The sequence below is a fragment of the Phyllobates terribilis genome, unplaced genomic scaffold (assembly GCF_046119375.1).
Source record: "Phyllobates terribilis strain yellow unplaced genomic scaffold, ASM4611937v1 Scaffold_2__4_contigs__length_985480577, whole genome shotgun sequence".
Classification (NCBI taxonomy): Eukaryota; Metazoa; Chordata; class Amphibia; order Anura; family Dendrobatidae; genus Phyllobates; species Phyllobates terribilis.
In genome coordinates, this window is record NW_027362762.1 from 513,262,766 (window position 1) to 513,406,944 (window position 144,179).

The window sequence follows — 144,179 nt, forward strand, 5'->3', positions numbered from 1 at the left end:
CAAGACGGTTTTAATGGTCCTTGGAAGAGCTGTGGAGTTTAGAGTGGTTTAACAAGACGGTTTTAATGCCCCTTGGAAAAGTGGTGGAGGTCGCAGTAGCTTAACAAGACGGTTTTAATGCCCCTTGGAAAAGTGGTGGAGGTCACAGTGGAATAAAAAGACAATATCAATGCCCCTTGGAAGAGTGGTGGAGGTCGCAGTAGCTTGTCAAGACGGTTTTAATGGTCCTTGGAAGAGCTGTGGAGTTCAGAGTGGTTTAACAAGACCGTTTTAATGCCCCTTGGAAAAGTGGTGGAGGTCGCAGTAGCTTAACAAGATGGTTTTAATGACCCTTGGAAGAGCGGTGGAGGTCGCAGTAGCTTAACAAGATTGTTTTAATGCCCCTTGGAAGAGACGTTGAGGTCACAGTTGCTTAACAAGACAGTTTTCATGCCCCTTACAAGAGCCATGCAGTATAGCATATTCAAAACATTATTCCCATTATTGGGGAGTGGGTCTCCCATAGTCTTTTCCTATGCCTTACAAGAAAAAGCTGCCAAAAATTAGGACGGAGGAACTTGCAATGCTGGCAACACGGACAACAGTCACCCTGGTGGTATAGTGGTGGTGGAGGCTGAGGATAAGGGGAAGAGCAAAAAACAGCCGAAATGAGGAAGCATATACCCATGTGTGGGTGTGAAACGGTACATGGGAATACACCTCCCGAAATAACACAGTGGATTTAACTTTATGTTACTCTGCTGTCATTTGGTGGTGATGAGGAGTCTGGTCCAATACAGGCCTTGTCAATTTTGATAAGGGTCAGCTTGTCAGCATTGTCAGTTGACAGGCAAGTTCGCTTATCAGTTATAATTCCCCCAGCGGCACTAAAAGCACGCTCCGATAACACACTAGTGGCAGGGCAGGCCAGGACCTCCAAGGCGTACAGAGAGAGTTCATTCCAAGTGTCCAGCTTGGATACCCAATAATTAAAAGACACTGAGGAATCACGGAGAACGCTGGTACGGTCGGCAAGGTACTACCTCACCATCTTTTGAAACTTTCCACTCCTTGTGAGAGTACCCCGCGCCTTAGGGCCTGTAAGCTGGGCGGGTCTCAGAAAACTGTCCCAGAATGTTGACAGTGTTCCCCTGCCTCTGCTGGATTGGAGTTGCGTCTCTCTCGCATGTACGCCTTGGTTGGTCAACGAACTGTGACCTCTGCCGCTAGCGTGTTCAGATGGGAAATTTTTTAACAGTTCTGCAGCAAGGGGCTTCTGGTACTGCCACATTTTTGTAGACCTCTCCACCTCAGGAATAAGAGAGTGAAAGTGCTCCTTGTAGTGGGGGTCTAAAAGTGTCACCAACCAGTAATGACTGTCACCCAACATTTTGACAACGCGAGGGTCACGGTTAAGGCAGCGTAACATAAAGTCAGCCATGCGTGCCAGACTGGGAACGGGCAAGACTTCCGTGTCCTTACCTAGATGACGACTGACCATGCTCTCCTCCTCCTCCTCCCCCCTGTCCTCAGGTCACCATGCTGAACCAACGGTATGACAGTTGTGCAAGTACTACCATCTACAGCGCATGATAACAGCTCCTGTTCCTCCTCCTCCTCCTCCTCTCCCTCATTGTCCCCCAATGCACGTTGGGATGAGATGAGGCTGGGCTGTGTGTAATCGCCCATTACGGCTTCTTGATCCATCTCATCATACTCTGGCTGCAATGCTTCCTCTTTAATTCTCTGCAGAGAGCGTTGCAAAAGACAGACAAGTGGGATGCTGACGCTAATGATGGCATCATCGCCACTCACCGTCTTGGTGGACTCCTCAAAGTTTGTCAGGATGGTACATATATCAGACATCCAGGTCCACTCCTGAGGTCTTATGTGTGGAGTCTGACCTGAATATCGACGGCCTTGTTGCAACTGGTACTCCACAACTGCTCTCTTCTGCTCACAAATCCTTTGCAACATGTGGAGGGTAAAGTTCCAACGTGTGGGGACATCACACACCAGTCGGTGTGACAAAAGCTGCAAACGCTGCTGCAACACAGCAAGGGCGGTGGAAGCTGTAGCCGACTTCCGAAAATGAGCTGACAGGAGGCGTACTTTGACGAGCAGATCTGGCAACTCGGGGTACGATTTTAGAAACCGCTGAACCACGAGGTTAAGCACATGAGCCAGGCATGGTACGTGTGTGATCTCGCCTCTCCTCAGAGCCGCCACCAGGTTACAGCCATTGTCACACATGACCATGCCTGGATGTAGGTTCAGTGGTCTCAGCCACAGATCTGACTGCTCTTTCACAGCTGTCCACAACTCACAAGCAGTGTGAGGTTTATCACATAAGCTTATGAGTTTCAGCACAGCCTGTTGCCGCTTGGCAGAGGCAGTACTGCAGTGCTTCCAGCTTGTAACTGATGTGGTGATATCTGAGATGGAGGCTGAACATGAGGAGGAGGAGGAGGAGGATGATGCGCAGGAGCTGTACACTGTGTGGGCAACTCTGACTGACATAGGGCCCGCAATCCTCGGTGTGGGGAGGATGTGTTCCGTCCCAAGGTCCGACTGGGTCCCGGCTTCCACTATGTTTACCCATTGTGCCGTCAGGGAGATGTACCATTCCTGGCCACAAGCACTTGTCCACGTGTCCGTTGTCAGGTGGACTCTCCCAGTAGCTGCGTTGTTGAGGGCACGGCAGATGTTTTCGGACACGTGCTTGTGTAGTGCGGGGATGGCCCACCGGGCAAAATAGTGTCAGCTGGGGACCGAGTACCGAGGGACGGCCTCCGCCATAAGGTTGCGGAAGGATTCCATCTCCACCAGCCTAAAAGGCAGCATTTCCAACGCAAGCAGTCGTAAAATGTGCGAATTTAGGACTGTGGCCTGTGGGGCGTTAGCTGCGAAATTGCGCTTTCATTCAAAGCTCTGGGATATGGACAATTGAACACTGCGGTGGGACGTGGACGTGGACGTTGATGCTGTTTCTTGAGAAACTGCCATAACAAGTGAAGACTGAGAGGAGGGGGCATCTTTGCATGCAGTATGGACAGAGGATTGCCTTGCACGCACAACAGGGGTTCTCTTACACGCACAACAGCGGAAGAAGCAGTGGTGACACCCGCTGACACTGGTCGTGGACCCTGGGGTTTGCCCCACAAAGTCGGGTGCTTTGCTGACATGTGCCTAATCATGCTGGTGGTGGTCAGGCTGGTATTTTTGTCACCCCTGCTGATGCTGGAATGGCAGGTGGTACAAATGGCCTTTTTGGGGTTATCAGCAGAGTCTTTAAAAAAATTCCAGACTCTGGAAGACCTACCGTTTGTACTGGCAACTTCCCTCGTGTTGGTGTTACGGGGAACTGTTGCCCGCCTTCTGTGTGCGGCCACCACACTGCTTCTTCCTGCCTGTTGGGGTACTCTGTCTCCCTCCCCCTGCGTGCTGCTGGCCTCGTTCTGCGTGTCCTCCTGCCACGTTGGGTCAGTTACTAGATCATCCACCACCTCCTCCTCTTCCACTTGCGCACCACGATCCTCCTCATTTCCTGGCAGTTGTGTCTCGTCATCGTCCACCTCTTGTGGCAAATTGCCGGCGTCGACTTCCTCTGGCCGTGGCTGTTCAAATATTTGGGCATCGCTACATGGGATCTCCTCTTCCACCACTTCAAGCGGAGCAGGCGAGGGGCACAAATATGGAAATGGACCAGTGAACAGCTCTTCAGAGTGTCCAAGTGTGGGATCAGTTGCTGTCTGACGACACTCGGCATGGTGGGAGGAAGGAGCATCAGGGTGAGGAGGAGTATGCAGTCGAGACTCACGGCTACTAAAACTTGACCGTGTGGAAGACAGACCAGAGGTGGTGGTGCCCAGGTAACTGGAAGTATTATCTGCTATCCAATTAATAACCTGTTCACACTGATCAGTTCGCAATACTGGTGTTGTAGTGTGCTTCCCTAGTAATTCGGTCAAGAAGTGGGAGCAAGAAGATGTGGCTCTTGGTTGTGGCACATTTTCACCTTGGCCACGGCCCCCTCCTCTGCATGCACCATCACCATAACGTCCAGTTCCACGTCCCTTGCCCATTGTAAATGAAGTAAGATAGCTTACACTCGCACTATCAATGGAAAAAGGGTAATAAAAAGGAGATTAGAACCGTGGAAGAGGAAAACCAAACTTCTAGTTATCTGGCCTACACCAGAATATTTTAAACAGATATATTTGTGTCTGAACAGTCAGGGAGACACTATTACTGTTTTTTTTATGTAAAAAAGGCCAAAAGCTGCATAATACTGAGATTTGAACCGTGGAACGGCAAAACCAAACTTCTAGTTATCTGGCCTACACCAGAATATTTTAAACAGATATATTTGTGTCTGAACAGTCAGGGAGACACTATTACTATTTTTTTTATGTAAAAAAGGCCAAAAGCTGCATAATACTGAGATTTGAACCGTGGAACTGCAAAACCAAACTTGTAGTTATCTGGCCTACACCAGAATATTTTAAACAGATATATTTGTGTCTGAACAGTCAGGGAGACACTATTACTGTTTTTTTATGTAAAAAAGGCCAAAAGCTGCATAATACAGAGATTTGAACCGTGGAACTACGAAACCAAACTTCTAGTTATCTGGCCTACACCAGAATATTTTAAACAGATATATTTGTGTCTGAACAGTCAGGGAGACACTATTACTGTGTTTTGTTATGTAAAAAAGGCCAAAAGCTGCATAATATAGAGATTTGAGCTGTGGAACTGCAAAACCAAACTTCTAGTTATTTGTTCTACACCAGAATATTTTAAACAGATATATTTTTGTCTGAACAGTCAGGGAGACACTATTACTGTTTTTTTATGTAAAAAGGCCAAAAGCTGCATAATATAGAGATTTGAACCATGGAACTGAAAAACCAAACTTGTAGTTATCTGGCCTACACCAGAATATTTTAAACAGATATATTTGTGTCTGAATAGTCAGGGAGACACTATTACTGTTTTTTTATGTAAAAAAGGCCAAAAGCTGCATAATACTGAGATTTGAACCGTGGAACTGCAAAACCAAACTTCTAGCTATCTGGCCTACACCAGAATATTTTAAACAGATATATGTGTGTCTGAACAGTCAGGGAGACACTATTACTGTTTTTTTTATGTAAAAAAGGCCAAAAGCTGCATAATACTGAGATTTGAACCATGGAACTGCAAAACCAAACTTCTAGTTATCTGGCCTACACCAGAATATTTTAAACAGATATATTTGTGTCTGAACAGTCAGGGAGACACTCAATTTTTTTTTGGGGGGGGAGGATACCAAAAGGTTAATAAGATGCGTATTTGTACAGTCTGACTGAGGGAAAAAAAAATACAGGATTTAGATGAAAAAAAAAGGATTTTTCCTGGCCCCTGAGACCTGGGGATAAGTCTAGCAATTTGACCAGCAGAAGCACACAGGACTGTAATGCACTGTTTGTTGGTATAACCACTGCGTATCCTATACAGCCTGCCTGCCTGCCTGATATCTGGGATGGATATTAGTCCTGAGAAGGACTGTTTGTTTGATTTGGCAGGCTTTAGAGACCCTACACTAACTATTTAGCAGCATAAATCTCTCTCTAGCTCTGCAGCACTGACCCTACATTGTCTGATCCGGAGCGACTGTGTCCAAGATGGCGGCGCCCGGTTTTAAATACTTGAGGTGATGCTATGCAGCCAGCCAATCACTGTAATGCCCACAAAAAACATGGCTGCGGCATTACAGTGATTGGCTGGCAATCCCTGCATGTTCATTGGCTCTGTAAAGAGCGCCAAACGTGCGGGGCGGAGACCCTAGCTTCCGCCCGAGTAACCCGAGAAATGCTCGGTGCTCGCCGAACATCCCAAGTAGCGAGATGCTTGGGTGAGTAGTGAGCAGTGTCAAGCATGCTCGCTCAACACTAGTTGAGACGCATTTCTGCATTAATAAATTATGTATTTATATATCTTATATTGTCACTCTTACTCATATATTTTTTATTTCACTGATAATATTATATACTCACCATGCTGTAGTTTCCCAATCATTGTACTTCAGCACAGTTGCATCACTTGCATGCGCTATTCTGCCCTGGTGGTGACGAGGTGTAATGGACTGGGTGATGGAACCACTGTGCCTTTATCCAAGGAGAGCCTAGAGGGACGTGACTAGGTGCCTCATCAAGTTCAACCTCGGATGCACGTTAGCTGACGATACCGCAATATAGCTCCAGGTCTCGGGGGCCAGGAAAAATCCTTTTTTTTTCATCTAAATCCTCTTTTTTTTTCTCCTTCACACTGTACAAATACCCGTCTTATTAATCCCCCCCCTAAAAAAAAAAAAAGTGTGTCTGTGACAGTTTCGACACAAATAAATCTGTTGAAAATAGTCTGGTGTAGGCCAGAGAAACAGAAGTGTGGTTTAGCAGTTCCACGGTTCAAACCTCTGTATTATCCACTTTCGGGCCATTTGTATATAGAAAAAAACTGTCTGAGTGTGTCGCTCACTGTTCACCCGCAAATATATATATTTAAAAAAGTCTGGTATACACCAGTAAATTATAACTGTGGTTTTGCTGTTCCACGGTAAAAAATCTCTATTATCCTGCTTTTGGCATTTTTTCCCGTAAAAAAAAACTGTACTAGTGTCTCCCTGATTGTTCAGACACAAATATATCTGTTGAAAATAGTCTGGTGTAGGCCAGAGAAACAGAAGTGTGGTTTTGCAGTTCCACGGTTCAAACCTCTGTATTATCCACTTTTGGGCCATTTGTATCTAGAAAAAAACTGTTTGAGTGTGTCGCTCACTGTTCACCCGCAAATATATATATTTAAAAAAGTCTGGCATACACCAGTAAATTATAACTGTGGTTTTGCTGTTCCACGGTAAAAAATCTCTATTATCCTGCTTTTGTCATTTTTTGCCGTAAAAAAAAAACTGTAATAGTGTCTCCCTGATTGTTCAGACACAAATATATCTGTTGAAAATAGTCTGGTGCAGGCCAGAGAAACAGAAGTGTGGTTTTGCAGTTCCACGGTTCAAACCTCTGTATTATCCACTTTTGGGCCATTTGCATCTAGAAAAAAACAGTTTGAGTGTGTCGCTCACTGTCCACCCGCAAATATATATATTTAAAAAAGTCTGGTATACACCAGTAAATTATAACTGTGGTTTTGCTGTTCCACGGTAAAAAATCTCTATTATCCTGCTTTTGGCATTTTTTGCCGTAAAAAAAAACTGCAATAGTGTCTCCCTGATTGTTCAGATTGTTTAAAAGAGTCGGGTGTAGGCCAGAGAAATATAACGGTTTTCCTCTTCCACGGTTCTAATCTACTTTTTATTACCCTTTTCCATTGATAGTTTGAGTGTAAGCTATTTTATTTCCTTTACAATGGGCAAGACACGTGACAAGGGACGTGGAACTGGAGGTTCTGGTGATGGTGCGTGCAGAGGACGGGGCCGTGGCCAAGGTGAAAATGTGCCACAACCAACAGCCACAACTTCTCGCTCCCACTTCTTGACCGAATTACTAGGGAAGCACAGAACAACACCAGTATTGCGAACTGATCAGTGTGAACAGGTTATTAATTGGATAGCAGATAATACTTCCAGTTACCTGGGCACCACCACCTCCGGTCCGTCTTCCACACGGTCAAATCTTAGTAGCCGTGAGTCTCGACCGCATACTCCTCCTCACCCTGATGCTCCTTCCTCCCACCATGCCGAGTGTCGTCAGACAGCAACTGATCCCACACTTGGACACTCTGAAGAGCTGTTCACTGGTCCATTTCCATATTTGTGCCCCTCGCCTGCTCCGCTTGAAGTGGTGGAAGAGGAGATCCCATGTAGCGATGCCCAAATATTTGAACAGCCATGGCCAGAGGAAGTCGACACTGGCAATTTGTCACAAGAGGTGCAACTATTTATACTGTAGGCATTCCTATTTATTCACTAAACCTAACAGGGGCCTGGCCTTTGGTGCTACGGGTTGATCTGCGTAGTACGGGAGTGTGAATGGCATCTGTGTTTGTTACCCTGTCAGATCTATGTGTGGGTAGGTTGTAATACTGCCTTAACCTCTCCATGGGACTGGCAAGTGTACCATTGGCTGGGCCTTCTTGATCTGCTCCAACTGGGGATGCTTCTTCCGGGGATTCTTGTGGAGCAGGCTCTTCGGGAGCACTTATAGGTTCTTCTTGCTGTGGAGGGTCTTCTTGCTGTTGGACGAAGGGGATCACAGGTATTATCTCTGCTCCTCCTATTTGGGGCCAATCTGCCGGGAAATCTCCTAATTCAGTATGTATTACTGCTTCTTTAGGTTCCTCCGGTACGGTGAGAGGCTCTTCTTCTTGGAGCTTTATCAGGTGTGGACACAACTTCAGGTGGTCCCTTGATACCATGGCAGTCATTTTTCCTCCGTCCTTGGTAATTAGACAGGTCTTCCTGCTATCAAATCTTGACTTTAACACAGTGTAGGGTTCTCTCTCCCACTGGTCATCAAGTTTGTGGTTTCTCCTTTTCCTCTTTAACACCACTTCTCCTGGTATGAAGGGTTCTGCTGGTGCACTTTTATTGTAGTGGGCTTCCTGCTTGTCTCTTACCCTATTCAGACTGTCTTCGACACAGGCTTGTACCCTCCTGTACTGTTCCTGTCTGGTTGTGTCCCAGTCCTCAGTGGACTTATCCGCTTCTGGTTTTACTACACCAAGCTCCAGGTCCATGGGCAACTTCCCGGGTCTTGCTCGCATGAGATATGCTGGAGTACAATTGGTGGAACTCACAGGTATGTGGTTGTACAGATCTACCAGGTCAGGTAGTAGATCTGGCCACTGATTTCTCTCCTCTAGTAGTAAGGTCTTCAGCAGGTCGATGACGATGTTATTCATCTTTTCACCGAGACCGTTGGTTTGGGGGTGGTACGTTGTAGTCCGGATCTTTTTACACCCGTACAGATGACAGAACTCCTTGAACAATTCAGCTTCAAAGACTGAGCCTTGATCTGTCAGCACCTGCTCCGGGTATCCATGGGGCCTGCAGAAGTACGCCTGAAACATCTTCGCCGCAGTTTCTGCCGTCAGATCCTTGACGAGGGCGACCACCAGGAACCAGGAGTAGTGATCCACCATGGACAGGGCATAGGAGTATCCTGACCTGCTGGGTGACAGCTTGACATGATACAGGGCCACGATCTCCAAGGACCGAGTTGTCTTGATGGGTTGCAGGGGTGCCTTCTGGCTGCTGTAGTCTTTCCTTCTGAGGCTACAGGGTCCACAGTCTCGGCACCATCTCTCTATGGAGTTCCGCATTCCAACCCAGTAAAGCCGACCTTTTAGCAGGGTTTCTAGCTTCTTCCAGCCAAAGTGCCCCGCTTGATCGTGGTAGGCCTCCAACACCATCTGGATGTCCGTCCTGGGCACTACAATCTGCCACACCATCTCCTGGGTCCTCGGGTTGACGTACCTTCGGCACAGCTTCTCCCTATATATGAACAGTCGGCTTCTCTCATTCCACAATTGCTTGGCTTGTAGAGGCGCTTCCTTCTCCAGGGAGGAACCTTCCTGGGTTATTAATTCTTTAATACGGCTGACAACCGGGTCACTGTCCTGGGTCTCTTTCCAGCTGTGGTGAGGCAAAGGGTTTAGCGTCTTACCGCAATGCCTCCTGGAGGCTCGTTGCTCGTGGACCATTCCATTACAGTGGAAGGCAGGTAGCTCAATCTTTTCCAGGTCATCCACTTCTTCTTCAGTGTCCGACTGGTGAGGCATCCAGGACAGGGCATCGGTATTGGCATTCTTGCGGCCTGCCCGGTACTTAATGGTGAACTGGTAGTTTGACTGCCGAGCCATCTATCGTTGTTCCATGGCTCCTAACTTGGCTGTTTCCAGATGAGTCAAGGAGTTATTGTCTGTGTAGGCAATGAACTTACTGGAGGCTAGGTAGTGCTTGAACCGCTCAGTGATGGCCCAGACCAGGGCCAGGAACTCCAACTTGAAGCTGCTATAGTTCTCTGGATTCCTCTTGGTCGGGCAGAGCTTCCTGCTTGCATAGGCGATCACCTTCTCTTGGCCATTCTGCTTCTGACTTAACACAGCTCCTAACCCCTCGTTGCTGGCATCTGTGTACAGCAGGAACGGTTGGCTGTAGTCAGGGTAGGCTAGGATCTCTTCGCCGGTCAGGATCTCCTTCATCACCTTAAAGGATTCAGCTTGCTCCGTACCCCACTGGAACGGGGGGTTTCTGCCTCTCCCGGACTGTTCTACCAGGAGAGCTTGCAAAGGCGCCGCTTTGTTGGTATGGTCCTTCACAAACCTCCGGTAATACCCGACTAGTCCCAGGAACTGACATACCTCCTTGAGGCTCTTCGGCTCCGGCCATTTCTGGATGGCAGTGACCTTCTCCGGGTCTGGTGCTACTCTCTCTATACTAACAATGTGCCCCAGGTACTGTACCTTTTGCTTGAGCAGGTGGCACTTTGAGGGCTTCAGCTTCATCCCATACCGGGATAGCGACTCAAATACCTCTGCCAAGTGCTTCAAGTGGTCCTCATATGTTCTGGAGTACACTATCACGTCATCCAGGCATAGTAGTACAGTCTCTAAGTTGCGGTGTCCCAGGTAGCACTCCATCAACCTTTGGCACGTTCCGGGGGCGTTGCAGAGTCCGAACAGCATACTGTTGAACTCGCAGAGTCCCAATGTGGCACCCCAGGGGTCTGGTTTCCACAGTAATAGCAATATTACGTCTGAGAGCAGGTGGGAGGTCTCCTGGTCAGGAATCCTAAGCATGCCACACCTCCTGCCCAGTCCTGGGAGGGGAAGAACTTCCCCTATATAAACTGGGGCTGAGGCAGGGTTAGAGAGGAGAGAAAGAGAAGAAGAGGAGTCCCAGACAGAGACACAGTCTGGTCTGGAGTGAGGCAGCTATAGGGAAAGAGAGATCAGGAGCTCTGTGGGAGCCGTGCTAAAAGAGGTCAGGGGCTGGAAGCTGTAGAGCTCTCCCTGATTGAAGAGTTCTCACCGGACCCGGAGTCCGAGGCTGTGGGGACTAATCCTTACCCAGCAGCAGAAACTGACCGGCAGGGGATTTCAGGTCCTCTGGCCAAGAAACCCGAAGGCACGGTCACACGCAAGGGACCAGCACCGCCGTCGTGAAGCGGAAGCTACCAGAAGGCCCCGAGTCACCGGCCATACGGGTGAGCACCACACGGTACACTCAGGGACGTGGGCTACTTTTACCCGCCTCTAGCAAGGTAGCCAGAAGAGTACAATTAGTTGGGGAGGCCTACAACTCCGCCTGGCCAGGGGAGATCCCATCTGCTCACGGACTGACCAGGCCCCGATCGCTAGCCAGTACTCCGGGAGGGTCTATCTTTGCCACCAGTAAAGACCCTGAATTACACCGCACCGTCTCTGAGTGTTTCATCATCCACGTCCGCTGCCCTGAGGCCATACCCCTCCCGTTGGGGGTTATACCATCCACGCTGCACGACCGTACCACCGGCCTCAGCGGTCTGCCCTGCAGCGGCGGTCTCATGACCGCATTCAACGTGTGGCGTAGTCGAACAATATAACATCTTATGCCAAGCACCGCCACTTAGTTTGACTCCCTGGGCACGGACCGGGTCACCGCTACGAGACTACTACCCCTATCGGATCCGGCTCCGGGTATCCCCCGCGCGCGCGCGCGCCGCACTACAGCACTGGCCCAGGGGGCGAGTCAACTTTGCCGTAGTCGGCAGGATACCGTGCCCGCAACCACCGGGTACTGCGTGCCTGAAAAAGACTGTAAAACTTACCTGTGGTGAAGATTCCCGCCATCCGACGCCATCTTCTGCCTTCTTCCCGCCATCCGTGGAGTTTTCCCGCCATCCGACGCCATCTTCTGCCTTCTTCCCGCCATCCGTGGAGTTTTCCCGCCGTTGGACGCCATCTTGAAGACGCCGCGCGGGAAGAAGAGGGGCGTGGACTGAAAGCGCGCGAGAACTGAAGCTCCGCCTCACGTCCGGACGTTGCGTAAGGTCCTGGAAGGAGCCCAGCAGACGCCGACGTCACAGGAGCGCGACGGAAGGTCCTCAACCCTGACGATCCACTGCGGAGCCGCGGCCTACGGAAGAGGATCATCGCAAGGTAGGCCACGGTCCACTAGGGGGGAGGAGGATGTCGGATACGGAGGAGAGCTTCACCGCCACAGCCACCGCCAGCGCCACCGCTGCAGCGGTCATGCCTTTCACCATGCCCTATATCCCGGGGGCAGCCTGGCTACCCCAGTACTCAGGGGAGTCACACACCCTAAATGACTTCAGAGAAAAGCTGGATAGCCTCTTCCAGGTGTACCCCCTCACAGAGGAGCAAAAAGTGAGCATCCTGGTGGCTCAATTAACAGGGGCAGCCCAAAGGGAGGTAAAGTCCTGGCCACTTGGGAGGAGGAGGACTGTCGCAGAGATACTAGCCCGGCTGAAGGACACCTTTGATACCCGTACCTCAGCCGAGATCAAGCTTAGATTCTACGGGTGCAAGCAGCGAGCACATGAGAATATAAGGGACTATGCACTAAACCTACAAGAAGCCCTGAGAGCCATTAAGCAGGCTGACCCTGACGGCGTGGGAAACGAAGACAAGTTGTTGACTGAACAATTTATAGAGGGTCTACATTGCAATGCCCACCGAACCCAGTTGCGGGCAATGGCCTTACAGGACCCTCATCTGGACTTTGCACAGTTCAAGGACAGAGCCATCCGGGTGCTCCGAGAACCGGCACCAGGTGGCGCTGTGACCCACAGACGCCCTACTACCACTTACCACCAGGAGACGGCGCCCTTATTGGCAGGGCCTGTGGGAGCTGATGCGCAGGCTTTAAACAATGACCCAGATACAGACCTGCACCATCAGGTCCAAGAGCTAACTAAAAGCGTTGCTGCGCTAACCCGAACTGTGCAGTCTTTACAGGTTTCTACTCCAGGGAAGATCCAGCTGGCATCCGGACCGGAGGATATCCCGTGGCGACGACCAAGGAGGACCCCACCGGCCAGAGGAAGACACAGCGACCGATACAACGAGGACGGACAACCCATCTGCCGCCGCTGCAATCAACCCGGACATATGGCAAGGTACTGTCCTTTAAACTGGCACAACCTGGGGTAGAGGGCCAACCCCTAGGAATAAGATCACCAGGCCCATCGAACTGGCGTGACAAATATGTGGGAGGACGTCCAGTCTTGCCTGTGGTACTGGATGGCATTCCTATGAGTGCCTTACTGGACACCGGGTCACAGGTCACCACCATCCCGTACGTGCTCTTCAAGCAGTACTGGAATGACTCGGATATAACCCGCTACCCTGACGACGACTTGAGTATCATCGCCAGCAATGGTCAGCCCGTGCCACAGATCGGATTTAAAGAGGTGACCATTAAAATCGGTAAAGTTGAACTGGCAGCACAGGGACTGATCATTGTGGACATTGACAAGCGCGAGAGTCACCCAAAGATAACTCTAGGAACTAATGTGATTGAAAATTGTCTTGCAGAGGTGATCCTCATTTTACAGCAGGTTGCCAAGAACGCCAGCTCCGGCCAGCAGCGAGTGCTCCAAAAAGAGATCCGGGCACTGATGCGACGGCAACAGGTGGAACTCTCCGGTGGTGAGATTGGTAGCGTGAGAATGTGTGACCCTTTCCCTATTGCCATGCCCCCGAAAAGTGAAATGATGATTTGGTGCCGGGCAGCTATTGGTCTGAGAGGTAGAGATTACCAGGCAATGGTAGAACCAGTCTACTCAGACAGTAGGCCCACCATTTTGACGGCACGGGGGGTGGTTGATGTACGCCATGGGAGGGTGCCCGTTCGCATAATAAATATCGGGAAGAGGGAAGTGTACCTGCCCCGGTATGCTACGCTAGCCAAATTGTATACCATCAACCAAAATTCTGTACAGACCGTGGAACCCTTGCCTCCATCTCATCCAGAGGAAGGTAACGGCTCTAAGAAACCAATGGAGGACTGGTGTCGGCAACTACATTTGGGTACTGACTCCACTCCCTCACACCAGAAACAGGGAGTCTATCGGGTGGTTCAAGAGTACGAGAGAGTGTTTAGTAAAAACCCGTTAGACTTCGGGCGAGTAAAGGGGGTAGAACACCACATCCCCACGGGAGACCATCCTCCCATAAAGGAGAGATACCGACCCGTACCCCCTGCACACTACCAACACGCCAAGGGGATGCTTAGAGACATGAAGGAGGCTGGAGTAATCAGGGATAGCTGTAGCCCCTGGGCATCTCCACTAGTCTTGGTTAAAAAGAAGGACAACACCATGAGAATGTGTGTAGATTACCGGAAAATCAACCGTATCACCCACAAAGATGCGTACCCCTTACCAAGGATAGAGGAGTCTTTGGCTGCTTTAAAATCTGCTAACTTCTTCTCTACTTTGGATCTCACTAGCGGGTACTGGCAGGTTCCTGTAGCAGAGGCGGACCGGGAGAAGACCGCATTCACCACCCCGATGGGACTTAGCGAGTTTACCTGCATGCCGTTCGGACTCTGCAACGCACCAGGAACCTTCCAACGATTGATGGAATGCTGTCTGGGACACCGGAACTTTGAGACGGTCCTGCTGTACCTGGATGATGTTATAGTTTATTCCAAAACCTACGAGGACCACCTGAAACACCTGGCGGAAGTGTTTGAAGCCCTGGCAAACTACGGTCTGAAGGTGAAACCGTCGAAGTGTCACCTGCTAAAACCAAAAGTGCAGTACCTGGGACACGTGGTGAGTGCTGACGGAGTGGCTCCCGACCCTGATAAGATCACCGCGATTAAGGAATGGCCAAGACCCTCCAGCGTAAAGGAAGTGCGGCAGTTCCTCGGGTTGGTAGGCTACTACCGAAGATTCATCCCCGGTTTCACCAAAAAGGCAGCTCCTATGCAGGACCTCCTGATAGGCCAGTCCAGGAAGGCCAAGAACCAGAAGCCACCCTTCAGATGGGAGAAGCTGGAAGAAGAGTCCTTCCGCCAGCTGAAGATGGCCCTCACGGGGGATGAAATCCTGGCGTACCCTGATTACAGCCAGCCCTTTATCCTCTACACCGACGCAAGTAACATCGGGCTAGGAGCCGTACTGTCCCAAATCCAGCAGGGGAAAGAACGGGTAATTGCTTACGCCAGCCGAAAACTACGACCCACCGAAAGAAACCCTGAGAATTACAGCTCATTCAAGCTAGAGTTCCTGGCAGTGGTGTGGGCAGTCACCGAACGCTTTAGGCACTACCTCGCCTCTTCCCGGTTCACCGTGTACACGGATAACAACCCGTTGACACATCTGGACACTGCAAGACTCGGTGCCCTGGAGCAGAGATGGATGGCCCGTCTGTCCAACTATGAATTTACGATCAAATACCGGGCAGGACGCTCCAATACCAACGCGGATGCCTTGTCCAGAATGCCAAACCTACCGGACGTAGGGGAAGATCCAGAGGAACTGGAAGAAGTTGAACTCCCCGCGTTCCATCGTCATGGGACTATCCAGTATTCCCACCGTGTAAGGGGTAAGCAATCCGCTACGTTTAACCCCTTACCTCATTACAACTGGGCGGAAGCGCAGGACAGTGACCCCGCTGTCCGACTGGTGAAGGAGATGCTGACTCAGCCAGATGCCCGCCTTGACCCAGACGCTCCGGAGGAGACCAAGCAACTGTGGGTTGAGAAGAGTCGACTGTTCCTTTACAGGGGGAAGTTGTGCCGCAGAATGGTTAACTCCCGGACGCATGAACTGATCTGGCAAGTGGTGGTGCCGAGAAGAGACGCGGCTATGGTACTGGAGGCATACCATGACGGAGCTGGGCACTTCGGATGGAAGAAGCTGGAGTTCCTGCTGCGCGGGCGGTTCCACTGGGTAGGCATGAGAGGAACCATCGAGAGGTGGTGCAGAGACTGTGGCCCATGCAACCTAAGAAGGAAGGACCGTGCCAGCCAGAAGACTCCCCTGCAGTCCATCGTCACCAGGCAGCCGTTGGAACTGGTAGCCTTGGATCATGTAAAACTGACCCCCAGCAGAAGTGGCTACGTCTATGCGTTAACCATCGTGGATCACTACTCCCGGTTCTTGGTTGTAGTCCCCGTCAAGGACTTAACGGCTCAAACAGCAGCTAGAGCCTTCCAGCAGCACTTCTGCCGTCCACACGGATACCCAGAGCAGGTGCTGACGGACCAAGGACCTGCCTTTGAAGCGGAAGTCTTCCAGGAGTTCTGCACTCTGTATGGCTGCCGGAAGATAAGAACAACACCCTATCATCCGCAAACCAATGGACTCTGCGAGAAGATGAACCAGGTGGTGATAGACCTTCTGAAAACGTTGCCCCTGGAAGAACGCAGTCTGTGGCCTGAGAAACTGGCTGATCTGGTGGACCTATACAACCACATCCCTGTAGGTTCTACCAACTGTACCCCAGCTTACCTAATGAGAGCAAGACCTGGTAAGCTGCCTGTTGATCTGGATATGGGAGTCCTGACACCCGAGGACACTTCACCAGAAGCGGACTGGGACACAGAGAGGCAGCAGCAGTACCGGAAAGTACAGGAGAGCGTTGAGCGAAGTCTCTGTCAAGCAAGAGAAAGACAGGAGAAGACTTACAACCAGTATGCTCCTGCTGTTCCCCTGGTACCTGGAGAGCAGGTCTTGAAGAGGAAGAGACGGCTCCACAAGTTGGACGACCAGTGGGAGAAGGACCCGTATACCGTACTGCCCTCAAGCCATGAGAACCCAAAAGTCTGCACAATCAGTAAGGACGGAGGAGAAACCACAGCCATTGTTTCCCGAGATCACCTGAAGAAGTGTCCCGAGCAGCTACGAAACCCTGAAGAAGATCAAGAAAACCCTCGACCCGCAGAGGAAAGGGAAGAGATGGTCAGTACTGTACTCGGAGACTTCCCTCGGTCTTGGACACAAGTGAATGGCGCTGTTGTGGTACCCGTCCTCACCTTCCTCCAGCCAGCATCCCAAGTGCCTACGGAAAAACAGGTAGAGCTGGAAGAGCAGCCGGTCCAGGAGGCAGAAGACCCCACACAAGCAGACCAGGAGAATCGACCCTCTGCTTATGGTGAGCCTGCCGTGCCCCTAGTGAGCCAAAGAGCCCGTAGACAGTTGCCCAGCTCACCTTTGACAGCTCCTACACCCTGTAGCTCAGGACCAGTCAGTCAGCTCCGTAGGTCTACTAGGGCCACTAGAGGCCAGTTGCCCGTACGTTGGAGGATCTAAAGTGTTTAGACTGTTTTATTTGTATGTACCTGTTTATAGTTGCTTGTAAATAATTATGTATTTCTAGTTATTTTATAGGTGTCTTTTATGGATTATCCGGAATCCTTTGTATATATGTTTGGAGCGTAACCCAGGAAAGGACTAAGACTGTTAAAGACTCGGGGTAGGACAGACCTCTACCTGGTTACGGCTCCCTGTTCTTTGGTGAAATGGACACCCTTGTTTTCTTCAAAAACTGCACCCGGTTGCGGACACGCCGTGACCATCCTAATGTGTTTTTCTTTATTGTACTGTTTCTGTTTATAACTTGTTATATTTAAAAAAAAAATAAATAAATATGTTTAGTCCCGGAGTACTAAATTTTACTAGGGGGGAATGTGGCACCCCAGGGGTCTGGTTTCCACAGTAATAGCAATATTACGTCTGAGAGCAGGTGGGAGGTCTCCTGGTCAGGAATCCTAAGCATGCCACACCTCCTGCCCAGTCCTGGGAGGGGAAGAACTTCCCCTATATAAACTGGGGCTGAGGCAGGGTTAGAGAGGAGAGAAAGAGAAGAAGAGGAGTCCCAGACAGAGACACAGTCTGGTCTGGAGTGAGGCAGCTATAGGGAAAGAGAGATCAGGAGCTCTGTGGGAGCCGTGCTAAAAGAGGTCAGGGGCTGGAAGCTGTAGAGCTCGCCCTGATTGAAGAGTTCTCACCGGACCCGGAGTCCGAGGCTGTGGGGACTAATCCTTACCCAGCAGCAGAAACCGACCGGCAGGGGATTTCAGGTCCTCTGGCCAAGAAACCCGAAGGCACGGTCACACGCAAGGGACCAGCACCGCCGTCGTGAAGCGGAAGCTACCAGAAGGCCCCGAGTCACCGGCCATACGGGTGAGCACCACACGGTACACTCAGGGACGTGGGATACTTTTACCCGCCTCTAGCAAGGTAGCCAGAAGAGTACAATTAGTTGGGGAGGCCTACAACTCCGCCTGGCCAGGGGAGATCCCATCTGCTCACGGACTGACCAGGCCCCGATCGCTAGCCAGTACTCCGGGAGGGTCTATCTTTGCCACCAGTAAAGACCCTGAATTACACCGCACCGTCTCTGAGTGTTTCATCATCCACGTCCGCTGCCCTGAGGCCATACCCCTCCCGTTGGGGGTTATACCATCCACGCTGCACGACCGTACCACCGGCCTCAGCGGTCTGCCCTGCAGCGGCGGTCTCATGACCGCATTCAACGGGTGGCGTAGTCGAACAATATAACATCTTATGCCAAGCACCGCCACTTAGTTTGACTCCCTGGGCACGGACCGGGTCACCGCCACGAGACTACTACCCCTATCGGATCCGGCTCCGGGTATCCTCCGCGCGCGCGCGCGCACCGCACTACAGCACTGGCCCAGGGGGCGAGTCACCATCAGGGTGGTGAAGGCCGTCTTCTCCCTATCCTCCTCAGCAACAGCTACTTGCCAGTACCCACTAGTGAGGTCAAGGGTGGAGAAGTAATTTGCAGACTTTAAGGCAGCCAGGGATTCCTCTATGCGTGGTAAAGGGTATGCATCTTTATGTGTAATGCGATTTACTTGTCTGTAATCTACACACATTCTCATGCTTCCGTCCTTTTTCCTGACTAGAACTAGGGGAGCTGCCTAGGGACTACAACTATCCCTTACTACCCCTGCCTTCTTCATATCGTGCAACATTTCCTTCACCTTCTGGTAGTGTGCTGGTGGTATAGGCCTGTAACGTTCTTTGATGGGTGGATGGTCACCTGTGGGGATATGGTGTTGTACCCCTTTAATCCTTCCAAAGTCAAGTAGGTGTTTACTGAATACCTGCTCGTATTCCTGAACCACCTGGTGTACACCCTGTTTCTGATGGACAGGAGTGGTGTCTGTCCCAACATGGAGCTGTTGACACCAATCCTCCACCTGGGTTCCCGGGTCATTATCCTCCACTTCATCTGGTGAGGTTAAGGACTCCGCCGTGTGTATGGAGTTGTTATCTACTGTGTACAGTTTTGCAACAGTGGCGTAGCGTGGTAAACTTATCTCGTCCTCCCCGTAGTTTAGGAGGCGTACGGGCACCCTCCCATTGCGTACATCCACTACCCCTCTGGCAGTCAAGAGGGTAGGTCTATGCTCCGAGCTAAGGGGCTCTACTACCGCCTGGTAGCTCCGTCCTTTGAGACCTATTGCTGCTCTACACCAAATCAGCATTTCACTCATTGGGGGAATCACAATGGGTATCGGGTCTGTCACCCGTACATTACCAATTTCACCACCTGATAGCTTTACCTGTTGCTGGTAGATAAAGGCTTGGATCTCTTTCTGGAGCACCCTCCTCTGCCCTGGTCTGGCGGTGTCAGCCATCTGTTGGAGCAAGAACAACACTTCTCCCAAACAGTTACTAACAATATTTGTGCCAAGTACCATATACAAGTCTGTATCATCAGGATTAGTCTCTACTACAATTAGTCCCTGGTCCTTCAGTTCCACTCTTCCCACCTTTACTGCCACATCCTTAACCCCAACTAGGTTAAGGGTAAGGCCATTGGAGGCATACACTGAAAGGTTTGGAGCTGGCGGGCTCAGTTCATCTATGGACCAGAACCTTTTGTAGAGGACATCAGGCATAATGGTTACCTGAGATCCTGTGTCCAGCAGGGCAGGGGTCGCGATGCCGTCCAGCACAATGGACAGGAAAGGTCTTCCTCCCACGAACCGGCGGTACCAGTTTGTTGGGCCTGGTTCGTCTATTCCTGGGTGTCGACCCTCGACCCCAGGGTTTCCTCGTTTAAAGGACACCTCCGCGTGGTGTGGCCTGCTTTATGGCAGCGGTAGCAGATGAAGTCTTCTGGAGGGCGCCGTTGGTCATTGGTCCTTCCACGGGGTGGCGTTGCCCCCCTCCGGGGTGGTGTTGTCCTCCTACGGGGTGGCGTCGTCCTTCTTCTTCTCATCCAGGGGACATCCTCAGGGCTGTCGGCTAGCAAGATCCTTCCTTCCGGCTCAGGCTCCGTCCGCAGCTGCAGGGTGCTCATGACAGTGGCCAGGGTTTTGCTTAACTGGCGCACTTCAGAGCGTAGGCAGTCCAGCTCGCTATGGGGCACTGTTTGCATCCTTGTTTCGGCGGTTAGTGAAGGAGCGGTGGGTGCTGCATGCACTGGGGTGGCCCCACCCTGGTAACGCTGGATAGCAGTTTCTGCGGCTTCCAGGGGCTGCAGGCCCTTTATAGCCATGTCCTTGAGGGTGTCAAAGGTGGCATCTGGATGGTCTAAGGCCCACCACTGTACAGTTCTGCTCTCTTCTTGGGACTTTAACCCCCGGATGAACTGTTACGTCAGCATTTTATTTTCATCATGGATGCTGGCTGGACTAACCTGTTTCAGGGACCGCAGGGCCTCCTGTAAGCGCCAGGCATAGTCCCGGATACTGTCCTCAGGTTTTTGGACACAATGGTAGAACCTCATCCGGAGATCTGTTTCAGTGCAGTTTTCATACGCGGTTTGCAGTTTTTTAAAGATGGTGGACACTGATTCTTGGTCTGCGGCTGGCCAGGTTTCAATTTCTCGCTTAGCGGCACCAGTCAATTGTCCTAACACTACAGTGGCTGTCTGCTTGCCAGTCATAGAATACATGTCCAGTATGCCGCATATCTTCCTCTTGAATCCGGACAGTGTGTCCGGTTTGCCGTTATACTGGGGGAACCACTTCTCTCCCGGGATATACGGCAGGGCCATAGGTATGACAGGGGTTACAGGCCCTGCTGGTGGAGCGGTCGCTTCAGCCTGCTCAGCGCCGAGCGCAAGTGGGACATCGGGGCCGTTAACCGGTATTCCGGCACTCTGCTGGGCTTCGGACATCGTTGCGCTCCCCTAGTGAACCGGAGTCTACCTTCTGAACTTTTCTTTTAGGTAGGCCGCAGCTCCGCGGGCGATGGCCTTCTTTCAGGACCTTGCGTCGCTCGCTTCTGACGTCAGAGCGTCCTTCCGACTCCTTCCAGGACCTGACGCTTCCTGGTTCCACGTCAGGGGCGGGGCATGTCCTCGACTTTGCGCGCTTCCAGCGGTTACGCCCCTCTTCTTCCCGCGCGGCGACCCGAAAATGGCGGATAATGGCAGGAAACAGCGGCAATTGGCGGGAAAAACTTCACCACAGTAAGATTTAAAGTCTTTTAAGGTGCACAGTACCCGGTGGCAACAGGCACGCAATCCTGTTAGTGACTCCAGTTGGGATGTCGCGCCCCCGGGGGCCTTACTGTTTGTGGACAGTATATATATATATCACGGTGGCTGGCCCAGGGCAGTGCACAAAAGGGGTAGCGATTACTAATAAAGTTCAGAGAAATTCGTGACGCCACCTGTGGTGTCTGGTGAAGGTCACCAGCGCTGCAGCAGTCCTCGGAGGCAGGTGACTAGGCAGCTAAAGATGGTACAGCTCCCCACAGGTGGAGCGGGCCTCAGGGCAGTGTAGATAGATAGATGATGGGTGCGCTGGGCGTTGTTGTGCAGGTAGAGAACGCAGCAGGAGTAACGGACAGAGACAGGGGGTTTTGATTCGTTACCTTTACTAGTACAGCTGGTAGATACAGTCCAGGGTACTCTAGGTGAAGGGCGCACTTTTGGACTTCTCCCCAGGGAGCGGGTATAAGGCCTCCTGATCCGTGTCTGCCTCTGTGTAAGCTCCTGGCCAGCCTGCAACTGTGCCTAGCTTATGTGTCTTGCTTTTTCTACTCCACCTGTTGCTCTGAAGTAGGACCTCTGGTTGGTAACCACTTTCCCTGGGCGTCGGGGCCTTCGTGGGTCCTGGTCCTTTATGTGTCTAGCTTTAGGTTTGCCAGGGACTTGTAGTCCTCCTGGGATTCCGGTTAACCCTACTGGGTGTAAAGGGTCCCTGTAGGCTCGGACCCGGTGTCCGGTGTTTATACTGGGGTGAGCCTGGTATGCTCCTCTGCCCCCTTTATCACTACTTCCTTCCTCTCGCCTTCGGCCACGCTCGGGGCCCACACTAGGATTCAGGGCTGCTGGAGGCCTAGCTTGCCTCACACAGCAGCCTTTGTGCTCCTCTCTGAACACTAACTCACTGAAAACTATTCTGAGCTGCCTGGCTCCACCTTCCCTTTATATATCCCTATCAGGGCTCCCTCTGCTGTTATGAGGTGGAAGGTGGAGGTGTTTGCATGTAGTGAGGGCCTCTTGTGGAGAAATCCATCCGTGCACCCTTCTGGGTTCTGTGGCACCATGCGCAGCAGGGCGCCACACAAGTCGGCTACAGCTTCCGCTGCCCTTGCTGTGTTGCAGCAGCGTTTTCAGCTTCCGTCACACCGACTGGTGTGTGATGTCCCCACACGTGGAACTCTACCCTCCACATGTTGCAAAGGATATGTGAGCAGAAGAGAGCAGTTGTGGAGGACCAGCTGCAACAAGGCCGTCGATATTGAGGTCAGACTCCACACATAAGACCTCAGGAGTGGACCTGGATGTCTGACATATGTACCATTGACAAACTTTGAGGAGTCCACCAAGATGGTGAGTGGCGATGACGCCATCATTAGTGTCAGCATTCCACTTGTCTGTCTTTTGCAATGCTCTCTGCAGAGAATTAAAGAGGAGGCATTGCAGCCAGAGTATGATGAGAAGGATCAAGAAGCCGTAGCGGTCGATTACACACAGCCCAGCCTCTTCTCATCCCAATGTGCATTGGGGGACAATGAGGGAGAGGAGGAGGAGGAAGAACAGGAGCTGGTATCATGCGCTATAGATGGTAGTACCTGTACAACTGTCATACCGTTGGCTCAGCGTGGGTGGCCTGAGGACAGGGGGGAGGAGGAGGAGGAGGAGGAGGAGAGCATGGTCAGTCATCATCTTGGTGAGGACACGGAAGTCTTGCACGTTACCAGTCTGGCACGCATGGCTGATTTTATGTTACGCTGCCTTAACCGTGACCCTCGCGTTGTCAAAATGTTGAGAGACAGTCATTACTGGTTGGTGACACTTTTAGACCCCCGCTACAAGGAAAACTTTCACTCTCTTATTCCTGAGGTGGAGAGGTCTACAAAAATGGGGCAGTACTAGAAGGCCCTTGCTGCAGAACTGTTAAAAAAATTCCCATCTGAACACGCTAGCGGCAGAGGTCACAGTTCGTTGTTGCCCAACCAAGGCGTACATGTGAGAGAGACGCAACTCCAATCCAGGAGAGGCAGGGGAACACTGTCAACGTTCTTGGACAGTTTTTTCAGACCCCCCCTTCGGACAGACCCTGAGGCGCGGGGTACTCTCACAAGGAGTGGAAAGTTTCAAAAGATGGTGAGGGAGTACCTTGCCGACCGTACCAGCGTCCTCCATGTTTCCTCTGTGCCTTTTGATTATTGGGTATCCAAGCTGGACACTTGGAATGAACTCGCTCTGTACGCCTTGGAGGTCCTGGCTTGCCCTGCCGCTAGCGTTTTATCGGAGCGTGTTTTTAGTGCCGCTGGGGGAATTAGAACTGATAAGCGAACTCGCCTGTCAACTGACAATGCTGACAAGCTGACCCTTATCAAAATGAACAAGGGCTGGATTGGGCCAGACTCCTCATCACCACCAAAAGACAGCAGAGTAACATAAAGTCAAATCCACTGTGTTATTTCGGGAGGAGTATTCACATGCACCGCTTCACAATCACACATGGGTATACGCTTCCTCATTTCGGCTGTTTTATGTTCTTCTCCTTATCCTCAGCCTCCACCACCACTATACCACCAGGGTGACTGTGGTCCGTGTTGCCGTTATTGAAAGTTCCTCCGTCCTAATTTTAGGCAGCTTTTGCTTGGAAGGCATAAGCAAAGACTATGGGAGACCCACTCCCCAATAATGGGAATAATGTTTTTAATATGCTGTACTGCATGGCTCTTGTAAGGGGCATTGCAAGCTCCTCCATCCTAATTTTTGGCAGCTTTTGCTTGGAAGGCATAAACAAAGACTATGGGAGACCCACTCCCCAATAATGGGAATAATGTTTGTAATATGCTGTACTGCATGGCTCTTGTAAGGGGCATTGCAAGTTCCTCCGTCCTAATTTTTGGCAGCTTTTGCTTGGAAGGCATAAGCAAAGACTATGGGAGACCCACTCCCCAATAATGGGAATAATGTTTGTAATATGCTGTACTGCATGGCTCTTGTAAGGGGCATTGCATGTTCCTCCATCCTAATTTTTGTCAGCTTTTGCTTGGAAAGCATAAACAAAGACTATGGGAGACCCACTCCCCAATAATGGGAATAATGTTTTTAAGATGCTGTACTGTATGGCTCTTGTAAGGGGCATTAAAACCATCTTGTTAAGCTACTGTGACCTCCACGTCTCTTTCAAGGGGCATTGATATTGTCCTTTTATTCCACTGCGACCACCACCACTCTTCCAAGGGGCATTGATATTGTCTTTTTATTCCACAGCGACCTCCACTACTCTTCCAAGGGGCATTAAAACCGTCTTGTTAAACCACTCTGAACTCCACAGCTCTTCCAAGGGGCATTAAAACCGTCTTGTTAAGCTACTGTGACCTCCACGTCTCTTCCAAGGGGCATTAAAACCATCTTGTTAAGCTACTGTGACCTCCACGTCTCTTTCAAGGGGCATTGATATTGTCTTTTTATTCCACTGCGACCTCCACCACTCTTCCAAGGGTCATTGATATTGTCTTTTTATTCCACTGGGACCTCCACCTCTCTTCCAAGGGGCATTTATATTGTCTTTTTATTCCACTGCGACCTCCACCACTCTTCCAAGGGGCATTAAAACCCTCTTGTTAAGCTACTGCGACCTCCACGTCTCTTCCAAGGGGCATTAAAACTATCTTGTTAAGGTACTGTGACCTCCACGTCTCTTCCAAGGGGCATTAAAACCGTCTTGCTAAACCATTCTGAACTCCACAGCTCTTCCAAGGGGCATTGAAATGTTGTTTTTAATTAACTCTAACCTCCATGACTCTTCCAACGGGCATTGCATTTCCTCCTAATTTTAGTCAGCTTTTGCTTTTCAATGCATAGGCGAACACTAAGGGAGACACACTTCCCAATAATGGGTAGAAGGTTTTTAGTATGCTGTAATCCACGTCTGTTTCAAGGGGCATTGCAGTTCCTCATAATTTTTGGAAAGCCTTCCATTCACTGCTTAGGCCAACAGTGCACAGGAGACCCAGTTGCTATAAATGGAAAAAATGGTTTAATTAAGGCCCTCTGACCTCCATGTCACTTTCAAGGGGCATTGGAGTGCCTCGAAATTTTTGGTAGGCATTGCACTCACTGTATGCCCTATAACTGTGTAGCCGAACCGCTCCTTTTGGTACAGAAACATATCCTACAAGATATGTGTGGTTGACTGGCCTGTATTGATGTGAATGGTCCCTGTTCCTCCTGCTCTTTCTCCTTTGCCACCACCTCATCCATCATTCATCACCTGAAGGTTTGTTTTAACAGGAGTCATAGAACTGGGATAGTAGCAGGAAAACATCCAGCAATCCTCGGAGGAGGTAGGATATGTGCCAAAACGCTGACCACCTCAGGCCTAGCCGCTACTACATATATGCGCTTGCATTCCAAGGAACAGAAAGCTAAGGAGATGGATGGCCTCGTGATCATGAATAATTTACTCGTTGTGTAGGAGGCTGACCACTGCTGCTGTCTACCTTTTGAACTTTGTGTTGAAGCCTGATTGACCCAGGACCCGCAATCCTCTATGTCTGGAGGACGTGTTGCATCCCAGTGTCCAACTGTGTCCTGGCTTCCACAATATTAACCCAGTGTGAAGGCGTGAGATGGATCATCCCTGGCCACATTCACTTGTCCACGTGTTTGTGGTTAGGCTGTCCTTCAAATAGGGGTGGCCGTTTATGGACCGTTTATGGACACCCGGCCGCCCCCGGGCAGCTGGGGACCGTGTGTGGACACCCGGCCGCGGGGCGGCTGGGGACCAAGTATGGACACCCGGCCACCCCCTGGCAGCTGGGGACCGAGCGTGGACACCCGGCCGCCGGGCGGCTGGGGACTGAGTATGGATACCAGGCCGTCGACGTAGCCATGATGTGGTGGCCAGATTCCACCTCCACATGCCTAAAAGGCCCAATTTCAAGTGCAAGCAGGTTAGCAGTATGGTATTGCAGCCTTGGGGTGGGTGGGTGGCAGGTTGCACACTTACGCTTGCATTCCAAGAAAACAAAGCAGATGCTAACTTCTATCATCATCATGCTCCTCACCTTGGCACTCTCAACTCCCCTAATGGAGAAGCCAGGGCCCACCGGAGGAGTCTGGTTCTCTGGTGGGCTCGTCCAATGCTGCCCTAAAGCAGGCCAGGCTAAGAAAAGTGTGGGGGAAGTTCAGCGGAGAAATAGGGGCGGCTGGGGACCGTTTATGGACACCCAGCCACCCTCAGGAGTATGGATACCAGGCCGCCGACTCATCCATAACATGGTGGCCGGCGTCTGCCCCCACATGCCTAAGCAAGCTAGCAGTATGCTATTGCAGCCTGGGGGTGGGTAGGTGGGTGGCAGGTTGCATACTTGCACTTGCATTGCAAGGAATGGGGGAGGTACAATTGAACACTGCTCTGGGAGAAGGACTTGCACGGGGATTGTTGCAAGTCTGCATCTTCTGATGCGGCAAGGATCACTTCTGAGGGGCACACTTTTAGGCAGTGACCTGGGTGTCAGAGATGCTTCCAGGGGTCTTCCCCATGCTGTTCCCATGTCTTTTCAGCACTGTATGCATGGGTCACACAGCACATGGCCAGATAAGGTTGTAAAATGTTAAAATGACATTTCCCGGTGAATGCATTTGTCACGGTTGAAAGCATAGGCGGATTATAATGAGGTCAATCAGGGCTACCGCCCGGGGCTGCCATGGGGCCCGGGCCTCCCAGGGGCCTGTGGCCGGATTGACCTCATTATAATGTGTGACAGGAGGGCCCGGGAGTCGGAAGATGGAATCTGCTCTGCTGTGTCCTGCGGCGCTGCGAGGATGACTCACCAGCAACTGACAGTGTAAGTGCAGGAGAGGAGGCTCCGCCCACCTGCTCCGGCCTCCAGCAGAGCACAGAGCCAGCTTACAGCATGGCCACTGCTCTCCCTGCCCCCTACCCGGGTCTGAATGTTACCTCTCCGCTCTCCCCCTCCTGCCCTGCAATTACACCAGAGCTCTGCAGTTGGGCCTCAAGAGGAGGGGAGGCTGCCCCACAGAGAAGATTGAAGAACCTGCATCATGTACAGAAAGAGTAAGTCCATGTGCAGTGTGTGTGTGTTTTATATACGTATATATATATATATATATATGTATATATATATGTATATGTGTGTGTGTATGTATCTATATCTATGTATTTGTGGACCATCAGAGGGGCTCACTCGCTGTCGTGGCCCGGGTTGCTTCCCCTGTGCAGGACCGCTGGCACTTCACCTGACATGGCCGTGAGCTGTGCGGCTGTGTCTGGTATTAATGACAGATACAACCGCACAGCGCACGGCCATGTCAGGTGAAGTGCTGGCAATCAAGCAGCGCCAGAGGTCCTACACAGATGCTGTAGAAGCTGTCCAGGCCCCAACGGCGAGTGGGCCCCTCTGATGGTCCAGGGCCATGTCTGTGACATGCCGGCGGCCCTGCACTGAGACATGCCTGAGGAGCTGCTGGACAGGAAAGTTTTATGTGTTTATAAGATATGTACGTATGCATGTGTCTGTGCGCATATCTGCGTACCGTGTGCATGTGTGCGCATATCTGCATATCGTGCGTGCGCACGTGTGCTGGCCCGGCCGCATCACAGCTAGAAGACACGACCCTGTGCGCGGCAGTGTCTGCTAGCGTGACGTCATGCAGTATGCCCTGCACTGCTTCTTACCACCATAGAGGAGCTGGACGACTGGAGCCGAGCAGGGGGACGGTGAGTGATGTGTCAATGTGTGCAGATATCATTGTGTGATATGTCTGTTTATATGTATTTTTGTGTTTCAAATGTGTTTATGGCTATGTGCCCACGATGCAGAAATGCTGCATATTTTTTCCGCTTCTCCCTGGCAGGAAAAACGCATGCAGATTTTACATGCGTTTTTCCCGCCAGGTAGAAGCGTTTGTCAAGCGTTTTTGCATGCATTTCCGCATGCGGGTTATCAAGCACTTTTCCAAGCGATTTTAGCATCACTTGGAAAAGTGCTTGACAACTTGGTCACACTATATAAATCCATGCAACCGGCATATATAGTGTGACTAAGTAATAGTTAAAAAAAAGAATAAGAAAGGTAAAAAATAAAGATTAGACTTACCTTCCGATGGCCCCCGGTCTCCTCAGCGATGCGTCCGGTGTGTTGGGTGGCTCACGGTGGTGTGAAAGGACCTTTCATGACGTCATTTAGTCATGTGACAGGTCACGCGACAGCCGATGTCAGCTGTCGTGTGACCTGTCACATGACTAAATGACGTCATGGCAGGTATTTTCACACCACCGCGACACATACAACAGACCGGACGTATCGCTGAGGAGACCGGAGGCCACCGGAAGGTGAGTATAATCTTTATTTTTTTTATTTTAAATTCTTTTTTTTACAGGTACTATGGTACCGGGGTCTGGATGAGAGTCTCCTCTTCTCAAAACCCGGGTACCATTCGCACATTGAATCGCTTAATATCCTCATGTGCACATGTAGTAATGCGGATATTAAGCAATTCAATGCAAGCCAATGGCGGCAATTGCGCTGCGTGTCCGCAAAATTAATGGACATGCTGCGTTATTTTCCGCAATGATAATCCGCATTGGAAATTTCACCAGCATGTGCACAGCACATGCGGATTATCATTTGAGATCATGGGGCACGTATTACCAAGCGTTTTTTCAGCGTTTTCGCTGCGGAAATTCCGTGGCAAAAACGCTTGAAAAACGCACAGTGGGCACGCAGCCTATGCGTGTATGTATTTGTCTTTGTATATGTCTGTATATGTTTGTGTGTGTGCGGCCTCCTGCCGTATCTGGGGGGGCGCCGTGCGGCCCCCCGCTGTATCTGGGGGGGGCGCCATGCGGCCTCCGGCTGTATCTGGGGGGGGCGCCATGCGGCCTCCGGCTGTATCTGGGGTGGGCGCCGTGCGGCCTCCGGCTGTATCTGGGGGGGGGCGCCGTGCGGCCTCTGCTGTATCTGGGGGGGTGCCGTGCGGCCTCTGGCTGTATCTGGGGGAGGCGCCGTGCGGCCTCCGGCTGTATGTGGGGGGGCACCGTGCGGCCTCCGGCTGTATCTGGGGAGGCGCCGTGCGGCCTCCAGCTGTATCTGGGGGGGTGCCGTGCGGCCCCCGGCTGTATCTGGGGGGGGCGCCGTGCGGCCTCCGGCTGTATCTGGGGAGGGCGCTGTGCGGCCTCTGGCTGTATCTGGGGGGGGCGCCGTGCGGCCTCTGGCTGTATCGGGGGGGGACGCCATGCGGCCTCTGGCTGTATCTGGGGGGGCACCGTGCGGCCTCCGGTTGTGTCTGGGGGGGCGCCGTGCGGCCTCCGGCTGTATCTGGGGGGCGCCGTGAGGCCTCTGGCTGTATCTGAGGGGGGGCGCCGTGTGGCTGTATCTGGGGGGGGTGCCATGCGGCCTCTGGCTGTATCTGGGGGGGCACCGTGCGGCCTCCGGTTGTGTCTGGGGGGGGCGCCGTGCGGCCTCCCGCTGTATCTGGGGGGGCGCCGTGAGGCCTCTGGCTGTATCTGAGGGGGGGCGCCGTGTGGCTGTATCTCTGGGGGCGCCGTGCGGCCTCCCGCTGTATCTGGGGGGCGCCGTGCGGCCCCGGGCTGTATCTGGGGGGACGCCGTGCTGCCTCTGGCTGTATCTTGGGGGGGGCGCCGTGCGGCCTCTGGCTGTATTTGGGGGGGCGCCGTGCGGCCTCTGGCTGTATCTGGGGGGGCGCCGTGCAGCCTCCGGCTGTATCTGTGGGGGGCGCCGTGCGGCCTCCTGCTGTACCTGGGCTGGGCGCCGTGCGGCCTCCTGCTGTATCTGGGGGGGGCGCCGTGCGGCCTCCTGCTGTATCTGGGGGGGGCGCCGTGCGGCCTCCTGCTGTATCTTGGGGGGCGCCGTAGGAGGATTATGTGAAAGCTCATATTATACAGTATGAGACCCTACATACATAGGGGGATGTCAGCATACTTAATTGTGCTCAATATTAAGTCATACAGTTAATATAAATAAATAATTATAATTGATATATTAATATTGTGCAGAATTAATTTCACATGAACTATCACATGATCTATCAAAGGGGGATCATGTGACAAGTCATGTGATACATCAGGTGTGTGTGTGTGTGGGGGGGGGGGGGGCTCATGCCGTCTAAACTGCCCGGGGCCCTTGCTACTCTTAATCCACCCCTGTTGATGATGATGACCTATCCATAGGAGAGGTTATCAATCTAAAATCAGCAGGGGCGGGCAGATAACCACAGCTCCGTACATTGTTTAGCGGCCACCGTTAAAGTGCTTCATTTTCTTCTTCATTTATTATGACTGCAGACACATCTCGCTGCGGTAATCACTTCATTTCTTCTTAGGTCCTAAATGACATAAGGAGTACAGTAGCCTGGGAAAAGAATGGGTCAAATTGTGCAAGGACCTTAATGGTTGTGACATTTGTAGCCACACAGCTTTTCAGATATACAATAGGCAGAATAAAATTCACGACAACAGAAGATGGCAAATGCCTTCAGATTTCCTCAGTTACGAACAAACCTGTATCTTGTAATGGATCTGGCTTGTAAAAGTTAGCGGCCCATTGAAAGCAGCATTTTCACATTGCAGAGTGTAATACCCTTCATTTATCTTACAGTCTTTACTGTCAATTTCATGGACAGTTCATGAATTGATCTCTGGGATAACAATATTGTAAATCCTTCTACTTTATAGAAGAAACTAAATTGAATATTAGCATTTTTTTTCTGTAGTTTCATAGTAGAGAAAACATTACACACTTGTGTCCTTAATTTCTGAGCAAACACTGCTTTCATTTTGGCTGTTCCTATGACGAATCTGAACCACAAAATGACGTCAGTCCAGGATTTGCTTCACCAATGGCACCAGAATTACCATAATATAGGATTAACTTTAAAATAGGTATTAATCAGTCCCTAAATTAGTCCTTATTTGCCCTAAATGGTTAATCCAAGCTATTCTAAATATTGTATTTAGTATTTACCTCGGCTGGAAATGCCTTCTTCATGAGGAAATGCACATCCTTACCAAAAAGTTCTAGTAAGTGGGTATAGTTTAGTTAATAAATAGACTACAGTTCAGGAATGCTGCAGAGAAGTTCAGTCATTAGATGTAGATGCTGTTACAAGAAGCCTGAATCCATGGGACCTAATTTCCAGCACATATCCAAGGAAGGAGGTGCAGTATTGGTTGCCATTATGCTAGTGGATGAAACAGAGATGCAGATCTCTGTGATGCTACTCCTATGTTAAATGGATGAGGACCTTGTATAATGCTGGATTATACAACTCACCAGGGAGTGAAAGCCCTATGGAGTAAAGGAATGGGGGTGTCTAGCCCTGAATACCAAGATAGTGTCCTTCTTTGGAAGAGAATCACGCCACCATTCAGTGCATCGGCTGCGGTTTGCAACGTTTGCGCCTGCATGTTACACTCCTGTCCCGGGTATCCTGGGCTTCACTTCCTTCTTCTGCCCTCTGTTGTGTGCCACGTCGAGGTTTGCAGGTTGCTTGGTGTGGATCAATGACAACATCTCCTTAAACCTATTTAAGGCTGATTGAGACACACCTGTGTCTTGGGATTCTCTAGACCTATATGTTTCGTGTGCTCCACCTTCTGTCCATGCTGTGTTTATGACGCGCCCCCTGGGCCGTGGGGTACTCGGTAGCCGGGCCGGTCGATGCTGGGGGATGTCACCGTGGCAGTGACCCGGTCCGTGATCCAGGGCAGTCAATAAAAGGGGAAAATTAAAAGGGGATTAAAGTTTTTATAGATAATGTTCGTGACGCCACCTCTGGTATGCGGCTATATGGGGGCCGCCGCTGCAGTGTAGATCCTCTGGAGCTGATGGTGACGCAGCAGAGTTGGTTCAGCTCTCCACAGGCAGAGCTTAGCTCCACGGCAGGATATGGTGATATGGTGATGTTATGAGGTGGATGTTGTTGGTGCGGTGTAGTGCAGGGCTGGTGATGGTGCAGCAATAATTCTAGGACACAGTGGGGTGCTGTCTTCAAGGTTTACTCATAGTTGTTCAGACTCCAGGTTGCCAGCACCAGTGTAACCTCCCACGCCGTCCTGTGTTTACAAAGGAAGGGGTTCAGCAATCTCTCAGGTATTTCAGGAGCACTTAATGGGACCCCGTTCTATGTGCCTTCCTCGGTCGTGTTCCTGCGCTGGCTCTCACCCACCTGCCCTGCGCCTCACAATCAGTGTCCCAAGCTGGTAACCTCGGATCATGGCGGGCAACGTGCAGTCCCCTGGACCCTATGCGGTCACCTTTTCGGCGATATAATTGCAGTAGTGAGCAGTAGTGTTGAGCCACCCCCATAGTGTTCGGGTTCGGTTCGGTTCGTCGAACACCGGGATGTTCGAGGAACTGTTCGTCGAACACCTTAGAACACCGTCGAACACCGTTAAAACCAATGGCTGGCAAACAAAAAAACATAGAAACACATAGAAAACACCTTCAAAGGTGTCCAAAAGCTGACAAACTGCTCACAAGACACTCTCTTTAAAAAAGCCGGCCGGCAATTCAGCAGTGGCATACACCGGTACCCGACAATTTAGACAAGAAGGAATAGAGCATCACACATAGATTACATAGATAGAAACATGTCAGTCACATATATAAGAAGTACAGTTACAGTGTTGGTTACTGTACTTGTCATTTAGTGTTAAATGATTTATTTTAAAAAATCTTAGTGTTTTCATGCACCGTCTCTTTAAAAAAAAACAGCCGGCAATTCAGCAGCGGTACCCGACAATTTATAACAGAAAGAATAGAGCATCACACATAGATTACATAGATAGAAACATGTCAGTCACATTTATAAGAAGTACAATGATAGTGTTGATTACTGTACTTTTCATTTAGTGTTAAAATAAAGGATTTATTAAAAAAAAAATTGGCGTGGGGTTCCCCGTAATTTTAGTCTCTAGCGGAGGTTAAGCAGATGGCTGGGGCAGATGTTTGAAGCCTGGGAAGGGGGTAATACCCACGGAGCTTCCCAGGCTACTAATTTCAGCCCCCAGCTGAATACCTAGCCTTTACTAGCTATTAAAATGGGGGACCCCCAAAAAAATGACGTGGGGTCCCCCCTATTTTAATAGCTAGCAAAGGCTAGGCAGATAGCTGGGGGCTGATATTAATAGCCCAGGAAGGGTGCCATGAATATTGGCCCCCTCCCAGGCTACAAACACCAGCCGTCAGCCGCCCCAGAAATGGCGCATCCATAGGATGCGCCAATTCTGGCACTTAGCCTCGCTCTTCCCACTGCCCTGTAGCGGTGGCAGTGGGGTAATAGGGTTGGGGTTGATGTCAGCTTATAATGCCAGCTGACATCAAGCCCAGGTTAGTAATGGAGAGGCGTCTATAAGACACCGACATTACTAACCCCATAGTCAAAGTTACAAAAAAACACAAGCACCCAGAATAAAGTCCTTTAATTGAAATAAAGACACAATTCTTTATTGTTCTAAATTAAACCATACTTACCATCACGCCCATTCCAGCTGAAGCCAACGATCTCCTGCAATAAAAGTAAAATAATAAAGCAACATCATCCTTACCTTTCCATGGTTCCCAGGATGGCTTCAGCTCTGCTACATTCACATGACAGGCTGGACCGCAGCAGAACCCTTCCATCCCGCTTGCCATGCGGCAGACACTGAGAAGCGCAGGCATGCTTGCGCTCCTCAGTGTCTGGCTGTGACGGCATCCAGATGAGCCGAGTTCATGTCCAATGAACTCAGCTCACCTCATGCACGTCACTGACAGCGTGGGAAAATTCTCCTGCGCATGCGGTGAGTGCAGGAGAATTTTCCCACGCGGTCAGTGACGTGCATGAGGTGAGCTCATGTCCAATGAACTCGGCTCACCTCATGCACGTCACTGACAGCGTGGGAAAATTCTCCTGCGCATGCGGTGAGTGCAGGAGAATTTTCCCAAGCTGTCAGTGACGTGCATGAGGTGAGCTCATGTCCAATGAACTCAGCTCACCTCATGCACGTCACTGACAGCGTGGGAAAATTCTCAGTGCTCAGCGCTTGAGCAGGAGAATTCTCCCATGCTGGGATGGCATTGAGATGACAGGCTGGATCCAGCTGAGCGCTGCCATCCAGCTTGTCATCCTTCAGAGACACTGCAGAGCGCAAGCATGCCTGCGCTCTGCAGTGTCTATGAATGATGGCATGCTGGATGGCAGCGCTCAGCTGTGATCCAGCCTGTCATCTCAATGCCATCCCAGCGTGGGAGAATTCTCCTGCTCAAGCGCTGAGCGCTGAGAATTTTCCCACGCTGTCAGTGACGTGCATGAGGTGAGCTGAGTTCATTGGACATGAACTCGGTTCATCTGGATGCCATCACAGCCAGACACTGAGGAGCGCAAGCATGCCTGCGCTTCTCAGTGTCTGCCACATGGCAAGCTCGATGGCAGCGTTCTGCTGCGGTCCAGCCTGTCATGTGAATGTAGCAGAGCTGAAGCCATCCTGGGAACCATGGAAAGGTAAGGATGATGTTGCTTTATTATTTTACTTTTATTGCAGGAGATCGTTGGCTTCAGCTGGAATGGGCGTGATGGTAAGTATGGTTTAATTTAGAACAATAAAGAATTGTGTCTTTATTTCAATTAAAGGACTTTATTCTGGGTGTTTGTGTTTTTTTGTAACTTTGACTATGGGGTTAGTAATGGGGGTGTCTTATAGACGCCTCTCCATTACTAACCTGGGTTTGATGTCAGCTGGCATTATAAGCTGACATCAACCCCAACACTATTACCTCACTGCCACCGCTACAGGGCAGTGGGAAGAGCGAGGCTAAGTGCCAGAATTGGCGCATCCTATGGATGCGCCATTTCTGGGGCGGCTGACGGCTGGTGTTTCTAGCCTGGGAGGGGGCTAATATTCATGGCACCCTTCCTGGGCTATTAATATCAGCCCCCAGCTGTCTGCCTAGCCTTTGCTAGCTATTAAAATAGGGGGGACCCCACGTTATTTTTTTGGGGGTCCCCCATTTTAATAGCTAGTAAAGGCTAGGTATTCAGCTGGGGGCTGATATTAGCAGCCTGGAAAGCTCCGTGGGTATTACCCCCTTCCCAGGCTTCAAACATCTGCCCCAGCCGTCTGCTTAACCTCCGCTAGAGACTAAAATTACAGGGAACCCCAAGCCAATTTTTTTTTAAATAAATCCTTTATTTTAACACTAAATGACAAGTACAGTAATCAACACTATCACTGTACTTCTTATATATGTGAATGACATGTTTCTATCTAATCTATGTGTGATGCTCTATTCTTTCTGTTATAAATTGTCGGGTACCGCTGCTGAATTGGCGGCCGTCTTTTTTAAAGAGACTGTGCATGAAAACACTAATATTTTTTTTAATAAATCCTTTACACTAAATGACAAGTACAGTAGCCAACACTGTCACTGTACTTCTTATATATGTGACTGACATGTTTCTATCTATCTAATCTATGTGTGATACTCTATTCTTTCGGTTCTAAATTGTTGGGTACCGGTGTGTGCCGCTGCTGAATTGCCGGCTTTTCATGTTTCACTGTGAGCACTGTTCCCATCGATTTGGGCAACCACTGTAATGCCACAACCACCATGGCTGTGGCATTACAGTGAGTGGCAGACAATCCTTGCATGATTGGTGCTCTAAATAGCCCCAGACATGCAGGACACGCTTTTGGTGCACGAACAGTTATCGAACATAACCTCGAACAGCCGAATTTTTTGCAAATCGTTCGCGTTCGTCGAACGACTCGAACACCACCCAAAACAGCTCGAATTTGAGATTGGCGAACAGTTCTAGTCGAACACCGCTCATCTCTAGTGAGCAGCTGCACCCTGAAAGTACAGTAGCCTCCGGTTTCTAGCTGAGCCTGGTTGTTCTCCACTAGTTAGGGGCCGGTCCCCTCTGCGGCCTGATCCCTCCACGTCCGTGTAGATTCGGGCGCACGTGTGGCATCCTGCACTTCCCGTGCCCCTGAGATCCCCTCTGTCTCTCTGGAGCCTTCCCTCTGCTCCCGTCCTCTCCTCTCAGTCTGTCCTGGGCCTCTCAGTCTAGGCCCGCTCCTTCCTCCTCTCCTCCTGAGCAGACATGCTCCCAAAACTCTCTCACTCTTCTGCCTCTCTCCTCAGACTGAACTGTCTCCTACAAGATGGTTCCCCTCTTATACCTCTACTGACGGTGCTCCCCTTAACTGCTTCCTCCACCCACACCCACTACATGGTTCCCCCTCTCTAGGTTCCCCCCCAACCAGGGACAGGGCTCAGCACTGTGCACGTGCATCTTGCCCTGCCTGCTGGTCTGGAATGGTGCAATGTTGGATGCAGGTGGGTGGGTCCCGGGCAGTACTCTATCCTTATCTGAGAGTGGGGTACCACACCTCTGGGTGAGATGCAGTACCTCTGTGGCGACTGAACCCGCAGTGGCACCACACCAGCATGGAGATTCAGAAGTAAATGTGATGATGTCATCAGGGCCACATGACCTTTGTGCACATGCCCTGCCAGCCAGAATGTGCAGCCTAAATAAGCACTAAAGATATATTACACAGCATTGAAGTCCTGGAAATATTAACTGGAGTTAATGATTATTTAAGCTGCACAATCTGATTGGCCGGGCATGTGGACAGGGCCGGCGTCAGCACCCTGCGCACCCGGGCAAGTGCCGGAGCCCTGAGCAGGAGGAGAGGCCCACTCACTGTCGGGAACCCCTGCGCTATGGGACCCGTGAGCGGTGCTGTGCCAGCGCCCGCTCCCCCCTCTTGCTCAGGGCCCCAGCAGCCGGCACAATATTTACCTCTCCTCGTGCCTCCGCAGCAGCTCCGGTCTCTTCCGCGGTAGCTGCACTGTGACGTCTCAGGTCTGAGGGTGCGGTGACGTCTTTACACCGCGCCCTCTCCTGAGCCGTCACAGCGCAGTGTGGTAAGACGACTGCGACGCTGAGGAGTCCGGAGCAGCGGCAGCAGGTGAGAAGTGAGGTGAGTATTTGATTTTTTGTTTTTTAATATATGGAGGCGTGGGGCATTATAAGGGGGGAGAGATGACATCCTGCATGGGGCATTAAAAGGGGGGTGACACCCTGCATGGGGCATTATATGGGGGGGAGAGGTGACATCCTGCATGGAGCATTATATGGGGGGGGAGAGAGGTGACATTCTGCATGGGACATTATAAGAGGGGGTGACATCCTGCATGGGGCATTATATGGGGGGGAGGTGACATCCTGCATGGGGCATTATATGAGGGGGGAGAGGTGACATCCAACATGGGGCATTATATGGGGGGAGGTGACATCCTGCATGGGGCATTAAAAGAGGGGGTGACATCCTGCATGGAGCATTATATGAGGGGTGACGTCCTGCATGGGGCATTATATGAGGGGCAACATCCTGCATGAGGCATTATAAGGGGGATGACATCCTGCATGGGGAATTATAAGGGGGGTGACATCCTGCTGGGGCATTATGTGGGGGGAACAGCCCGCATGGGGAATTATAAGGGGGTGACATCCTGCATGGGGCATTACGTGGGGGTGACATCCTTCATGGGGCATTATGTGGGGGGTGACATCCTGCATGGGGCATTATATGGGGTGACATCCTGCATGGTGCATTATAAGGGGGGTGACTTCCTGCATGGGGCATTATAAGGGGGTGACATCCTGCATGGGGCATTATAAGGGGGTGACATCCTGCATGGGGCATTATAAGGGAAGGGAGAGGTGACATCCTGCATGAGGCATTATGTGGGGGGAACTGCCTACATGGGGCATTATGTGGGGGGAACAGCCTGCATGGGGCATTATGTGGGGGAACAGACTGCATGGGGCATTATGTGGGGGGAACAGCCTGCATGGGGCATTATTTTGGGGCCAGCATTCTGTATGGGGTATTATAAGGGGGCCAGTATCCTGTGCAGAGCGTAATATGGGGGCCAGTATCCTGCATGGAGAATTATTTGGGGGCCAGTATTCTGTATGGAACATTAAAAGGGGGCCAGTATCCTGTACAGAGGATAATATGGGGGCCAGTATCCTACATGGGGCATTATTTTGGGGCCAGTATTCTGTATGGAGCATTATAAGGGAGCCAGTATCCTGTACAGAGCATAACATGGGGGCCAGTATTCTGCATGGAGAATTATTTGGGGGTCAGTATTCTATATGGAGCATTATAAGGGGGCCAGTGTTCTGTACAGAGCGTAATAGGGAGGTCAGTATCCTGCATGGAGCATTATTTGGGGGCCAGTATTCTGTATGGAGCATTATAAGGGGGCCAGTATCCTGTACAGAGTGTAATATGGGGGCCAGTATCCTGTATGGAGCATTTTATGGGGGCTATTATTCTGTATGGAGCGATTCACCGGTTTCTGAGCTGTTGTGGAATTTACAATAGATATCGGTCATGTAATGTAAGAAGTGAAATCTTTGGCCTTGTACTATATATATATTTCTCTGCTGTATCTGTGCATCATGAAGCGTGGTATGTGTTAAAGGGGCCCACAAAAACCTGGAGCTGGCCCTGCATGTGGACAAAGGTCATGTGAATCTGATGATATCATCACAGGTTCTTGTGCATTTCTATGTTGCTGCCTTCTTATGATTGGTCAGTATCATAAAGAAGGCAGAAATACATGCCCCAGTGAAGACTATCTAATAACACCCACTTGGACTTAACTAAAGTGAACTCATTAGGTGCCAAATAATTGATTGGTAAATTTCTGCGACAATGATGAGATATTAAAAAAAAACAAAAAAAATTTTATTATTCCGTGTCCAGCTTAACATGAAAAATTTGTTGAAAGGTTCTCTTTAAATTCAACTTTCCTTTGAAATTTCTGGAAATTGTCTTTAGTCTCATTCTCATTCCAATTTGTCGTCTTAAAGAATTATATTGTTGGTCAAACAGACACCACAATACATTTTTCAGTTTTTGGCAACCCTGGCTGAAGTCCTAGATGTGCAGCTCAAGCATTAAAGCTAGATTATACCAACTATCACATGTGACTTAAACCTGAGTTTGAAGGACCTAGGTAATAAAGCTGGTATTGAATATTGCACCTTGACTGTAATCCCTTGATCTCCCTTCCTATACACTTACCTATCCCGCCTCCATCGCTGTATAAGAGGTTGCTTTGTATCAGCCATCAACTTGGAGGGGATTCTCAGGTCAGGACAACCATCTCTTTGCTGAAGTATAAAAACTGTAGACAAAACAAAAATTCTACAATAAATTAGCAGAAAGTAAAGGAACATAGGTGTGACCTATTGAGAACGAATAATCAGAGGAAAGGAGCAAAACTAAGGGTCTCATTGAGACGATGAGGTTGCCTAGTTTGGGAGCCAGAACCATTTGCTCGCTCACTATGTGCGGAGGCTATTAATGTTGCCCCCTCTAATACCTGGACGAATCTAGTGAATGTCTCTCACAAGTAGAATAGATGGATTACACTGATGGTACTGTTTAACCCCTTTCTGACATTTGTGGTAATACTCGTCATGGTGCCCTGGGCCTATTGGGCCGATGACGTACTATTGCTTCAAATGGTGATCGCGCCCGCACATAAGCGGTGCTGTGCGATCGCCACAGGGTGTCAGCTGATTGTTACAGCTGACACCCGGTATCATGTGCAGGGAGCAGTCCCTCTGCTGCAGTGACAGCCTGTATAGCACAGGGATGCTCCTGCGTTCCTGTGCTATACAGGCGATCAGAATGTAAAAAATGAAAGTCCCATAGTGGGAGAATGTGTAAAAGTTAGAAAAGTGTGAAAAAGTGAAAAAAAATAAAAATAAATAAAAAAAAAGAGAAAAATAATCCAAAAAGATAAAAATGTTAGAACTCTCCTGTTAGGTTTTTTATATCTTGCTGGTCACATGACCTTGTTTGCCTATTTAATCCTGCTCCACCCTCCTGGCCTTGCTGGACTTCATTGTAATTTCTACTCTTAAGTTAGCCTGGTGCTTAGTTACCTTTCTCAGTCTGTTTAGCTTGGTCTTCGGACCTTTATGTTCTATGTTGTGTGTTTGTCTTTTACTGCTACAATTTCTGCTAGGAGGTGCCCAACTTTATCCCAGTCCCTAGTTCTTGTAGGGATCCCTCCCTTGCATTTATAGGTCTTCGTACAGACTAGCCGAGGACTTTAGCGGGTTCCCCGTTACATCGTAGGGATCTAGCTTAGTTCTATTGTAGGGACAGATCTCCTTTCTTTCCTTAGTGCTTGTAGCAGATCATAACAAAAATATACTGCACCCAAAAATAAATATTATTGTGAAAAAAAAACAAAACAATAAAAGTACACATATGTGGTATCGCTGCATCTGGAACAACCTAACCTATAAAAATATCCCACTGGTTAACCACTTTAAAAAACACGTTAAAAAAAAAAAAAACGAAGCAAAAAACGATGCTTTATCATCATACCGCCAAACAAAAAATGCAATAAAACGCGATGAAAAAGACGAATGCAAATAAAATTGGTACCACTGAAAACGTCATCTTGTCCTGCAAAAAACAAGCCGTCATACAGCTCCATCAGCCGAAAAATAAAAAAGCTATAGCTCTCAGAATAAAGCGATAAAAAAAGGATATAAATGGGGTACCGCTGTAAACGTACTGACCGAAAGAATAACATTGCCTTATCAATTTTACCACACGCGGAACAGCATTAAAATAAAAAATTCCAGAATTGTTGGTTTTTGTTTATTCTGCCACCCAAAAATCGGAATAGAAAGCGATCAAAAAATGTCACATGCCTGAAAATGGAACCAATAGAAACGTCAACTTGTCCCGCAAAAAACAAGCCATTGCATGACTCTGTCGGCCACAATATAGAAAAATTATAGCTCTCAAAATATGGCAATGCAAAAACTAGTCTTTACCAAAAAAAAAGCGTCTTTTAGTGTGTGACAGCTGTCAATCATAAAAAACCGATATGAATCTGGTATCGCTGTAATCACACCGACCCAAAGAATAAAGTCGTCTAATCAATTATACTGTACGAGGAACGGCGTAAAAAATAAACTCTAGGTTTGTGCTAGGGTTAGGGTTGGGCTAGGGTTAGGGTTAAGGTTGGGCTAGGGTTAGGGTTGGGCTAGGGTTAGGGATGGGCTATGGTTAGGGTTGGGCTAGGGTTAGGGTTAAGCTAGGGTTAGGGTTGGGCTAGGGTTGGGTTAGGGTTAGGGTTAGGGTTCGGCTAGGGTTAGGGTTGGGTTAGTGTTGGGCTAGGGTTAGTGTTGGGCTAGGGTTAGGGTTGGGTTAGGGTAGGGTTAGGGTTAGGGTTGGGCTAGGGTTAGGGTTGGATTAGGGTTGAGCTAGGGTTAGGGTTGGGCTAAGGTTAGAGTTGGGTTTGTGCTAGGGTTAGGATTGGAGTTGTATTAAGGTTGGGGTTGCATTGGGGTTGTGATTTTTTCAAAAGTAAAGAAAAAAAATGACAACGATATGGCGACTAGTGTTGAGCGCAAGTGCTCACTACTTGAGTTTGCATCGGGTGCTCGGGTATGCACCAAGTATCGTGGGTGCTCGAGTGACATGCTCGAGTCTCCACCCCATATGTTTTGCAGCTGTTATACAGCCAAAAAAAACTTGCGGGGATTGCCTGCCATGCATGAGCAATCCCCACATGTTTTTTTTGGGTGTCTAATAACCATGAAACATGCCGGGCGGGGACTCGAGCATGTCAATCGAGCACCCGTGATACATGGTGCATACCTGAGTACCCGATGCAAACTCAAATAGCGAGCACTTGCGCTCAAGACTAATGACAACTTATTCATTATGATGACCTAATGATATCAAATTCTGTGTCGTACCTCTGGGTTCAAAATGTTCACTATACCCCTTGATAAAATCCTTGAGGGGTCTAGTTTCCAAAATGGTGTCACTTGTGGGGGATTTCCACTGTTTAGACACATCAGGGGCTCTCCAAAAGCAACATGGCGTCTGCTAATTATTCAAGCAAATTTTACATTCAAAAAGTCAAATGGCGCTCCTTCTCTTCTGAACCCTGCCGTGCACCCAAACAGTGGTTTTCCCCCACATATGGGGTATTGGCGTGCTCAGAAGAAATTGTACAACAAATTGCATGGGGCAATTTCTCCTGTTACCCTTATGAAAATGCTAAATTGAAGGCTGAAAAACATTTTTGTTGTTTTTTTTACGGCTCAATGTTCTAAACTTCTGTGAAGCACCCGGGGGTTCAAAGTGCTCACCACACACCTAGATAAGTTCCCTGCTGGGTCTAGTTTCCAAAATTGTGTCACTTGTGGGGGCTCCCCAAACGCAACATGGTGTCCGCTAATTATTCAAGCAAATTTTACATTCAAAAAGTCAAATGGCACTCCTTCTCTTCAAAGCCCTGCCGTGCACCCAAACAGTGTTTTTCCCTCACATATGGAGTATCAGCGTGTTCAGGAGGAATTGCACAACAAATTTTGTGGTCCATTTTTTCCTGATACCCTGGCACAAATAAAAAAAATTGGGGTCTAAAGTAACATTTTTGTGAAAAAAGTTAAATGTTCATTTTTTTCTTCCACATTCCAAAAATTCCTGTGAAGCACCTGAAGGGTTAATAAACTTCTTGAATGTAGTTTTGAGCACATTGAGGGGTGCAGTTTTTAGAATGGTGTCATTTTTGGGTATTTTCTGTTATAAAGGCCCCTCAAAGTCACTTCAAATGTGATGTGGTCCCTAAATTTTAATTAGAAGATAATAAATTCAAGGTGATCTAATTGAAAAAAAAAATCTCTCTCTCTCTCTCTATATATATATATATATATATATATATATATATATATATATATATATATATATATATATATATATATATATATATATATCTGGTATTAGAAAATACAATAAAAAATAATAATAAAATTAGCGCTGATCTAATTGAAGAGCATAGACAGTGGAGGAGTAAAATAATAAAGTTTTATTTTTAGATAAAAGATACAATTAAAAATATCTACATGCGTATAGTAAATATTGGTTGTTTAAAATGCTAAAAATAAGGCACAAAGGGTCCTGGGGTATTGTTCAGACCTGGATGTAGATTAAGGTGGATCCTATTAAGAGAAGAGAGGAAGAATGAAGTTAATATGAATTACATGCTAGGGTAAGTTTAAGGCTGCGTGCCCACGATGCGTTTTTCATGCTTGGTAATCCGCACCCCATGGTCCCCAATGGCATTCCGCAATGTCAATGCAGCGTTTCTGCAGCGCTCATAAATCCGCAGCATGTTCATTAATTTTGCGGAAGCGCAGCGGAAGCGCCGCCATTGACTTGCATTGAGACGCATATAATCCGTGTCTGTACATTTGTACACGCGGATTATATGCTTTTCAATGTGCGGATGGTACCCAGTTCTGGAGGAGAGAAGACTCTCATCCAGACCTGGGTACCATTGTACCTGTGAAAAAAAGAATAAAATAATAAATAAAGTTTATATTCACCTGTCCGGCGGCTTCTCTCTGCTTGCCGGCAGCGCTTATCTTCCAGGACCTGAGATGACGTCGCGGTCATGTGACCGCAGGCTGTCTCGCGATGTGCCGGCAACCCGGAAGAAGCCAGGACGAGTGCGACAGCACACGCGGCGGGGCATCGGAGGTAAGTATAGCTTTATTTTTTTATTTTTACGGTCACACTATATAAATCCATGCCGTTTGCATGGATTTATATAGTGTGACCTAGTTGTCAAGCACTTTCCAAGTGATGCTATCGCCTGGAAAGTGCTTGTCAGTCCACATGCGTTAACGCATGTGAATCCGCATGTGAATCCGCATGTATTCTGCAGGAAAAACGCATGCACAATGTACATGCGTTTTTTCTGGCAAGGGAGATGCAGAAACGCTGCAGAAATTTTCTGCTTCATTTCTGCATCGTGGGCACATAGCCTCAAAGCAGTTAGAAGGACAGGGACATACCTGTGGAAGGGTACGGGTATTGTTTATCTTCTATTAACCCTAGGTGGGGTTTGTGTGGATCCTGGTTGGGGACTTACTTGGGGTCTCTGGAAGTTAGTTCGTTGGCACAATAGTATTATCCTAGAACGATTTAAGGTATACTTGGTTTATGGTGGGTGTAACCGATGACATCCGGTATAAAGGTATGGTATAAGAGGGGTAGTTACCTGGTACAAGCAGCCATTACCTGGAGTATCAGGTGGACTGCCAGGTGGATGTATTCACTCCTGGTGTATCGGTCTGGGATTTTTTTTGAAGATTGGCCCAGTGGGTGGCTAGGGGAATGAAGTGTAAGGGACAAGGAAAAAATTACACAGTGGGTGTGAGAATCTGCCAGAGCTTGCTGGGGGTATCTTTAGGTGCAATAAAATGCAGGAGATATATAGTAAATAGTACCTTATATATAATGGATATAGGAGTCCTTGAAGGTACAGTGCTACTGAAGGCGATCCTTCAGGGGCAGGTAGAGGTTGTCAGATCTATTAGACTGACCTGTAGTTCAACCGATTTTTTGTGGGAAAAATTAGAAATCGATGCTCAACTTTTAACCCTTATAAATTCCTTACAAAAAAAAATTGGTTCCAAAACTGTGCTGATGTAAAGTAGACATGTGAGAAATGTTATTTATTAACTATTTTGTGTGACATATCTCTCTGATTTAAGGGCATAAAAATAAAAATTTTGAAAATTGCAAAATATTAAAAATTTTCTTTTTTTTTCACAAATAAACGCAAGTCATATTGAAGAAATTTTACCACTATCATGAAGTACAATATGTCATGAAAAAACATTCTCAGAATCAGGGGGATCCATTGAAGCGTTCTAGAGGTATTACCTCATAAAGTGACAGTGGTCAGAATTGTAAAAATTGGCCTGGTCATTAACGTGTAAACCACCCTCGGGGGTAAAGGGGTTAACATGTCTGAGAATGGTTCATAAATAGAGAACAGAAACTGGAAAGTTCGGGTTTTGTACCGGACACTATGAACACGGTCTTGTCCAAGAGAGAGAATTTTCCAGCTACAAAGTTCAAGTCCACATTGATTTCAATGAGGTTCTAGTTTGGATAAAGTTCTGGTACTCGAATCAAACTTTGGACTAAAGTTTGGTCGGGTACCAGAATCAGAACTTCAACTAGTCCGCTTATCCTTATTCATAAATGATCCAGATCCTTTTCAAACTTTGCTGCTAGGATATCCCTGATGTGTTCCCTCACTCTCACTTTTATTTCCTGGGTAGTGAGTCCCACAAATATTTTGGGGCATGTGTAGGTAGAACAGTAAATCACTGCTTGGGTGGTGCAGGTAATAGTCTGAGTAACATGATAGCTTTTATTGCCAGTGGAATCAGCCAAATCAGTGGCCTCCTCGATATTCAAGCAGGCCACAACTCTTCCACAGGGAATGCAGACCTATTGAGGACCAGAGGGTTGTTTTTTGTCTTATAATGACTTCTAACAAATAGATCTCTTAAATTCCGTGTTCATCATGCTGTGAAAGTCGGTTAAGAAGATAAAAACTTCTGTAGAAAAGAATCTGGAGGACAATTGGCCAAAATATTCTTAATACAATTTTTCATCAAGCTCCAATGTGAATGGTACTGAGTCGTAAATCTTACCTTTGACTCTAATGGTCACTTCTTGGCGGAGTGTACTAGTTCATATTGACTAGTATTTCTGGCTCTAATTATGCCTATTTAATAGATCATGGTATCCACTTAATCATATGCAGCATGATCTATACTACTGGATGACAGAGACTCTAGATCAGTGAAATCAATTTTATTTGATAAATGCAAATTTAAAAAAAACAGTAAAGAAAGAACAGAGTGGGGACAAGAAAACGCCAATGTTGAGAGGTGCAATGTAAAGCTGCATCAATATAAAATTACTACATAAATAAAGATCCTAACAGGTATGACTAGGAGCTAGAACAGAGCCGAACAATGTGCAATTCAAAAAATTGGTACTATATAGATGGGGAATATCCATGAACTGCCAACAGTGCATGGTGGGGTACCTATTTCCAGAATGATAAATATCCAAATGCTAATTACTACCAGCCAAAGATAAAGATAATAAAAAGTAAAGTGCCTGTATACTTTGGTGGTCATTAAGCTCCTATCTACCAATACATCCTAACAGAGTACCTAAATGAGTACAGCTCTGCTTACATATACTTCCATCACAATAACATACAAACAAGGGATCACTTAGGTGTAGTAGTAAATTAATTGTAGTTGTGTGGTATGTCAGGGACAAGACACAAGTGTATAGCTTCACCTCTCAGAACCCGTACGCCATTTCGCATCACGCTTCTTCCGGGGGTGTGTCAGTACTCTAAGTGTATATATAGTGTGATCTATCCAATCCGGTTGCTTAATGCATAGGAGCAGAAAGGAACAGTGCCAAGGATAGGCGTAATCCTATAAGGGACGGTCAGCATTCAAATGAACTGACGTGATATTGTACCAGGGCAAATTTCGAACAGCTGCGGGATTGACTGTAGCGGGGCATCGCGTGCATGTTCAGTCCCTATAAGTGTCGAGTAATGCCCATGGGTAGAGTATTTTCCCGGCGGCTGTCTTTGGCTATCAGGGGACTATCCATGTCCAAGCACCGTATTATGGTTACCAGTTCAATGAAAAAGGATTTGAATGTTTGGAAACACTTTCTCCTCAATTTTAATGGTCGCACTTGCTGTCAGTCAGCCGAAGTCTCCAACTCTGAATTGCAGACGTTCACCGACTCTGTGGGGTCCACCGGTGTTGGTGCTATTTTTGGCAGTGAATGGTGTGCAACACAGAGATTACTAAATAAGTGCCTGTCAGTTACAATGCTGCAAGCCCCCAAACCATTGGGAGAGAAACACCTCTATAGTATAGCCAGCAACAACAATCCAAATCCTAATAAATGGGTGCCTATTGGTTGCAAACCTATAATTGTCCCAAGCCTTTACTACACATTGCAAAAAAGGGGGAGACATCTATAAGATATAAAGAAAACCAATATATAGATCTTAAACAAGTTACCGCCAAGTCTCATCACAATCCTGTCTATTATTGGAGGTCACCCAAAATCTTCACATATCTTAGAAAAGAGTATTTTTCTTTTATCTTATTTGCAGGAGAAATTGCTATTCGTGCCTTAACAACCTGTCCAGAGGGGAACCCAGGATACAGGTAAGTGGAGGACAGGATGTGGGGTGAAAATAGACCATTTCAAGTGGTTTCAGGAATCTCATCTTCTTTTCCTTTTTTGAAAACAGTGTTGCCAAAGATGCCCTACAAATACTCTCGTAGGAGCTAAACCTCAGGTAATTCTGAAAATGCAGTCTTCATTTTTTCTTGTTTTCAGCCAATATTGCCATCCATGTTACAGCGAACTCTCCCATGAGAATCCAAAATAAGGGTAAGTAAATGGCAGAGTTGAGGATAAAGGTGCTCCGCTCTGAAGTCAAAAGATACAATGATATTAATGAAAATACAAGTACTAGGATTACTTGGTGCCAAAAAACAGAAAACTAAATTAAAAAGATGTGGGAAGTAGTGATGAGCGAGTATGCTCTGTTAACCCTTTCAGCGCACTTGCTCAGGCGAACACCGAGCATCTTCAGAGTGCTTGGGTGTTATGTTTCATTCTCTCTGTGTCCATGATTTGCGACTGTTTGACAGATTTAATACATGTGAGGAATGCTTAAGAAACAGACATTCCTCACATGTATTAAAGCTGTTTCAGAGAGACTGAAGCATAACACCTGAGAACAATGAAGATACTCATCGTTCACCTGAGCAAGTGCGCCGAAAGGGTTAACAGAACATACTCGCTCATCACTAGTGGGAAGGTTAAAATATGGCATTAATCACCAGGAGATAAAAGCAAACACCAATAAAAATAGTCACCTAAGAACACATGAAACCTAACTAGCATTAAATAAACATTACAAGATTGATCCAAAGCCGGGGTCTCGTTAAGGCCCTATGGGCTTAAAGTGCAGTCGAAAGATCCATCGGCTTTCGAACTGGGCTAATACTTTTCCAAAATCCCCTTCCCTTTGATCCAAATCAATCTGATCGATAGCTCTAACTTTAAGACCTTTAGGGCTACAATTATGGTATAACTTAAAATGATGCGGAATAGTCTTAAGTACAGTGGGGTCATCAATACTACTTGCTTTTTTGATATCCCGCACATGCTCCCTTACCTGTATTTTCAGTTCTCTGGTGGTAAGGCCAAAGTAGAGCTTCTGCCAAGGACATTCGGCATAGTAAATAACTCCTTTAGAGCTGCAGTTTAGATGTTTACGTATCGCAAACGTTTTTGTACCATTGAAGTTCTGTAAATCTTTGGCCTTAATTAGATTCCAACAGGCCTTACAGAGGCCACAAGGGAAGAAACCATTAAGGATGGTATTACTGGAAGGTTTTTTGTTATTGCGAGCTGGATCGTAAAAACTGTGGACAAATATGTCCCTAAGGTTCCTACATCTCTTTGCCACCATTGATGGGGCTATCGGGAGAGTTTTAGACAATATGGGATCTGTAAATAAAACCTTCCAATGCTTTTTCATAATTGATGTAAGTTCATCCCATTGGTTGCGGGGTGTGGATATGAAGCGTACTGCATTATCATTCTTTACAGGAATCTTTTTTTGGCATATTATAGACTAATTGTTCTCTTGGTGTCCCCTTGGCTTTCATATATCCTCGTCTAATTTGTCTCCGACTATAGCCCCTATCAAGGAAACGTTGTACTAGAGTAGCGGCCTGATTTTCAAAATCGTGTTCCTCTGTGCAGATCCTCTTAGCCTTAAGGAACTGGCCGATGGGAATCCCCCTTATAGTGGAAGACAAATGGGAGGATTCCGCATTGAGCAGTGAATTGGTAGCCGTAGATTTTCTGTAAATATCGGCAATAATGCGTAGCAACAGGCTTTGTTGCATCAAAGTCATGACCTATGTCAAAGATATTGCTCGGGGGGCATATTAATCTTCTACCCAATGATCATGGGATCATTGGGCAGTATGTTTTTCATCTGGCCCTCTGTTAAGGAGATAAAAAGCTAGCAAGGGTTGAAAGGGGTGTCTGTACCTGGACAACTTCTTCATTGGTTTGATCCCTGCTCCTCCTTGTCTGTGCCACCTTTTCTGCCTTTCTTCCTTCAGAAGTGGTTTTCAACCTGACAGCCAAACTTCTGAAGAATTGCTGTCATGGCCTCAACAACCTGTCTGCTTCTTCTGCAGAGCTTCCATGGGTTGGTTCAGTCAATAGTGCACCAGACTCCCCTGAAGGGACAAGTATTGGAGGAAGCAGCTGGCAGTCCCAGCTCAACTGTGACACATTCTTAATGTGGGTCAAAAATGCTCCGTCCCTGCGACTCCACTTCTCCTGAACAAAGGCGGCCTTCTGGTGGTCGGGATGTACATAAGGGGGTCACTTGCCGTTCTTGAGTCATGAACTGTGTAACGTCAGAACATGCGACTGGAGTCTCAATCCACGTGAAGTGATACACGGAAGGGAGTCTGATCACACGACCACAACAGCAGCTGCTCTAGATACAGCCGGGGATGCAGCCTGTCCTCCTGCCCCACACATGTGCACCACCGGTAGTGTGCCAGTGTATCGGCCAGAAAGGAAAACTTACAGCAGCTGGCAGGACTGATAGCAATGAAGTCTGGTCATACCACATACTGAATATCACAACTTGACTGCGTCATCATCCTCCTACCTCCCCTCTTATACTCCAACCTACCCGCCTTCATCAGTGTATGATTGCGCGTTTTTTCATAAGAAAAAACCTCATTTGTCACCACCCGACTGTTTATATAATAATTATTGAAAACTTAAGATCATACTGAATAGATTTTTTGTAAATCTTAAAATCATTCAATAAAAAATTATTTAAAAAAAAACTTACCTTTTTTTTTTACTCTGCCGCTGTACTGCTGAAGCAGCATAAGAAAGCTCTGAGGAGCCTAAGAGGAAGCCAAAAAATTGTTCAATAGTGTTTAGAATGGAGAAGAAAGGACGGGAGGGTCGGTGAGTTTAGAAGTCGGGAACTGAATAGGGAAATGCTTTTCTCCCACTATGGGCAACGGCCCACCAGTAACTGTGATTCTTTAGGCCCACTATTCAGCTACATGCAAAAATAACCTGAGCCTAGTAAACAAATTTACTTTTGCTTCTATGTAATATTAATTTGGTCGCTTGTTCAATGAATGATAAGATGATACTTTTTTCTGCACTACTCATTAGCACTTCTTCACAGGGGCGGCCTACCGGAGGATTCTCCTGTTCTCCTGTGGGTCAGTCCAAGCCTGGACGTATATAGATAGACATTTAAATATTGGTTTCTTCCATTAAAATATACAATATAGTATAAAGATATAAAGGGAAAACACAATATTATGAGCCTCAGTGTAACAGCACTTCACATACTATAATGGGGGAAGCTTTCACTTACTTTGGTGGACGTTGCACATTTTCATTATCTCTTCTGCTGCTGAAGAAATAGAAGAAATGATCACAAATAAATACCTTGTAAAATAATTATCGGGAACAAATCCTAGTCCCAATAGGACACAGACAATAAACATAAAGTCTCTCCTATACATTTCTACATGATGTAGATATATGGATAGATGTCATTACGAATTATCAGCTCCTAGTATAAATATTACTTTCACATTCATGGTGACTGATCTTCTGCCAGGATGAATCATTGAATATTTTTGCATCTAGAAGACAGCAATTAGGACATAAGGGGGCGTCCATTTGTGGGAAGAGGGTAAAGTACCTACATGTATTTGACATGGCTCCTGCTCGATCTTTTGAAGTATTTTGGTATCCACCATTTACGTTTGCATCTTAAAAAATCCAAACAAACAAATTGAGATACAGACAGTTCACATTATCATCCTGATCAGTCTATGAGGATATATACAGTGATATTGTCCAGTGTAATGTGCGGTGCTTATGTCACAATATGATGTCATCGTTCAAAAGTCCAAGGTCTCATTGGAGTAAATGCCGCCATGATTGATCTTATTACTTACAGCATTGGCTCTGTGTCGGCCCACGCTGTCTTTACTTTTAGCCTGTAACAAAAATGAAGTTTTTATTAGAAACAGAGAAACTTAGAAAATATCAGAAAATATCATATAGTTTGTGTCCTAAATACTGTAAATCCAATGACTAAAAGAGAATCTGTCAGTAGGATCGTCCCTCCTAAGCTGTCTATATGGGCATGTAGGTCACTGGAAGTTGAATAAAATGACACCTTGATATCTGCGATCCGATGTCTTATTCCAAAGAAATCCACGTTTTATGCCTTTCCAAAGTGGACATGGGCCACTGGAAATGGTTTTGCTGATGGCCACTGTGACTACCACGGTTGAAGGTAGAGGAGATGATGGCCACATTGAAGCGGCATCGCTAATCAGACAAGACCAGGAGCTCAGAAAATTTTTCTTACTATAACCCTTGTGAAGGGGACCCCCAAGTCAATAACCCCCCAATATGTACAAACATGTTTTATATCCTCCTCAGTCTAAGTGATAACAAGTCATCCATCAGCTACTAAACCATATGCAGCCTATAATATCCGTATATGTCACTGTCTCTCTACTTACAGGCTGGTGGTCTCTGCGCTGTGGTCTTCTTCTCTACTCTCCAACTCTATTCCATCCATTTCTTGCTCTCCCTCCTCTTCCTCACTGCTGGACACATAACATAGACTATATGTAGTAACGCTCTCATAAATGACCACTGTTGTAATCGCTCTTTTATGGGGAGTGTTGGAGTGGGTTCATGCCCCTATTTCTCCCCAAATAACATTCATTGAGCCCTTTACAGAGGTAGAACTACAGATGATTATATGAGCAGCCATGTTTTATATGTTCCTCCATCTCTACCCAGATATAATCAGTCATTCATCAGTTACTAATAAGCATCTACGATCGTATGCATCCCATAATATCTGTATATGTCACTATCTCTCTACTTACAGTGTGGTGGTCTCTGCACTGTGGTCTTCTACTTCTCTTATCTCAAACATTATGTACTCGCCTTCCTCCTCTTCCTCACTACTGGACACATAACATAGACTATATGCAGTAATGCTCTCATAAATGACCACTGTTGTAATCGCTCTTTTATGGGGAGTGTTGTAGTGGGTTCATGCCCCTATTTCTCCCCAAATAACAATCATTGATCCCTTTACAGAGGTAGAACTACAGACGAGTGTATGGGCAGCCATGTTTTATATGTTCCTCCATCTCTACCCCGATATAATCAGTCATTCATCAGTTACTAATAAGCATCTACGATCGTATACATCCCATAATATCTGTATATGTCACTATCTCTCTACTTACAGTCCGAAGCTATCTCCGCTTCCATCCTCCTCTCCTCTCACTGTTATTATGTGAGCCATGTATATTTTTCCTTCCTCTTCCTCACTACTGGACACATAACAAAGACTATATGTAGTAACGCTCTCATAAATGACCACTGTTGTAATCGTTATAACAAGTCATTCCTAATTTACTATCAAATATCTACAATCGTCTACAATCTATAATATCAGTATATGTCACTGTCTCTCTACTTACAGTCCGATGTTCTCTTTTCCGCCATTTTCCTCTCCTCTCTCTGATGTTACACGCTCTATAATCTCTTCTCCCTCCTCTATCTCACTATTGGACACATAATATAGAACAAATGCAGGAGGTTTTGTTATTTACAGTATTTTTATAATTGAATTCATAAAACAAAGTAAAAAAAGCAGCATGCAGAGTTCTGCACATTTATAGTAGATGTCCCATCCCCAGAAAACTGCATCTTGTATAGTAAATAGTTTATTGCTCCTTCCGTGACCTTCGTTCATTATCCCCATTCTCACCAATTGACATTAATTATCCTTTATACAGAACTACAGCCATATCAGCCATAGGGACTGCAATAAAGAAAGCAAGTTGGACAGAGAGGTGGAGCCGGGAGAGAGAGACAAGTGCAGGAAGAGAGCTGCACAAGTCTCCCTCTCCTGCCTGACAATGATCGGTGCAGGAGAGGAGGCTGGAGGTTACCTGGAAAGGTCCTAATTAGCTCTAGGCCCCTCCCTGATGTCACTTACTGCAAGGAATTTTATAGCATGGAGGAACAGAAATGGAGAACAACTTTATAGACGGGAGGGAAATGCTCATGAATAAAGGATCTCAATGGTCTTTTGTTTTTGGCTCCTCCATCAGTTATTATTATGTATATGCAGTCATGTTTTATACTAAGTGACTGAAAGTGCCATAACTATAAGTATACAACGTTCTATATTGTATGTATATATTACTTATTATATATTTAGTCTCACACGCTCCACTTACCTAATCACACTACTATTCTCACTCTTCCCAGTTGTTTCCTCTTCTTCCTCGCTGTCATCTTCCTCACTATCAGACACATAAAATAAGTCATATAAATAATATATAATCTACTTTGACATCCAGAGGACAGAGGGTTATATGAAGACTGGGGTAGTATAGTTAACCCCTTATTGAGGGCGCACTATCTCTGTATGACGCAGGCTCAAGAGTTGAGTCTGCTCCCTGCATCACTGGTGATGACTGTTACATAGCTGGCACCCAACAGTAACTGATGCAATAGGAGCTAGTCAAGATTACATTAGTTGAACCCTTTAAATGCTGTCACTTTGTATGCCGTCAGCTCCCCACATAAGGCGATTGTAGGGTGCCTATTGGCTGCCATTGCAGCTAGGGGTCTGCTGGAGGCCTCCACTTCTGCCATATGTTATCTCCTACGACGCCCAGCCTGAATCTTCTGTACCCATAACAAGTCATTCATCAGTTACTATTAATCATCTACAATCATATCCAGCCAATAATATCTATATATCTCACTATCTCTCTACTTATATTCCGATGTTATCCTCTCTGCTGTTCTCCGCTGCTATCTCTACCACTTTATTAATGATATCTTTTCTTTCCCCTTCCTCTCTACTGAACACATAACATAACCCTTTATCAATGAGGGTCAATGAGGGTCCACGCATTACAATCATGGTGCATTTTTTGCAATGATTTCCCAAGATCATTGCAAAACTGCATTGTTTTTACTGTGATTTTGGAAACAGATCGAAGTGACGATAACTACACCATTCATGAATAGGGGAGATTTTACTGTTGAATTTAGAATTTTACAGGAGAGAGTTCTGCACAGCCCCAGTAGGTGGCGCTACTAAGCCTAAGAGCACTGCGGATTGTACAGTAAATAGTAGTACAGATCAGCGCAAATATGACATCACCCTGGTCAGTATCCGCAGTCAGGAGTTAGGATGTAAAATGGAAAACTACAGCAGCCTTCTCCTTCTATGGCAGTGGGGCAAAGGGGCTGCACAAATACAAAACCTAAGTCTGATGCTGAGTCACTTCTTACTGACAAGCCGGGAGTCTGGGTAGCCAAGGGGTCCAATGTCAGGAGGGTACGTCATAAACAGAGGGAAGAGATGAAGGCATAGTCAGGTGATGGTCCGAGGTCAGAATACCAGGAAGATAGCGGATCAAAGCAAAAGGGGTAATACAAATATGTAGTCAATAGGTCCAGGGTCCGTCAACAAAGTATCAGAGAGTCAGAATGCTAAGAACAAAGCACAGAGGAACAAGTCTCACAGAGCTTGAAGCTACGACTGGCAGATATCTGGGACAACAACTCAGTTAAGTAGCTAAGTAATCACTGGAACAGGGAACACCTGGAGGGAGCTCAGCACCACCCAGACTCAGATTCGATGGCCAAGCTGTCAACAAAACCCAGACAATTCAACACGACACTGCACCAGATGGGACGACTGAGCTGTCAATCACTGAGTCCAAAATATACTGAACGGTGACAGTGTGACACTAAGTCTGTCATTGCGAGCCTTAGGTGATTCAATGGCTGCACCTGGGCAGAGAATAGAAATAAATGGCCTCCTTAGTGTCCACTTGTCACTTGTTCATTTCTTAGCGCTCTTCTGTGCCATTTGGGTGCTATAGAAGCTATAAATTGGAAATGGGCATCCAGTAGACACTGAACAGAATGATACTAAAGGGGCAAACGGGCACTTAAGAGACATTGAATTCAATGGCCATTTTTCATTTCTTGTCCCTTTTATGCCATTATCTTCGTGATCTACTTTCTGACATATATTTACCCCTTTAGACAGACAAGTGCAGGGCGTGTGGGGAGTAATTGTGTAATGGGAACCAATGTGTTATGGGGATTAAATGAACAATTGATTAACCCTTAAAACATGATAATTCTCTGCCTCTGTTCTGAACAGAAAAAGTGTTAGAAATTCTTTTAAAGTAGCTTCTCACACAGATCTAAAAATATATACTATTATTTCCAGTATTTCCCCAGTCCTGGTCTATGGGTTCAATTAATGCAAATGCAGCAATGAAAGTTCTAATAACTTACTTGATGGATTCCGTGCTCGCCCAGGCTGTTTTTATTTTTTTTGGCCTATAAAAATGTAGCTTTTGTTAGAAACAGTGTGTACTTAAGAAACCTACAGAAAATAACACCTATATAGTGTATCTATAATGCCATAACAAATGATAGCATTCAGGGCAATAACTATATGGAGTAATTAGGAAAAAAATTGTTTTATGGCATCCGAGATGAATATTTACATATGCAGTCGCATTGGGACCCCCTCATCTGCCACATATATATTCATCACTGTTACATATGGTTTATGGTAGTTGAGGGGCCCTGTTACATATTTTGTATTGGGGCCCAAGAGGTTGAAGTTACATCTCCGATTGCATCTATGTCTCATAGTTTAAAGAAACTGAGGACTACAAACAATTAAAGTCGTGGACCATGATTGCACCAGTTACTTACGGCAATGACTCTTCATTAGGCCCTCCGATGTTTCTATCGGACTCAACGTGCCTAAAATGAAAAAAATTCAGCTCTGGTTAGAAGAATTGATGCTTAGGAAGCCAATGGATAAAGTTATCTGCCGTGATGTGCACTGTCAGTGCACATTGGAAGACGAATTCCCAGCTTGCAGAGACCAGCACCGCCTCTGTAATTAACGTAACTTGTGGGGGCCGGTGCTTGTTTCTGCAAGCTGGGTATTCATCTTACAAGGTGAACTGACAGTGCGCTCTGCTTTGTTGCCGGCTCATTACTACTGATCTGAGCTGGCGTGAAAGTGCACTGTCTTTGTGCACAGCGCACAGTGCACAGTGCACATCGTGCAGGGGCTAGTCCAGCCCCTGAAATGAAGGTCACTGTTGATGCTTCATTTCAGGGAGAGGGCAGAGGAAGTGACCTCAGCTTCTGCCCCCCCCCCCCCCCATTCTGCCCCCTGATGGTGTTTTGTTTCAGTGTCCCAGCATGCACTGGGATTTGCAAATGAAGCGTCATCAAAAAGGAAGTAAAAAAAAAAAAAATCTCACATGCCTGCAAGGAATTTTATAGAATGGAGGTACAGAAAGGGAAAATAACTTTATAGACGGTTTATAGAAGGTTCGGAAGTGCTCATGAATTCAGAATTTGATGTTTTATACCATGTGGCTGAAAATGCCATAACTATAAGTGTATAATGTTCTATGTTGTATGTATTTATCACCCATTATATATTTAGTCTCAGACCCTCCACTTACCTACTCATAGTCCAATTTTCACTCTCCCAAGTTGGTTCCTCCTGTTCTTCCTCACTCTCATCTTCCTCACTATTGGACATATAAAATAAGTCATATAAATTATATATAATCTACATTGACATCCAGATAAGACTGAGTTATATGAAGACTGGGGTAGTATATCCTGAATGAAGAGTCCCGGTTAGCCACTTTTTGGGGGCGCACAGTCTCTGTATGGTGCGGGCTCAAGAGTTGAGTCTGTTCCCTGCAGCAACGTTGATGGCTCAATTACATAGCTGACACCCAACAGTAACTTATGTAATTGGAGCTAGCCGTGATCGCATTAGTTTAACCCTTTAAATGCTGCTGTGAAGTATGACAGCAGTATTAGAAAGGGGATTTAACTTGTCGGCTGTCACTTTGTATGCCGGTCAGCTCCCCACGCAGTCGATTGTAGGGTGCCGATTGGTTAACATTGCAGCTAGGGGGTCTACTGGAGGTCTCCACTTCTGCCTACAAAGCCCAGCCTGAACCTTCTGTACCCATAACAAGTCATTCATCAGTTACTATTAATCATCTACAATCATATCCAGCCAATAATATCTATATATCTCTCTACTTACATTCCGATGTTATACTCTCTGCTGTTCTCCGCTTTAATCTCTACTACTTTATTAATGATGTTATCTTCCTCTTCCTCTCTACTGAATGCATAACATAACTCTTTATAAGTGAGGGTCAATGGGGGTCGACACATTACAATCATGGTGCATTTTTTTTAAATGGTTTCCCAAAATCATTGCAAAACTATGATTTTGGGAAAACCTGAGACAGCAATAAAAGTTCTGATAACTTACCTGATGGATTCCACGCTCGCCCAGGCTTTTATTGGTGTAATTGGCCTATAAAAATGTAGCTTTTGTTAGAAACAGTGATACTTAACAAACCTACAGAAAATATCATCTATATAGTTTATCTATAAAAATGATAGCATTCAGGGTAAAACTATATGGAGTATTAGGAAAAAATCTAGTTTTATGCTAAGATGAACATTTACATATAGCTATAGAGTGTAGAGCGAGCAGTCGCATTGTGACCCCCTCATCTGCCACATATATATTCATCACTGTTACAAATGGTTTATGGTAGTTGAGGGGCCCTGTTACATATTTTGTATTGGGGTCCAAGAAGTTCAAGTTACATCTACGATTGCATCTACGTCTCATAGTGAAAAGAAGCTGAGGACTACAAACAGTGAAAGTCGTGCACCAGTTACTTACGGCAGTGACTCTTCATTAGGCCCTCCGATGTTTCTATGGGACTCCATGTGCCTGAAATGAAAAAAGTACAGCTCTGGTTAGAAGAAGTGATGCTTAGGAAGCCTATGGATAAAGTTATCTGCCATGATAAGGCAGTGCACTCTCTTTCCGGCAACAAAGCAGAGCGCACTGTCAGTAGTGCGCATTGTAAGATGAATTCCCAACATGCAAAGACCAGCGTCGCCTCTGCAATTGACGTAACTTGTGGGAGCCAGTGGGAGCCTCTGAAAGCCTGGTATTGGTCTTACAAGGTGAACTGACAGTCGCTCTGCTCTGTTTCCAGGCTCATTACTGCTGATCTGAGCCAGCAGTAAAGCACACTGTCTTTATGCACAGTGCACATCGTGCAGGGACTAGCCCAACCCCTGAAATGAAGGTCAATGCTGTTGCTTTGTTTCAGGGAGAGGACAGAGGCAGTGACCGCAGCTTCTATCCCCTAATGACGCTTTGTTTGAGAATACCAGCATGCACTGGGATTTTCAAATGAAGCGTCGTCAAAAAGGAAGTAGGAAAAAGAAAGAAAAGCAGTTAAATAGTGTTGTTAGGGAAGGATAGGGAATTTTTAATTAAAGTATATTAGAAAATAGCTTAGATTATGGCATTAAATAGATAGGGATTTAGAATGAAAATCACTTTGTATTTCGGACCACCCCTTTAACACCTTGGCTAATACAAACAATAAAGAAATATCTATATAACCTGCCTCTCAGATAACAGAATGGACATCACCTCCAGAATCTATATAGCTCTACGTTCACATAGGTTGTACTGCACAGTATGATTATCCTTTAATCTAAGGGCTCCAAGACAATATTTGGTCGCTCAGGAGTCCGGGTAAATTTTTGGTGTTACTGTAATTTGTTCATGACCTTATTGTTATCCTACAGGGGAAAGGGATGAGCAACAGTATGAAGAATTAAATGGGGTCTAAATTCTTTATTATTGAAAGCAATTGTATCCTTCATATGGAAACATTGTTAATGCCCATGAGTGAGAGCGGTAATGCCATGATACCATCACTATGGAGTCCTCCCCTTATTGGGATACATACTACTCCTATAGGAATGTGGTAGGAAGATAAATACCTGAATGTTCTCTTGTTGTTCTCTATTTTCTCAATCAATCTGTTATAGAAAAAGCCACGAAAAAGACAATGAATAATATTACACACATCCATTTACCAAAATGGTAGGAAGATAAATGACACTATTAAGCCTTAATATAACCAGTGTATTATTACAGGGAGAATATGGGAGAATCAATAATCCCAGTAATATCAGATACATACATCCCATCCGGATATTCTTCCTCCTCCACTGCTGGCTTCATCCTATTAAAGCGTCAGGGTTAGTGTTGAGTGATACCTTCCGATATCAGGAAATATCGTATCGGATTGGATCGGACCGATACTCAAAAAGTATCGGATATCGCCGATTCCGATACCGGAAACCAATGCAAGTCAATGGGACACTAATATCGGAATGAAAATAAACCCTTTCTTTCCTTGTAGGTTAATTCTACATGAAGTAAAACAACTAAGAATAATGTAGAATGTATGCGAAAAGCCGGCAATTCATCAGCGGCATACACCGGTACCCGACAATTTAGAACAGAAAGAATAGAGCATCACACATAGATTAGATACATAGAAACATGTCAGTCACATATATATGAAGTACAGGGACAGTGTTGCTTACTGTACTTGTCATTTAGTGTAAAGGATTTATTTAAAAAAATAATAGTGTTTTCATGCACCGTCTCTTTAAAAAAGCCGGCCGGCAATTCAGCAGCGGTACCCGACAATTTATAACAGACAGAATAGAGCTTCACACATAGATTAGATAGATAGAAACATGTCAGTCACATATATATGAAGTACAGTGATAGTGTTGATTACTGTACTTGTCATTTAGTGTTAAAATAAAGGATTTATTTTAAAAAAAATTGGCGTGGGGTTCCCCTTAATTTTAGTCTCTAGCGGAGGTTAAGCAGACAGCTGGGACAGATGTTTGAAGCCTGGGAAGGGGGTAATACCCACGGAGCTTCCCAGGCTACTAATATCAGCCCCCAGCTGAATACATAGCCTTTACTAGCTATTAAAATGGGGGACCCCCCCCAAAAAATGACGTGGGGTCCCCCCTATTTTAATAGCTAGCAAAGGCTAGGCAGACAGCTGGGGGCTGATATTAATAGCCCAGGAAGGGTGCCATGAATATTGGCCCCCTCCCAGGCTAGAAACACCAGCCGTCAGCCACCCCAGAAATGGCGCATCCATTGGATGCGCCAATTCTGGCACTTAGCCTCGCTCTTCCCACTGCCCTGTAGCGGTGGCAGTGGGGTAATAGGGCTGGGGTTGATGTCAGCTTATAATGCCAGCTGACATCAAGCCCAGGTTAGTAATGGAGAGGCGTCTATAAGACACCCCCATTACTAACCCCATAGTGAAAGTTAAAAAAAACCACAAACACCCAGAATAAAGTCCTTTAATTGAAATAAACACACAATTCTTTATTGTTCTAAATTAAACCATACTTACCGTCACGCCCATTCCAGCTGAAGCCTGCAATAAAAGAAAAATAATAAAGCAACCTCATCCTTACCTTTCCATGGTTCCCACGACGGCTCCAGCTCTGCTACATCGAGATGACAGGCTGGACCGCAGCAGAACGCTGCCATCCAGCCTGTCATCCCGCAGACACTGAGAAGCGCAGGCATGCTTGCGCTCCTTAGTGTCTCTCTGTGACGGCATCCAGATGAGCCGACAATGAACTCGGCTCACCTCATGCACGTCACTGACAGCGTGGGAGAATTCTCACGCTGAAGCGCTGAGTGCAGGAGAATTTTCCCACGCTGTCAGTGACGTGCATGAGGTGAGCTGAGTTCATTGGACATGAACTCGGCTCATCTTTATGCCGTCACAGAGAGACACTGAGGAGCGCAAGCATGCCTGCGCTTCTCAGTGTCTGCGGGATGACAGGCTGGATGGCAGCGTTCTGCTGCGGTCCAGCCTGTCATCTCGATGTAGCAGAGCTGAAGCTGTCGTGGGATCCATGGGAAGGTAAGGATGATGTTGGTTTATTATTTTTCTTTTATTGCAGGAGATCGTTGGCTTCAGCTGGAATGGGCGTGATGGTAAGTATGGTTTAATTTAGAACAATAAAGAATTGTGTCTTTATTTCAATTAAAGGACTTTATTCTGGGTGTTGTGTTTTTTTTAAATACTTTACTAGAAATTCATGGTGGTCCTGTCTAATATTGGCGTGACCCCATGAATTTCGGGCTTAGGGCCAGCTGATAATGCCAAGCTGGCCTTAACCCCTTTATTACCCAGTGAGCCACCGCACCAGGGCCCTGGATGAGTTGGGTACAGCGCCAGAAGATGGCGCTTCTATGAACGCGCCATTTTCCGGGGCGGCTGCGGACTGCAATTTGCAGTGGGTGGGGCCCAGAAAGCTTGGGCCTCCCTGCGCTGCAGATTCCAGCCCCCAGCTGCCTAGTTGTACCGGGCTGGACACAAAAATAGGGCGAAGCCCCAAGTATTTTTTTTTTTAATTATTTCATGAAATTCATGAAATAATTAAGAAAAAAAGGGCTTCCCTATATTGTTGTGTCCGGCCAGGTACAAATAGGCAGCTGGTGGTTGGGGGCAGCCCGTTCCTGCCTGCTGTACCTGGCTGGACACAAATATAGGATGCAGCCCCACATCAATTTTTTTTTAATTATTTCATGAATTTCCTGAAATAATTAAAAAAAAATTGACATGGGGCTTTGCACTATATTTGTGTCCAGCCAGGTACAGCAGGCAGGAACGGGCTGCCCCCAACCACCAGCTGCCTATTTGTACCTGGTTGGACACAACAATATAGGGAAGCCCTTTTTTTCTTTATTATTTCATGAATTTCATGAAATAATTAAAAAAAAAAAATACGTGGAGCTTCGCCCTATTTGTGTGTCCAGCCAGGTACAACTAGGCAGACCCAAGCTTTCTGCCCCCCCCGCTGCAAATTGCAGTCCGCAGCCACCCCGGAAAATGGCGCGTTCATAGAAGCTGGATGCTGTACCTGGCTGGCATACAAAAATATAGCAAAGCCCATGTCAAAATTTTTGGGAAAACTTAATTAAAAAATAAATAATAATTTAGGGACTGCATCTTTATTAACTCCTCAAATGTCATTTAGTGTTAAAATAAAGGATTTATTTAAAAAAAAAATTGGCGTGGGATCCCCCATAATTTTAGTCTCTAGCGGAGGTTAAGCTGACGGCTGGGGAAGATGTTTGAAGCCTGGGAAGGGGGTAATACCCACGGAGCTTCCCAGACTACTAATATCAGCCCCCAGCTGAATACCTAGCCTTTACTAGCTATTAAAATTGGGAACCCCCCCAAAAAAATGAAGTGGGGTCCCCCCTATTTTAATAGCTAGCAAAGGCTAGGCAGACAGCTGGGGGCTGATATTAATAGCCCAGGAAGGGTGCCATGAATATTGGCCCCCTCCCAGGCTAGAAACACCAGCCGTCAGCCGCCCCAGAAATGGCGCATCCATAGGATGCGCCAATTCTGGCACTTAGCCTCGCTCTTCCACGCTGCCCTGGTGCGGTGGCAGGGGGTAATAGGGCTGGGGTTCATGTCAGCGCCAGCTGCCATGAAGCCCAGGTTAGTAATGTTGGGCGTCTATAAGACACCCCCATTACTAACCTACAAAGTGTTAAAAAGAAAAAACACACTACACCCAGAAAAAAATAATTTATTTGAAATAAAACACACAATTTTATTAAATTCTTAGTTTACTAAAAAAAAATAGTTACCTGTCCACGTTCCTGCGCTGATCTCCCATGCACAGCTGTCACATCTGGAGATGGTGACAGCTGTGCATGGCTGCTGTAAGCTCACGCTGCCGGGAACACGTCCGCTCCCGGCAGCGGGAGCCACTGACTGAGGTCACCGGAGTGCATTCAGGCAGCGCAGCTCCGGAGACCTCCTTTACGGCACTGCTGTACCGTGGGAATTTCTCACGATACAGCAGGGCCGTAAAGCAGCTAACCGGAGCAGCGCTGCCTGAACTCCGGCGAACCCGCTTATGCAATGACGGGGCTGCTTTACGGCCCCATCATTCTAGCGGCGGCAGCGGTTCAGAGCGGTCACATTCTATGTGGCTGCTCTAAACTGGAGATCTTCGTGGGACACTCGTGGACTACTACGGAGGGGTAAGGATAAGGTTGTGGTTTATTATTTTATATTTTATTACAGGAGATCGATGGCTTCGGGGAATTAGGTGTCTAGGTGAGTATAGGTGTAGTTTTTTATTTTTTACTTTATTTTAGGTGGCGATCGGCGGGGACAGGTAATGTATAAACTAATTTATTGTAGGCAACCACTGGTCACCAATGACATGTATTTAAAATTTATTGGGGACACAGTAGGGCAATTTAAATAGCAGGATCAGGCTGATGGGAACTACTGCTCCCATCGAGCTGATCCTGCTGGCAGGAGTGGACGGGGGACAGACATAGGCAGATGGGAGTAGTAGTGTCACATCGGCCTATGTCTGCCTGCACGCACACACCCGCACACATCACATTAGACACCGTGCACATCGCACAGACACCGCGCACACACCGCACACACCTGCAGACATCGCACAGACACCGCACACATCACACAGACACCGTGCACATCGCACAGACACCGCACACACCCGCACACACTCGCAGACATCGCACAGACACCGCACACACCCGCACACACTCGCAGACATCGCACAGACACCGCACACACCCGCACACATCACACAGACACCGTGCACATCGCACAGACACCGCGCACACCCGCAGACATCGCACAGACACCGCGTACACCCGCAGACACCGCACACACCCGCACACACTCGCAGACATCGCACAGACACCGCGCACACCCGCACATATCGCACAGACACCGCGCACACACCAATCATGACGGGTCTGGGAGGTGAGGCTGACCTGTGAGACCGTGGGAAAGTTCATGTGAGTTCATGCAATGCAGTCAAGCATGAACTCACATGAACCCTCTGAGGGCACCGCGGCGACTTCAAATGAACAGCTGATCAGCATCACCTGATACCGCAGCTGTTCATTTGAAATAACCGGCGGGAAAGCGCAACACAGAACGGGAAAGCCGGCGGTGAAGTCTTTTCACTGCCGGCTTCCCCGCCCGGGTCCTTCGCTCCCCGCTCCTTGGTGCTGCGCTCCCCGCCCGGTCCTAACTTACGATCGGGATGGGAGGTGGCGAGGGGAGCGGAGGATCGGGGTGGGAGGCTGCGGGGAAGCAGTATGGGGTTGTGTGATTGTTTAAAAGCCTCCGGCTTTTTACCGCGCGCCGGCTTTTAAACAATCAGGAGAATTCTCCCACGCTGGAATGGCATTCTGATGACAGGCTGGATCGCAGCTGAGCGCTGCCATCCAGCTTGTCATCCTTCAGAGAAACGGCAGAGCGCAGGCATTATGGGAACTTCCGATTCCGGTATTCGATATTGTAAAAGTATCAGAATTAAGTATCGGAATTCCGATACCGCGAATATCGGCCGATACCCGATATTTCAGTATCGGAATGCTCAACACTAGTCAGGGTATGTGCCCACGATGCAGATTTGAAGCAGAAATTTCCTGAGTATTTCTGCATCTCCTTGGCAGAAAAAACGCATGCAGATTTTACATGCGTTTTTCCAGCGTTTTTACATGCGTTTAAGCATGTGTTTTTTTTAAGCGGTTTTCCAAGCTATTTTGAGCATCACTTTTAAAAGGGCTTGACAAGTTGGTCACACAATATAAATCCATGCAACTGGAAAAAAAAAACCTTATACCCACCTCTCTGGCGGCCCTCAGTTTCCTTTGCCGGCGATCCTCTCTCCTCGGCGGCCAGCGGTGTAATGGCAGGACCTGCGGTGACATCATTTAGTCAGCTGATGGTCATGCAACCACTGACGTCAGCGGTCAGCTGATGGTCGCGTGACCATCAGCTGACTAAACTGCAGGTCCTGCCAGTACACCGTGGGCCGCCGAGGAGAGAGGATCTCCGGCGAAGGAGACCGAGGGCCGCCGAAGAGGTGAGTATGAATATTTTTTTTTATTTTTTACTTTATAATTCTTTTTTTACTTGCAGGTACGATGGTACCCGGGTCGGATGAGAGTCTCCTCTTCTCCCAACCCGGGTATCATCCGCGCATTGATCTGCATAATATCTGCATGTATACATGCGGATGTTATGCGGTTCAATGCAAGTCAATGGGCGCGGTTTCGCCAGAAAATCGCGCCCAAATTGGTTGTGATACGGATTTTTCCGCAATGATAATCCGCAGCGGATATTTCCGCAGCATGTGCATAGCACATGCAGATTAGCATTGGGAAACATGGCAGACGTCTTAACAAGTGATTTTAATGCGTTTCCACAGCAGAATTGCCACCGCGGAAACTCATTAAATCTGCATCGTGGGCACACAGCCTCAGGAAGACAATGAGAATTGTTGGTATCTGCTCCAGAGCTCATAACAGGAAATCATCAATGGTCACTAGAGGGTTTGTATAATCAGATATAGACAGTAGTTATAGAATAGAGACCCCAATTTATTACATAATTATCAATATTACAGTAGCCAAAACTGGGACACTTAGGCCAGTAGTGTCTCCGCAAACCAACATGGCAAGCCCTCCAAACATAACCCCAAACACCGGACTTTTGGTGGAGTTTGCCCTTTTTACACTTTCTTTTGCATATGATAACTATTCTGTTGGGCCTCGCCTTTCCCTGCCTTTCGACTAGGCCATACCCATGTTTCTGAAAAGTGTCAGGGCTGGTGTAAATAAGCTAAAATGTGCTAAGTTGTATTTGGAAGCTCGTGCTACATAAAAATGTACAACTTTTGTGGCAGAGTGTTCGATGAATTCCCCCTATGAATGAACTTCCAAATAGAGATGAGCGTTGTTCTACTCGAACTGTTCGCCAATCTCAAATTCGAGCTGTTTTGGGCGGTGTTCGAGCCGTTCGGCGAACATGAACGATTTGAGAAAAATTCGGCTGTTCGAGGTTATGTTCGATAACTGTTCGTGCACCAAAGTCATAACTGGATTTTTTCTCAGTAATGATGAAAATTAATGTTAATGCGCAGTTTGAGTGTACAGCGGGGTGGGGGGAGGAGCAGGGGATGGATCTCTGCAGGAATAATGAAGATCTCCATTTTTTTTTCTCTTTCCCGCATTTGCAGTGGGGAGGTGCAGTCTGTCAGCCTATCAGCAGCGCACACACGGAGCGAACTGCTGTTTTTCACACAAGCAAGGGCATGTGTGATTGGCAGTGTATGTCACATGTCCTTGCCCTATAAGACCAAGCCATTTTCCCCGTCGCCACCATTTTCTCACTGCTGCAGCTGCGTGTTAGACGGCACCGCTGTTGCTGTGTGCGCTGTACCTTGTTAATTTCAAGCCAATTTTCGCACAAATCTACAGATAGCTTGGGAGTAGGGAATAGTTGTGATTGCAGTCCTTTTAAGGACTAGGTTACAGCATTTCCTATGACTTTTATCAGGCAGGTCTGTGCTCTTAAATGGATAGATTGTGGGAGTAAAGACTAATTGTAATTGCAGTCCTTTTCAGGACTAGGTTACATCAGTTCCTATCAGTTTTTGCCAGGCAGGTCTGTGCCAGTGCTGTGCAAGTTTTTTTCACAGCATTTGGCTGAATCTAGCAAAGCTAATCCTTTTTGGCCTATTGCAGAGTGTGTTAGTCAGTGGAGTAGCCTATCTGTGTTGCAAGATATACCACCTGTGTATAGAATACCAATTTTTTTACTGCACCTAGTGAAGTAAAATCTTTTGGGCATAGCATCATTCTATTAGTCCATCTATACTGACCTCCATCAGGTTGCAAATTGAATATAATTTTTTTCTGCATCTAGCTCTGAAAAAATATTTGGGCTTCTAGCAGTGTGTGGGACTTGTTCTATTAGTCCATCTATACTGACCTCCATCAGATTGCAAACCGAATATAATTTTTTTCTGCATCTAGCTCTGAAAACATATTTGGCCTTCTAGCAGTGTGTGGGACTTTCTCTATTAGTCCATCTATACTGACCTCCATCAGGTTGCAAATTAAAAATAATTTTTATCTGCATCTAGCTCTGAAAAAATATTTGGCCTTCTAGCAGTGTGTGGGACTTTCTCTATTAGTCCATCTATACTGACCTCCATCAGGTTGCAAATTAAAAATAATTTTTATCTGCATCTACCTCTGAAAAAATATTTGGGCTTCTAGCTGTGTGTGGGACTTGTTCTATTAGTCCGTCTACACTGACCTCCATCAGGTTGCAAACTGAATAAAAAATTTTTCTGCATCTAGCTCTGAAAAAATATTTGGCCTTCTAGCAGTGTGTGGGACTTTCTCTATTAGTCCATCTATACTGACCTCCATCAGGTTGCAAACTGAATATATTTTTTTTCTGCATCTACCTCTGAAAAAATATTGGGCTTCTAGCTGTGTGTGGGACTTGTTCTATTAATCCATCTATACAGACCTCCATCAGGTTGCAAACTGAATATAATTTTTTTCTGCATCTAGCTCTGAAAAAATATTTGGCCTTCTAGCAGTGTGTGGGACTTTCTCTATTAGTCCATCTATACTGACTTCCATCAGGTTGCAAATTAAAAATAATTTTTATCTGCATCTAGCTCTGAAAAAATATTTGGCCTTCTAGCAGTGTGTGGGACTTTCTCTATTAGTCCATCTATACTGACCTCCATCAGGTTGCAAATTAAAAATAATTTTTATCTGCATCTACCTCTGAAAAAATATTTGGGCTTCTAGCTGTGTGTGGGACTTGTTCTATTAGTCCATCTATACTGACCTCCATCAGGTTGCAAACTGAATATAATTTTTTTCTGCATCTAGCTCTGAAAAAATATTTGGCCTTCTAGTAGTGTGTGCGACTTTCTCTATTAGCCAATCTATACTGACCTCCATCAGGTTGCAAATTAAAAATAATTTTTATCTGCATCTAGCTCAGAAAAAATATTTGGCCTTCTAGCAGTGTGTGGGACTTTCTCTATTAGTCCATCTATACTGACCTCCATCAGGTTGCAAATTAAAAATAATTTTTATCTGCATCTACCTCTGAAAAAATATTTGTGCTTCTAGCTGTGTGTGGGACTTGTTCTATTAGTCCATCTATACTGACCTCCATCAGGTTGCAAACTGAATATAATTTTTTTCTGCATCTAGCTCTGAAAAAATATTTGGCCTTCTAGCAGTGTGTGGGACTTTCTCTATTAGTCCATCTATACTGACCTCCATCAGGTTGCAAATTAAAAATAATTTTTATCTGCATCTAGCTCTGAAAAAATATTTGGCCTTCTAGCAGTGTGTGGGACTTTCTCTATTAGTCCATCTATACTGACCTCCATCAGGTTGCAAATTAAAAATAATTTTTATCTGCATCTAGCTCTGAAAATATATTTGGCCTTCTAGCAGTGTGTGGGACTTTCTCTATTAGTCCATATATACTGACCTCCATCAGGTTGCAAATTAAAAATAATTTTTATCTACATCTACCTCTGAAAAAATATTTGGGCTTCTAGCTGTGTGTGGGACTTGTTCTATTAGTCCATCTATACTGACCTCCATCAGGTTGCAAACTGAATATAATTTTTATCTGCATCTAGCTCTGAAAAAATATTTGGCCTTCTAGCAGTGTGTGGGACTTTCTCTATTAGTCCATCTATACTGACCTCCATCAGGTTGCAAATTAAAAATAATTTTTATCTGCATCTACCTCTGAAAAAATATTTGGGCTTCTAACTGTGTGTGGGACTTGTTCTATTAGTCCATCTATACTGACCTCCATCAGGTTGCAAACTGAATATAATTTTTTTCTGCATCTAGCTCTGAAAAAATATTTGGCCTTCTAGCAGTGTGTGGGACTTTCTCTATTAGTCCATCTATACTGACCTCCATCAGGTTGCAAATTAAAAATAATTTTTATCTGCATCTAGCTCTGAAAAAATATTTGGCCTTCTAGCAGTGTGTGGGACTTTCTCTATTAGTCCATCTATACTGACCTCCATCAGGTTGCAAATTAAAAATAATTTTTATCTGCATCTAGCTCTGAAAAAATATTTGGCCTTCTAGCAGTGTGTGGGACTTTCTCTATTAGTCCATCTATACTGACCTCCATCAGGTTGCAAATTAAAAATAATTTTTATCTGCATCTACCTCTGAAAAAATATTTGGGCTTCTAGCTGTGTGTGGGACTTGTTCTATTAGTCCATCTATACTGACCTCCATCAGGTTGCAAACTGAATATAATTTTTTTCTGCATCTAGCTCTGAAAAAATATTTGGCCTTCTAGCAGTGTGTGGGACTTTCTCTATTAGTCCATCTATACTAACCTCCATCAGGTTGCAAATTAAAAATATTTTTTTTTCTGCATCTAGCTCTGAAAAAATATTTGGCCTTCTAGCAGTGTGTGGGACTTTCTCTATTAGTCCATCTATACTGACCTCCATCAGGTTGCAAACTGAATATAATTTTTTTCTGCATCAACCTCTGAAAAAATATTTGGGCTTCTAGCTGTGTGTGGGACTTGTTCTATTAGTCCATCTATACTGACCTCCATCAGGTTGCAAACTGAATATAATTTTTTTCTGCATCTAGCTCTGAAAAAATATTTGGCCTTCTAGTAGTGTGTGGGACTTTCTCTATTAGTCCATCTATACTGACCTCCATCAGGTTGCAAATTAAAAATAATTTTTATCTGCATCTAGCTCTGAAAAAATATTTGGCCTTCTAGCAGTGTGTGGGACTTTCTCTATTAGTCCATCTATACTGACCTCCATCAGGTTGCAAATTAAAAATAATTTTTATCTGCATCTAGCTCTGAAAAAATATTTGGCCTTCTAGTAGTGTGTGGGACTTTCTCTATTAGTCCATCTATACTGACCTCCATCAGGTTGCAAACTGAATATAAGTTTTTTCTGCATCTAGCTCTGAAAAAATATTTGGCCTTCTAGCAGTGTGTGGGACTTTCTCTATTAGTCCATCTATACTGACCTCCATCAGGTTGCAAATTAAAAATAATTTTTATCTGCATCTAGCTCTGAAAAAATATTTGGCCTTCTAGCAGTGTGTGGGACTTTCTCTATTAGTCCATCTATACTGACCTCCATCAGGTTGCAAATTAAAAATAATTTTTATCTGCATCTAGCTCTGAAAAAATATTTGGCCTTCTAGCAGTGTGTGGGACTTTCTCTATTAGTCCATCTATACTGACCTCCATCAGGTTGCAAATTAAAAATAATTTTTATCTGCATCTACCTCTGAAAAAATATTTGGGCTTCTAGCTATGTGTGGGACTTGTTCTATTAGTCCATCTATACTGACCTCCATCACGTTGCAAACTGAATATAATTTTTTTCTGCATCTAGCTCTGAAAAAATATTTGGCCTTCTAGCAGTGTGTGGGACTTTCTCTATTAGTCCATCTATACTAACCTCCATCAGGTTGCAAATTAAAAATATTTTTTTTTCTGCATCTAGCTCTGAAAAAATATTTGGCCTTCTAGCAGTGTGTGGGACTTTCTCTATTAGTCCATCTATACTGACCTCCATCAGGTTGCAAACTGAATATCATTTTTTTCTGCATCTAGCTCTGAAAAAATATTTGGCCTTCTAGCAGTGTGTGGGACTTGTTCTATTAGTCAACCTATACTGACCTCCATCAGGTTGCAAATTCAAAATAATTTTTTGTCTGCATCTAGCTCTGAAAAAATATTTGGCCTTCTAGCAGTGTGTGGGACTTTCTCTATTAGTCCATCTATACTGACCTCCATCAGGTTGCAAACTGAATATATTTTTTTTCTGCATCTACCTCTGAAAAAATATTTGGGCTTCTAGCTGTGTGTGGGACTTGTTCTATTAGTCCATCTATACTGACCTCCATCAGGTTGCAAATCGAATATAATTTTTTTCTGCATCTAACCCAGCCAATAGTTTTGGCCTAATACCACAGTTTGGCCACTCAGCTCTGCTCGGTTCCCATCCATTGTTTTTTTGTGCAAACAACTCCAGAGTTGTGAATTAGTTAACCACCAATATGAGTGGAAAAAGGCCTGCTCCTGGTGGAAAGGGGAATAGGCGTGTTGTGAAGGGGAAAAAAGGTTGTGTCCGTGGGGTAGGTGTTAAAGCAACAGTAACATCTGCAGAAGAAAGACCATCTTCCAGCCAAACTAAAATGTCTACTTCTTTTAGCGGACAATGTGATAAGATCCCTTTCTTACGGCCACGCCAATCGCTACAAATTCCAGATGAGGCACAAAAACAGCAGGTGCTTCAACGGATATCAAGTGCTCCTTTAAGTGGGCTCTCCTCCACATCAACTTCAACATCACAAATACTCCAGTCCTCAAAGGTGTCACCCCAATCGCACTTGCTTCCTCACAGCTCCCAAATCTCCAGCTGCCCGTCTGAGTATGAGGTAGAACAGATGGTTGAGTCTGCAGAGCTGTTTACTCATACTATAGCCTGGGAATCAGAGGTCGACTCCAGCGCTTCTGTGAATCCAGACGAGGAAATGATCTGCACTGATGCCCAGAATCTTTATGAGTCGGATCCAGGACCAGACGCAGAAGGTTCTGACCATAATGTAGACCCTCATTCCCAAACTGTAACTCCTGTTGGTGGAGACAATGAGGAAGACGATGATGAGACTCAACTACCTGATTGGAGCGACAACTTTAGTTTTTTGTCAGGGCAGGAACAGGTTGGCTCTGAGGACGACGGGTGTGATAACGCACAGGGTGATGATGATGAGGTTGGAGATCCCACTTACTGTCAACCCAAAGTCAGCCAAGAGATGAGGTCAGCAGAGGAGGTGGAGGAAGATGCTAGTGACGACGAGGTCAGGTTGCGCCTTCCTGGACAGAGACGTAGTACTGGAAGCACATCAACAACTGCATCCTCAAACACAACTCTGCCTCTCACCACAAGTCGTGGTGGCTCTTCAGGTCGCATGGGTGCTAAGCCTTGCATAGCCTGGGCATTTTTTCAGATCGATAAAGATGACTCAACTCGTGTTATCTGTAACATTTGTCAGCAAAAGCTAAGTAGAGGCCAAAAAATACATAGTTTGAGTACTTCATGCATGAACCGGCACATGGACATGAAGCATAAGTTGCAGTGGGAAGCTCAGTGTGCTACAATGCGGCCTAGCCGGCCGGGCCAACCACCGTCTGCCATATCTTGTGCATCCGCGGCCTCTTCATCCTCTGTGACTGGGGGGACAGCAGTCACACCTGTTTTGGGGCGCAGACCTGCCACCTCTTTACCCGCAACAGCCAGCGTGATTGGCAGGTCATCATTTTCTTTGGAGGTGGTAACACCAGCTGGTGTTGAGCGCTGTCCGACATCGATAGCACGACCTTTGGATCAAGGCAACCTAACATGTCCGCCTGCATCTTCCTCACAGACCGCCAGTTTGCCGGGGACACCCTTATCAACCCCGTCTAAGCACAATAGCCAGCCCTCGGTCCCTCAGATGTGGACAAGTAAAAGACCATTTCCTCCTAGCCATGAGAAAGCTAAGAGGTTGAATTTCACCATCTGCAAGCTCTTGGCTACAGAAATGCTGCCTTTCTGCCTGGTGGACACAGAGGATTTTCGAGACCTTATGTCCGTCGCAGTGCCCCAGTACCAGATGCCCAGTCGGCACTACTTCTCAAAGAAAGGTGTGCCTGCGCTCCACCAGCATGTCGCACACAACATCACCGCTTCTTTGAGAAACTCTGTGTGTGACAGGGTGCATTTTACCACAGACACTTGGACGAGTAGGCATGGACAGGGGCGTTACATGTCGCTGACTGGGCACTGGGTAACTATTGTGACAGCAGGACAAGGGGCTGCTGTCCAAGTCTTGCCGTCCCCACGAGTTGTGCGTCAATCCTCTTTATGTCAAAGTTCCTCCACTGCTTTTGCCTCCTCAACCTCCTCTCGGTCTTCCACCTGCACCCAAAGCCTGTCTGGTCATGCCACAAGCTTTCTAACTGCGCAGAAGGGATCCTGCACACCTCCTTACTATGCTGGCAGTAGGGCTCAACGTCATCAGGCGGTTTTTACTTTGAAATGTCTGGGAAATGTGGGTCACACAGCTGAGGAGTTGTGGTCAGCTCTGGAGAACCAATTTCATGAATGGTTGTCTCCACTGGACCTGAAACCAGGGAAGGCCGTGTGCGACAATGCTGCAAACCTGGGTGCGTCCCTTCGCCGGGGCAATGTCACACACGTGCCTTGTATGGCTCACGTGTTGAACCTGGTTGTCCAGCAATTTTTAGCCCACTATCCCAGACTAGATGGCCTTCTGCAGAAGGCACGGTCGCTGTGTGCTCACTTCCGCCGTTCGCATCCCGCAACTCAGTGACTTACATCTCTACAGAAGTCGTTGGGCCTGCCACTTCACCGGCTAAAATGCGATGTGCCTACCCGGTGGAATTCAACTCTGCACATGTTGCAGCGACTGTGGCAGCACCGACAAGCCCTGGTGCAATACGTTCTGATGTATAGCCTGGGCCAACGAGATCCAGAGGTGGGGCAAATCACGCTGGAGGAGTGGTCTCAGATCAGGGACCTATGCACCCTTCTGCACAGTTTTGAAATGGCGACGAAGATGTTTAGTGCTAACGATGCCATTATCAGCATGACTATTCCGGTGACTTACATGCTGTGCTGGAGCACATGTTAAACAGAATTCGGAGTCAGGTGGTGGCACAAGAGGAGGTGGGGGAAGTAGAGGAGGAGGAGTTGTATGCGGAAGGGCTAACATCTGCAAGGTCCAGACGGTCGGCAGCACCAAGGCGGCAGGCATGTGAGGGTGGGGGAGATGATTTTACCAGGGCGCATGGTAGCAGCCAAACTAGTGAGGAAGGTGCAGGAGCCCAGGAAGAAGTGGAGGACGAACTGATGGATGACTCATCAGATGAGGGAGACCTTGATCACATTTCTGTTGTGCGAGGTTGGGGGTAGAGGACAGAGGAAGGAAGCATGATTGTTACCTCGCCACCAACACAACAGGGACTTGGTGCTCCTGGATGCGCAACACACATGAGTGCCTTCTTGCTGCACTACCTGCAACATGACCCTCGAATTGTGAGAATTAGAAATAATCCTGACTACTGGGTTGCCACACTGTTAGATCCCTGGTACAAAAGTAAATTTGCCGAAATTATTCCTGCCATAGAAAGGGATGCACGCATGCAGGAGTATCAGCAGAGACTGTTGCAGAATCTTACATGTGCTTTTCCACAAAACACCAGTGGTGCACGTAGTGAATCTCACAGTTCCAACTTGCCAACCGTGGGACCATCAAGTGTTCAGCACTCAAACCGTAACAGAACCACAGTATCTGCTGGTAACATCAATTTTGCGGAATCATTTCACCACTATTTTAGCCCATCCTTTGCAAGGCCACAGGAGACAAGAAGTCTGACACATAGTCAACGCCTAGAGACGATGGTACAGGAGTATCTCCAAGTAAACATTGAAGCCATGACTGTGTCACTGGACCCTTGCTCTTTTTGGGCTTCCAATCTGGATAAATGGCCGGAGCTAGCCACTTACGCCTTGGAGATCTTGTCATGCCCCGCAGCCAGCGTTCTGTCTGAACGTGTGTTCAGCGCTGCTGGTGGTGTGCTGACAGATAAGCGCACGCGGCTCTCCTCTGATAATGTAGACAGACTCACGTTCATAAAGATGAACAAATCATGGATCCGAAACGACTTTTCTACCCCTGTGTCATCCTGGGGAGAGTAAAAGCTTGAGGATTGGTTAAAATCACCCTACCAACCGTTTTAAGCTTTCAAATTACTAATCATGTTTATCTGTATCTTGGCTGGAAAATAATTTGGGCTTTGTAGCAGTGTGCAGCACTGATTCTATTAGGCCATCTATAATAAGCTCCACCAGATTTAAAATTACTAATCATGTTTATCTGTATCTTGGCTGGAAAATAATTTGGACTTTGTAGCAGTGTGCAGCACTGATCCTATTAGGCCATCTATACTAAGCTCCACCAGATTTAAAATTAATAATAATTTTTAGCTGCATCTAGCCCGGAAAATAATTTTGGGGCTCCGAGATGCGCAAGACACATAAGTGCCTTCTTGCTGCACTACCTGCAACATGACCCTCATATTGTCAGAATTCGAAGTAATCATGACTACTGGGTTGCCACACTCTTAGATCCCCCAAACTTTTCGATCAACCTTTTCATTTTAATAAAGACCAAAAAAATTGTCATTTTTGAAATTATAAGCATTAGCAGGTTGTTAGAAACTGAAATCAAACAGTTTTCAACTCAAAACTTTATTCTAGGTGATGTTACATTTTCACATAGGACCCCTTGTTCGAAAGGAGCTTCTGAACTCTCTTGTCCATTGAATTTGTCAGGTTTTGGATGGTTTCTGCTTCAATTGTTTTGCATGAGGACAGAATACCCTCCCAGAGCTGTTGCTTAGATGTGAACTGCCTCCCGCCATCATAGACACTCCTTTTGATGATGCTCCAGAGGTTCTGAATGGGGTAGAGGTCAGGGGAGCATGGGGGTCACACCATAAGTTTGTCCCCTTTTATGCCCATATCAGCCAGAGATGCAGATGTTTTATGTGCAGCATGAGATGGTGCATTATCATGCAAAAAAATGATCTTGCTGTGAAATACACGGTTCTTCTTCTTGAACCATGGCAGGAAGTGCTGTTTGAGAAAATCCACATACATTATGGAGTTCATCTTTAGCGCCTTCAGGGATCCTAAAGGGACCGACAATCTCTCTCCCCATGATTCCAGCCCAAAACATTACTCCACCTCCTCCTTGTTGGCGCTGTAGCCGTGTTTGCGTGGGGTGTCCATCAACCAGCCATCCTCCACTCCATCCATCTGGACCATCGAGCGCTGCACGGCACTTATCCGTGAACAAAACAGTTTTGAAATCAGTCTTCATGTAATGTTTAGCCCACTGGAGCCGTTTCTGCTTGTGTGAAGTGGATAGAGGAGGTCGACAGGATGGCGTATGCACAGCTGCAAACCTCTGAAGGACCCTGCATCTTGTTGTTCGGGGGACGTTGGAGGCACCAGCAGCTTCAAAAACTTGTCTGCTGCTATGACAAGGCTTTTTTGCCGCTGCTCTTTTAACCTGACGTAATTGCCTGTAGGAAAGAGTCCTCAATTTGCCCTTATCAGCACGCACACGTGTGTACTGTGAATCAGCTACATACTTCTTGATTGCCAAGACACTTCAAACTGATCATCGCACAATGTTGATTGTAGTCATGCCTTGACCTAAACACTCCACAATTTGTTGCTTCTCAGCAGCTGACACATCCTTTTTCTTTCCCATTTTGGCAGAAAATGTAGGCTGCTTAATAATGTGAGACAGCCTTCTTAAGTAGTCTTGCCTTTCATTGGACACACCTGCCAAACTAATTAGCACAGGTGTCTGCAATTGCTTACAGTGATATAAAGAGCCCTGACACACATCACCATGAATGAGTTTAACTGACAAACAAACAAATTCTTCCCTTATCACTCCTAAACACTTTTTGCATAATAATTTGGAACACAGTGTACATGTGCTTTTCCACAAAACACCAGTGGTTCACGTAGTGAATCTTACAGTTCTAACTTGCCAACCGTGGTCTGTATGGAGTTGTTCAATAAAGGGCCCAAAATTAAGATAACATAGATGGGAGAGGTCTCTATAAATAGGAATTCCTAAGTATTTGATACCCTGTGAGGGCCAGGCAAAGGGAATGTTGGACTGGATGGAATCCTATATGGATTTGGGGAGGGAGACATCGAGGGCCTCAGACTTCGCTGCATTGATTTTAAAATTTGACCATGTAACAAAGTGATCTATTTCAGCCATAACAGCATGGATGGATATATGTGATTGAGTGATATATACTAGGACATCATCAGCAAATAGAGAGCACTTGTACTCGGTGCCTCCCACCTCAATCCACCTAATATTGGGGTTATGGCGAATTGATGAGAGCAGGTGCTCCGTCACTAGGATGTATAAGAGAGGGGACAGAGGACATCCCTGCCTTGTCCCATTGGTGATTGTGAAAGGTGATGAAAATGTTCTGATGCACCCCCTGGGCCTTGGGACACCCGGAGCCGGACCCTTTTTGGTGGATGCTGGTGGTTGTAGTCTTCGTGGCGGCGACCCGGTTCCGTGGCTCAGGGCGGTCAAACCAGTGGCGGAACTATTTATGTGGTTTTGATGTTTAAATGTCCGACTACGCCACCCGTGGATTGCGGTCAGAGTGAACCGCCGCTGCAGGGCAGACCGCTGAGGCTGGTGTTGTGGGTGCAGCAGAGCGTAGCATAACTCCCCACGGGAGGAGTATAGCCTCAGGGCAGTGTATGCGGAGGATGGGGGTGATGGTGCAGGGCAGCAGCAGTAACGACACGGAGTCAGTGATGCAGTCCAGGGCCTTTACTCACAGTTCTTATTATCCAGACCACGTCTGCAGGTAACGGCTGCCCACGTCGTACTGTGCTCACCAGGTGAGGGGCTCAGACAACTCCCAGATAACTTTGGAGCGCTTCACAGGACCCCCTTTGTGTGTCCTTTGTCTGGCCTTTCTTACCAACCCTTCTGTCCGCCTGCCTCGGGCCTCCTCTTGGTAAACTTCGCGCCAGTTTCCCTGACCCTATGTGGTGCCTTCCTAGCGGATGTAGCGAGGGGCTGCGCCACATAAAATGTCACAGCCTCCGGTTTCTAGCTGAGGGTCGTTTCCTGCCTCCACTAGTTTCGGGGACCGGTCTCCCCCTTTGGCCTGACCCCTCCACGCAGGTGGATTCGGGTGTGCGGTGGCGACTCGCCCGTCCGCACCCCTGGGATCCCTTCATTCCTCGTTCCTGGAGCCTTCTCCGCTCCTCTTCCTTCCTTCTCCCTCTTCCAGGCCTGGGCCTCTGTTACTAGGCCCGCCTCCGGAGCAGAGCTCATGCAGAGCCCCTGCTCCCTGCCACTTCTGCTCAGACTTCTCTGCACTGAACTAAGATGGTGCCCACCTTTTATACTCCCTTCTCAATGCACCCAGGAACTGCTTCCTCCCTGCTCCTGCACTACAGGGTTCCCCTTCCTCAGTGTTCCCTCCCCCCACTCCAGCCAGGGACAGGGACTGTCGTGCCCATCTCAGAGGCATATTGGTCGCCTTGCCCCACGGCAATGTGGTGTAATGCATGCAGGTGTCGGGTCCTGATCCACACTCCATCCTTACCTGAGAGTGAGATATCACACCTCTGGGTGAGGTGCAATACCTCTGTAGCAACCGAGCCCTCAGGGTGCTACAGTTCCATTTATCTTCAGCCTAGGTGACGTATTGTGATACAGGGCCGTGATTTTGGCTATAAAAGGGTCCCCTAGACCCCTACCCCAAGCTTTTTAAGAGAATCATATATGGCGTGCCAGGAGACTCTATGGAATGCTTTCTCAGCATCCAACGAGAGTATCTAATTACAAATTTTTAACTGCATCTAGCCCAGGAAATACTTTGTGCCTAGTAGCAGTGTCTGCTAGTCAGCGGATTATCCCGGCTGTTAAGCAAGCTACACCACCTGTAGTTTGGACACTTAATTTTTTCAAAGGAAATGCTTCGGGACCACGGGATACTCAGTGAAGAGCATCAGGAGGCACCCCAAGGCATAGGGGCTGGGACTGGCAGTAGGATGCCTTGCGGTGGACAGCCGAGCTCGATCCTTATAAAAGCTTTTTAACTGCAGCAGCTTTAGTGGACGCTACTGGAGCTGGAATTACGCGGCTGCTGGCATGAGACTTGCCCTCCAATAGATCCTTGTAAATGGATTTAAAGTGTATTCATTCAAATTAGAGAGACAATTTAAATTAAAAAGCTTAGAGCTGCCTCCACCACAGGGGGGCTCGCTCGACCCACCAGCGGACAGGCACCAGTATTGGGAGAGGGGGGCTGGCCGTCAGGGTTCACCGCGGCTCTGGCACAAACCCGGCGACACGGAGGTGGCACGGGCAGGAGCGGACTGAACGTGTCGGCTTCTCACTTTTTGGATTTTAGAAGGGCATGACATGCCTATATCTGTGTCTCCCCCTCCTTTTACTCCTCCACCTCTTTTCTTTTCGCATGACTATATGTACTTGTCACTTTTCCATGTGTTAGTTGTGTCTTCTGAGCAGTTTGTCAGCTTTTGGACACCTTTGAAGGTGTTTTCTATGTGTTTCTATGTGTTTTTGTTTGCCTGCCATTGGTTTTAACGGTGTTCGAAGGTGTTCGACGAACAGTTCGACAAACAGTTCGGCGAACACACGGGTGTTCGACGAACCGAACCGAACTCGAACACTACGGGGGTGGCTCAACACTACTTCCAAACCTTTGGATTCTATAAATCTGCCATACCCGAACTTGGCCTTCGGGAAGAGTCAGATGGTTGTATAACTTGGACGAGGATCGCATCGCAATGCTTGGACTGGCTGACGGCCTTACCACCCAAGAGTGACTGCTTGTATTTCTATGCAGCTGTCACGCTCGGGTCTGGAGAGCTGACAGCCAGCCAGAGCATTGCGATGAGATCTTTGACTCTTCCCTAGGGCTAATGCTCGATGGTAACTCGGAGTCACCTGCTATTCTCCTTACTCACAAGGAGCTTCAATGTTTCTCTATGGGAGGAGAACTTGCAGGAGATTATGGGTGACATGGACGGTGACTTTCCACCATCAAGTGACCCCGGTCTATCAGAGAAATTGTAGATTTAGGATAATTAAGCATTTACCTTATTTTTATCACAATTCTCTCGCTCACAAATAATAAAACCCTAAAACAATAGAAAAAAAAAGAATTATAGTAGACATCAAATTTCACTCCTGTTTTGATATTTGTGAAGAAGTGAAGGGGGGAAGGGTCGGTTACTGACACCTCAGCTCTTTAACTAAATAAAGATTCAGTTTTAAATAAGGGGAAAAAAATCTATAAGGGGGAAGAGACATCCTGATATTACAGGGTTAATATCTACAGATAAAGAGAAAGTAACAGAACATAATAAAAGACGTAAAAAGAGTATAATATAAGGTTTACTTACACTTCACTGCCATCTGCACCCCTCTAGTGAGTGGCCCCTCGACAGTTATCATGATGTCACTGTGTGATGTCATCATCCCATTCCATGGATCACTAATCACCAGTAACAACAGTAACTGTCCGAAGTGGCAAAAACCTGCAACCAATCCAGTTTACATGAAATGGTCCTTTAAGGGATTGTGAGAGGATTAGAAAAACATAACCACTTTCTTCCAAAAACAGCGCCACACCTGTCCACAGGTTGTTTGTGGTATTGTAACTCAGCTCCATAGAAGTGAATAGAGCTGAGCTGTAACACCGAAACAACCGACAGTTTGTGTTTTTGGAAGAAACAAGACAGAATTTTTCAAATCTTGTACAAGTCCCGTTGGTTCCTTCCCTTATACCAAAACCTTACATAAGAGATATCAATGTAATTATTGAAATATCAAGAAAATAGCTTCTTCATAGAGGAACTCTAGTCCCATTGGAGGTAGAATTCCTAAAAGTAAAGATCGACCCTTTAAAGGGCCTCGTTAAATGACTTAGGATAGAAAACTAAAACAGAAACTTTATTTGCAGACAAGTGTTTTTGGGCTTTTTGCTTCTCATCAGTGCAAAGTTATGTCCTATAGGTGGCACTAGAGCTACTGTCCTATTCCTCTGAACAAACTACTTGCATATTTAAATTCCTAGGGAAACATTTTATGGCTTATAAGTCTCCCTACACCAACTTGACACTCTCTTCAAGGAGACACTTTACCCCTTCAACCATTTACATATTATGTAATTGTGATTAAACTGTAATAGATAAAGATTTGTGACAGTTATTTCTATATTCCTAATTACACTTCATCTATACATAATGATGTATTGTACCCGTGTATGGATGGTGTATACAAAGACAAAAGGCCGGGTGGGTACATGACAGTTATTACAGAATGAAGGAAATGAGGAGCGAGAGGGAAAGACACAAGGAATATGATAGGAGATAAATCAGCAGATAATAGAAGGCGACTTACACTCCACTAACTGTAAACCCTCAGAGGAGTTCCGTCCGGCAGTTGCTTATATATCAGCGTCACAACATTCCGTGACCTCATAACCGACAATCACCTACAACCAAGGCACTGTACATGAATGGTCTTCTAACCCCTTATGGACACAACTGGTTTTAGCCTTAAAGAGACAGACCATTTTACTTTATTTATGTTTTTATCATTGCATTGCATTATTTTTTCTATAATTTAGTCTTATTTTGCCATGTTCTTTGGTGACATTTTTTTTCTTATTTGGCATTTAGTAAGGAGTGAAATTATCCTCCAAAACATATTTAGTGAATACTATATCCAACCAAATTTATCCAGCCATTGAACTACAAGTTACAGCATCTTTAAGTGTACTATTATCCAATTCTAATGCATTAATAAGCATTCTGTATAAACTGTAATACCACGAACTGCAGCATTTTCTTCAAATAGTAGTTTTTTTAAAAAAAAATAAAAGATGAAAATTCTAAATCCCCACTTTTCCTGCTATAATAATTCAGAAATAAAAAAAAAATAAGCAATTTTGGTATCGCTGCATCTGGAAAAATCCTGATAAAAATATAAAATTAATAAACTAAAACAGTAAATGCTGTAATGAGAAATAAAACACAAACTTGATTCCATATTCTATGGAAGTCTATGTGGGGGCCATTATATTTTATGAAGGGCAATGTGGGCCCATTATATTATATGGAGGGCAATGTGGTTCCATTATATTATATGGAAGGCTATGTGCGGCCATTATACTGTTTGGAGGGATATATTGGGGTCATTATACTGTTTGGTGGGATACATGGGGCCGTTAAACCACGTGGTGGCTATTTTACTGTTTGGAGGGCTATGTGACGGCCATTATAATGTTTGGAGAGCTTTGTTGGGCTGTTATACTGTTTACGATGGTTAGTGGATCCCATTATACAATATGGAGGTTTGTATGGGGTCCATCATACTATGTGGGGTCATCATATTGTATGGAGGGCTGTGTTGGAGTCACAGTTAAGGCATCTTACTGTATTGGGGTCACCATACTTTGCCAGGTGGCATGACAGCAGGGTCATCATACTGTGCATTTGGAGGGTGCTGTGTAGGAATTCACTGTGGTGGGTATCCTACTGTGTTTGGGGGGCACTTTTGGTGCTATCACATTTCATGAGGGCAATGAAAGAGAAATCTAGGGGCTTCAATAGAAGGAAAATTACTGTTACATGCACGCCGCTAAGTTCAGATAGGGGCGAGACAGGTTACATGAATTCTTTGGATTCCTGGGGGACCCGTTACTCAGGGTGACCATAGACCATGTGCTGCAACTTCTCTCAGGCACACAGGGGTATTGACCCTCAGGAACAGACTCGCAGATCGTTTCACTTGCTGACCAGACACACTTGACAAGATTCCTCATAAACAGTAGAACAGTAGCATTTAATAAGAAGCCGCACAGCCAGTGCAAGTTAAGTCTTTTGAGCAACAGGCTCCCGTGAAAAACAGTACAGTTTCCTTAGCAGCACAGCAGTTCACAGTCTTCCCAGTAGTACAGAACAGCACAGTTCTAATGCAAAGGCACATTAATGAGCACAGCATTCTTTACAGCACAGTGAGATGGAGGAGGCGGGGAGGGTTTGCTGAGGGAGATGATCCCTGTGACACCACTTCTTACAGTCCTTATCTTTCTGCTTGACAATACTCTGCACTGCTAGTTCAGTAACTCTACCTGACCTGTGCTGTGCTTCATTCCTGACTTGAATCCTTTTCACTTGCAGGGGCACTTCTGTCAGATGCAGAACACACATACCACTTTTCTCTTTGGCTCCAGCCAGACAGTAAACAACTTTCCCACAATCCCCCTGGGGCTCTGCTAAAACACTCCCCTTCTCCTGTGACTGTGTTAACCCCTCTAGTTGCTGGATGCTTCTGGAGGACAACACTTCCCATCTCATGTCCTTGTGTTACTTCTAATAGTTGCTGAATGCTTTTAAAGCAACAGCACTACTTCTGCATGTCACACTCTGCAACAGCACTACATCTGCATGTTACACTCTTCCCTCCTTTTTGAATGTCGTCCTCGACATTCGTCTTAATTGGTCAATCTGACCAACTCTGAGACAGTGGTGAAAGCTGGATAGCTTTATATACAAATTGGCATTGTGAAATTGGTATAACATTCATAAACATTGATAACAAGCTAATCTTACAACCTTTTTCATGTAGGATGTCTGTAAGAAATAAACAATTAACACAATTAAAATAATCAGCATCTCTTCAGCTGGAGCTTTTCGTACGTCTTCAACCAGCTCTCTCTATCTATGCTTTAACAGTTCTTTGTTTCTACAAAGTCTTCTAAGAAAAATCAAAGCATGAAAACAAGTCTTTCCAGTAGGCAACATCTTCCATACTGCCTCTCGGTGGTGAATACCACTGAAGTGGGCTTACCTGGTCCGCAGGCAGAGATACCTGTTTCCAGTCAACAGTCCTTGGCACTTGACCAAGTGTCTCATACGTCAGCATCACGGGCCTCCTCACTTCTCGAGTCGACATCCTCCTGATAAGCTTGTACTGCTTGGGTAGTGCTCTCAATTGCTTCCAGACTGACTTCCTCCGAGCATTCTTGCATGAACTCCTCAGGCTCTAGTGGCATTCTTGACAATCCGTCAGCATCCACATTGCATTTTCCTGGCCTGTACTTGATGCTGAAATTGAAGACAGCTAGTTCAGCGACCCGTCTCTGACCCGTTGCATTCAGTTTGGCTGTAGTAAGGACATAGGTCAAAGGGTTGCTGTCAGAGTATACCTCAAACTCTTTGCTGTAGTAATGATAATCTCTAAATCGTTCCCAGATAGCCCATTTCAGTGGCAGAAACTCCAATTTTCCAGAATGTAGATGGTAATTATTCTCGGCATCTGTCAACGTTCTAGAACCGTGACCGATGACTCTCAATTTTCCATCTTGATGCTGATACAGGGCAGCTCCCAGTCCAACTTGAGAAGCGTCACAATGAAGAACAAATGGTAAATTGAAATCAGGATATCCCAAGATGGGTGGTTTTGCCAGGTAGTCTACTACTTCTTCCAATACCTCCTGGTGGTCTGCTGTCCAGAGAATGGGCTGTTGGGATGAAACGGCGTTGTTTCTTTTAAGCCCGGTCCTACCCGCATGCTTCTTTTTCTCCGTGGGTGTTGTCGTCTCTGTCCCCCCCCCCCAAGAGAAGGTATAGTGGGGTGGCAATTCTGGAGAAGTTCCTAATGTAAGTGCAATAGTAGGAGAGAAATCCTAATATCTGTCTCAACTCCCTGATGGTAGAAGGTAGCTTGTCTTTTAAGGCCAGTACCAGAGCGATTTCTGCTGGGTCCATGGTATATCCTTCTCCGGACACAATTTTCCCTAGAAATCGGACTTGCCTTTTGAACAGTTCACACTTCTTTGGGGTCAACTTAACTCCATGTTGTTGATACCGTTGTAATACGGTCAACATGCTCCCGGAAGGTTTTGCTGTGTACCACATTGTCATCCAAGTACGGCTGGCAGATATCGTCCCTCAATCCTTCTAAACATGTCTCCATGCTCCTCTGGGATTCTGCTGGAGCTGAACTGAGCCCAAACGGTATGCGGATCCACTCATAGAATCCCCATGGTGTGATAAAATGCTGTCAATGGTCTACTGGACTCTTCAACAAACCCATTTGTAGTATGCCTTACCCTGATCGAGGACAGAGAACCATGTGCTTCCTGATAGGTTATGAGAAAGCAAGCAAAGATGTCTCCAGCAGGACCAGGGTTGTATATATCTTGTTAAAGCTTCACTTTTAATTTAAAATTGTAAAAGCCAAGGATGAGTTACAAAATGAGCAATATAGCGGCTCTTAGGTAGAGCACATTCCTGTACCTAAGAGCACATTCCTGTACCTGTGCTGTACCTAAGAGCCGCTATATTGCTCATTTTGTAACTCATCCTTGGCTTTTACAATTTGAAATTAAAAGTGAAGCTTTAACAAGATATATACAACCCTGGTCCTGCTGGAGACATCTTTGCTTGCTTTCTTATTACTTGAACCTTGGTAGCCCATGACCTGGGCGTCTCCGCTGCAAGACTTCGTTGGGACTGGATGAGTCTGGCTATTACATGGTGAGCTGACATACATTTTCCCTTTCCCTTTCCCCTTGTTTTATCATTCTTCCTGATAGGTTATCCAGCATATCTTGAATCTTTGGTATTGGGTGCTGATCAGGTACTGACTTTCGGCTTAGTTCCCGGAAATCACAGCAGAGTTTCAATGTACCGTCCTTCTTCCTAACACAAACAATAGGATTCAAACTTTGTTGATTTGGTCTTGTAAATACTCTTTCACTTCATGGTGTAACTGTTTCGGCACAGACTTGTAACTCGTGGTTACTGGGGTCGTGTCTTTCAAATTGATTTTCAACTGCAACGGTGGGATACAGCTTATATGGCTATGTGCCCACGATGCGTTTTTTAAGCGTTCCCGCAGCGGAATTGACGCATAAAAATCGCTTGGTAGAAGGTCTGCAATGTTCCCCAATGATAATTTCCGCTGCGGATTATCATTGCAGAAAAATACGCAGCACTATCAATTATTTTGCGGAATCGCAGCGATTTCGCCGCCATAGACTTGCATTGAGCCGCTTCAAATCCGCAAATATGTAAAACTACTTGCTGATTTGAAGCTCATTTACTGCCATTTTGGAGCACAAAACCGCAGCAAATGGGAAGTGACCTCATGTGGGTGCGTTCCAGCCATCCCATGACCATCCCATAAATTCAGGAAGACAAGAATCCCATACTATTCCTGTCTTCCTGGATCATGGCTGAGCACCTGGGATGGTACAAGAGGATGGACCTGAATGTCCCTGTCATGATTAGTATGATAAGTGTCTGCGTGTGTCTGTGTGTGTCTGCGTGGGGTCTGCGTGGGGTCTGCGTGGGATCTGTGTGGGGTCTGTGTGGGGTCTGCGTGGGGTCTGCATGCAGGCAGACATAGGCCGGTGTGACACTACTACTCCCATCAGCCTATGTCTGTCCCGAGTCCACTAGTGCCAGCAGGATCAGCTCGATGGGAGCAGTAGTTCCCATCAGCCTGATCCTGCTGTTAAAATTGCATAAGCGAGTTCACCGGAGTTTAGCTAGCGCTACTCTGGTGAGCTCCTTTACGGCCCCTCTGACCATGAGAAATTCCCACGGTACAGCAGGGCGGTAAAGGAGGTCACCGGAGCTGCGCTGACTGAAAGTTAGTGGCTCGCGCTTCCAGCAGCAGACGTGTTCCTGGCAGTGTGAGCATACAGCAGCCATGCACAGCTGTCACATCTCCAGATGTGACAGCTGTGCATGGGAGATCATCGCAGGAACGTGGACAGGTAATTATTTTTTTTAGTAAATTAAGAATTAAATAAAATTGTATGGTTTATTTCAAATAAATTATTTTTTTCTGGGTGTGGTGTTTTTTTTTTTTTTTTTTTAACTCTTTGTAGGTTAGTAATGGGGGTGTCTTATAGACGCCCCTCATTACTAACCTGGGTTTCATGGCAGCTGGTGCTAACATGAACCCCACCGCTATTACCCCCTGCCACCGCACCAGGGCAGCGTGGAAGAGAGAGGCTAAGCGCCAGATTTGGCACACAAATATGATTTGCCAAATCTGGGGTGGCTGGGGGCTGATATTATAGCCTGGGAGGTGGCCTATAGCCATGGCCCTTTTCTAGGCTATTAATATCAGGTCGCAGCTGTCCGCCTAGCCTTTTCTGGCTACAATTTATAGGGTGACCCCATGTCATTTTTTTGGGGGGGTCCCCCTGTAGAATGGGCAGTAAAGGTTAAGCTAACTGCTGCGGCCTGGTATTAATAGCAAGGGAAGGGGTCATGATTATTGGCTACTTCCCAGACTAACATCAGCCCTCAGCCGTCTGCTTTCCCTCTGCTGGTTATTAAAACTACGTGTGAGCCCACCTATTTTTATTTTTTTTTAATACATTGAAATGTAAGATTATTGTACAGCGTATGTAGGTTCATTCACTGAAAGCTCCTGCATACGCTGGAAGGGCAGTTTCTCACGACTGCATATGTACGTTACTGCAGGTATGTGTGACCAAGCATACATTGAAATGGGTCTGTGTGTGTCTCCGGTATATGTGGAAAAAGTCATCACCACTGGAGATTCTGATGTGTGAAAGAGCCGTAATTGGATATTGGGGGAGGGAGGGGTGGTGTGGTGTGTGTGTGCGCCCATGTATACACACATGTCTACATATCTGCATAGCTTATGTATGTATGTACAGTATATGTATATATTTATTATCTTGATTACACCCTTTTCAGTTTATTAATTCACTGATGTAATGTTAATACATTGTAGGTGGAGAAGTATCCTGAGATATGGGACCAGACAAGCGAACTATACAAAGACAAGCAACATCGAAGAGACGCTTGGCCTGCTGTAGTCCGAGAAATTTACCCGCTGTGGGTAGATGCGGATAAAGTGTCCCAAAAAAAAATTTGTACCATTTTGTAATATAGATGTGTAATTTTATTTATGTTTGAAATTCAGTACATAATTATTATTTTTTTTAAATTTCAGTAGAAGATGTTAAAAAAAGGTGGCTCTCATGAAATCAGAGGCCATGCGAAGCGGCTCATCACCCCTGAAAAGAAAAGTCCCGTATGCAGAACTTGTACAAGACAGCAGCCAATGCTCTTGTCATGGCAACTGATGCGCCATCGCCTATGCCCTCGGCACCAGCACTAATAACTGGGATATTTAATTTGTTTAATCCCAGTGGGCCTCCACCACCACCAGCAGCTGCAACCCAGCGTTATGGGCAGGTTGCAGCATATCGGCCAGAACCTTCAGAGGCACATGGAAGTTACGGTCGCCCACCTGTCCCTGGAGCATCTTCTCATCATCCTGGCCCATCTCCGAACACCAGTTTCTCCCAGGATATGTTCCCAGAGTATGGGTATGAGCCGGACTTCCATCAGTTTCAGTAGAATTAATTACCCCCTGTCTACATTTTTGGGCCATAAAAAATACAGACAGCACCTGTAGGTCGTTATATATACCATTTTTTTTTTTTTTTTAAATGCTTAATGCATTCAAAAACACCCTTTCTTCTAGTCATGTAGGTGTTTAGTTTTATATACGGAAACGAACTACAGGTGCTGCCCGTACTTTATGGACCAAAACTGTTGACAGGTTGGCCTCTGAAGTGTTTCTTGTGACATTGTTAATTAATGGACAATGTTTGTCCGGATGTTTAATTCACAAGTTTGTTATTTTTTTAGTTTCAAGTTTTTTGCACATTATTTTCTATACTATTTATATATATTTTATACAAATAAATTCATATTTAAAACCACTGTGTCTATTTTAATGAAAGTAAAATTTAGAGTATATACTTAATTATAGTATATCTGTTTGGGTGGTGCCATTGAAAAATTTCATCTCCAAAGAATGGCCCCTGATCTGCGCTGACCTGAGCGCATGTCAGGGGAACGCTAATTTTATGGTGGTCATCTATATATAGGCGATTGGAATTTTAATTTAAAAAAATTGTTTAATTTAGCTGACTTTTGACAACAAAGGGATGAATACACTCAACATTGTTCTTTGCTAGTTGTGCTCAGAGCACAAGCAAATGACAATGGTGAGTGATGACTTTAGCAGCCAGTACTTGGGAAAAGCGCTCTAGTAGTACAGCTGATTCCCAGGCACAGGTTTGAATATCTCAGGTTTTTTTGGGGGGGTCATGTAGCTGAAATATCTTCATGGGTGATGCACTGGAAAGCCATCTTCTGACCAATACTTCTGACTGAGCATAATCAGAGGTAGGGGTCACAATGTAAGTGTATGATAGTCACATTCTACCATTGTTGTGGCTGTCATAGACTTACATAAACTTATGTGTAGTGTTGAGCCACCCCCATAGTGTTCGGGTTTGGTTCGGTTCGTCGAACACCGGGATGTTCGAGGAACTGTTCGTCGAACTGTTCGTCGAACACCTTAGAACACCGTCGAACACCGTTAAAACCAATGGCAGGCAAACAAAAACACATAGAAAACACCTTCAAAGGTGTCCAAAAGCTGACAAACTGCTCAGAAGACACTCTCTTTAAAAAAGCCGGCCGGCAATTCAGCAGCGGCATACACCGGTACCCGACAATTTAGACAAGAAGGAATAGAGCATCACACATAGATTAGATAGATAGAAACATGTCAGTCACACATATAAGAAGCACAGTGACAGTGTTGGTTACTGCACTTGTCATTTAGTGTAAAGGATTTATTAAAAAAAATATTAGTGTTTTCATGCACCGTCTCTTTAAAAAAGCCGGCCGGCAATTCAGCAGCGGTACCCGACAATTTAGAACAGAAAGAATAGAACTTCACACATAGATTAGATAGATAGAAACATGTCAGTCACATATATAATAAGTACAGTGACAGTGTTGCTTACTGTACTTGTCATTTAGTGTAAAGGATTTATTTAAAAAAATAATAGTGTTTTCATGCACTGTCTCTTTAAAAAAGCCGGCCGGCAATTCAGCATCTGTACTCGACAATTTAGAACAGAAAGAATAGAGAATCACACATAGATTAGATAGATAGAAACATGTCAGTCAGATATATAATAAGTACAGTGATAGTGTTGGTTACTGTACTTGTCATTTAGTGTTAAAATAAAGGATTTATTAAAAAAAAAATTAGCGTGGGGTTCCCCGTAATTTTAGTCTCTAGCGGAGGTTAAGCAGACGGCTGGGGCAGATGTTTGAAGCCTGGGAAGGGGGTAATACCCACGGAGCTTCCCAGGCTACTAATATCAGCCCCCAGCTGAATACCTAGCCTTTACTAGCTATTAAAATGGGGGACCCCCCAAAAAATTACGTGGGGTCCCCCCTAATTTAATAGCTAGCAAAGGCTAGGCAGACAGCTGGGGGCTGATATTAATAGCCCAGGAAGGGTGCCATGAATATTGGCCCCCTCCCAGGCTAGAAACACCAGCCGTCAGCCGCCCCAGAAATGGCGCATCCATAGGATGCGCCAATTCTGGCACTTAGCCTCGCTCTTCCCACTGCCCTGTAGCGGTGGCAGTGGGGTAATAGGGTTGGGGTTGATGTCAGCTTATAATGCCAGCTGACATCAAGCCCAGGTTAGTAATGGAGAGGCGTCTATAAGACACCCCCATTACTAACCCCATAGTGAAAGTTAAAAGAAAACACAACACCCAGAATAAAGTCCTTTAATTGAAATAAACACACAATTCTTTATTGTTCTAAATTAAACCATACTTACCATCACGCCCATTCCAGCTGAAGCCAACGATCTCCTGCAATAAACGAAAAATAATAAAGCAACCTCATCCTTACCTTTCGATGGTTCCCAGGACAGCTCCAGCTCTGCTACATCGAGATGACAGGCTGGACCGCAGCAGAACGCTGCCATCCAGCCTGTCAACCCGCAGACACTGAGAAGAGCAGGCTTGCTTCGCTCCTCAGTGTCTCGCTGTGACGGCATCCAGATGAGCCGAGGTCATGTCCAATGAACTCGGCTCACCTCATGCACGTCACTGACAGCGTGGGAAAATTCTCCTGCACTCAGCGCTTCAGCGTGGGAGAATTCTCACGCTGAAGCGCTGAGTGCAGGAGAATTTTCCCACGCTGTCAGTGACGTGCATGAGGTGAGCTGAGATCATTGGACATGAACTCACCTCATGCACGTCACTGACAGCGTGGGAAAATTCTCACGCTGAAGCCCTGACTGCAGGAGAATTCTCCCACGCTGTCAGTGACGTGCATGAGGTCAGCTCATGTTCAATGAACTCAGCTCACCTCATGCACGTCACTGACAGCGTGGGAAAATTCTCCTGCACTCAGCCCTTCAGCGTGAGAATTTTCCCACGCTGTCAGTGACGTGCATGAGGTGAGTTCATGTCCAATGATCTCAGCTCACCTCATGCACGTCACTTACAGCGTGGGAGAATTCTCACGCTGAAGCGCTGAGTGCAGGAGAATTTTCCCACGCTGTCAGTGACGTGCATGAGGTGAGCTGAGTTCATTGGACATGAGCTCACCTCATGCACGTCACTGACAGCGTGGGAGAATTCTCCTGCACTCAGCGCTTCAGCGTGAGAATTTTCCCACGCTGTCAGTGACGTGCATGAGGTGAGCCGAGTTCATTGGACATGACCTCGGCTCATCTGGATGCCGTCACAGCGAGACACTGAGGAGCGCAAGCATGCCAGCGCTTCTCAGTGCCTGCGGGATGACAGGCTGGATGGCAGCGTTCTGCTGCGGTCCAGCCAGTCATCTCGATGTAGCAGAGCTGAAGCTGTCATGGGAACCATGGAAAGGTAAGGATGATGTTGGTTTATTATTTTTCTTTTATTTCAGGAGATCGTTGGCTTCAGCTGGAATGGGCGTGATGGTAAGTATGGTTTAATTTAGAACAATAAAGAATTGTGTGTTTAGTTCAATTAAAGGACTTTATTCTGGGTGTTGTGTTTTTTTTAAATACTTTACTAGAAATTCATGGCGGTCATGTCTAATACTGGCGTGACCCCATGAATTTTGGGCTTAGGGCCAGCTGATAATACCAAGCTGGCCCTAACCCCTTTATTACCCAGTGAGCCACTGCACCAGGGCCCTGGATGAGTTGGGTACAGCGCCAGAAGATGGTGCTTCTATGAACGCGCCATTTTCCGGGGTGGCTGCGGACTGCAATTTGCAGCGGGGGGGGGCCCAGAAAGCTTGGGCCTCCCTGCGCTGCAGATTCCAGCCCCCAGCTGCCTAGTTGTACCTGGCTGGACACAAAAATAGGGCGAAGCCCCACGTATTTTTTTTTTAATTATTTCATGAAATTCATTAAATAATTAAGAAAAAAAGGCCTTCTCTATATTGTTGTGTCCGGCCAGGTACAAATAGGCAGCTGGTGGTTGGGGGCAGCCCGTTCCTGCCTGCTGTACCTGGCTGGACACAAATATAGTGCGAAGCCCCACGTCAATTTTTTTTAATTTTTTAAGGAAATTCATGAAATAATTAAGAAAAAAAGGCCTTCTCTATATTGTTGTGTCCGGCCAGGTACAAATAGGCAGCTGGTGGTTGGGGGCAGCCCGTTCCTGCCTGCTGTACCTGGCTGGACACAAATATAGTGCGAAGCCCCACTTCAATTTTTTTTAATTATTTAAGGAAATTCATGAAATAATTAAGAAAAAAAGGCCTTCCCTATATTGTTGTGTCCGGCCAGGTACAAATAGGCAGCTGGTGGTTGGGGGCAGCCCGTTCCTGCCTGCTGTACCTGGCTGGACACAAATATAGTGCGAAGCCCCACTTCAATTTTTTTAAATACTTCAGGAAATTCATGAAATAATTAAAAAAAAATTGAAGTGGGGCTTCGCACTATACTTGTGTCCAGTCAGGTGCAGCAGCCAGTAACGGGCTGCCCCCAACCACCGGCTGCCTATTTGTACCTGGCCGGACACAACAATATAGGGAAGACCTTTTTTTTTTAATTATTTCATGAAATAATTAAAAAAAAATTGAGGTGGGGCTTCGCACTATATTTGGGTCCAGCCAGGTACAGCAGGCAGGACCGGGCTGCCCCCAACCAACAGCTGCCTATTTGTACCTGGCCGGACACAACAATGTAGGGAAGCCCTTTTTTTCTTAATTATTTCATGAAATAATTTAAAGAAAATTGACGTGGGGCTTCGCCCTGTTTTTGTGTCCAGCCAGGTACAACTAGGCAGCTGGGGGCTGGAATCCGCAGCGCAGGGAGAACCAAGCTTTCTGGGCCACCCCCGCTGCAAACTGCAGTCCGCAGCCACCCCGGAAAATGGCGCGTTCATAGAAGCGCCATCTTCTGGCGCTGTACCCAACTCATCCAGGGCCCTGGTGTGGTGGCTCACTGGGTAATAAAGGGGTTAGGGCCAGCTTGGCATTATCAGCTGGCCCTAAGCCCGAAATTCATGGGGTCACGCCAATATTAGACATGACCACCATGAATTTCTAGTAAAGTATTTAAAAAAAACACAACACCCAGAATAAAGTCCTTTAATTGAAATAAACACACAATTCTTTATTGTTCTAAATTAAACCATACTTACCGTCACGCCCATTCCAGCTGAAGCCAACGATCTCCTGAAATAAAAGAAAAATAATAAACCAACATCATCCTTACCTTTCCATGGTTCCCATGACAGCTTCAGCTCTGCTACATCGAGATGACAGGCTGTACCGCAGCAGAACGCTGCCATCCAGCCTGTCATCCCGAAGACACTGAGAAGCGCAGGCTTGCTTTCGCTCCACAGTGTCTCTCTGTGAGGGCATCCAGATGAGCCGAGTTAATGTCCAATGAACTCGGCTCACCTCATGCACGTCACTGACAGCGTGGGAAAATTCTCCTGCACTCAGCGCTTCAGCGTGGGAGAATTCTCACGCTGAAGCGCTGAGTGCAGGAGAATTTTCCCACGCTGTCAGTGACGTGCATGAGGTGAACTGAGTTCATTGGACATGAGCTCACCTCATGCATGTCACTGACAGCGTGGGAGAATTCTCCTGCACTCAGCGCTTCAGCGTGAGAATTTTCCCACTCTGTCAGTGACGTGCATGAGGTGTGCCGAGTTCATTGGACATGAACTCGGCTCATCTGGATGCCGTCACAGAGAGACGCTGAGGAGCGCAAGCAAGCCTGCGCTTCTCAGTGTCTGCGGGATGACAGGCTGGATGGCAGCTTTCTGCTGTGGTCCAGCCTGTCATCTCGATGTAGCAGAGCTGAAGCTGTCGTGGGAACCATGGAAAGGTAAGGATTATGTTGCTTTATTATTTTTCTTTTATTGCAGGGGATCGTTGGCTTCAGCTGGAATGGGCGTGATTGTAAGTATGGTTTAATTTAGAACAATAAAGAATTGTGTCTTTATTTCAATTAAAGGACTTTATTCTGGGTGTTTGTGTTTTTTTTTAACTTTGACTACGGGGTTAGTAATGGGGGTGTCTTATAGACGCCTCTCCATTACTAACCTGGGCTTGATGTCAGCTGGCATTATAAGATGACATCAACCCCAGCCCTATTACCCCACTGCCACCGCTACAGGGCAGTGGGAAGAGCGAGGCTAAGTGCCAGAATTGGCGCATCCTATGGATGCGCCATTTCTGGGGCGGCTGACGGCTGGTGTTTCTAGCCTGGGAGGGGGCCAATATTCATGGCACCCTTCCTGGGCTCTTAATATCAGCCCCCAGCTGTCTGCCTAGCCTTTGCTAGCTAATAAAATAGGGGGGACCCCACGTCATTTTTTTGGGGGGTCCCCCATTTTAATAGCTAGTAAAGGCTAGGTATTCAGCTGGGGGCTGATATTAGTAGCCTGGGAAGCTCCGTGGGTATTACCCCCTTCCCAGGCTTCAAACATCTGCCCCAGCCGTCTGCTTAACCTCCGCTAGAGCCTAAAATTACGGGGAACCCCACGCCAATTTTTTTTTAAATAAATCCTTTATTTTAACACTAAATGACAAGTACAGTAATCAACACTATCACTGTACTTATTATATATGTGACTGACATGTTTCTATCTATCTAATCTATGTGTGATGCTCTATTCCTTCCATTCTAAATTGTCGGGTACCGCTGCTGAATTGCCGGCCGGCTTTTTTAAAGAGACAGTGCATGAAAACACTATTATTTTTTTAAATAAATCCTTTACACTAAATGACAAGTACAGTAAGCAACACTGTCACTGTACTTCATATATATGTGACTGACATGTTTCTATCTATCTAATCTATGTGTGAAGCTCTATTCTTTCGGTTCTAAATTGTCGGGTACCGGTGTACGCCGCTGCTGAATTGCCGGCTTTTCATGTTTCACTGTGATCACAGTTCCCATCGATTTGGGCAATCACTCTAATGCCACAACCACCATGGCTGTGGCATTACAGTGAGTGGCAGACAATCCCTGCATGATTGGTGCTCTAAATAGCGCCAGACATGCAGGACACGCTTTTGGTGCACGAACAGTTATCGAACATAACCTCGAACAGCCGAATTTTTTGCAAATCGTTCGGGTTCGTCAAACAACTCGAACACCGCCCAAAACAGCTCGAATTTGAGATTGGCGAACAGTTCTAGTCGAACACCGCTCATCTCTACTTATGTGTAGACGTATGGTCATAAAGCAACACATACAGTATAAGGTGATAATTGAATTTGGAGACAAGATTGTAAATTAAAACAAATTTATTAATTATTTAAAAAGGTTTAAGCAATTTTGACAAGAATAACTTTTCTTGAAGTTCTTCTTTTATTGGGCATCAGATCTTCTCTGCTGGTCAGGTTGTACACCACCGACATAGGAGTATTGCCAGTGCACGGCACCTTCAGGATTCATGAAGTAGTCAGCGAAGGTTTCTCGCACCCTGGCACCAGAGTTGAATTGCCTTCCCAGAGCCAAGTTGACCACTGGAATTAAGTCTGACAGCTGTGAATCCTCATCTGGCTGAGTGCTGTATTCACCAGCATAGTTGTGGAGTACACAGCATGCCTTAATTACAGTGTCAACGGTCTCCGTATCCAACTGGATGGCAGTGTGAAAGATTCTCCACTGACTATACATGATTCTGAAGGTGCATTCCACATATCTGCGTGCGCGACTCAGCCGATAATTAAAGATCCTCTTCCGGTCATTCAGTGCCCTTCGTGGGTATGGGCGCAGCAGGTTGGTCTGTAAGGGAAATGCCTCATCCGATACCATCACAAAGGGAACTGGATGTGTGGATCCCGGCAAAGGTCTTGGGGCTGGGAGCGTTCCGCCATCTTGAAGAATTTGCAGCCCAATCTGTGATGATCGCAACACCCGAGAGTCCCCAGTACTGCCACCAACGTCGATGGCAACAAATTTGTAATGTGCATCAGCCACCGCCATCAGGACCACAGAAAAATACTTCTTATAATTAAAGAAGTGTGATCCTGATCGCGGTGATTGCTGAACTCTCACATGTTTTCCATCGACAGGACCTATGCAGTTGGGGAAAATGGCCACAGTTTGAAAGCCTGCTGTGACCTGCAGCCAAGTCTCCTCGGTTGGGGAAGGCATCACGATGGGCTGCAACTTCTGCCAGATGACGGTACCTGTGCACCTCACAATTCTGGAAATGGTGGATTTACCAACCCTAAATTGGAGGTGCAGTGATGTATAGGTCTCTCCTGTGGCCAAAAACCTGAAAAGGAAAAATATAAAATTAGAAAAGACACAAAAATAGAAAAGAAATACAAGACAACATTATAATCCCACATTCTTACTTACTATGGGAATTTTTTTTTTACTTATTGCAAAATACTTTTACAGCACTGAGTGCACTTTTTTTTTTTGATTTTGTTGTTGTTTTTGTTGGACATTTGAAAGGTGTTTTTTAGTCATTTGTTTGCTCGTGAGTTCACACATATGTAGTCAGTTGTCATAGGCTGTGTTTGCTCTTCAGGTCACACATATCAATTCTATTCAGTGACCTTATCACTATCACCTTGCTATGATCCAGCAAATCTTATGTACACGAAAACATTAGACACAGAGAAGCCATCACTAAGGTAAACCAGAAGGGAGGGGTGAGCTGTTGTGCCCATTCATGGGTGGTGGAACTAATCCTGCCATTTTGAAAGGACAAGGAGTGGACAGATTTTTTATTTTCAATTTGCCAATGTTGGAAGGAATCCAACTAATTACATGGTTAATGTTCCTATGTGATCATTAATACAAAATCACACATCATTAGGGCTCTTTCACATGTCTTTTTCTCCGGTACCAGTGGTGACAGTTTCTAGACGTACCAGAGACAACAAAAGTAATGATAGTTATTATATCTTTCTTAATTTTACAAGTGGGGCCACACTACTAACCCCCTCATCATGGACCCTGCTGGTGCTGATCAAAGCGCCGGCAGAGAACCGTGATGAGGGCAGCGTTCAGCAATAACTACAGGGAATAGCAATAATTGTACTGCTGATTCCCAGAAGTCCGTCCATGTGATCCAGGTGCGGTGCATGTAACGCACACAGTCACAACACGTAAAACACACACAAGCACACGGGGCTATGATATTTCCGGTACATATGGTGCTGGAGATATCTGTACTTGTGAAACCAGCCATGCAGTCAGTATACCGTTAGTATTTTTCTTAAAGAGTATGAGTCAAAACCAGGAGTGGATGATAAATGCAGAATTGGTGACGGGTTTCTATTTAATTTCTCGCATTGTTCCTCACGTCTTTTTGTATCCAACTCCACAGCAAATATAGTGTCCGAATACTGAGAAAATACTTTCAGTGGGGACGTGACAGCATATGTTGATTAAGTTTAAAAAAATATATATACAGTACAGACCAAAAGTTTGGACACACCTCATTTAAAGGTTTTTCTGTATTTTCATGACTTTGAAAATTGTACATTCACACTGAAAGCATCAAAACTATGAATTAACACATGTGGAATTATATACTTAACAAAAAAGTGTGAAACAACTGAAAATATGTCTTATATTCTAGGTTCTTCAAAGTAGCCACCTTTTGCTTTGATGACTGCTTTGCACACTCTTGACATTCTCTTGATGAGCTTCAAGAGGTAGTCACCGGAAATGGTCTTCCAACAATCTTGAAGGAGTTCCCAGAGATGCTTAGAACTTATTGTTGGTTCATTATTTTCATTGTTAAGACGTATCTTGGCCCTATGGAGTGCTGCTGCATTCTTTTGATATATTTTATAGTTACGGCAGCTGGCACCAGTTCACACTAGGAGGTGCTGGTCAGGTTTCTCTGGTTTGTATATGTAGACATATAATAATAATAATAATAATAATAATCTTTATTTATATAGCGCCAACATATTCCGCAGCGCTTAACAATTCACAGGTTCATGTACAACAGTCATAAGTAACATAGCTAAAGATAATACAATAATTACAGCAAAAATAATGACGACCCTGCTCGTAAGAGCTTACAATCTACAATGAGGTGGGAGTGACACAAAATACAATGGCTTATTTACAAGGATTGTCCAGCCATCTTGAGGGGATGAGGGATAGATAAAGGCTGCATGCGCTCATCACCAGCCAGTATCTGTAGTGCTTTTTGGTTCGGTGGAGACTTATGTTTGGAGAAATAAGGAATGGGCTATAAGAATATGAAAGGACTTTGATTAGGGAACATGATAGGCCGCCCTAAACAGATGTGGTTTTAGGGAGCGCCTAAAACTGTGTAAGTTGTGGTTCATTCTAATTTCTTGGGGTAGAGCATTCCAAAGAATAGGTGCAGCTCGGGAGAAGTCTTGAAGCCGGGAGTGGGAGGTACGGATTAGTGCGGATGTTAGTCGAAAGTCGCTTGCAGAGCGTAGAAAATGGGTAGGCCGATAAACAGAGATGAGGGAAGAGATGTAGAGGGGTGCCACACTGTGGAGAGCTTTGTGGGTGAGAACAAGCAATTTAAATCGGATCCTATAATTCATGGGCAGCCAGTGCAGTGACTGGCACAGAGCGGAAGCGTCTGAGTAACGATTAGCCAGATAGATGACCCTGGCTGCCGCATTAAGGATGGACTGGAGGGGGGAAAGTCGAGTGAGGGGGAGGTCAATTAAGAGAGAGTTACAGTAGTCAAGGCGGGAGTGGATAAGGGCAACAGTGAGGGTTTTTGTTGTTTCCAAGGTGAGAAAGGGGCGGATTCTAGAGATGTTCTTCAGGTGCAAGCGACAAGAGCGGGCAAGAGATTGTATGTATATATGCATATATATTAAAATATTCAACTTACCACAAGGTGATGAGCAGCCTTTCCTCAGCAGAGATGGCCCTTCTCATTATGGTGTCAATGCAGTCCAGGTTGGGAGAAAAAAGACCCAGCAGCTAATCAAAGGCAGGAATGTTGAGACGACAAAACTGCTGGAATTTTTCGGGATATCTGTAAAATAGTTCAAAGTAAATATTAGTTTCACAGATTAAAATATAATAAAATATAATTTTTTAGAATAAGATAACTCATTTAAAAAATGCATTAGGTACACACAGATGACAATATCCTTTTTTCACATATATCTTACCTCCTTAAATCCTGGTACAGCACATTGCAGTGCTCCTTGTCCGCCCGCTCCTGCGCGATAGGGTGCACCCACAGCTTTTTGGGTCTTCTCCTCCTCCTCCTAGACCGCTCCTATGGGAGAATAATTGGTTAGTACACACTACATACAATATCAAACCATCTACTTACATTTATCTTACCTGCTCGCTGTAGTGATTCATGAGATTTAGCGCAGTCAGCAGCAAAAGGAACATGTATGGTTGACTGAGACGCAGGGGCTGCAGTTCAAGTAGCATCCTGAATACTTCCAAAATGGTGAATAGGGGTTGGGCTAGGAAACTACATCAGTATTGCCCTATTTTTTCTTTTTTTTTTTTAACCTAACTTTAGTTGGGTTCAAAAACGCTTACAAATGAAAAAACGCATCAAAAACGCGTCAAAAACGCACCTAAAATCCGCATGCGTTTTTTTGGGCAAGGAGATGCAGAAATGGTCAGGAAAATTTCTGCTTCATTTCTGCATCGTGGGCACATAGTCTATCAGAGTCATCTTTGGAGAATGCATGACACTCTTCTCTCAGCATCTGTTTTGCTACCGCACAATCTTCAGCACACAAGTTTTCCAGGGGTAATGGGGGATACCAGGACCCTGAGGAGGGTTGCGCAATTTCTTCTCCTGGCAACTCCTGTTCCTTGGTGGGGAGACTAAATTCACTGTAGACCCCTGGGCGGGTCTCACACTGGCTGGATATACCATTTTAACGGTTTCAATGTGACCTAACACAGTCTTTTGGATCCAGTCTAATTTCATGTTTCGTAGTATTCATCACCGGTACTGTCACTCGAACAAACCCACCAGTAGGAATCGTAAGCACAGTCTCACCTTGAACTAGGCCTTCCGGAAGTTCTGTAGTAGCAAGGAGAGGAGTCACTATTGGTAACATCGTTTCACCGTCTTTTTTCTCCTCTAATAATTTAAAAAGTAATACTTGGCTAAATTACTCTGGTTTCTATAAGTGCGGCCAAAATAGATGTCGGACATGCAAATATACATCAGCTACTAAAGAATTTTTCAATTATAACCACACAGAAACTTTCAAAATCAAAGGACACATAAATTGTAACAGCACGAATGTGGTTTATATAATTCTATGCAACATTTGTGATCTTATATATGTTGGTTGCACAACAAGAAATCTTAAAGTTCGCATTTCAGAACATTTAACTGATATATCTTCTCTTTCTAGTACCAACCGTAATATTTCACATGCCTCTAGGCATTTTATTCAATTTCACCAGAGATCGTGCAGTTCTCTACAGGTCATTGCTATAGAGAGGGTTAAACCTGCACATCGAGGAGGAGATTCCAGACACCGTTTACTCACCAGAGAAGCATTCTGGATTTACAACCTTGGATCCCGTTTCCCAGACGGACTCAATGCACGTCGTGAAATCATGTTTCATTATTGATTCTACTTCATGTTTCTGTCAGTTTATTTTATCTATTTCATGTAACATTCTATGTTAAAATGAATTTTATCTCCTTTTTTTTTTTTTGTTCTTTCTCTCCATAATGGTTTTATTGTTTTTTCCATTTTATGTGATTGGCTCACACTAATTATGCACCCTATTCACTCTCATGTGACCAAGCATATCGATCTGATTGGTTGTTATTGGATATAATACTATAGAGTGTCATATGCATGTTAGCTTTGACAAAGAACACAGCTCTGTGTTCGAAACGCGTTGCGTTTTTTCCATGTGAGATTCCCCGATGTAATTTGGAAATTTTTAAACTGCGTGGATTTGCTTCAATAAATATTTGCACTTTTGGAAGCTGGTTTCTTCAACTTTTTTTTTTGTAATGGGGGATACCAGGACCCTGAGGAGGGTTGCGCAATTTCTTCTCCTGGCAACTCCTGTTCCTTGGTGGGGAGACTAAATTCACTGTAGACCCCTGGGTGGGTCTCACACTGGCTGGATATACCATTTTAACGGTTTCAATGTGACCTAACACAGTCTTTGGATCCAGTCTAATTTCATGTTTCGTAGTATTCATCACCGGTACTGTCACTCGAACAAACCCACCAGTAGGAATCGTAAGCACAGTCTCACCTTGAACTAGGCCTTCCGGAAGTTCTGAGGAGTCTTTTGGCATGAATAGTCTTTTCTGGACCTTTCTTCCCAATTCTACCTGGACTCCACACCTCATCCCCACCAATTGGTTTGCAAGGATGATGGCTGGGCGCCAGCGTACCTTGACTTCTTTTAGGTCCATTGTATTCTGTGCCTTCTTTACTCTACGAATCACATTTTACGCCACGGTGTTGGGTATGGCAAGTGATGTGGCAATTGCATCCACCACCAGCGTCCCTGCCTTGTGTTTCGTGATGACCTCACTGATTACATTATAACCCAGGATAGGATCCTCTGCCACGTTCTGATCACTGGTCACGAGAAAAGGTACCAAAAGCTCAATGGTGTTGCTGTTCTTCGTGGCCCTCAGTTGGAAAGTAACTTCCACCCAGCCTATGAAAGGGATTTCGGTCTGGTTGACAGCTTTGCCGTGGAGTTCCACTGGTCCGAAGAGTTCATTTAGCGACCAAAGGCAGGTATGTGGCAGGTAGCGCCTTCTCCATTCTTCATTTAAAAGGCTCGCTTGGACTCCTGTGTCCACAGTGCTTTTACCAGGAGTCCATCTAGCTAGCACTGTATAAAGCACCTTTCACCGATTAGGCTGATGAGGCTATCTTTAGTGACCGAGGAATCCTCCTCCCAGGAGTACATTGTTTGACCTCCGCACTGAGCATTAAGTAACTGATGCACCTGTCTCTCTTGCAGCTGTTTGTAGATGGGAACACACTTGGGGATAGTACTGACGCAGCTGTTTTACCTCATGCGCCATTCTGGGGTTCGGTGAGATTTGGATTAGCTTCCAAACGACCGTGACCATTGGCATTCCTTGGCATAATGTCCTTCCTCACCACATCTTAGACAGTGGACACACATTGTACTCTGATTTGATGAATGGCACGCTTCACAAGCCGGGTATCTTCTGTTTTGGAACCCACTCCTGGGTCTGAGGGAACAAGTTCTGGCCTGGAATGAATCAACTTTTTCACCTCAATCAACTTGGCTCACAGTTCTCCTATTGCTTCCTCCCAGTCAGCGCTGGCGGTCCTCTCTTTTGTTGGTGATTTAAGGTTCCCTCTCGGACTTGCCACTGGGGGTCTCCAACTTCACCTGACTCATTTTGGTGATTTTAGGAGCAGAGCCTTTCTTTAATTTCTGTTCGCTCTCTGACTCCAAACTAGCTGCCTCATTCATTTTTTCAATTAGGATTCCGTCCACAATGCCAGGATCTTCTAGGTACTGTTTCAGCTGCAACTTGATGTCTTTCCTGATTAACCCCATTCCCAATGATCTCAAGAACTTCTTCAGGACTAGTCCAGCATCAAACTTCTCTTTCACTTCTACATCTCTGGATGCAAACAACAGTCTATCCTTCAGTTCAATTGCTCTGAACAAGAAACTTTGGAGTGATTGATTATTTTTCTGTGAGAAGTTAATGAGTCGGTGGAACAATTCTGAAGTACTCTCTTCTTTATAGTGCCCTTTTAAAATCATCTTCAGCTGTTGCAAGGTCTTCCCAGTAGTACAGGACAGCACAGTTCTAATGCAAAGGCACATTAATGAACACAGCACTATTTACAGCACAGTGAGGTGGAGGAGGGGGGGGGGGGTTTGCTGAGGGAGATGATCCCTGTGACACCACTTCTTACAGTCCTTATCTTTCTGCTTGACAATACTCTACACTGCTAGTTCAGGAACCCTACCTGACCTGGCTATGCTTCATTCCTGAATTGAATCCTTTTCACTTGCAGGGGCACTTCTGTCAGATGCAGAACACACACACCACTTTTCTCTTCGGCTCCAGCCAGACAGTAAACAACTTTCCCACAATCCCCCTGGGGCTCTGCTAAAACACTCTCCTTCTCCTGAGACTGTGTTATCCCCTCTAGTTGCTGGATGCTTCTGGAGCACAACACTTCCTGTCTTATGTGCTTGTGTTACTTCTAATAGTTGCTGAATGCTTTTAAAGCAACAGCACTACCTCTGCATGTCACACTCTGCAACAGCACTACTTCTGCATGTCACATTACTCTGTAAGGACTGCAAAGTTGTGCAATATGCTTTTCTGTGCTCCACAGAATATATATATATATTTTTTTTATTTTTTAGAGAGGGGAGTAGGGGAAGGGGGTGATTAGAACCTCTGGAATGGGGTCCCATGTTTTTTATGTACGCCTCTGCTTGCCACGCTAAAAAAAGAAAAGCCCCCATAAAGGTCCATTGACAGAAAAATAAAAAATTACATGTCTCAGACAATAGCAGCGGAAAACTAAATAAAAAATATATATGTGGCGCCCCTGGGGGTTCGGTCTCCACAGAGGTACTGCACCTCACCCAGAGGTGTGGTATCCCCTTCTCTCAGGTAAGGAGGGAGTACTGCCCGGAACCCCAACACCTGCATCCAACACTACACTGCTCCAGGCCGGCTGGAAGGGCAAGATGCAATGTGTTTTTCTGCTGAGCCCTGTCCCTGGCTGGAGTGGGGGGAACCAGAGATAGGGGAAACCAGTAGTGGATGTGGGTGGAGGAAGCAGTTTAGGGGAGCACCATGGTAGTAGATATAAAATGGGAAGCCATTTTAGGGAGGAGAAATCGGTAGTGAGAGGACAGTTCAGAAGAATAGTCTGGGAGCAGAGTCTCAGTAGGAGCTCTGCTCCATAACTAAGGCCTAGTGTCAGAAGCCCAGGAGAGGAGCAGGGAGTAGGCTCCGTTCTGTTGAAGGGATCCTAGGGGGTACGGCGAGTGCAGAACGGCACCCGTACACCCGGAATCTGTCAGAAGACAGAGGGATCGTAGGCCGCAAGAAGGGGACCGGCCCCTGGCCCAGTCGTGTACTTCAAGTTCCGGCTGGAAAAACCGGAGGCTCCTGGCTTATATAGTCAGTTGCCGACATAGGAGGATTATAATGAGGTCAATCCGGGCTACCGCCCGGGGTTGCCATGGGGCCCGGGGCTCCCAGGGGCCTGTGGCCAAATTGACCTCATTATAATGTGTGACAGGAGGGACCGGGAGTCGGAAGATGGAATCTGCTCTGCTGTGTCCGGCGGCGCTGCGAGGATGACTCACCAGCAACTGACTGTGTAAGTGCAGGAGAGGAGGCTCCGCCCACCTGCTCCGGCCTCCAGCAGAGCACAGAGCTTGCTTACAGCATGGCCACTGCTCTCCCTGCCCCCTCCCTTGCTCTGAATGTTACCTCTCCGCTCTCCCCCTCCTGCCCTGCAATTACACCAGAGCTCTGCAGTTGGGCCTCAAGAGGAGGGGAGGCTGCCCCACAGAGAAGATGGAAGAACCTGCATCATGTACAGAAAGGGTAAGTCCATGTGCAGTGTGTGTGTGCTATATATATATATATATATACATATATATATATATATATACATGTATGTATTTGTGTGTGTGTATGTATCTATATCTATGTATTTGTGGACCATCAGAGCGGCTCACTCGCTATCGTGGCCCGGGCTGCTTCTCCTGTGCAGGACCGCTGGCACTTCACGGCAGGGGCGACACTGTGCCTATAATTGTGCTTGTGTATTGCCCCTGCGGCACCATTGCTACCAGACACAACCGCACAGCGCACGGCCATGTCAGGTGAAGTGCCGGCAATCAAGCAGCGCCAGAGGTCCTACACAGATACTGTATAAGCAGCCCAGGCCACAGTGGCGAGTGGGCCCTCTGATGGTCCAGGGCCATGTTTGTGACATGCCGGCGGCCCTGCACCGAGACATGCATGAGGAGCTGCTGGACAGGACAGTTTTATGTGTTTATAAGATATGTACGTATGCATGTGTCTGTGCGCTTATCTGCGTACCGTGTGCATGTGTGCACATATCTGCATATCGTGCGTGCGCACGTGTGCTGGCCCGGCCGCATCACAGCTAGAAGACACAGCCCTGTGCGCGGCAGTGTCTGTTAGCGTGACGTCATGCAGTGTGCCCTGCACTGCTTCTTACCACCATAGAGGAGCTGGACGACTGGAGCCGAGCAGGGGGACGGTGAGTGATGTGTCAATGTGTGCAGATTAGTGTTGAGCCACCCCCGTAGTGTTCGAGTTCGGTTCGGTTCGTCGAACACCCGTGTGTTCGCCGAACTGTTCGTCGAACTGTTCGTCGAACACCTTCGAACACCGTTAAAACCAATGGCAGGCAAACAAAAACACATAGAAACACATAGAAAACACCTTCAAAGGTGTCCAAAAGCTGACAAACTGCTCAGAAGACATAACTAACACATGGAAAAGTGACAAGTACATATAGTCATGCGAAAATAAAAGAGGTGGAGGAGTAAAAGGAGGGGGAGACACAGATATAGGCATGTCATGCCCTTCTAAAATCCAAAAAGTGAGAAGCCGACACGGCCAGTCCGCTCCTGCCCGTGCCACCTCCGTGTCGCCGGGTTTGTGCCAGAGCCGCGGTGAACCCTGACGACCAGCCCCCCTCTCCCAATACTGGTGCCTGTCCGCTGGTGGGTCGAGCGAGCCCCCCTGTGGTGGAGGCAGCTCTAAGCTTTTTAATTTAAATTGTCTCTCTAATTTGAATGAATACACTTTAAATCCATTTACAAGGATCTATTGGAGGGCAAGTCTCATGCCAGTAGCCGCGGTAATTCCAGCTCCAGTAGCGTCCACTAAAGCTGCTGCAGTTAAAAAGCTTTTATAAGGATCGAGCTCGGCTGTCCACCGCAAGGCATCCTACTGCCAGTCCCAGCCCCTATGCCTTGGGGTGCCTCCTGATGCTCTTCACTAAGTATCCCATGGTCCCGAAGCATTTCCTTTGAAAAAATTAAGTGTCTAAACTACAGGTGGTGTAGCTTGCTTAACAGCCGGGATAATCCGCTGACTAGCAGACACTGCTACTAGGCACAAAGTATTTCCTGGGCTAGATGCAGTTAAAAATTTGTAATTAGATACGCTCGTTGGATGCTGAGAAAGCATTCCATAGAGTCTCCTGGCACGCCATATATGATTCTCTTAAAAAGCTTGGGGTAGGGGTCTAGGGGACCCTTTTATAGCCAAAATCACGGCCCTGTATCGCAATACGTCACCTAGGCTGAAGATAAATGGAACTGTAGCACCCTGAGGGCTCGGTTGCTACAGACGTATTGCACCTCACCCAGAGGTGTGATATCTCACTCTCATGTAAGGATGGAGTGTGGATCAGGACCCGACACCTGCATGCATTACACCACATTGCCGTGGGGCAGGGCGACCAATATGCCCCTGAGATGGGCACGACAGTCCCTGTCCCTGGCTGGAGTGGGGGGAGGGAACACTGAGAAGGGGAACCCTGTAGTGCAGGAGCAGGGAGGAAGCAGTTCCTGGGTGCATTAAGAAGGGAGTATAAAAGGTGGGCAGCCGAACAGAAGTGTTGGTAAGAAAGGCCAGACAAAGGACACACAAAGGGGGTCCTGTGAAGTGCTCCAAAGTTATCTGGGAGTTGTCTGAGCCCCTCACCTGGTGAGCACAGTATGACGTGGGCAGCCGTTACCTGCAGACGTGGTCTGGATAATAAGAACTGTGAGTAAAGGCCCTGGACTGCATCACTGACTCCGTGTCGTTACTGCTGCTGCCCTGCACCATCACCCCCATCCTCCGCATACACTGCCCTGAGGCTATACTCCTCCCGTGGGGAGTTATGCTACGCTCTGCTGCACCCACAACACCAGCCTCAGCGGTCTGCCCTGTAGCGGCGGTTCACTCTGACCGCAATCCACGGGTGGCGTAGTCGGACATTTAAACATCAAAACCACATAAATAGTTCCGCCACTGGTTTGACCGCCCTGAGCCACGGAACCGGGTCGCCGCCACGAAGACTACAACCACCAGCATCCACCAAAAAGGGTCCGGCTCCGGGTGTCCCAAGGCCCAGGGGGTGCGTCAGAACATTTTCATCACCTTTCACAATCACCAATGGGACAAGGCAGGGATGTCCTCTGTCCCCTCTCTTATACATCCTAGTGACGGAGCACCTGCTCTCATCAATTCGCCATAACCCCAATATTAGGTGGATTGAGGTGGGAGGCACCGAGTACAAGTGCTCTCTATTTGCTGATGATGTCCTAGTATATATCACTCAATCACATATATCCATCCATGCTGTTATGGCTGAAATAGATCACTTTGTTACATGGTAAAATTTTAAAATCAATGCAGCGAAGTCTGAGGCCCTCGATGTCTCCCTCCCCAAATCCAAATAGGATTCCATCCAGTCCAACTTTCCCTTTGCCTGGCCCTCACAGGGTATCAAATACTTAGGAATTCCTATTCATAGAGACCTCTCCCATCTATGTTATCTTAATTTTGGGCCCTTTATTGAACAATTCCATACAGACCACGGTTGGCAAGTTAGAACTGTAAGATTCACTACGTGAACCACTGGTGTTTTGTGGAAAAGCACATGTACACTGCGTTCCAAATTATTATGCAAAAAGTGTTTAGGAGTGATAAGGGAAGAATTTGTTTGTTTGTCAGTTAAACTCATTGATGGTGATGTGTGTCAGGGCTCTTTATATCACTGTAAGCAATTGCAGACACCTGTGCTAATTAGTTTGGCAGGTGTGTCCAATGAAAGGCAAGACTACTTAAGAAGGCTCTCTCATATTATTAAGCAGCCTACATTTTCTGCCAAAATGGGAAAGAAAAAGGATGTGTCGGCTGCTGAGAAGCAACAAATTGTGGAGTGTTTAGGTCAAGGCATGACTACAATCAACATTGTGCGATGATCAGGATGAAGTGTCTTGGCAATCAAGAAGTATGTAGCTGATTCACAGTACACACGTGTGCGTGCTGATAAGGGCAAATTGAGGACTCTTTCCTACAGGCAATTACGTCAGGTTGAAAGAGCAGCGGCAAAAAAGCCTTGTCATAGCAGCAGACAAGTTTTTGAAGCTGCTTGTGCCTCCAACGTCCCCCGAACAACAAGATGCAGGGTCCTTCAGAGGTTTGCAGCTGTGCATACGCCATCCTGTCGACCTCCTCTATCCACTTCACACAAGCAGAAACGGCTCCAGTGGGCCAAACATTACATGAAGACTGATTTCAAAACTGTTTTGTTCACGGATGAGTGCCGTGCAGCGCTCGATGGTCCAGATGGATGGAGTGGAGGATGGCTGGTTGATGGACACCCCACGCAAACACGGCTACAGCGCCAACAAGGAGGAGGTGGAGTAATGTTTTGGGCTGGAATCATGGGGAGAGAGATTGTCGGCCCCTTTAGAATCCCTGAAGGCGCTAAAGATGAACTCCATAATGTATGTGGATTTTCTCAAACAGCACTTCCTGCCATGGTTCAAGAAGAAGAACCGTGTATTTCACAGCAAGATCATTTTTCTGCATGATAATGCACCATCTCATGCTGCACATAAAACATCTGCATCTCTGGCTGATATGGGCATAAAAGGGGACAAACTTATGGTGTGACCCCCATGCTCCCCTGACCTCTACCCCATTCAGAACCTTTGGAGCATCATTAAAAGGAGTGTCTATGATGGCGGGAGGCAGTTCACATCTAAGCAACAGCTCTGGGAGGGTATTCTGTCCTCATGCAAAACAATTGAAGCAGAAACCATCCAAAACCTGACAAATTCAATGGACGAGAGAATTCAGAAGCTCCTTTCGAACAAGGGGTCCTATGTGAAAATGTAACATCACCTAGAATAAAGTTTTGAGTTGAAAACTGTTTGATTTCAGTTTCTAACAACCTGCTAATGCTTATAATTTCAAAAATGACCATTTTTTTGGTCTTTATTAAAATGAAAAGGTTGATCGAAAAGTTTGGGGGATCTAAGAGTGTGGCAACCCAGTAGTCATGATTACTTCGAATTCTGACAATATGAGGGTCATGCTGCAGGTAGTGCAGCAAGAAGGCACTTATGTGCCTTGCGCATCTCGGAGCCCCAAAATTATTTTCCGGGCTAGATGCAGCTAAAAATTATTTTTAATTTTAAATCTGGTGAAGCTTTAGTATAGATGGCCTAATAGGATCAGTGCTGCACACTGCTACAAAGCCCAAATTATTTTCCAGTCAAGATACAGATAAACATGATTAATAATTTGAAAGCTTAAAATGGTTGGTAGGGTGATTTTAACCAATCATCAAGCTTTTACTCTCCCCAGGATGACACAGGGGTAGAAAAGTCGTTTCGGATCCATGATTTGTTCATCTTTATGAACGTGAGTCTGTCTACATTATCAGTGGAGAGCCGCGTGCGCTTATCTGTCAGCACACCACCAGCAGCGCTGAACACATGTTCAGACAGAACGCTGGCTGCGGGGCATGACAAGATCTCCAAGGCGTAAGTGGCTAGCTCCGGCCATTTATCCAGATTGGAAGCCCAAAAAGAGCAAGGGTCCAGTGACACAGTCGTGGCTTCAATGTTTACTTGGAGATACTCCTGTACCATCGTCTCTAGGCGTTGACTATGTGTCAGACTTCTTGTCTCCTGTGGCCTTGCAAAGGATGGGCTAAAAAAGTGGTGAAATGATTCCGCAAAATTGATGTTACCAGCAGATACTGTGGTTCTGTTACGGTTTGAGTGCTGAACACTTGACGGTCCCACGGTTGGCAAGTTGGAACTGTGAGATTCACTACGTGCACCACTGGTATTTTGTGGAAAAGCACATGTAAGATTCTGCAACAGTCTCTGCTGATACTCCTGCATGCGTGCATCCCTTTCTATGGCAGGAATAATTTCTGCAAATTTACTTTTGTACCGGGGATCTAACAGTGTGGCAACCCAGTAGTCAGGATTATTTCTAATTCTCACAATTCGAGGGTCATGTTGCAGGTAGTGCAGCAAGAAGGCACTCATGTGTGTTGCGCATCCAGGAGCACCAAGTCCCTGTTGTGTTGGTGGCGAGGTAACAATCATGCTTCCTTCCTCTGTCCTCTCCCCCCAACCTCGCACAACAGAAATGTGATCAAGGTCTCCCTCATCTGATGAGTCTTCCATCAGTTCGTCCTCCACTTCTTCCTGGGCTCCTGCACCTTCCTCACTAGTTTGGCTGCTACCATGCGCCCTGGTAAAACCATCTCCCCCACCCTCACATGCCTGCCGCCTTGGTGCTGCCGACCGTCTGGACCTTGCAGATGTTAGCCCTTCCGCATACAACTCCTCCTCCTCTACTTCCTCCACCTCCTCTTGTGCCACCACCTGACTCCGAATTCTGTTTAACATGTGCTCCAGCATGTAAATCACCGGAATAGTCATGCTGATAATGGCATCGTCAGCACTAAACATCTTCGTCGCCATTTCAAAACTGTGCAGAAGGGTGCATAGGTCCCTGATCTGAGACCACTCCTCCAGCGTGATTTGCCCCACCTCTGAATCTCGTTGGCCCAGGCTATACGTCAGAACGTATTGCACCAGGGCTTGTCGGTGCTGCCACAGTCGCTGCAACATGTGCAGAGTTGAATTCCACCGGGTAGGCACATCGCATTTTAGCCGGTGAAGTGGCAGGCCCAACGACTTCTGTAGAGATGTAAGTCGCTGAGCTGCGGGATGCGAACGGCGGAAGTGAGCACACAGCGACCGTGCCCTCTGCAGAAGGCCATCTAGTCTGGGATAGTGGGCTAAAAATTGCTGGACAACCAGGTTCAACACGTGAGCCATACAAGGCACGTGTGTGACATTGCCCCGGCGATGGGCCGCACCCAGGTTTGCAGCATTGTCGCACACGGCCTTCCCTGGTTTCAGGTCCAGTGGAGACAACCATTCATGAAATTGGTTCTCCAGAGCTGACCACAACTCCTCAGCTGTGTGACTTACATTTCCCAGACATTTCAATGTAAAAACCGCCTGATGACGTTGAGCCCTACTGCCAGCATAGTAAGGAGGTGTGCAGGATCCCTTCTGCGCAGTTAGAAAGCTTGTGGCATGACCAGACAGGCTTTGGGTGCAGGTGGAAGACCGAGAGGATGTTGAGGAGGCAGAAGCAGTGGAGGAACTTTGACATAAAGTGGATTGACGCACAACTCGTGGGGACGGCAAGACTTGGACAGCAGCCCCTTGTCCTGCTGTCACCATAGTTACCCAGTGCCCAGTCAGCGACATGTAACGCCCCTGTCCATGCCTACTCGTCCAAGTGTCTGTGGTGAAATGCACCCTGTCACACACAGAGTTTCTCAAAGAAGCGGTGATGTTGTGTGCGACATGCTGGTGGAGCGCAGGCACACCTTTCTTTGAGAAGTAGTGCCGACTGGGCATCTGGTACTGGGGCACTGCGACGGACATAAGGTCTCGAAAATCCTCTGTGTCCACCAGGCGGAAAGGCAGCATTTCTGTAGCCAAGAGCTTGCAGATGGTGAAATTCAACCTCTTAGCTTTCTCATGGCTAGGAGGAAATGGTCTTTTACTTGTCCACATCTGAGGGACCGAGGGCTGGCTATTGTGCTTAGACGGGGTTGATAAGGGTGTCCCCGGCAAACTGCCGGTCTGTGAGGAAGATGCAGGCGGACTTGTTAGGTTGCCTTGATACAAAGGTGGTGCTATCGATGTCGGACAGCGCTCAACACCAGCTGGTGTTACCACCTCCAAAGAAAATGATGACCTGCCAATCACGCTGGCTGTTGCGGGTAAAGAGGTGGCAGGTCTGCGCCCCAAAACAGGTGTGACTGCTGTCCCCCCAGTCACAGAGGATGAAGAGGCCGCGGATGCACAAGATATGGCAGACGGTGGTTGGCCCGGCCGGCTAGGCCGCATTGTAGCACACTGAGCTTCCCACTGCAACTTATGCTTCATGTCCATGTGCCGGTTCATGCATGAAGTACTCAAACTATGTATTTTTTGGCCTCTACTTAGCTTTTGCTGACAAATGTTACAGATAACACGAGTTGGGTCATCTTTATCGATCTGAAAAAATGCCCAGGCTATGCAAGGCTTAGCACCCATGCGACCTGAAGAGCCACCACGACTTGTGGTGAGAGGCAGAGTTGTGTTTGAGGATGCAGTTGTTGACGTGCTTCCAGTACTACGTCTCTGTCCAGGAAGGCGCAACCTGACCTCGTCGTCACTAGCATCTTCCTCCACCTCCTCTGCTGACCTCATCTCTTGGCTGACTGTGGGTTGACAGTAAGTGGGATCTCCGACCTCATCATCATCACCCTGTGCGTTATCACACCCGTCGTCCTCAGAGCCAACCTGTTCCTGCCCTGACAAAAAACTAAAGTTGTCGCTCCAATCAGGTATTTGAGTCTTATCATCGTCTTCCTCATTGTCTCCACCAACAGGAGTTACAGTTTGGGAATGAGGGTCTACATTATGGTCAGAACCTTCTGCGTCTGGTCCTGGATCCGACTCATAAAGATTCTGGGCATCAGTGCAGATCATTTCCTCGTCTGGATTCACAGAAGCGCTGGAGTCGACCTCTGATTCCCAGGCTATAGTATGAGTAAACAGCTCTGCAGACTCAACCATCTGTTCTACCTCATACTCAGACGGGCAGCTGGAGATTTGGGAGCTGTGAGGAAGCAAGTGCGATTTGGGTGACACCTTTGAGGACTGGAGTATTTGTGATGTTGAAGTTGATGTGGAAGAGAGCCCACTTAAAGGAGCACTTGATATCCGTTGAAGCACCTGCTGTTTTTGTGCCTCATCTGGAATTTGTAGCGATTGGCGTGGCCGTAAGAAAGGGATCTTATCACATTGTCCGCTAAAAGAAGTAGACATTTTAGTTTGGCTGGAAGATGGTCTTTCTTCTGCAGATGTTACTGTTGCTTTAACACCTACCCCACGGACACAACCTTTTTACCCCTTCCCAACACGCCTATTCCCCTTTCCACCAGCAGCAGGCCTTTTTCCACTCATTTGGTGGTTAACTAATTCACAACTCTGGAGTTGTTTGCACAAAAAAACAATGGATGGTAACCGAGCAGAGCTGAGTGGCCAAACTGTGGTATTAGGCCAAAACTATTGGCTGGGTTAGATGCAGAAAAAAATTATTTTGAATTTGCAACCTGATGGAGGTCAGTATAGATGGATTAATAGAACAAGACCCACACACAGCTAGAAGCCCAATATTTTTTCAGAGGTAGATGCAGGAAAAAAATATATTCAGTTTGCAACCTGATGGAGGTCAGTATAGATGGACTAATACAACAAGTCCCACACACAGCTAGAAGCCCAAATATTTTTTCAGAGGTACTGTAGATGCAGATAAAAATTAGTTTTAATTTGCAACCTGATGGAGGTCAGTATAGATGGACTAATAGAGAAAGTCCGACACACTACTAGAAGGCCAAATATTTTTTCAGAGGTAGATGCAGAAAAAAATATATTCAGTTTGCAAGCTGATGGAGGTCAGTATAGATGGACTAATAGAGAAAGTCCGACACACTACTAGAAGACCAAATATTTTTTCAGAGCTAGATGCAGAAAAAAATTATATTCAGTTTGCAACCTGATGGAGGTCAGTATAGATGGATTAATAGAACAAGACCCACACACAGCTAGAAGCCCAATATTTTTTCAGAGGTAGATGCAGAAAAAAATATATTCAGTTTGCAACCTGATGGAGGTCAGTATAGATGGACTAATACAACAAGTCCCACACACAGCTAGAAGCCCAATATTTTTTCAGAGGTAGATGCAGAAAAAAATATATTCAGTTTGCAACCTGATGGAGGTCAGTATAGATGGACTAATACAACAAGTCCCACACACAGCTAGAAGCCCAAATATTTTTTCAGAGGTACTGTAGATGCAGATAAAAATTAGTTTTAATTTGCAACCTGATGGAGGTCAGTATAGATGGACTAATAGAGAAAGTCCGACACACTACTAGAAGGCCAAATATTTTTTCAGAGCTAGATGCAGAAAAAAATTATATTCAGTTTGCAACCTGATGGAGGTCAGTATAGATGGACTAATAGAGAAAGTCCGACACACTACTAGAAGGCCAAATATTTTTTCAGAGCTAGATGCAGAAAAAAATTATATTCAGTTTGCAACCTGATGGAGGTCAGTATAGATGGATTAATAGAACAAGACCCACACACAGCTAGAAGCATAATATTTTTTCAGAGGTAGATGCAGAAAAAAATATATTCAGTTTGCAACCTGATGGAGGTCAGTATAGATGGACTAATACAACAAGTCCCACAGACAGCTAGAAGCCCAATATTTTTTCAGAGGTAGATGCAGAAAAAAATATATTCAGTTTGCAACCTGATGGAGGTCAGTATAGATGGACTAATACAACAAGTCCCACACACAGCTAGAAGCCCAAATATTTTTTCAGAGGTACTGTAGATGCAGATAAAAATTAGTTTTAATTTGCAACCTGATGGAGGTCAGTATAGATGGACTAATAGAGAAAGTCCGACACACTACTAGAAGGCCAAATATTTTTTCAGAGCTAGATGCAGAAAAAAATTATATTCAGTTTGCAACCTTATGGAGGTCAGTATAGATGGATTAATAGAACAAGACCCACACACAGCTAGAAGCCCAATATTTTTTCAGAGGTAGATGCATAAAAAAATATATTCAGTTTGCAACCTGATGGAGGTCAGTATAGATGGACTAATACAACAAGTCCCACACACAGCTAGAAGCCCAATATTTTTTCAGAGGTAGATGCAGAAAAAAATATATTCAGTTTGCAACCTGATGGAGGTCAGTATAGATGGACTAATACAACAAGTCCCACACACAGCTAGAAGCCCAAATATTTTTTCAGAGGTACTGTAGATGCAGATAAAAATTAGTTTTAATTTGCAACCTGATGGAGGTCAGTATAGATGGACTAATAGAGAAAGTCCGACACACTACTAGAATGCCAAATATTTTTTCAGAGCTAGATGCAGAAAAAAATTATATTCAGTTTGCAACCTGATGGAGGTCAGTATAGATGGATTAATAGAACAAGACCCACACACAGCTAGAAGCCCAATATTTTTTCAGAGGTAGATGCAGAAAAAAATATATTCAGTTTGCAACCTGATGGAGGTCAGTATAGATGGACTAATACAACAAGTCCCACACACAGCTAGAAGCCCAATATTTTTTCAGAGGTAGATGCAGAAAAAAATATATTCAGTTTGCAACCTGATGGAGGTCAGTATAGATGGACTAATACAAGTCCCACACACAGCTAGAAGCCCAAATATTTTTTCAGAGGTACTGTAGATGCAGATAAAAATTAGTTTTAATTTGCAACCTGATGGAGGTCAGTATAGATGGACTAATAGAGAAAGTCCGACACACTGCTAGAAGGCCAAATATTTTTTCAGAGCTAGATGCAGAAAAAAATTATATTCAGTTTGCAACCTGATGGAGGTCAGTATAGATGGACTAATAGAGAAAGTCCGACACACTACTAGAAGGCCAAATATTTTTTCAGAGCTAGATGCAGAAAAAAATTATATTCAGTTTGCAACCTGATGGAGGTCAGTATAGATGGATTAATAGAACAAGACCCACACACAGCTAGAAGCCCAATATTTTTTCAGAGGTAGATGCAGGAAAAAAATATATTCAGTTTGCAACCTGATGGAGGTCAGTATAGATGGACTAATACAACAAGTCCCACACACAGGTAGAAGCCCAAATATTTTTTCAGAGGTACTGTAGATGCAGATAAAAATTAGTTTTAATTTGCAACCTGATGGAGGTCAGTATAGATGGACTAATAGAATGATGCTATGCCCAAAAGATTTTACTTCACTAGGTGCAGTAAAAAAATTGGTATTCTATACACAGGTGGTATATCTTGCAACACAGATAGGCTACTCCACTGACTAACACACTCTGCAATAGGCCAAAAAGGATTAGCTTTGCTAGATTCAGCCAAATGCTGTGAAAAAAACTTGCACAGCACTGGCACAGACCTGCCTGGCAAAAACTGATAGGAACTGATGTAACCTAGTCCTGAAAAGGACTCCAATTACAATTAGTCTTTACTCCCACAACCTATCTATTTAAGAGCACAGACCTCCCTGATAAAAGTCGTAGGAAATGCTGTAACCTAGTCCTTAAAAGGACTGCAATCACAACTATTCCCTACTCCCAAGCTATCTGTATATTTGTGCGAAAATTGGCTTGAAATTAACAAGGTATAGCGCACACAGCAACAGCGGTGCCGTCTAACACGCAGCTGCAACAGTGAGAAAATGGTGGCGACGGGTAAAATGGCTTGGTCTTATAGGGCAAGGACATGTGACATACACTGCCAATGACACATGCCCTTGCTTGTGTGAAAAAAAGCACTTCGCTCCGTGTGTGCGCTGCTGATAGGCTGACAGATTGCACCTCCCCACTGCAAATGCGGGAAAGAGAAAAAAAAATGGAGATCTTCATTGTTCCTGCAGAGATCCATCCCCTGCCCCTCCCCCCACCCCGCTGTACACTCAAACTGCGTATTAACATTAATTTTCATCATTACTGAGAAAAAATCCAGTTATGATTTTGGTGCACGAACAGTTATCGAACATAACCTCGAACAGCCGAATTTTTCTCAAAATGTTCGTGTTCGCCGAACGGCTCGAACACCGCCCAAAACAGCTCGAATTTGAGATTGGCGAACAGTTCGAGTAGAACAACGCTCATCTCTAGTCATAATCAACTGATGATGTGATCTGATGATGTCATCTAATGATGTCATCTGATGTTGTCATTTGATGTCATAATCAACTTATGATGTCATCTGATGATGTCATAATCAAGTGATGAAATCATCTGATGATGTCATCTGATGTCATAATCAACTTATGATGTCATCTGATGATATCATAATCAACTGATGATGTCATATGATGATATCATCAGATGACGTCATAATCAACTAATGATGTAATCTGATCATGTCATCATCGACTGATGATGTCACCTGATGATGTCATCTGATTATGTCATAATCAACTGATGATGTCATCTGATGATGTCATCTGATGTCATAATCAACATATGATGTCACCTGATGATGTCATCAGATGATGTCATTATCAACTGATGATGTCATCTGATGTTGTTATCTCATTATGTCATAAACGACTGATGATGTCATCTGATGATGTCATCTGATGTCATAATCAAATTATGATGTCATCTGATGATGTCATCAGATGATGTCATTATCAACTGATGATGTCATCTGATGTTGTTATCTCATTATCTCATAAACAACTGATGATGTCATCTGATGATGTCATCTATTGATGTCATCTGATGATGTCATAATCAACTGATGATGTCATCTGATTATGTCATAATCAACTGATGATGTCATCTGATGTCATAATCAACTGATGATGTCATCTCATGATGTCATCTGATGATGTCATAATAAATTGATGATGTCATCTCGAGATGTCATAATATACTGATGATGTGATCTGATGATGTCATCTAATGATGTCATCTGATGTTGTCATTTGATGTCATAATCAACTTATGATGTCATCTGATGACATCATAATCTACTGATGATTTCATCTGATGATGTCATAATCAAGTGATGACATCATCTGATGAAGTCATCTGATGTCATAATCAACTTATGATGTCATCTGATGATATCATAATCAACTGATGATGTCTTCTGATGATATCATCAGATGACGTCATAATCAACTAATGATGTAATCTGATGATGTCATCACCGACTGATGATGTCACCTGATGATGTCATCTGACTATGTCATAATCAAACGATGATGTCATCTGATGATGTCATCAGATGATGTCATTATCAACTGATGATGTCATCTGATGTTGTTATCTCATTATGTCATAAACAACTGATGATGTCATCTGATGATGTCATCTGATGATGTCATCTAATGATGTCATAATCAACTGATGATGTCATCTGATCATGTCATAATCAACTGATGATGTCATCTCATGATGTGATCTGATGATGTCATAATCAACTGATGATGTGATCTGATGATGTCATCAGATGATGTCATAATCAACTAATGATGTCATCTGATGATGTCATAATCAACTGATGATGTCATCTGAAGATATCATCTAATGATGTCGTCTGATGATGTCATCTGTTGTCATAATCAACTTATGATGTCATCTGATGATGTAATCTGATAATATCATAATCAACTGATGTCATCTGATGACGTCATATTCAACTGATGATGTAATCTGATGATGTCATAATCAAATGAAGATGTCATATGATGATGTCATAATCTACTGGTGATGTCATCTGATGTCATATTCAACTTATAATGTCATCTGCTTATGTCATCTAATGATATCATAATCAAATGATGATGTCATCTGATAATGTCATCAGATGATGTCAAAAATCAACTGATGATGACATCTGATGATGTCATCTGATGATGTCATCATCAACTGATGATGTCATCTGATGATGTCATCTGATGTCATAATCAAATTATGATGTCATCTGATGATGTCATCAGATGATGTCATCATCAACTGATGATGTCATCTGAAGTTGTTATCTCATTATCTCATAAACAACTGATGATGTCATCTGATGATGTCATATATTGATGTCATGTGATGATGTCATAATCAACTGATGATGTCATCTGATGATGTCATAATCAACTGATGATGTCATCTGATGATGTCATAATAAACTGATGATGTCATCTCAAGATGTCATAATATACTGATGATGTGATCTCATGATGTCATCAGATGTTGTCATAATAAAATTTTGATGTCATCTGATTATGTCATAATCAACTGATGATGTGATCTGATGATGTCATCTAATGATGTCATCTGATGTTGTCATTTGATGTCATAATCAACTTATGATGTCATCTGATGATGTCATAATCAAGTGATGACATCATCTGATGATGTCATCTGATGTCATAATCAACTTATGATGTCATCTGACGATATCATAATCAACTGATGATGTCATCTGATGATATCATCAGATGACGTCATAATCAGCTAATGATGTAATCTGATGATGTCATCATCGACTGATGATGTCACCTGATGATGTCATCTGATTATGTCATAATCAACTGATGATGTCATCTGATGATGTCATCTGATGTCATAATCAACTTATGATGTCACCTGATGATGTCATCAGATGATGTCATTATCAACTGATGATGTCATCTGATGTTGTTATCTCATTATGTCATAAACGACTGATGATGTCATCTGATGATGTCATCTGATGTCATAATCAGATATGATGTCATCTGATGATGTCATCAGATGATGTCATTATCAACTGATGATGTCATCTGATGTTGTTATCTCATTATCTCATAAACAACTGATGATGTCATCTGATGATGTCATCTATTGATGTCATCTGATGATGTCATAATCAACTGATGATGTCATCTGATTATGTCATAATCAACTGATGATGTCATCTGATGTCATAATCAACTGATGATGTCATCTCATGATGTCATCTGATGATGTCATAATAAATTGATGATGTCATCTCGAGATGTCATAATATACTGATGATGTGATCTGATGATGTCATCTAATGATGTCATCTTATGTTGTCATTTGATGTCATAATCAACTTATGATGTCATCTGATCACATCATAATCTACTGATGATTTCATCTGATGATGTCATAATCAAGTGATGACATCATCTGATGAAGTCATCTGATGTCATAATCAACTTATGATGTCATCTGATGATATCATAATCAACTGATGATGTCTTCTGATGATATCATCAGATGACGTCATAATCAACTAATGATGTAATCTGATGATGTCATCATCGACTGATGATGTCACCTGATGATGTCATCTGACTATGTCATAATCAAATGATGATGTCATCTGATGATGTCATCTGATGATGTCATTATCAACTGATGATGTCATCTGATGTTGTTATCTCATTATGTCATAAACAACTGATGATGTCATCTGATGATGTCATCTAATGATGTCATAATCAACTGATGATGTCATCTGATCATGTCATAATCAACTGATGATGTCATCTCATGATGTGATCTGATGATGTCATAATCAACTGATGATGTGATCTGATGATGTCATCAGATGATGTCATAATCAACTAATGATGTCATCTGATGATGTCATAATCAACTGATGATGTCATCTGAAGATATCATCTAATGATGTCGTCTGATGATGTCATCTGTTGTCATAATCAACTTATGATGTCATCTGATGATGTAATCTGATAATATCATAATCAACTGATGTCATCTGATGACGTCATATTCAACTGATGATGTAATCTGATGATGTCATAATCAAATGAAGATGTCATATGATGATGTCATAATCTACTGGTGATGTCATCTGATGTCATATTCAACTTATGATGTCATCTGCTTATGTCATCTGATGATATCATAATCAAATGATGATGTCATCTGATAATATCATCAGATGATGTCAAAAATCAACTGATGATGACATTTGATGATGTGATCTGATGATGTCATCATCAACTGATGATGTTATCTGATGATGTCATCTGATTTCATAATCAAGTTATGATGTCATCTGATGATGTCATCAGATGATGTCATTATCAACTGATGATGTCATCTGATGTTATCTCATTATCTCATAAACAACTGATGATGTCATCTGATGATGTCATCTATTGATGTCATAATCAACTGATGATCTCATCTGATGATGTCATAATCAACTGATGATGTCATCTGATGTCATAATCAACTGATGATGTCATCTCATGATGTCATCTGATGATGTCATAATAAACTGATGATGTCATCTCAAGATGTCATAATATACTGATGATGTGATCTGATGATGTCATCAGATGTTGTCATAATAAAATGATGATGTCATCTGATTATGTCATAATCAACTGATGATGTGATCTGATGATGTCATCTAATGATGTCATCTGATGTTGTCATTTGATGTCATAATCAACTTATGATGTCATCTGATGACATCATAATCTACTGATGATGTCATCTGATGATGTCATAATCAAGTGATGACATCATCTGATGATGTCATCTGATGTCATAATCAACTTATGATGTCATCTGATGATATCATAATCAACTGATGATGTCATCTGATGATATCATCAGATGACGTCATAATCAACTAATGATGTAATCTGATGATGTCATCATCGACTGATGATGTCACCTGATGATGTCATCTGATTATGTCATAATCAACTGATGATGTCATCTGATGATGTCATCTGATGTCATAATCAACTTATGATGTCACCTGATGATGTCATCAGATGATGTCATTATCAACTGATGATGTCATCTGATGTTGTTATCTCATTATGACATAAACGACTGATGATGTCATCTGATGATGTCATCTGATGTCATAATCAAGTTATGATGTCATCTGATGATGTCATCAGATGATGTCATTATCAACTGATGATGTCATCTGATGTTGTTATCTCATTATCTCATAAACAACTGATGATGTCATCTGATGATGTCATCTATTGATGTCATCTGATGATGTCATAATCAACTGATGATGTCATCTGATTATGTCATAATCAACTGATGATGTCATCTGATGTCATAATCAACTGATGATGTCATCTCATGATGTCATCTGATGATGTCATAATAAATTGATGATGTAATCTCGAGATGTCATAATATACTGATGATGTGATCTGATGATGTCATCAGATGTTGTCATAATAAAATGATGATGTCATCTGATTATGTCATAATCAACTTATGATGTCATCTGATGATGTCATCTAATGATGTCATCTGATGATGTCATCTAATGATGTCATCTGATGTTGTCATTTGATGTCATAATCAACTTATGATGTCATCTGATGACATCATAATCTACTGATGATGTCATCTGCTGATGTCATAATCAAGTGATGACATCATCTGATGAAGTCATCTGATGTCATAATCAACTTATGATGTCATCTGATGACATCATAATCTACTGATGATGTCATCTGCTGATGTCATAATCAAGTGATGACATCATCTGATGAAGTCATCTGATGTCATATTCAACTTATAATGTCATCTGCTTATGTCATCTAATGATATCATAATCAAATGATGATGTCATCTGATAATGTCATCAGATGATGTCAAAAATCAACTGATGATGACATCTGATGATGTCATCTGATGATGTCATCATCAACTGATGATGTCATCTGATGATGTCATCTGATGTCATAATCAAATTATGATGTCATCTGATGATGTCATCAGATGATGTCATCATCAACTGATGATGTCATCTGAAGTTGTTATCTCATTATCTCATAAACAACTGATGATGTCATCTGATGATGTCATATATTGATGTCATGTGATGATGTCATAATCAACTGATGATGTCATCTGATGATGTCATAATCAACTGATGATGTCATCTGATGATGTCATAATAAACTGATGATGTCATCTCAAGATGTCATAATATACTGATGATGTGATCTCATGATGTCATCAGATGTTGTCATAATAAAATTTTGATGTCATCTGATTATGTCATAATCAACTGATGATGTGATCTGATGATGTCATCTAATGATGTCATCTGATGTTGTCATTTGATGTCATAATCAACTTATGATGTCATCTGATGATGTCATAATCAAGTGATGACATCATCTGATGATGTCATCTGATGTCATAATCAACTTATGATGTCATCTGACGATATCATAATCAACTGATGATGTCATCTGATGATATCATCAGATGACGTCATAATCAGCTAATGATGTAATCTGATGATGTCATCATCGACTGATGATGTCACCTGATGATGTCATCTGATTATGTCATAATCAACTGATGATGTCATCTGATGATGTCATCTGATGTCATAATCAACTTATGATGTCACCTGATGATGTCATCAGATGATGTCATTATCAACTGATGATGTCATCTGATGTTGTTATCTCATTATGTCATAAACGACTGATGATGTCATCTGATGATGTCATCTGATGTCATAATCAAATATGATGTCATCTGATGATGTCATCAGATGATGTCATTATCAACTGATGATGTCATCTGATGTTGTTATCTCATTATCTCATAAACAACTGATGATGTCATCTGATGATGTCATCTATTGATGTCATCTGATGATGTCATAATCAACTGATGATGTCATCTGATTATGTCATAATCAACTGATGATGTCATCTGATGTCATAATCAACTGATGATGTCATCTCATGATGTCATCTGATGATGTCATAATAAATTGATGATGTCATCTCGAGATGTCATAATATACTGATGATGTGATCTGATGATGTCATCTAATGATGTCATCTTATGTTGTCATTTGATGTCATAATCAACTTATGATGTCATCTGATCACATCATAATCTACTGATGATTTCATCTGATGATGTCATAATCAAGTGATGACATCATCTGATGAAGTCATCTGATGTCATAATCAACTTATGATGTCATCTGATGATATCATAATCAACTGATGATGTCTTCTGATGATATCATCAGATGACGTCATAATCAACTAATGATGTAATCTGATGATGTCATCATCGACTGATGATGTCACCTGATGATGTCATCTGACTATGTCATAATCAAATGATGATGTCATCTGATGATGTCATCTGATGATGTCATTATCAACTGATGATGTCATCTGATGTTGTTATCTCATTATGTCATAAACAACTGATGATGTCATCTGATGATGTCATCTAATGATGTCATAATCAACTGATGATGTCATCTGATCATGTCATAATCAACTGATGATGTCATCTCATGATGTGATCTGATGATGTCATAATCAACTGATGATGTGATCTGATGATGTCATCAGATGATGTCATAATCAACTAATGATGTCATCTGATGATGTCATAATCAACTGATGATGTCATCTGAAGATATCATCTAATGATGTCGTCTGATGATGTCATCTGTTGTCATAATCAACTTATGATGTCATCTGATGATGTAATCTGATAATATCATAATCAACTGATGTCATCTGATGACGTCATATTCAACTGATGATGTAATCTGATGATGTCATAATCAAATGAAGATGTCATATGATGATGTCATAATCTACTGGTGATGTCATCTGATGTCATATTCAACTTATGATGTCATCTGCTTATGTCATCTGATGATATCATAATCAAATGATGATGTCATCTGATAATATCATCAGATGATGTCAAAAATCAACTGATGATGACATTTGATGATGTGATCTGATGATGTCATCATCAACTGATGATGTTATCTGATGATGTCATCTGATTTCATAATCAAGTTATGATGTCATCTGATGATGTCATCAGATGATGTCATTATCAACTGATGATGTCATCTGATGTTATCTCATTATCTCATAAACAACTGATGATGTCATCTGATGATGTCATCTATTGATGTCATAATCAACTGATGATCTCATCTGATGATGTCATAATCAACTGATGATGTCATCTGATGTCATAATCAACTGATGATGTCATCTCATGATGTCATCTGATGATGTCATAATAAACTGATGATGTCATCTCAAGATGTCATAATATACTGATGATGTGATCTGATGATGTCATCAGATGTTGTCATAATAAAATGATGATGTCATCTGATTATGTCATAATCAACTGATGATGTGATCTGATGATGTCATCTAATGATGTCATCTGATGTTGTCATTTGATGTCATAATCAACTTATGATGTCATCTGATGACATCATAATCTACTGATGATGTCATCTGATGATGTCATAATCAAGTGATGACATCATCTGATGATGTCATCTGATGTCATAATCAACTTATGATGTCATCTGATGATATCATAATCAACTGATGATGTCATCTGATGATATCATCAGATGACGTCATAATCAACTAATGATGTAATCTGATGATGTCATCATCGACTGATGATGTCACCTGATGATGTCATCTGATTATGTCATAATCAACTGATGATGTCATCTGATGATGTCATCTGATGTCATAATCAACTTATGATGTCACCTGATGATGTCATCAGATGATGTCATTATCAACTGATGATGTCATCTGATGTTGTTATCTCATTATGACATAAACGACTGATGATGTCATCTGATGATGTCATCTGATGTCATAATCAAGTTATGATGTCATCTGATGATGTCATCAGATGATGTCATTATCAACTGATGATGTCATCTGATGTTGTTATCTCATTATCTCATAAACAACTGATGATGTCATCTGATGATGTCATCTATTGATGTCATCTGATGATGTCATAATCAACTGATGATGTCATCTGATTATGTCATAATCAACTGATGATGTCATCTGATGTCATAATCAACTGATGATGTCATCTCATGATGTCATCTGATGATGTCATAATAAATTGATGATGTAATCTCGAGATGTCATAATATACTGATGATGTGATCTGATGATGTCATCAGATGTTGTCATAATAAAATGATGATGTCATCTGATTATGTCATAATCAACTTATGATGTCATCTGATGATGTCATCTAATGATGTCATCTGATGATGTCATCTAATGATGTCATCTGATGTTGTCATTTGATGTCATAATCAACTTATGATGTCATCTGATGACATCATAATCTACTGATGATGTCATCTGCTGATGTCATAATCAAGTGATGACATCATCTGATGAAGTCATCTGATGTCATAATCAACTTATGATGTCATCTGATGACATCATAATCTACTGATGATGTCATCTGCTGATGTCATAATCAAGTGATGACATCATCTGATGAAGTCATCTGATGTCATAATCAACTTATGATGTCATCTGATGATATCATAATCAACTGATGATGTCATCTGATGATATCATCAGATGACGTCATAATCAACTAATGATGTAATCTGATGATGTCATCATCGACTGATGATGTCACCTGATGATGTCATCTGATGTTGTTATCTCATTATGTCATAAACAACTGATGATGTCATCTGATGATGTCATCTGATGATGTCATCTAATGATGTCATAATCAACTGATGATGTCATCTGATCATGTCATAATCAACTGATGATGTCATCTCTTGATGTGATCTGATGATGTCATAATCAACTGATGATGTGATCTGATGATGTCATCAGATGATGTCATAATCAACTAATTATGTCATCTGATGATGTCATAATCAACTGATGATGCCATCTGAAGATATAATCTAATGATGTCGTCTGATGATGTCATCTGTTGTCATAATCAACTTATGATGTCATCTGATGATGTAATCTGATAATATCATTATCAACTGATGTCATCTGATGACGTCATATTCAACTGATGATGTAATCTTATGATGTCATAATCAAATGAAGATGTCATATGATGATGTCATAATCTACTGGTGATGTCATCTGATGTCATATTCAACTTATGATGTCATCTGCTTATGTCATCTGATGATATCATAATCAAATGATGATGTCATCTGATAATATCATCAGATGATGTCAAAAATCAACTGATGATGACATTTGATGATGTGATCTGATGATGTCATCATCAACTGATGATGTCATCTGATGATGTCATCTGATGTCATAATCAAGTTATGATGTCATCTGATGATGTCATCAGATGATGTCATTATCAACTGATGATGTCATCTGATGTTGTTATCTCATTATGTCACAAACAACTGATGATGTCATCTGACAATGTCATCTGATGATGTCATCTATTGATGTCATCTGATGATGTCATAAATCAACTGATGATGTCATCTGATCATGTCATAATAAACTGATGATGTCATCTCAAGATGTCATAATATATTGATGATGTGATCTGATGATGTCATCAGATGTTGTCATAATAAACTGATGATGTCATCTGATTATGTCATAATCAACTGATGATCTCATCTGATGATGTCATCTAATGATGTCATCTGACGTTGTCATCTGATGTCATAATCAACTTATGATGTAATCTGATGTCATCTGATGATGTCATAATCAACTGATGACATCATCTGATGATGTCATCTGATGTCATAATCAACTTATGATGTCATCTGATGATATCATAATCAGCTTATGATGTCATCTGATATCATCAGATGATATCATAATCAACTGATGATGTCATCTGATGATATCATCAGATGACGTCATAATCAACTAATGATGTAATTTGATGATGTCATCATCGACTGATGATGTCACCTGATGATGTCATCTGATTATGTCATAATCAACTGATGATGTCATCTGATGATGTCATCTGATGTCATAATCAACTTATGATGTCATCTGATGAAGTCATCAGATGATGTCATTATCAACTGATGATGTCATCTGATGTTGTTTTCTCAATATGTCATAAACAACTGATGATGTCATCTGATGATGTCATCTGATGATGTCATAATCAACTGATGTTGTCATCTGATTATGTCATATACAACTGATGATGTCATCTCATGATGTGATCAGATGATGTCATAATCAACAGATGATGTGATCTGATGATGTCATCAGATGATGTCATAATCAACTAATGATGTCATCTGATGATGTCATAATCAACTGATGATGTCATCTGAAGGTATCATCTAATGATGTCATCTGATGATGTCAACTTATGTCATAATCAACTTATGATTTCATCTGATGATGTCATCTGATGATATCATAATCAACTGATGTCATCTGATGATGTCATATTCAACTGATGATGTCATCTGATGATGTCATAATCAAACGAAGATGTCATCTGATGATGTCATAATCTACTGGTGATGTCATCTGATGTCATATTCAACTTATGATGTCATCTGCTTATGTCATCTAATGATATTATAATCAAATGATGCTGTCATCTGATAATATCATCAGATGATGTCAAAAATCAACTGATTATGACATTTGATGATGTGATCTGATGATGTCATCATCAACTGATGATGTCATCTGATGATATCATCTGATCATGTCATAATCAACTGATGATGTCATCTCATGATGTCATCTGATGATTAGAGTTGAGCCACCCTTGTAGTGTTCGAGTTCGGTTTGGTTCGTCGAGCACCCGTATGTTCGTCGAACTGTTCGTCGAACTGTTCGTCAAACACCTTCGAACACTATTAAAACCAATGGCAGGCAAACAAAAACACATAGAAACACATAGAAAACACCTTCAAAGGTGTCCAAAAGCTGACAAACTGCTCAGAAGACACAACTAACACATGGAAAAGTGACAAGTACATATAGTCATGCGAAAAGAAAAGAGGTGGAGGAGTAAAAGGAGGGGGAGACACAGATATAGGCATGTCATGCCCTTCTAAAACCAAAAAAGTGCGAAGCTGAAACGGCCAGTCCGTTCCTGCCCATGCGACCTCTGTGTCGCCGGGTTTGTGCCAGAGCTGCGGTGGACCCTGACGGCTGCCCCCCTCTCCCAATACTGGTGCCTGTCCGCTGGTGGGTCGAGCGAGCCCCCCTGCGGTGGAGGCAGGTCTAAGCTTTTTAATTTAAATTGTCTCTGTAATCTGAATGAGTACACTTTAAATCCTTTTACAAGGATCTATTTTAGGGCAAGTCTGATGCCAGCAGCCGCGGGAATTCCAGCTACAGTAGCGTCCACTAAAGCTGCTGTTACAAAACTTTTATAAGGATCGAGCTTGGCGGTCCACCACAAGGCGTCCTACCGCCAGTCCCAGCCCCTGTGCCTTGGGGTGCCTCCCCGATGCTCTTCACTGAGTGTCCCGGGGGCCCGAAGCATTTCCTTTGAAAAAAATGAAGTGTCCAAACTACAGGTGGTGTAGCTTGCTTAACAGGTGGGATAATCCGCTGACTAGCAGACACTGCTACTAGGTCCAAAGTATTTCCTGGGCTAGATGCAGTTAAAAATTTGCAATTAGATCTACAGGCGGTGGCTACTCCGCTGACTAGCAGACACTGCTACTAGGCCCAAAGTATTGCCTGGGCTAGATGCAGTTAAAAATTTGTAATTAGATACTCTCGTTGGATACTGAGAAAGCATTCCATAGAGTCTCCTGGCACGCCATATATTATTCTCTTAAAAAGCTTGGGGTAGGGGTCTAGGGGACCCTTTTATAGCCAAAATCATGGCCCTGTATCGCAATCCGTCAGCTAGGCTGAAGATAAATGGAACATTTTCATCACCTTTCATAATCACCAATGGGACAAGGCAGGGATGTCCTCTGTCCCCTCTCTTATACATCCTAGTGATGGAGCACCTGCTCTCATCAATTCGCGATAACCCCAATATTAGGTGGATTGAGGTGGGAGGCACTGAGTACAAGTGCTCTGCATTTGCTGATGATGTCCTAGTATATATCACTCAATCACATATATCCATCACTGCTGTTATGGCTGAAATTGATCACTTTGTTACATGGTCAAATTTTTAAATCCATGCAGCAAAGTCTGAGGCCTTCGATGTCTCCCTCCTCAAATCCATACAGGATTCCATCCAGTCCAACTTTCCCTTTGCCTGGCCCTCACAGGGTATCAAATACTTAGGAATTCGTATTCATAGAGACCTCTCCCGTCTATTTTATCTTAATTTTGGGCCCTTTATTGAACAACTCCATAAAGATCTTACTTCTTGGATGGTGAAGGATTTTTCCTGGTTTGGCAGAATAAGTATACTAAAAATGAACGTCCTACCTAAACTCTTATACCTCTTCCAAACCATTCCCGTGGTAATTCCCTCAAATTTTTGGAAAAGACTACGCAGTAGCTTTTAGTCTCCCCAGGATGACACAGGTGGGGCAGATGGTGGTTGTCCCGGCCCGCTAGGCCGCATTGTAGCACAGTGAGCTTCGCACTGCAACTTATGCTTCATATCCATGTGACTGTACATGCATGAAGTACTCAAACTATGTATTTTTTGGCCTCTACTTAGCTTTTGGTGACAAATGTTACAGATAACACGAGTTGGGTCATCCTTAGCGATCTGAAAAAATGCACAGGCTATGCAAGGTTTAGAGCCCTTGCGACTCTGCTACTAGCAATACTATCAAATGATTGGCTGTGTTACATGCAGAGCGTCTGGGTTTGGTTGGGGGTCCCCACAGTCTGCCTAGGCTAGATGCAGTTAAAAATTCTCATTAGATACACAGGCGGTACAGCTTGCTTCGCAGCTGGGCTAATACGCCCAAAGTATTGGTAGACTCTATACTAGATATGGAAGGATTCACTGACTGTGGTAGCCCCACCGTGATCCGTGGCGATTGGTGAAGATTTGGTGGATGATTATAGGACAAAGCTCCTTAATAGAGAAAGTTGGTGGATTTATACTTTAAATACACATGTACCAGCGGGTTTAAACATCAGACATGATTTGATGTATCATTATGAATGATCATTTAAAGATTATTATTATATATATGTTCCTTTTTTCTTCTTTTCTTTTTCTTTTTGATTATTTACATTTATATGCATTGTTTCTATGCCATACGATTTTAACATGGTATGTGTGTTTAAATTTCTGATTAACTCAGCCTTGAACAGGTGCATAGCAGGACATGACACATAAATACCACTTCCTTGCTGTTTTTTTGCTATGCAATGATTAAGAACTCGTATATATATTGTGCAGAAAGAAGGGTGAAAGTCCGCCCAGGCGGGAGGAAATTGGAGTTTCATAACACATATTTGAACTGGAGAGGTATTAGAGGCCTGCAATGGCCACAGGTACTAATGGAGGTAATCAAGGTAGGGAGAGAGGCAAGAGGTCCGGTCATCTTAGTTATACAGGCCGGGGGAAGCGACATAGCTTATCACAAGAGCGCATAACTAATGGCAATAATGAAACTAGACACTGAGTGCTTCAGAGAATTTTTCACAAAACTAACTATAGTATGGTCAGAGATTGTGCCGAGAACGGTATGGCAAGGTGCGTGAGACATCACGGCCATCGAACGGACAAGGCGGGTAATAAATATTCGGATGGCAAAATTTATAAGAGACAGAGGCTGTGTAGTGATACGACACCGACAACTGGAAGGAGATAAAGCAGGCCTCATACGGCCCGACGGTGTTCACTTAATGGATATTGGACTGGACATATTCCTGTCAGGACTCCAGTACGCAGTGGAACAAGCGTTAAGAGTGATGGATGGGGGTCGGAGTCCTGCATACGAGTAAGCAGGATCCACCGTGGCCTGGAAATAGAAAGGACATGTTGGAGAGTTACACTTGTTGGCCAACTTGCCGTTGTGGAGACTGGAGACACAGGGCATGCTGCAAAAAGCTGAATTATTTTAGAAATAAAATGCATTTCTAATGGAATGAGTATAAACAGTTAATAAAGCTGTGACCGATCCTCACCCATCCAGTTGTGAGAGTTACATGATTGTATTGTCAATGAAAGGGGGGCATTAGGGGGCTGAGCATCTGGGTTTGGTTAGGGGTCCCCACAGTCTGCCTAGGCTAGATGCATTTAAAAATCATTATTAGATACACAGGCGGTGCAGCTTGCTTCGCAGATGAGTTACCACGCTGACTAGCAGACACTGAAGCTTTGGAGCAGACCTCTGAGTAAACAGCTCTTCAGACTCAACCATCTGTGTTACCCCAAGCCATAGTGCATGTATTTTCTTACGGTTAAAAGGAGGGGGGGGAGACCCAACCCACCTCTAATTGACGATGGCAACGTCACGTAAAGCAAAGCAAGGGGACTCCAAAAAGAGTCTCCATTTTTTCCAAAAATTTGTGGCACAGACACCACTTAAGTGGCATCAATTGCCCCAGAGTTGCTTAAAACGGTTGGTTAGAATGAGTACCACACACTGCTACTATGCCCAAAATTATTTTCCAGACAAGATGCAGCTAAAAATTATTAGTAATTTGCAAGCTGGTGGAGCTTAGTATAGATAGCATAATAGAATGAGTACCGCACACTGCTACAGGCCCAAAATTATTTTCCAGACTTGATGCAGCTAAAAATTATTAGTAATTTGAAAGCTTAAAACGGTTGGTGAGGTGATTTTACGAAATCCTCCAGCTTTTACTCTCCCCAGGAAGACACAGGGGTAGAAAAGTCCTTGCGGATCCATGATTTGTTCATCTTTATGAACGTGAGTCTGTCTACATTCTCAGTGGACAGCCGCGTGCGCTTATCTGTCAGCACACCAACAGCAGCGCTGAACACACGTTCAGACAGAACGCTGGCTGCGGGGCAAGACAAGATCTCCAAGACGTAAGTGGCAAGCTATGGCCATTTATCCAGACTGGAAGAGCAAAAAGAGCAAGGGTCCAGTAACACAGTCATGGCTTCGATGTTTACTTGGAGATACTCCTGTACCATCGTCTCTAGGCGTTGACTATGTGTCAGACTTCTTGTCTCCTGTGGCCTTGCAAAGGATGGGCTAAAAAAGCTGTGAAATGTTTCCGCAAAATTGCTGTTACCAGCAGATATTGTGCTTCTGTTACGGTTTGAGTGCTGAACACTCGACAGTCCCACGGTTGGCAAGTTAGAACTGTGAGATTCACTACGTGCACCACTGGTGTTTTGTGGAAAAGCACATGTAAGACTCTGCAACAGTCTCTGCTGATACTCCTGCATGCGTGAATCCCTTTCTATGGCAGGAATAATTTCGGCAAATTTACTTTTGTACCGGGGATCTAACAGTGTGGCAACCCAGTAGTCAGGATTATTTCCAATTCTGACAATTCGAGGGTCATGTTGCAGGTAGTGCAGCAAGAAGGCACTCATGTGTCTTGCGCATCCAGGAGCACCAAGTCCCTGTTGTGTTGGTGGCGAGGTAACAATCATGCTTCCTTCCTCTGCCCTCTCCTCCCAACCTCACACAACAGAAATGTGATCAAGGTCTCCCTCATCTGATGAGTCTTCCATCAGTTCATCCTCCACTTCTTCCTGGGCTCCTGCACCTTTCTCATTAGTTTGGCTGCTACCATGTGCCCTGGTAAATCCATCTTCCCCACCCTCACATGCCTGCCGCCTTGGTGCTGCCGACCGTCTGGACCTTGCAGATGTTAGCCCTTCTGCATACAACTCCACCTCCTCTACTGCCTCCACCTCCTCTTGTCGCACCACCTGACTCCGAATTCTGTTTAACATGTGCTCCAGCAAGTAAATCACCGGAATAGTCATGCTGATAATGGCATCGTCAGCACTAAACATCTTCGTCGCCATTTCAAAACTGTGCAGAAGGGTGCATAGGTCCCTGATGAGACCACTCCTCCAGCGTGATTTGCCCCACCTCTGGATCCCGTTGGCCCAGGCTATACATCAGAACGTATTGCACCAGGGCTTGTCGGTGCTGCCACAGTTGCTGCAACATGTCCAGAGTTGAATTCCACCGGGTAGGCACATCGCATTTTAGCCGGTGAAGTGGCAGGCCCAACGAGTTCTGTAGAGATGTAAGTCACTGAGTTGCGGGATGCGAACGGCGGAAGTGAGCACACAGCGACCGTGCCCTCTGCAGAAGGCCATCTAGTCCGGGATAGTGTCCTAAAAATTGCTGGACAACCAGGTTCAACACGTGAGCCATACAAGGCACGTGTGTGACATTGCCCCGGCGAAGGGCCGCACCAAGGTTTGCAGCATTGTCGCACACGGCCTTCCCTGGTTTCAGGTCCAGTGGAGACAACCATTCATGAAACTGGTTCTCCAGAGCTGACCACAACTCCTCAGCTGTGTGACTCACATTTCCCAGACATTTCAAAGTAAAAACCGCTTAATGACGTTGAGCCCTGCTGCCAGCATAGTAAGGAGGTGGGCAGGATCCCTTCTGCGCAGTTAGAAAGCGTGTGGCATGACCAGACAGGCTTTGGGTGCAGGTGGAGGACCGAGATGAGGTTGAGGAGGCAGAAGCAGTGGAGGAACTTTGAGATAAAGAGGATTGACGCACAACTCGTGGGGACGGCAAGACTTGGACAGCAGCCCCTTGTCCTGCTGTCACCATAGTTACCCAGTGCCCAGTCAGCGACATGTAACGCCCCTGTCCATGCCTACTCGTCCAAGTGTCTGTGGTGAAATGCACCCTGTCACACACAGAGTTTCTCAAAGAAGCGGTGATGTTGTGTGCGACATGCTGGTGGAGCGCAGGCACACCTTTCTTTGAGAAGTAGTGCCGACTGGGCATCTGGTACTGGGGCACTGCGATGGACATAAGGTCTCGAAAATCCTCTGTGTCCACCAGGCGGAAAGGCAGCATTTCTGCAGCCAAGAGCTTGCAGATGGTGAAATTCAACCTCTTAGCTTTCTCATGGCTAGGAGGAAATGGTCTTTTACTTGTCCACATCTGAGGGACCGAGGGCTGGCTGTTGTGCTTAGACGGGGTTGAGGAGGGTGTCCCCGGCAAACTGCCTGTCTGTGAAGAAGATGCAGGCGGCTACGTTAGGTTGCCTTGATCCAAAGGTGGTGCTCTCAATGTCGGAGAGTGCTCAACACCAGCTGGTGTTTCCACCTCCAAAGAAAATGATGACCTGCCAATCACGCTGACTGTTGCGGGTAAAGAGGTGGCAGGTCTACGTTCCAAACCAGGTGTGACTGCTGTCCCCCCAGTCACAGAGGATGAAGTGGCCGTGGATGCACAAGATGGGGCAGACAGTGGTTGGCCCGGCCCGCTAGGCTGCATTGTAGCACAGTGAGCTTCCCACTGCAACTTATGCTTCATATCCATGTGACGGTTCATGCATGAAGTACTCAAACTATGGATTTTTTGGCCTCTACTTAGCTTTTGGTGACAAATGTTACAGATAACACGAGTTGGGCCATCCTTATCGATCTGAAAAAATGCCCAGGCTATGCAAGGCTTAGCACCCATGCGACCTGAAGAGCCACCACGACTTGTGGTCAGAGGCAGAGTTGTGTTTGAAGATGCAGTTGTTAACGTGCTTCCAGTACTACTTCTCTGTCTAGGAAGGCACAACCTCACCTTGTCGTCACTAGCATCCTCCTCCACCACCTCTGCTGACCTCATCGACTGGCTGACTGTGGGTTGACAGTAAGTGGGATCTGCAACCTCGTCATCATCACCCTGTGTGTTCTCACACCTGTCGTCCTCAGAGCTAACCTCTTCCTGCCCTGACAAAAAACTCAAGTTGTCGCTCCAATCAGGTATTTGAGTCTCATCATCGTCTTCCTCATTGTCTCCACCAACAGGAGTTACAGTTTGGGAACGAGGGTCTACATTATGGTCAGAACCTTCTGCGTCTGGTCCTGGATCCGACTCATAAAGATTCTGCGCATCAGTGCAGATCTTTTCCTCAACTGGATTCACAGAAGCCGACCTCTGATTCCCAGGCTATAGTATGAGTAAACAGCTCTGCAGACTCAACCATCTGTTCTACCCCATACTCAGACGGGCAGCTGGAGACTTGGGAGCTGTGAGGAAGCAAGTGCGATTGGGGTGACACCTCTGAGGACTGGAGTATTTGTGATGTTGAAGTTGAGGTGGAGGAGAGCCCACTTAAAGGAGCACTTGATATCCATTGAAGCACCTGCTGTTTTTGTGCCTCATCTGGAATTTGTAGCGATTGGCGTGGCCGTAAGAAAGGGATTGTATCACATTGTCCACGAAAAGAAGTAGACATCTTAGTTTGGCTGGAAGATGGTCTTTCTTCTGCAGATGTTACTGTTGATTTAACACCTACCCCACGGACACAACCTTTTTTTCCCTTCCCAACATGCCTATTCCCCTTTCCACCAGCAGCAGGCCTTTTTCCACTCATTTTGGTGGTTAACTAATTGACAACTCTGGAGTTGTTTGCACAAAAAACGATGTATGGGAACCGAGCAGAGCTGAGTGGCCAAACTGTGGTATTATCCCAAAGGGATTGGCTGGGTTAGATGCAGTAAAACAATTTTATTACATACACAGGTGGTGGAGCTTAGTATAGATGGACTAATAAAATGAGTCCCACACACTGCTACAAGCCCAAAATTATTTTCCGAGCTAGATGCAGATAAAAATTATTTGTAATTTGTAAGCTGGTGGAGCTTAGTATAGATGGACTAAGAATAAGTCCCACACACTGCTACAAGCCCAAAATTATTTTCCGAGCTAGATGCAGATAAAAATTATTTGTAATTTGCAAGCTGGTGGAGCTTAGTATAGATGGACTAAGAATAAGTCCCACACACTGCTACAAGCCCAAAATTATTTTCTGAGCTACATGCAGCTAAAAATTATTTGTAATTTGCAAGCTAGTGGAGCTTAGTATAGATGGACTAATAATAAGTCCCACACACTGCTACTAGCCCAAAATTATTTTCCGAGCTAGATGCAGATAAAAATTATTTGTAACTTGCAAGCTAGTGGAGCTTAGTATAGATGGACTAAGAATAAGTCCCACACACTGCTACAAGCCCAAAATTATTTTCCGAGCTAGATGCAGCTAAAAATTATTTGTAATTTGCAATCTGGTGGAGCTTAGTATAGATGGACTAATAATAAGTCCCACACACTGCTACAAGCCCAAAAATTTTTTCTGAGCTAAATGCAGCTAAAAATTATTTGTAATTTGCAAGCTGGTGGAGCTTAGTATAGATGGACTAAGATTAAGTCCCACACACTGCTACAAACCCAAAATTATTTTCCGAGCTAGATGCAGATAAACTTTATTTGTAATTTGCAAGTTGGTGGAGCTTAGTATAGATGGACTAAGAATAAGTCCCACACACTGCTACAAGCCCAAAATTATTTTCCGAGCTAGATGCAGATAAAAATTATTTGTAATTTGCAAGTTGGCGGAGCTTAGTATAGATGGACTAAGAATAAGTCCCACACACTGCTACAAGCCCAAAATTATTTTCCGAGCTAGATGCAGCTAAAAATTATTTGTAATTTGCAAGTTGGTGGAGCTTAGTATAGATTGACTAAGAATAAGTCCCACACACTGCTACAAGCCCAAAATAATTTTCCGAGCTAGATGCAGCTAAAAATTATTTGTAATTTGCAAGCTGGTGGAGCTTAGTATAGATAGACTAAGAATAAGTCCCACACACTGCTACAAGCCCAAAATTATTTTCTGAGCTAGATGCAGCTAAAAATTATTTGTAATTTGCAAGCTGGTGGAGCTTAGTATAGATGGACTAAGAATTAGTCCCACACACTGCTACAAGCCCAAAATTATTTTCCGAGCTAGAGGCAGCTAAAAATTATTTGTAATTTGCAAGCTGGTGGAGCTTAGTATAGATGGACTAAGAATAAGTCCCACACACTGCTACTAGCCCAAAATTATTTTCCGAGCTAGATGCAGCTAATAATTATTTGTAATTTACAAGCTGGTGGAGCTTAGTATAGATGGACTAATAAAATGAGTCCCACACACTGCTACAAGCCCAAAATTATTTTCCGAGCTAGATGCAGATAAAAATTATTTGTAACTTGCAAGCTAGTGGAGCTTAGTATAGATGGACTAAGAATAAGTCCCACACACTGCTACAAGCCCAAAATTATTTTCCGAGCTAGATGCAGCTAAAAATTATTTGTAATTTGCAATCTGGTGGAGCTTAGTATAGATGGACTAATAATAAGTCCCACACACTGCTACAAGCCCAAAAATTTTTTCTGAGCTAAATGCAGCTAAAAATTATTTGTAATTTGCAAGCTGGTGGAGCTTAGTATAGATGGACTAAGATTAAGTCCCACACACTGCTACAAACCCAAAATTATTTTCCGAGCTAGATGCAGATAAACTTTATTTGTAATTTGCAAGTTGGTGGAGCTTAGTATAGATGGACTAAGAATAAGTCCCACACACTGCTACAAGCCCAAAATTATTTTCCGAGCTAGATGCAGATAAAAATTATTTGTAATTTGCAAGTTGGCGGAGCTTAGTATAGATGGACTAAGAATAAGTCCCACACACTGCTACAAGCCCAAAATTATTTTCCGAGCTAGATGCAGCTAAAAATTATTTGTAATTTGCAAGTTGGTGGAGCTTAGTATAGATTGACTAAGAATAAGTCCCACACACTGCTACAAGCCCAAAATAATTTTCCGAGCTAGATGCAGCTAAAAATTATTTGTAATTTGCAAGCTGGTGGAGCTTAGTATAGATAGACTAAGAATAAGTCCCACACACTGCTACAAGCCCAAAATTATTTTCTGAGCTAGATGCAGCTAAAAATTATTTGTAATTTGCAAGCTGGTGGAGCTTAGTATAGATGGACTAAGAATTAGTCCCACACACTGCTACAAGCCCAAAATTATTTTCCGAGCTAGAGGCAGCTAAAAATTATTTGTAATTTGCAAGCTGGTGGAGCTTAGTATAGATGGACTAAGAATAAGTCCCACACACTGCTACTAGCCCAAAATTATTTTCCGAGCTAGATGCAGCTAATAATTATTTGTAATTTACAAGCTGGGGAAGCTTAGTATAGATGGACTAATAATAAGTCCCACACACTGCTACAAGCCCAAAATTATTTTCCGAGCTAGATGCAGCTAAAAATTATTTGTAATTTGCAAGCTAGTGGAGCTTAGTATAGATGGACTAAGAATAAGTTCCACACACTGCTACAAGCCCAAAATTATTTTCCGAGCTAGATGCAGCTAAAAATTATTTGTAATTTGCAAGCTGGTGGAGCTTAGTATAGATGGACTAAGAATAAGTCCCACACACTGCTACAAGCCCAAAATTATTTTCCGAGCTAGATGCAATTAAAAATTATTTGTAATTTGCAAGCTGGTGGAGCTTAGTATAGATGGACTAAGAATAAGTCCCACACACTGCTACAAGCCCAAAATTATTTTCTGAGCTAGATGCAGATAAAAATGATTAGTAGTTTGCAAGCTGGTGGAGCTTAGTATAGATGGCCTAATAGAATGATGCTATGCCCAAAAGGTTTTACTTGGCTAGGTGCAGTAAAAAAAATTGTATTCTATACACAGGTGGTGTAGCTTGAAACACAGATACGCTACTCCACTGACTAACACACACTGCAAGAGGCCAAAAAGGATTTGCTTAGCTAGATTTAGCCAAATGCTGTGAAAAACACTTGTACAGCACTGGCACAGACCTGCCTGTTAAAAGTCCTAGGAAATGCTGTAAACTAGTCCTCAAAAGGACTGCAATTACAATTAGTCCCTACTCCCAACCTATCTATTTAAGAGCACGGACCTGCCTGTTAAAAGTCGTAGAAAATGCTGTAACCTAGTCCCCAAAAAGACTGCAATCACAACTATTCCCTACTCTCAAGCTATCTGTATATTTCTGAGAAAATTGGCTTGAAAGTATAGCACACACAGCAACAGCGGTGCCGTCTAACACGCAGCTGCAGCAGTGAGAAAATGGTGGCGACGGGGAAAATGGCTGGGTCTTATAGGGCAAGGACATGTGACATACACAGCCAATGACAAATGCCCTAGCTTGTGTGAAAAAAAGCAGTTCGCTCCGTATGTGCGCTGCTGATAGGCTGACAGATTGCACCTCCCCACTGTAAATGCGGGAAAGAGAAAAAAAAATGGAGATCTTCAATATTTCTACAGAGATCCATCCCCTGCACCTACCCCCACCCCGCTGTACACTCAAACTGCATATTAACATTGATTATCAGCATTACTGTGAAAAAATCCAGTTATGATTTTGGTGCACGAACAGTTATCGAACATAACATCGAACAGCCGGATTTTTTTCAAATCGTTCGTGTTCGCCGAACGGCTCGAACACCGCTCAAAACAGCTCGAATTTGAGATTGGCGAACAGTTCGAGTCGAACACCACTCATCTCTACTGATGATGTCATAATCAACTGATGATGTGATCTGATGATGTCATCAGATGATCTCAAAATCAACTGATGTCATCTGATCATGTCATAATCAACTGATGATGTGATCTGATGTCATCAGATGATGTTATAATCAACTGATGATGTCATCTGATGATGTCATAATCAACTGATGATGTCATCTGATGATATCATCTAATGATGTCATCTGATGATGTCATCTGATGTCATAATCAACTTATGATGTCATCTGATGATATCATAATCAACTGATGTCATAATCAACTGATGATGTCATCTGATGATGTCATAATCAACTGATGATGTCATCTGATGATGTCATCTGATGTCATAATCAACTGATAATGTCATCTGATGTTGTCATCTTATGATATCATAATCAACTGATGATGTCATCAGATGATGTCATATAATGATGTCATCTGATGATGACATAATCAACTGATGATGTCATCTGATGATGTCATCTGATGTCATAATCAACTGATAATGTCATCTGATGTTGTCATCTTATGATATCATAATCAACTGATGATGTAATCTGATGATGTCATAATCAACTGATGATGTCATCTGATGATGTCATAATCAACTAATGATGTCATCTGATGATATCATAATCCACTGATTATGTCATCTGATGTCATAATCAACTTATAATGTCACCTGATGTTGTCATCTGATGATGGCATAATCAATTGATGATATCATCTGATGATGTCATCTGACGATGTCATAATAAACTGATGATGTCATCTCAAGATGTCGTAATATACTGATGATGTGATCTGATGATGTCATCAGATGTTGTCATAATAAAATGATGATGTCATCTGATGTCATAATCAAATTATGATGTCATCTGATGTCATTTGATGATATCATAATCTACTGATGATGTCATCTGATGATGTCATAATTAACTGATGATGTCATCTGATGATGTCATCTGATATCATAATCAACTTATGATGTAATCTGATGATGTCATAATCAACTGATGATGTCATCTGATGATGTCATCAGATGATGTCATAATAAACTGATGATGTCATCTCAAGATGTCATAATATACTGATGATGTGATCTGATGATGTCATCAGATGTTGTCATAATAAAATGATGATGTCATCTGATGTCATAATCAAATTATGATGTCATCTGATGTCATCTGATGATATCATAATCTACTGATGATGTCATCTGATGATGTCATAATTAACTGATGATGTCATCTGATGATGTCATCTGATATCATAATCAACTTATGATGTCATCTGATGATATCATAATCAACTTATGACATCATCTGATGATATCATCAGATGATATCATAATCAACTGATGATGTCATCTGATGATATCATCAGATGACGTCATAATCAACCAATGATGTCATCTGATGTCATCATCAACTGATGATGTCACCTGATGATGTCATCTGATTGTGTCATAATTAACTGATGATGTCATCTGATGATGTCATCTGATGTCATAATCAACTTATGATGTCAAGTGATGATGTCATCAGATGATGTCATTAACAACTGATGATGTCATCTGATGATGTCATCTAATGATGTCATCTGATGATGTCATAATCAACTGATGAAGTCATCTGATGATGTCATAATCAACTCATGATGTCATCTGAAGATATCATCTAATGATGTCATCTGATGATGTCATCTGATGTCATAATCAACTTATGATGTCATCTGATGATGTCATCTGATGATATCATAATCAACTGATGTCATCTGATGATGTCATATTTAACTGATGATGTCATCTGATGATGTCATAATCAACCGATGTTGTCATCTGATGATGTCATCTGATCAATTCCCACTCATCTTATGATGTCATCTAATTATGTCATAATCAACTTAAGATGTCATCTGATGATATCATAATCAACTGGTGATGTCATCTGATGTCATAATCTACTTATTATGTCATCTGATTATGTCATCTGATGATATAATAATCAACTGATGATGTCATCTGATGATGTCATTATCAAGTGATGATGTCATCTGATGATGTCATAAAAACTGATGATGTCATCTGATGATGTCATCTGATGATGTCATAATCCACTGATGTCATCTGATGTCATAATCAACTTATAATGTCGCATGATGATGTCATCTGATGATGTCATCTGTTGATGCCATAATCAACTGATGATGTCATCTGATGATGTCATCAGATGATGTCATAACCAACTGATGAAGTCATCTAATTATGTCATCTGCTGATGTCATAATCAACTGATGATGTCATCTGATTATGTCATCTAATGTTGTCATTTGATGATGTCATCTGATGTCATAATCAACTTATGATGTCATCTGATGATGTCTTCTGATCATGTAATCATAAACTGCTGATGTGATCTCATGATGTCATAAAAACGCATGATATCATGTGTTGATGTCATCTAATGATGTCATCTGATGATGTCATAATCAACTGATGATTAGAGATGAGCGGTGTTCGACTAGAACTGTTCGCCAATCTCAAATTCGAGCTGTTTTGGGCGGTGTTCGAGTTGTTCGACGAACCCGAACGATTTGCAAAAAATTCGGCTGTTCGAGGTTATGTTCGATAACTGTTCGTGCACCAAAAGCGTGTCCTGCATGTCTGGCGCTATTTAGAGCACCAATCATGCAGGGATTGTCTGCCACTCACTGTAATGCCACAGCCATGGTGGTTGTGGCATTACAGTGATTGCCCAAATCGATGGGAACAGTGCCAACAGTGAAACATGAAAAGCCGGCAATTCAGCAGCGGCATACACCTGTACCCGACAATTTAGAACCGAAAGAATAGAGCTTCACACATAGATTAGATAGATATAAACATGTCAGCCACATATATACGAAGTACAGTGAAAGTGCTGCTTACTGTACTTGTCATTTAGCGTAAAGGATTTATCAAAAAAAATAATAGTGTTTTCATGCACCGTCTCTTTAAAAAAGCCGGTCGGCAATTCAGCAGCGGTACCCGACAATTTAGAATAGAAGGAATAGAGAATCACACATAGATTAGATAGATAGAAACATGTCAGTCACATATATAAGAAGTGCAGTGACAATGTTGATTACTGTACTTGTCATTTAGTGTAAAGGATTTATTTAAAAAAATAATAGTGTTTTCATGCACTGTCTCTTTAAAAAAGCCGGCCGGCAATTCAGCAGCGGTACCCGACAATTTATAACAGACAGAATAGAGCATCATACATAGATTAGATAGATAGAAACATGTCAGCCACATATATACGAAGTACAGTGACAGTGTTGCTTACTGTACTTGTCATTTAGCGTAAAGGATTTATCAAAAAAAATAATAGTGTTTTCATGCACCGTCTCTTTAAAAAAGCCGGCCGGCAATTCAGCAGCGGTACCCGACAATTTATAACAGACAGAATAGAGCTTCACACATAGATTAGATAGATAGAAACATGTCAGTCACATATATATGAAGTACAGTGATAGTGTTGGTTACTGTACTTGTCATTTAGTATTAAAATAAAGGATTTATTATTAAAAAAATTGGCGTGGGGTTCCCCTTAATTTTAGGCTCTAGCGGAGGTTAAGCAGACGGCTGGGGCAGATGTTTGAAGCCTGGGAAGGGGGTAATACCCACGGAGCTTCCCAGGCTACTAATATCAGCCCCCAGCTGAATACATAGCCTTTACTAGCTATTAAAATGGGGGACCCCCCAAAAAAAATGACGTGGGGTCCCCCCTAATTTAATAGCTAGCAAAGGCTAGGCAGAC